Raw genomic sequence first — 144,179 nt, 5'->3', positions numbered from 1 at the left:
GCCGTCTTAGTTCACGCGATGTCTGCGGGTTGGAGCTCATTTGCTTCATTGTCGGCAACGACAGAAGTCGTTTTCCTACTAGGAAATGTGCAGGTGTTAAAATTGTTGGTTCCCGTTGATCTGAGTAAAGAAATGTTAAAGGACGCGAGTTCACGGCGGCTTCTACTTCCTGTAACACCGTCGATAACTCTTCAAAATTAAGATAGCTTCGTGCTAGAACCTTCCTGAGGGAGGTCTTCACTGTCCGTATCATTCTCTCCCAGAAACCTCCCCACCATGCGGCTCTTTCGGCGCTAAATTTCCAGGTGATGTGATGGTGGGCGACATAGTCTTGTACATCCTGATGTCGGAGCAGTTCCCAGACAGCTGATATATCTCTTGCAATTGTCTTAAACGCCAAAGCGTTGTCTGAATAAAGTATGTTTGGCAGTCCTCTTCTGGAAACGAACCGACGTAAAGCCATCAAGAAGGATTGAGCAGATGTGCTCGTTGTGAGCTCGAGGTGAACTGCTCGTGTGACTGCGCATGTGAAGATGGTGATATACGACTTCTCGTTCTTTTGTTCCTTTGTGTAAAGTGGACCAGCAAAATCAATACCCATGGCGTTGAATGGGTGCGTCGCCTCAATGCGTTCTTTTGGCAGTGGTGCCATAGGAACTGATGCGGCCCTCAAGTGTGTCCTTGCACACTTGGTGCAGTTTCGCAGAGACTTCTTTACGGCTTGTCTTCCGCGTACAATCCAATACTGTTCGCGCAATTCAGTTAAAGTATCTGCTACTCCTCCGTGAAGCACCCGCTGATGTGCGCTGCATATAAGTAACTCGGTGAAGCGATGTGCGTTGGGGAGTATGATGGGGTGTTTAAGGTCTTCTGATGCATTTAGTTGTTGGAGACGACCGCCTACGCGTAAAACTCCGATGTTATCTGTGAAAGGTGCCAAATCTTTTAGTTTCGATGACTTGCTCAGCGGCCTTCCATTTCGTATGCTCTGAAGTTCTCCCGAGAATTCATTTTTTTGTGTGACCTTTATCCAGTATTGTTCCGCTCTTTTGAGTTCTGCCGTTAAAAGGTAGTTAGACAATTCCTTCAGTGCGCCAGTGTTTTCTTTGAAACGGTAAATCCAAGCAGTGACGCGTAGGACCCTTGAGAGCTCGCTGTAGCGTTGCAAGTCAAGTACAGGATTGTCTACGGCAGTTGTTACTTGCAGTACATTGGTTTTGATGTCATTGTCTTCCATGTCGTCTAGGTCGTCTCGTTCGGGATGCGCCTGTGGCCATTCTGGTGACGGTTTCTTGAGCCAAGAAGGGCCAGTCCACCACAAGTTGTTTGACTCTAGGTTTGACGCGGAGAGTCCTCTTGTTAGGCAATCTGCCGGGTTTTCTTTACCCGGGCAGAATCTCCAGCGAGCTGTAGGCGTGTTGTTTTGGATTTCCCTCACTCTATTAGCAACAAATGTCTCCCACCGGTGACTTTGACCTTGTATCCACTTCCACGTTATGGTAGAGTCTGTCCACAAGTATACTTCGTGGTCTTGAAGCGACAACGTATTTTCTACATAGCGCAGTAATCTAGAACCGATGAGAGCTCCCATCAGCTCTAAGCGAGGGAGTGTCAGCTTTTTAAGAGGTGCTACTCGTGCCTTTGCAAGTAGTAGATGTATTTCTACTGTGTTCTCAGAGTCAGATGTTCTTAGGTAGACAACTGCGCCGTAAGCCTTCGGACTGGCGTCAGTGAAGACGCGTAGTTCGTAAAACAGCGTGGTGTCTCGGAGTTCCTCGAACAAGAACCGAGATATGGATATGACTTGTAGCTGTGGAATCTCGTTGCACCACGTGTTCCACTCTTGTTGTATGTTCTCAGGAAGACTATTGTCCCAGCCTATCTCTAATTCCCACAGTTTTTGGAACATAATCTTGACTCGTATGGTGAAAGGTGATAGCAATCCCATGATGTCGTAGATTCTATTGGCAGCTTGAAGGACATATCGCTTTGTACCTAATTTCGTTTTCAAGAAGTTCAACGTCGAGGTCAATGACAACTTCAAAGTGTCCTCCTCTGTATTCCAATGCATTCCAAGCACCTTGGTGTCTGTCGCCATATTAGTTGGTTGGGGGACTCCTTTTTGGAACAATCTTTGCAGTGTCTTGCTGTTGGATGCCCATTTTTGAAGATTCATGCCAGCTTGTTGCATGATGTCTTGTGTTTCCTTAAACAGCTTGACTGCTGCTGCTTCACTCTGGGCGCCAGTCAAGAGATCGTCGACATAGAACGATTTCGCTAGAACCTGAGCTGTCTCCGGGTGGTTTTGAACTGTTTGGAAATGATGCTGTAGGGTAGCTGTCAGCAAGAACGGACTGGATGTCGTCCCAAACGGAACGCGGGTCATCCTCCACTCCTGTATTGGTGGTAACTGACCGGTTGTTGTGGGCCTCTCTCCAAACCACAAGAAGCGTAGCGAATCTCGGTATCTTTCTTTTACTGATATTTGCAGAACTGCCTTCTGAACATCTGCTGTCATCGCTATTTTATTGACTCGGAACCTCAGGAGAACCTGTAATAGGTCGTCAGATGCCTTTGGTCCCGTTTCAAGAAATCCGTTGAGACTCTCACTTCCTTGTTGGTGAGATGAGGCGTCAAATACGATTCTAATCTTCGTTGTGAGCGCCTCCTCGCGTATTACCGCATGGTGCGGCATGTAGTACTGCCGTCCTGTACTTTTCTTCGCATCTGGAACCACCTTTGAATGCTCATCCTTCAAATATTGACGGATCACACTGTCGTAAGTGTTCAGCAGGTTTTCCTCTCTCCGGAGTTTTCGTATCAACCCGTTTAACCTTGCTGTCGCCAGCTCCTTGTTGTCCTGGAGCTCGGTTCTTTTGTTGGTCTTCCAGGGTAGTGAGACTTCATACCTGCCTTCAGTCCAACAAATCGACTCTTCAAATGTCTGTAACACCGTTTCCTGGGACCTACCTTCCTTGTCTGTGATTCCAAGATGTTCCAGGTCCCAAAACGCTGGCAATTTGTTCGTTTCGTCTTCGGTGGTGACTCCTACATTAAGAATACAGGCCATGACATGGTTTTGTGTTGTCAATGAATAACTTTTGTCCGTTGGTCCTTGCACTGTCCAACGAAGTCGAGTGCTTAGCGCTGTCAGCTGCTGACTCTCACTGCGGATGTTGTCACCCTTCATGATTTTCCATACTTGGTCAGCACCGATTAATAGGCTGATTCTGAGTGCCCCTTTCGTTTCATCGAAAAGGCAAAGGTCAGCCAAATCCTTTCCTTGACTTTGAAGCTCTCCTATGAAAGGGTGGTCCAAAGGCAGCTCCATCATTTGGCTGCAAATCTTCGGGACTTCTACCGCTTCGAAGATGTACTCTCCTTGGTGGTACTGGCTCTTTAGTCTAACCTCCACAAGCTTTTGTTTTTGTTCTTTTGCAGCTTCGGATCCAAAGGTGTTGATGCAAATATTTACGTCGCCGAGAATACGTAGTTGGTACCTTTTGGACACATCTTCTAGGATGAAAGTTTGCTGGCTTCCTCCGTCTATCATTCCTCGTATGTATGTGTACCCACTTTTGCCAGCGATCCAGCCCCGAAACGTTTGAAGTAGGATATGGGGCTCCTTTTGTGTTGTTGATGGAGCGTAAGTATGGAGTACCTTCGTTTTGCTATTTTGTTCCGTCTCCTTAGTTCGTTGCCAGCGTGGGTCGCACATCGATGTAACATGTCTGCCTTTGCAAGTATTGCAGACGATTCTCCTTCTGCAATCTCGCGCTCTGTGCCCCTTCATGGTACATTTAAAACATCTCATGTCGTCGGAGAGTTTCTTCTTTTTCGCATCTATCGTTGCATCCGTGTTGCAATCTTCCGACGAGTGTTTTCTGGAAGAGCAGAAAAGGCAGTCTGCTGACTCTTTCGCCCGACTGTGTAGAACAGCTGCGGAGCTTCTTGTACCTTCTCTTCTGGAATCGTACTTCCTAGTGTCAGGTCGACTGTCTTGACTTGTCCTCCCTGTTGTCAGTCCACTTCGTTCTCGACATTCCACTTCAATCTGAAGACATTTTAAGGTCATCTCCAGATCTCCTTCTGACGTCAGTGGCTCAGTAGCTCCGCTGAAGGATTTTCGTCGATGATATTCGATGACGACGTCGGTTGGTAGTACCTTTATTAGTATCTCGTTCAGCATTGCAGAGTAGGACATAGCGTGAACTCCGAGATCTTTTAAGCCACGAATGTGTAGCTGAACGGCGTCGAGAAGTCTTCTTAAGGCACCAACGTCGTTTGATGATGGGACCTTCTGGAGCGTTCGGAGTTTTGAAAGATGGTCTTGCTCGATGAGTTTCTTGTCTCCAAATCGCGCTCGGAGTATAGCCAACGCGTCTGTGTAGCTGGAGTTAGACCTATGAATGTTAGCGATGGCTCTAAATGCGGGTCCGGTGAGAAGGGACCGGAGGTAGTGAAACTTGTCAGCCTGACACAGTTGAGGATGCTGGTCAATCGTGTTTTGGAACATATCCCAGAACGCTTGCCACTGAGAAGTGCTGCCGTCAAATTTCAACATCTCCAATTTCGGAAGTCTTGCTCTGGCGTTCTCGGTGGTGGTCGGAAGAATCGCCGGTGTTCTGTTTACTTCTACCACACGGGCTTCTTGATTCTTCAGAATCTCAATTCGATGACTCAGTATTGCCAATGCCTGCGTTGAGTTGTCCCGGTAGGTCATTACCGCTTCATACTCTTGCTCAAGGTGTTCGTCGCTTACGATGGATTCGAAATCTCGATCTAAGATTTTCAGCTCTTCGATATTTGTCGTTAATCTCTGAAGAAGTGTTGTGAGCGAACTAAGATCGTGATCGTCATTTGCAAGAGTTGCCCTGACCTCGTGGATGAGCCGAGTGGTCTGGGCCCGACGAGAGATTCGCTTGGTCCGTACTCGCTCCATGTGACTGTCTTCAGAAGCTCCTTGAGGTCTCGGTTGGCTTTCTGTAGCGTTGAAGTAGCCTTCCCGGGTTTTTCTGCACCATCAAGTTCCTGTAAAAACTTCCTCCAACAGCCTCTGGTTTCACAAGCGATTTAATCTGAGCAGTTCGTCATAGCGGTTGCACGATCAGTCCAGAGAAAAAAAAAATTGTGCGTGCCCGGGCCTCTGATGGCACGAGATCCTCCTTTTCCTCGCAGGTCTTTTCTCCCAGTCGCGAGATGCTGTTATGTTTAACACGGACTATACAGGGAGTTTCTTTATACGATCGTTCATTATGACGAAATTTGCCAATGAAAGAGTATGTTGATGATGATTCATGTATGATACAAGCTTCCTTGTGAGCTAATGAAGTCTGTCAAGGTATGCTGTGCATAATATTTTCTTGTCGACTAAGGGCCTGGTACGGACTACGCACCGGGTGCAGACTGTATTCCTTAGAATGCGGCACTTGGAATCGCCCCTCTGTCTCCAAGAGACAAAATCAAGACAAGCAGTGCAGGTCCCGAAGAAGGAAGCTGCCTCGCGGATAGTTCAGTGCGATTTGCGTTCCAGGTCAGCAGAAAACAAAACTGTAGTCCAGCAAGGGCAGCCTCAATTTGAGGTTTTCGGGATTCCCCGATTTTGATCAAACCGGCTTTGAGTTGAATTTTTTGTGTTTATTGGAATTTACCGAAAACACGGAACTTCACCCTTACGCCCTCATTTTATACGGGGTGTTCCTTTTAAAGCTCAATAGATATGTTGAGAAAAACGCCTCGAAAACCACCTTAATGCGATTTGTCCGGGTGAGTTGTACGGCCAGAGGGACATAGTACAGGGGTTTGATCGCAATGGCCAGTCGGCTAGTTAACTAAAATATGTTACTGTAGAAGTACGGTAAGTGGGGCCGGTTGCGAAATTTTGGAAGCGCATTGCATTAATAGCTTGGGAAACCGCTGCATTTCCTCAAACAGAAACCTCATTTTTAGATCGGACTATGGGGCAACGACAGCTTAGATGAACTTTTGTCGTGTGCGACGCGCTCTGGTACTGCGTGACTTTCAGCACGTTCTCTTCTTCCCTTTGTGTACAAATTCAGTTGGGAGTCAGCGCTTGTGTGTCGTGCATATTTCTTTTTTCTGCCCTTGTCTTCTTTCGCGCTGTTCTGTTGACTAAGATATAATATGGTAATTGAGTTTTTAATTGTTGAACATAAACATATGGTTCGTTCATAGAAATTTGCTAAGCGCCATCGAAAACCACTAAATCAGCCAATATTAGAAATACTCGGAGCGCGAGGGTCGCATGGTGTAGCACTGAAGTTTCTACTCATGCAGCGGGTTGAAGGCTACCGGTTTGATAACGCACCCGCGCAGTTTTTTAGTCTCTTACCATCCGCGTTAGTGGTTTTCGGTGGCGCTCAGCAAGTTTATAAATGGAACGACTGATTAAGAAAAGTGTATTATCCCATTTCAGGTAATTATTCTATTTATCGTGAGGATTAGGCTCCCATATTATGTCCCCCTGGCCGTATAACTTCCCATGCACGAGCCGCATAACCGTATCTTCAACGTTTATTTTTTTTTTAGAAGTTTGTTAAGTATAAAGAGAAACACCTTCTAATATATTGTCGCAGACAGCTTAAAAAACGCAGGACGATTCATGAGCATTGTATTTCGGCTTCGCAGCCAATGCGATTGTGGCATTAACCGAAAAAAAAAACGCTTAAGAGCCGATCACGAAGCAAGAAGCGTCAACTTAACATACTACGATTTGTGTTTTTTAGGCTCTCTATGACTATAGCTAAAAAACGTTCACTGTAAAAGAAACACGCTTATATATATATATATATGTTTATATATCTATAGACTCTGAAAACTGTTTGACGTTGCCCCAATTATGTGCTCACTCAGATTAGCGTAAGTCTTGTAGCGGCAAATCGCACATGAATACCCAGCGGTGCTTCCTTGCCGGCCGCTGATAAGAGAAAAGATCGATCGGTGCGGTTTGTGGCCTGGGTCTCTGCAGAATGGCCCGGCTTCAAGAGCTTGAATCGGTAGGAACCCTGCCGCTCCAAGAACGAGCTCTTTCTTTCAACTGCGCCTTTCCACGAGCCTCTTCTAAAGCAATTCGAAGGAAATGCGATAATTCGGTAAAGACGTTCCGCATAATTATGAATACATTATAGGACCAAATCATCCGGGTAAAACCGAGGCGGAAAAAAAATATTTTGATCTCTGGAGTCCTTGGAGACTAACGAATGAATGTTCCCTGTTAATCTGAAAATCTCGGCACCGTAGCAAATAAAGTGTACCATTATGAATTTTAAGTTATGATAAAACGTTCTCTTCATTAATCATAGTCTCTTTAAGATATATCGAGCTTCCGACCAAGCAATTTGATTCCTTTCAATTTTGCTTTCGTCAAAAATGGAAGATTACGAACAATCTTATTTTTGTGGATCTTCGTAGTTATCCAGAGGTTTATTTGTTTTCAGTAGATGGTAATTATAAAAACAATAAGATGTTTAATTTTTTAATTAGACAAAAATGTGTATTATCCCGGAACTGGTTGATTCCGCGAAATCAACCAGTTCTTGAGCGTAAAATGTAGTACAAAGGAGATGATCACTCGCAGCATAAAAGTGCCAGTATAGAGGGCGAAATCACGCCGGCGCAAGCTACCCAAATGCGGTTTCATTATATTCTTAAAAACAAAAAAAAAAAACACTGGACTTGTATTTTCTTTTTTAAAGTTTCCGAAGTTCAGGTGAAAAACACCGGGTGACGTGCCTTCTTAATATCGTTGAAAATTGTTCCAATCAGAAAGTGAAATATTTAGCAGTGAGAATGAACAAATAAATGAATATTCATATTACGGGAAGCACCGCTGCATTATTTCGCGGCGCTCTCATCATTCGAGCGAAATAAAAGTAATTACTTCGGTTCACTTTTATTTTTTGTCACGGGGTGCACGACAACGAAGGACTGAAGGATCGCCAACGGTGGCCCACACTCTAAAAAAGGGAATAGTACTTCCTACCTTAAGTTACGAACTGACATGTCCACTATGTTACCACCCCTCTTTTCTCTTGCCCTCTGTGAGTAAAACGGTCTATGGCAGGGGTGACCAAACCGCGGCTCGCGAGTCGCATGCGGCTCTTTGCTGGTCCAAGTGCGGCTCGCAGATCCCTCGTAAGGGCACCCCCCCCCCCCCCCCCCCCCCGCGCCTTTCCGCGTTTCCCCAGGAGGAGGAGGAGGAATAAACTTTTAATAAATAGAGCTTCAGGCGCTGATGGTTGGGCGCCCGCCCGGTGGGGGGCCTCCTCTAGTCCGGGAAGCCCTGGTCCGCGCTGACTTTCCGGGCTCTCTCCACCAGGCTACGCTGGGCTGAGAGGTCGGAACTGGTCAGCTGGCCCACCCACTGCTCGTAGGTTGCGTGAGGGTTGGGGGCGAGGGATGGGGTTTGCTGACACTCCCAGACCATGTGGTACAGGGTGCCAGGCTGGGAGCAAAATTTGCAGGTAGCAGAATATAGGGTGGGGTACATGGCGTGCAGTAGAGTGCCGTGGGAATACGAGTTAGTTTGTAGCCGACGAAAAGCGGTCGCTTCGGCTCTGGATAGGCGGGGGTGCGGTGGCGGGAACTGTCGTCGTTCGTGGCGGTAATGAGCGAGGATGTCCGCGTATTTCTTAAGAGGAGTAGGTTTGAAAGTGCATGGGGTTTGCGTGTCGTCGCCTTCTTGAGAAACTGCCCGGTGTATATGAGCGCGGGCAGCGGCGTGTGCCGCTTCGTTTCCCTCGAAGGGCTCGTGTCCGGGGGTCCAGACGATATGGAGTTCTGGGAGTTGACGTACGTTTTGTAGAACTTTGAGGGCCGTTGGTGATATGCGGCCAAGTAGGAAGTTGCGGCAAGCGGCTTGAGAGTCGGTCAGTACAGTGATATATTCGTTGCCAGTGGTGGCCGCCAAAGCAATGGCGAGCTCTTCTGCTGTCTCGATAGACGTAGTGAGAATTGTAGCTGCCGTCAGTTCTTTGCAATGGGCGTCGGTGACGCTCACGGCGTGGGCTGGTTGTTGGGGGTACGGGGAAGCATCCGTGTAGCGAGTAAAAGAAGAATCCGGGGAGTGTTCGTATTGGGTTTTGAGGGCTCGTATCCGGGCTTCTCGCCGTGCCTTGTTGTAGATGGGATGCATGTTTCTTGGAATAGGTGCGACTTTGATGGAATGTCGGATGGTGAGAGGGATGCGTTTCTTCTGTTCGCATTCTGCAGGAGGCGTGTAACCGAGCCGGTAGAGCGTAGCTCTTCCTACCGATGTGAGTTTCAGTCGGGTGAATTGTGAGACTCGATGGGCTTCTTGTATTTCCTCCCATGTATTATGGACGCCGAGTTGTAGGAGTTTTCGTGTGGCCGTCTTTGGGGGTAGTCCCAGGGCGGCCTAAGAGGCTGACCCGGCCTCTTAGGCCGGGTCAGCCTGGCCATCGCTGGTGTATGGTACAGTCACAGCGTGAGCTGCGACGCGTCACGGCGAAGTCGAGCATCGGCGTCGCGTTCACGCACCGTCAATCAGTGGGGCACCAGAACAAAAGCGTTCGGAACTAAATAGACATCTGTTTTCTTTCGCACGTTTTTGTTTTCCGTTTGGTTCCAAAAGCTTTTGTTTCTTTTTTTTCTTTTTTGTTGCGGAGCGCGTGAAAACGTGTCTCCCGACACGAGCTCTTAGCATTGACGGCAATTTTTTATAGGCTACTTCTTTTTTTTTCAGAGAGTGCGGGCAGTGTGAATTGGCATGGACTCTTCTATAAGGAGTATTCACTGGTCGCCATATTTGTAGGTGATGCCTAGAGCGCATGCTCAAAACGAGCCCCCATTAATAGGCTGCTAAGACCGGGAATCTTGAGGGTGCGAGATGCACGTTACAAAAGAACTGTGAAAGCTCGCCATCAGCACGCGCTCAGCAGTTGTGCACACAGCTATGGCCGCCAGTGAATACTCCCTGTACACTCCGTGCGGGAACTATAGGGGGCGCTTTGAGAAACGCGCGCAGCGCCGCTAGCGGAGGAGCTGGCGTTCGACCGTGAGGCGCGTTCAGCAGCCTTCGGCGCCTTTTCGCATGCCAAGCTGTGGCGGCGGAAGCGCGCACGGACGATACTTTTGCTTTTTGAGACGATACGTTGAGGGTCACGTTGCATGAGTGCTGGGGCAGACCTAAGAAGGACATCTAGCTGTTCTCTACTTCTTATATATCGAGTTTGAGTCGTTATTAGGAGTGATTTCTCTAGTTGCGGCCAAAAAAGGGGTTGGAGCGATTTTCCGAAAAGCAAGGCGGCCGCCACGATAATTGCTCTGAGTGGGAAATTTATTTCGCTCGTCGCTGTAAACGTAGGACTGCTGGAACGATGATATTGGAGGCGAGTGAGATGTTCACTAAGTTTGTGCACAAAGTGTGCCAAGTTTCGTTTAGACAGCAGGTGTAAAAGTTATGTTTCTAACGAATAAAGAAATAAAGCTAGCTGTACGGTATATCCAATATTGGACCCAAAACGTTGTGTTATAGCGGGCTTTGCAAAGTGCAGATTTGGGCACACAGGTGCTCGGACTTGACAGTAACATGACACAGCACTTATTATACAAAAAAAAAGGTGCCATAGGGAAACCAGGTGAAAATTTGGTTTGGACGGCGTAACTCAATGGGGAACCGGTTTTGACCATGAAAAGGCTGTCAAGAAAATACCACTGGTCCGGGGAGGTGGAGACTTTAGAGGTAGGAAGGGACTAGCGGACTGTACTTCCAATTGAAACAACTTTACGAAAGGTAGTTCCAAAGCCGAGAAAACAAAGTTGCCGCCCAACACACGGTTCGGCGCCAAGGGCTTTTGCGGTCAGCTTTTGTGTAATAACCTGTTGTGCGAGGTGCTGATTTTCGCCGCACAGGTATTTTGACATGATCGTCACTTGGCACAACACTTATTATAACAAAAATAGTTGGCATAGCGAAACCAGATGGAAATTTAGTTTGGGCGGCGTAACTAAATGGGAACTGGCTTTGACCTTCAAAGGCTGTCAGATATTACCAGTCATCGTGGGAGGTGCACACTTTACAGGTAGGAAGAGACCAGTGGACGGTACTTCCAGTTCGAACCACTTTGCGATAGGTGGCTCTAAAGCCGAGAAAAAGAAAATTGTTGTCTACAGAACTTGGGGTGTCAGCGTTTCCACACCCAGAAGGAGGCTGATCAAGAAAGAAAGCACACCGCATAAACTTCCATACTCAAACGCCGATTCTCCAGTGATTCCGAGTTTCATTGTTGTTTTCTTTAGATTTATATTTGTCACTTTTTTACCGTTCTAATCTTTCTTCATGAAGTACAAATTGCGTGCCATACTTGTCCGGAATTATCATCGACACGTACGATGGGGACGAAACTTCTTTGGAGGGCATTCCTCCAACGAAATTGGCACTGCATACCCGCGAGTGTGGAATGGCATTTCAGTTCGTCCCATCGGCGCTGACACATGTAGGCGTTACTGGTACAAAAACAAACGCAGAACGCAAAGCGGCAGTGTAGAATATGTCAGCTGTGCCGACACAGTGGCAGACATGATCGGGACACCAAATTTCTCGCGTCGTACGGCACGGCTCCATCGTTGTCGCTGCCCCACAAAACATCGGCGAGGTGAAAATCTGTGAAACTTTGTCTCCACGAGATACGACGCATAACTATTGAAGCACTTAATGACGCAGCACAGGCAGCACTTCATGCTGTGAACCCAGGGCAACCGCACCACTCCGACTTCAATACGTACCAACGTACACGGTGTGGTTTCGGTTTCGTTTTCTCTGGAGTTCTCACTGCCCACCTTCGGTACCGGCCGCGCGGCGGCGCGCCAGTCGCGTCGCACGGAGTGTATACTGACAAAGCATGGCAGATCGCCATGAGATGCGGCCGCCGAAAGCTAAAATATAGAGCGGCAGACAAGACTCATGTAACGGGCGTTACATGCTTTCGCGTTCCTCGGGCTATCGCTTCTTATATCGTCGGGTTTAAAAAACATGTTTCGGGTCCTCGCCGCTGCAAACGCTGTGCGCTGATTCCTGACTCCCGGAGAAATGCTCTGTGGTACCAGATCCTCGCGTTCCAAATCTGCGACCGGGCACTCATGGCTCCGTCATGGAAAGGGACCAGGCTTTATGGGTATAGAGAAGGCTATGACATTGGGTACTACAAAACTCCCAGTATAGCGCGTTTTATTAACGCTGTGTCGTAGGGAGAAGACGACGAAGTGCAAGTAAGTGGACGCCAGTTGTTTTGCTTGTGTTCATTTAATTCGATTTCATGGGTCCCTGTTCGTTCCGGGTACCGCTGCACTCACAACGAGAGGTTTAATGAACGAAGCAAGATGAGCTCCAGTGAGGGCAGATTCGACAGCACTTTGAGACCGGGATTTTCAGCGGCAAGCGTAAAGCTCCCAGGACTGGATGGCTAGGTTGGAAATTTACATGGTCATTTTATAAGGCTTTGCCGTTCGATCAGTGGAGGCAATAGACCATTTACTAAAGCACTGTTCTTTGAGTACCCCAGTGATCGGTAATTTCGACCAATTCGATGCTTACTCACTTTCGACTGTAATCCGGAACCATACTGGTCATACGTAGTGCAGATTGCACAGAACTGTCATATTATTTTGGAAAAGTTCGCATCAATATCAGCGTTTTTGTTTTCTCTTTCACTGGGCATGCGATTTACCATTCCAACTGGCTGAATAGCTGAAATCTATTCCAATATTACCATTCTCGTGATTGTTGTTTTAACAGGAATTGCTTAAAAAGCCGAGAATTCACAACAACCAAAACCAGGATTTAGCTCGTAGTCAGCGGGGTTGTTTATAGCATTTCTAGCGTATTAGTATAATATAAGCGTCCTTGAAGCCGTACGAGAATGATAATAAAGTAAGAGTTTTCTGCATATCAGCGAGGTTGAAGAGTGGATTGCATGCACAGTATAATAAATGCTGGCATTGACGAGAAAGTTTAAAAGTCATATGACGGGTCCCTGCAATCTGGATCAGGCTCATTTAGAGTGGCACCAGATTACAGTCAAAAGTGTGTAAGCATCGAATTAGACAAAATTGCCGATCACTAGGAAACCGTAGGAACACCGTTCCCAAGATTCCTCAAGTGCGAGAAGGGGCGCTTGGGGAATTTAGCAAGTGACCTATTGCCTCCGCCAATCAGACGACAAGACGTCACTCCCGTGACATTTTAAAATGCACATGTAAATGTCCAACCTAGGTGCACATGATTATCCTTTCTTGACTACCGATAGATATGCTCGTTACTGGTTCCCATTTTCTGCATGTTTATATTACCAAATGCCCGTAGAAGGCTACTGACTTCAAGGAAGCTTTATTTTCATTCACCGAGCGCAACGACCTCCTTGGTTTGGTCCCATACCAAATGAACCAAGTCTCGATGGCCCCCTTCACCGATGCAGCAGCCAAATGCAAGATCAAGGCATGCGAGCAGTGTCAGGTGAAGCCAAAGGGTACATCATCACCGGTCCATGCTAATACGAAATCAGGATGAAGCTTTTATGGCTGCCATTAACTGTGCCAGTCAGTGAGATCAAGAAGGTCCTTGAGCTGTTTGGCACTGTCAAGGACATACACATAGAAAGATGGAGGTTTTCGATTCTTGATGAGACGGAGAAAGTGACAAATGTGGCAACGGTAGTTCTGAAGGAGCATCTTAGTGTCGACAAGGTACCACATATGCTGACCATTTACGGGGTGAACACGCTAGTGGTTATTCTTGGGCGACCTCCTCCCTGCTTACGGTGCAAAGCCATTGGTTCCATGCGCGGACACTGCATCACCACACGATGCACCAAGTGCTGGCGTTATGGGCACACGAGCGAAGAATGCGTTGTCCCGTACGCGTCTAAACTGCTAGGAAGCGCTCCGGCTAAGGCTGACGAAAATTAGCATATCACGGACGTGGAAGATATGTACAAGGATTAAAGCAGCACTCGAGACTCCTCTGGCGTTGTAACAATAGAGTTCAAGTTCATTCGGATGCTTCTGAACATCAAGATGCTGAGCTGGTTTTGGAAGAGTACGAAGACGCGAGCTGAAAGCAGGACCTTCCTGCAAGCCCAGGAGTTGTTGTTCAGGCGAACAAAATCAAGGACTCAAAAAAGCAGCCTAAACAAACAAGACTACGGAGGGGGAGGCGAAGGATTGAAGGACCTCCTAAAAAGCCAAGCTGGCCACAATTGAACACTAGACGTTTGAGGAGCCCGGAAGCTGGAGAGATGACTTCCTGGTAACAGAAGAGCTACATACAAGCTTGTTCTTTTAAGAACAACTAGGACAGCCTAAATTCAGGGATCGGCGGAAAATAATTGTAACCCGATCGGATACCAACGCCAAACACGACTAAAGTGATCGATAGAACCACCCAGATTGACCCATTCAGTATTTCCACTAGCAATGCCCGCGAGTTCTATTCATCAAGTTTTTAAGTATAAATTAGTTTATTTTCTAAAGACGCATAACTGCGACATAGTTACCATACAAGAAACAAAGTGTTAACCGTGCATAGAGCTACTCAAAAGACGTAATTCACTGTCCAACTATTAACTACTCAACTGAATGTACTATTATGTATAAAAAGATCTTCATTATCGAATGTGCAGTTTCCTCGAAGGCACTAATGCTTGTTAACGTTTTGCCGCTAACCTGCTCATTCATACCTACCTTGGAACATAATTGTTTTTTATGCATGCAATGAGGTAGCGAACTCGTTCAGTCAAGTAGTTATCCACGCTGACACTAAGTTCAATGTAATTGTTCTAGGAGAGTTTAACTGTGTGTTGCATGTCAAACGGAACACCGCCCAAAAAAATTGAGAACTTCAGCACAGACGTCCTGCGAGCTATTTTTCAGGATAGTAACTTGCTTGACTCATCGAAAGCAAAATACGCTCAAATACACAAACGTTTAAGGGTTGTCCCATGCACGGTTAGACCGTATCTATATTTCGGCGTCAAAAATGCCGTGAGCGATTGTAAATTGATACCTGCTTTCTTTTTTTCTGACCCTTGTATGGTTAGGGTAAACGTAGGTTATAAAAAAATGTCCTGTACAACATGCCAAAATCGTGGTCAGTTTGGAAGATGAATGACAGGCTCCTCGACAGCGATGACTTTAAACAAAATGTGGATAAATTGCTAAAGAACTTGGTCAGGCGAAAGATGGACGGTGTCAGAAAAAGGAATTATTCAAGCTTAAACTAAGTCAGATAGCTATCAAAATGTTCTCATTATAAAATTTAAGCAAAATAAATAAATGCACGGCGTTTAAACAAAAGCATTTTGTATCTTTACCATCTCGGGTGATTGCTATCAAAATATCCTCAATTATAAAATTTAAGAAAAGAACAGATGAACAGCGCTTACACGAAGACTTTTTGTATCTTTACCATTTCGAGTGCCATCAACCTGGGCAATACAAAACTGATATGAAAAACCTAAAAAAAACATCTTGAAGATCATGACGAGACGTTACAAAGGGGCTGCTGTTAGAATACCAAATATTAGAAATAATGGAAGTGGAATAATCTATGGAACGATAGCTATACGCTGAAACAAATTGCGCAGGAAGAAGTTAGTGTCGCTGCTAAAACAAAGTGGGACAGCATTAACTGATGAACAGGATATTTAAGCCGCCTTGGTATCCCATTACGAAGACATCTTTTCGCAAAAACCAACATCTTCACATCCAAGAACGAACGAAATAAAAACATGAGTACCAACCGCTCGAAGCGAGAAGACAAGAAGGCTAAGCGATGACCTTAATGCTGAAGAATCTAAACAAATTTTGTTGTAACGGAGATCCGAAAATCTCCAGGGCCGGATAGACTAGAGACAATACCTACAAAAAGTGCAAGAACAAAACTTGTAGCAATTCTCCTTAACGTCTTCAACTTGTGTTAAGAATTGTGTTTCTTACCGACGTCGTTCCGAAAAGCCCACACAGTGCTGATCCCGAAATCAAAAGACCTCAGTAAACTACAGCATGTCGAAAGATATCGACCGATGAGCTTCCTGAATTGTGACTATAAAATCTTGGCCTGAGTATTTGCGACCGAATTCAAAGTGTTATATCAATGGTTGTGGGCGACCATTTAGCTAGCTTTATAAAAGTAAGAAAGATTCAAACAAACCTGCACATTGTGCGCTCAATATTAGAATATGTCAACGAACTAATGGAACAGCTGCTATATTACAAATCGATCTTGCAATGGCCTTCGACCGAGTGGAGGATTACTTCTTTTTCTCTCGTTTTATGCATGTAGAAATTGATGAAAAAATTTAGAAAGGCTTTCGACCTCGTTGCAGCAACATGTCGACAAAATTAATAATTAATGAATTCCCCACAATGCCCATTCAAGTACAGCCCTCCGTATGTCAGGGGTGTCCGCTCTCACGGCTCCTTTACAATTTATACTTGGAACCACTTTGTAGAGACGCCATAAACAACATCACTGTGCAAAGTTTTTGTTTCTATGGCTGTGAAGTCAAAATCCTCTCTTATGTTGAAGACCTGGCACTTGTGTTTTCGAATGAGCCAAGCATGGAAAAAGCGATGACGTTTATTTCAGATTTCTCTGCTACTTCTGCTGCCGCCGTCAACAAGGAAAAAGGCTGTGGCTCGTGGTGGGTGATGGACTGCACCGACCAGATTTATTGACATTGCATAGTCAAAGAATATGAAAAAGAATAGTTGACAAAATATATAAAAATAGATGTTCTTACAAATGACACACTTAAAATAAAAACGCAGTGAGGTTTTTTTACAACAAAGTAGCAGACAGACTTGGTTTTTTTAGTGTTCTATTACATCAAGCCTTTTTAGAGTCCTGCTCGAAAAAGGCTTTAGTCGAGCAGCTCGTCAACATGTTTCCTAATTCTTTATATCGTTTATGCCCCGGTGAACCCGCACAGAATTGTCAAATGGAATTAATCAAGGGGGTTAAGCGCATGCCAACACCAGCTAAATGCAAAACATTATTTTTTTTCTTTCCTTCCATTTAAGAACTGTGCCAGTGAAAGAATGGCTTGAATCCCGAGGCATTGAAGAAATGTAATCAATGTACTACCAAATTTGTGGGACTACTGAAACGTTTAGGCATGTTTTTGTATTGTACATTGATGCAGTCTTTTTGTGGGATGTCTTCAAAAGAACCCTGAATAAAGAGTTGGAAGTACAGGAAATAAATTTGAGATATTTGCATTTTTCCGAACACCTGGACAGCGTTTTTGATACGCGTGCATTCTTAGGACTTCACAGTCTGGAAAACAAGGAAGGTCGATACCGAAGGAAAAGTTACCAAGCTCTCATGGGTGAATTTAAAGAAAACATTGCAATCGCAGTCTAGGCAACACGTGCTTAGTATGTCTGAAGATGAAGAGTTAAATGGAGTGGTGGGAAGTTTAAGTCGGTGACTCCGCATTATATAGGTCAAGCTCTTTTTTTCGAAGTCCGAAGCGTTTTTTTTTACTGTGCTGTACATATAAAAAGTGGTATTCGCATAGTCGCCTTGGACTTGCATTAGTCACGCTGGGTTTCTGAGAACGTATTGCGTTATGTACTAACCCTGTAAAAGACGCCTTTCGATTGTGTGGCGTGTATTAATGTGTATAAATGTTAATAAATGTTTTCGAAAAAATCAAACGCTTTGGCCTGGCCTAGTGGGAACGTGCCCGCTTCACACGCCGCGAACCCTGAATTCCGGCGGGCGGCGGGCTTTTTTCTCTTTCAAGGATTTGCCAGCATCGTAGACGAACGCCCTACACCGCTAACTACAATATCAACAACGACAGGAACTACAACTACTACTACTACGACATGAACAGCGGAGGTCATTTCCAGTGGTAAGAAGAGACCATTATAGCTAACGGAATGCAGAAACAGCATACATGAATAAACTGAAGCAATTAATAATAAAAATAACAATCTTCTCTTTTCCTTTTTTCATTACAAACAAAAAAAAGGGAAAGGGGGCAAAAACCTGCTACTGCAGGTTGACGAGGATCTGGTTCCCATACACACCTTGGCGAAAAAATAGTGTAAAAATATTTCATACAAACAAATTTAGTACGAGTTTTGAGAAAACAGAGAAACACAAAAACGCAACAAATAACTAGTTTCAATAACATCCCAAATGAAGCAAAGAAACAACAGCAATTTACAGCATTCACGTTGAAAGCATATGCTACATTTTATTCGGTTCTTTATCTGATGATTATTTTGGCAATATTTTTTATTCTACGGCAACCATTCAGCGTAAAGTATCCATATTAAAGTGAGATGCTTGTTCAATGCGGTTCGCGCGGAATGGGCAAATCATTTATGGCGGATTATGTCGTAGATAACGCAAAATATGCGATGTTTAAGGTTAACTGATGTAATGAAATGATTATTGTTATAAAGCGAAGACATGCGATACGCTGACAAATGTTTAAATGCGAACGCTTGGTTATATGGTTTTTACATTTTTACATCGATAGATCTAAATAATTATGTGTGACTAAGAAACGGTGCGCATAAAATTGCACCTTTTATGTAAGAAGAGCGATTTTGATTCGTTCGTTTTTATTGTCGTGCTTCATAAAGTTTGGGTAATTAATATAAAAGAAATTAACGACTAATAAAATGCGACTGGGGAATGCGGTTTTTAAATTTTTTGTTAGCCCAACGTTTCCCGATAATTATGCTTAAAAATAGAATATATGAGGATCTGACAGAAACAAAACAGCGCAAAAACAAGGACGAAGTAGAGGAAACCACAGAACAGAGCGCTGACTTTCAACGGAAGATTTATTCGTGTAGGCATCTGTCATAAATAGCAAACATACCACCCAAAAAAAATCAAGGAAAACACAAAAGGTATATAACATGTGTGCATTCCTACCCTCGAGGGATGCGAAGTGGTTTTTAAAAATAGGGACAGAGTGACGCGGGATATAGTAGAAGCACGTGATATTGCGCGACTGGGTCGTGATTGTGTTAGTGCCCCGTCACTCGTCCTTTCAAATAAGAAGTAGCAGTTCTTAGAACGATAAGGGCAAAGGAGTGACAGTGTTGTATCGAAAACGTGACACGTTATATATCTTTTGTGTTTTCCTTGATTTTTTTGGGTGGCATGCTTGCTATTAATGACAGACGCCTATACGAATAAATCTTCCGTTGAAGGTCAGCGCTGCGCACTGTGGTTTCTTCTACTTCGTCCTTGTCTTTGCGCTGTTTTGTTTTCATCATGTCTACTTACCAACTAACCCAAACTTCTACGTTAATCAACTATATGAGGATCGCATGTTATATCGTGTAAGAAATACACCCCCAGTTTTTCTTTCAAAGCTGTAATCATACGTCGGCTTGAGATTATATATAAAAAAACGCATGCTCAGAACAAACGTCGGCAGTCGCTGCGCGAAGATGTGTTTACAGCTCTGCGCAGGAGATAGATGGGGAATCTGATGCAAGCTCCTTGAAGCAGAGCGGCAGGGCCTTAGCGCAGCCGGGCGGCGTGCTACGCCCCGAGAGCCCGGAAGGAAAAAAAGCGAGTACGTGTGTGTTGCATAATTGTGCTGTTTGTACACAAAGTTGATCAAATGACAGTTCAGGTTGCGGAATTTTAAGCCCAGCACCTGCACGTTGGTCCCTTTCGCAAGTGACCAAAGCAAAGCACCATACGCACTAACAATAAAAATACCACCGGCCAAAAGCCTGTTTCTAAAATAATCTAGAAAAACAAGAAAACAAAAGCACGAGTATTCTGTTTTATTTCCTGATTACTATGGAGGAACGCAAATGGAACAATCGACACGTGTACCAAGCTCCTTTTCTCGACTGTAGTCGATGAGAAAATCAGGTATGCATGACGACCTTCTACGGCCAGTGCCAGCGAACTTCTAAGAGCGTTGCTTACTACCCTTCCAGCGGTGAGGCCCCCGACGATGGAAAGGTCACCGTTATCCACGCTCAAATGGGTTTTGGAACGCGACGCTGCACTTTAAGAGGTTCCTGCGCTTCTACTTCTGTGAACACCTGGTAGCGGACCAATCACTCCTGTGCCCAGGCCACGTCCAGCTGATGACGAAGCGCCAACGACCATCTGACGCGGAAAGTGCAATCTGAGCTTGAACAGTGAGCGAGCGTATGATGTGACGCCCATTGCCCCATGGGCATTCTGGTTTCCTTGTAAATCCGCCATCTGCGCCTCGTCGTTTGGCAAACGAGGTTTGCAGATCCAAGTGATTTGCACCCTAAAAGCTCAGACGCGCAGCCACGAGTAGATGTATAGGGTGGCACAAGCGGACCTAATGCTGTAAAAAGAGTCGGAAAATTCAGCGTTTCCAAAAAGACAGATCACACTTTCCACGAATGTGCACTGAGCAGGTACGTTTTACTGCATGAAACTTCAAGGCGCAGTTCTCTTTGTGTAAATAATGGGAGCGACGACCTTGCCGGAGTCCATGTCGAGTGTGGTCGCAGACGACGGAGTTAGCGCCACGAGTTTATGCTCCGAATAAGTGATGTAGGGGAGGGATAAAAGGGGACGCCAGAACGCCGAGTTTTGATTGGAATGATTAGTGGGTAGATCTAAGGTTAGCCGTATTTGTCTCCACTGCACTCGTAGAACGTGCTAGAACACGGAACGCGGGCGTCCGGTTTTAGGCTCTCACATTCGAACGCATTCGACGAGTGCAGTGGATATAAAGGCGGTCTTTGTTTTCGCTCTACTCGTCGAACCCGTTAGAACGCGGAAAGCAGGCGTTCGGCGTTTGGCTCTCACTGTAACCTCCTATATACCGAGAAAGCCTGGCAGATCGCCACGAGAAGCGGCCGCCTAAATGGAAAAGGTTTAGCGGCAGACAACGGTGGAGAGGAGAGCCACGTGGCTAGCGCCCGCTGCGGCGAGGCGCCGAAATGCAGTGTCTCGCCGCTGCCGCGAGACACTGCGGCGACACGCCAGGACCCCAAAACTGTGTTTCGGGTCCTGGCCGCTGCAAAAGGTGAGCGCTGATATCCAGGTTCCCCGAGAAATGGCTCTTTGATGCTTTGTGCTACCAGATCCTCACGCTCCAAATCTGCGACCGGGCACTCTATGGCTCCGTCGTCGAACTTGCAGGATTTGTTAGTGTAGAAAAGGCTACGCTCTCACATTCGAACGCGTTCGACGAGTGCAGTGGAGACAAAGGTGGCCTTTGCCGCCTTTGTCTCCACTGACGTGCTTTAAACCTTTGGGTGCCGCCAATGTTTCCCAGATAAAGGGCGGTGAGCTTTCAAAGAAAACGAGGTACAAAATAGTGCTCCATATTTTCAAATTTTCTTAGCGAAAAGCAGGCTTTTGTATTTCTACTATTTTATAATTAACCCAATTAGTAAAATTGCAATCTACAATAATTTATCCGGCCGAAAATTCATTTCATGGCCCCTTTAATAGGCTGCTAAGACCGGCAGTCTTGATGGTGTGGAATGCATGTTGCAAAAGAACAGTGGAAGCTCGCCATTAGCACGCGCTCAGCAGTCGCGCACACAGCTATGGCTAGGGTGCCTACATGTCTGTCTGTCTCAGGGTGAAGACATCCATTGTTGCCCTGAGTGTGCCGGCGCGTGACGCTCTCGCGCACTCGGTGCGTGACTTGGGCGGTAAAATGGCGCCTATGCATTAGCCAAAGCTACGCGCTCGAGCTGAGTGACACCAGATTGCCCGCACTTCAAAATGCATAAAAAAAGATTGGGCGGAAAAATGGCTGAGATGTCACCACTCAAGCAAAAGCGTGCGTGTGTATGAAGGCACTCTAGCTATGGCCGCCAGTGAATGCCGCCTATAATTCGAAGTAAATAACCGAAATGTAGCGTCCGTCGAACGCGCGTGCGAAGTGTCATTTGTTTTAGGTTTTTTGCTTTCGAGCAGTTAGAGCTGATGGCACCAGCACGCGCAGCGCGTATAGCTACATTCCCGACATTATTTTTGATGCCTAGGTAATTCGGCAAAAGGTATAGTAAAAGGGGTATTGACACGAGGAAGAAATCCCGGGGATTTCTCCACGGCACGCGCATCCCGCGACAAAAACGTCAGGCTTTGCGGTGTGCAAAAGCCTCGGGTTTTCGTCTCGTGATGCGCGCGCGCCGTGGAGAAATCCCCGAGATTTCTCCCTCTCCCCGGCACGCGGATCCCACGACGAGAAAACGTCAGGCTTTGCGAAGTGCAAATGTCTCGCGTTTTCATCTCGTGATGCGCGCGTGCCGGAGAGAAATCCCCGGGATTTCTCCCTCGTGTGAATACCCCTTTAATCTCGGTGTTCTGACGACAGCCCGCGCTCTTGTCTCCCACTCTCCCTCAGTTTTTCGGCGCAAAGCTTGTTTAACTCAGTCTTCTGCAAACGCGTAGGACGTTAAACTTTGCCAAATTGTTGCAATCACTTTTTTTTTTTTTTTTACTGGAAGATAATTACGTTTTTGAAGTTCATACAGAAGAGCTGACCTGCTCAGTGCAGATTCGGTTAAAGTTTAAGCTTTCTTTGTGCAGGCGCCGATGTTTCCGGCTTCTCTTGCCACCCTACATAAAAACAAGGTGTGCTTGCCACCCCAAATAAACAAAGCGCGCCGCGAGCTCCACGTTGTTACTCTGACCGCTTGAGGCAACGGGAGACGGGATTCCCGACGAATCATTGAGCACGAGTTTCCCGTCGTACCGAATCACGACTGCGGCCACTTGGGAATGGCGAGCGTAAACATGTGCGCGCCGTCGCTGCCGCTTCATCGCACCGCGCGTTGCTCGATAGTCCGGCGGTGGCTGCCCCGACGCTGCTCGGCCGTTCCATTCCCTCCCATGGAATTGCTTTCCCGATGCTGCGGGGTTTTCGGAAAGAACTCGGCCGTTTCTCCAGAATACGGGCTCTCGCGCAACGATAAAGGGTGGGCCGCGACGGCGTATGAACTGCGGGGACGGAATCGCCGGCCGAGGGGGAGGAGGAGGAGGAGGGCTTGAGATTAACTCGGCCAGGGGCTGAAATGTTCGAACCCGTGTTTCGAGTGCTCATGGTTGAGAGGCAGAGAGAAAGAGAGAGCAATGACAATTTTGGAGAGCGCCTGGTAGAAAGAGACACGGTGCATTTTTGAGAGAAATGCAATAGTAACTGTTCGTAGGTCGATCTGATAAGTGTTATAGTAATATCAGATTACGATGCGATGTACGCGCTAGTGGAATCTGACACATTATATTAAGGCCGTCGATGGTATGGATGTGGCTACTTGGTTTGTGTATTCGGTGACCACCAAAGGGCGTCGATTGGGGAGTTTAAAACGCAAGCACTCGCACTCAGGCATAAAAATGTTCCACAGGTCGGACGTACACTTTCAAAGGACACTCAGTGTGTACCGCACCGATTTGTGTTGAAGACGCCGGTCATCGGTCCTGCTTGAACCAGTTTAGCCCAGTGAAAACGGTGATTGGTATCGTGACCGAATCGCTTCATGGTGTCAACGGCGAACGACGCAGGCGCCGCCTTTTTTGCCTCTGAAACCGCGAGACTATTCGAGTGCGACACCGGTGCCCCCCTCATCCGCTGCACTGACTAAAAGAAAAGCAGTGACTGTCGACTCAAGTGCGCCGTCGACACACTTCTGAGAGCGCTCCTGCGATCCTTGTCACTGACATATACGCGCCAAATTGCCCCGTTTATATTGGAAGCGCTCTAGAGATATCGGGGGAAGCTACGCAAATAAACGTGGCGCAATAAATAGTTCCGCAAGAAGTCCAACATCGGCGTGAATCAAGTGGCGAACATCAATCCCTCCTAACGACCTTTCCCTTCGCGGCGAAAGAGGGACCGAACGTAGCGACGATTAGCGGGACACTGTTTCCCTGTCCGAGGAACCGCCGAATCAACCAACCGCGCAAGCACGGTTCATCAGCGAGACTGCGCAGAACAGTTTCCAGTCCGCCGCCGCTCGGCTCTCGTTCATTCTCGGTACGTGCCAGAACTCTCGACTCCCGCTGCGTGTGTGCTCTTGACACTCAAGCTCGGGAGCGGCGCACACTCTAAAAATAATCAGTAGCAACCCTTATCTCCAAAGTCCTATTAATTAACGCATGGAATGCGGTGTTTAAGAAGCGATCGTTTACATTTCTTTAGAAAACATCAAAAAGTCGTTTCGGGGAGGGAAGACCATATTGAGAATTTAATGAAATCACCGTAGTTCTTCAGGCTCATTCTCGTGGGAAACGACCAATAAAACACATACTGCGTTAAAAGTCCAAGTCTTCGCACAACGCTGGAGCGTGGTCGACAAATTGCTCCTGCCGCTCCGTTGGCGACGCTGAGGTCGGGACACCAGTGTTCCGGAATGGGCACCCCCATTCCATTCCAATTCCATTCCGGGGAGTTTAGAGTTTTCGATAGTTCAATTCCTTTCAATTCCAAGGAATGGAGACACTGAGTCCATTCCCACTCCTGGAACGGCTGAATCGTTCCATTCCATTCCTTTAATTCCTAAACGTAAAAATTGGCACTTGACAGCTACATTTTGTTGCCGGCATAAGCAGCATAAAGCTGACATTATCAAATGCAGAGGCAATTGCAACAAAATGCTAAATTCCTAAAAAAAGCACTGATTTTTACTAGCGGACCGCTGGTGGCACAAAGTGTTTATTTACAATGTACAGCAAACATCGAGAAAGCCCCTTGACACGTCGATGCTTGTTTAAAGCGATACTACAACGAAATTTCGGCGCTCATTTCTTGGTCCTATATGTGTTCAAAGGAGCAGCTCAAAGGAGCAGCATCACATCGAACTTACCAATATCTTGTTAAAAAAGTCACGAAAAGGAATTTTAAAACGAGTTAAACGATTAGCAAAGATCACCTGGTGAATGTCGCTAACGCCTCGCTTGTAATGCCCGTCTAGGAACCTTGACAGCTAGTGACGGAGGTTGTCTCGCCTCCGGCCCCGACGAGAGAAGGGGGAAAGGAGGAACTCACTTCTTCCCGAGAATGCCTTTGTGTGTCGCAGAAGTCGCTATTGTCCCCCTACAAGACTACAGAAGGTTAACCCGTCACTCGAAATTCGTACAAAAGCAGCCGCTTCGGTGGCTGGAACGACTAGGCCATCCTCTCGACGTCAGCCTCGCCGTAGCTTTGCTCGTCCTGAGACGACCTACGTCACGATTGCGTTGGGTGTCACGTGGTCTCCGCTGGGCCTTCTCCGAGCGCTTGCCAGAGTGGGCCGTTTATAACGAAAAATACAGCCACCAGGCTCAAAATACAAACGCACAATTGTCATTTAAGGATATTGTGGATCATATTCAACCTATTTTTGAACACGACGGGAATATTTCAAATTTCGTTGAAGTATCCCTTTAAGACATCGGTCTTGCGACCACGTGGCTCGCAACAAACAGCAAAACTTAAATCCACTCATTTTCTTTTCTTTTTTTAACTTTTTTTGCATTTGACTTTTAGGACATATGCGGCCAGCGTGTTTGTTTGATAAGACCATAAAGATATCCAGTTCGTGCGTGGCGCAGGAATAAGCTATATTACTGTATTCTTCAAATACAGCAACACGGCTAGTACACTGCTGGAAGCGACTCCATGCACAGCGGCAAGAGCACATCCTCTGACGAAAGGCAACCTCTGCGGCGCAGCACGAGGGACCGTGTAGACCACGTCACTTTACCTGTTTTAAAACGCATAAGTTCACGCTTGCTTTACGAATCTCGATATTTCTTATCATATTCAATTCAATTTTTGGCTGGTTCGCCTGCCCTTTTCCACCCTTCGCATACTCATTCTTGTGTTTCCTCTCCAGATGGCGAATAAAGTTCGATGATATACGCCGACTGCACCGTGTATAGTTTCGTGGCACAACTTTCAGCATGCAGCTTGCTTACTTTCTTCGCTACTAATGTAGAAAAATGTCTTCTACAATGCCATGACTCGATCTCTATTTATCTTGTCTTCTCGTCCGAATTGTGATGTTTCTCTTCGCGCTGATTGAGTGGCGGGTTCAGGTAGCAGACGGTACCAACCGATTCATTCTTCTACCTTGATGTCAGTTCGCGTTGTGGCGACGGTTCGGGAAGTCAGCGTTGACAAAGCTCTTCACATCAAGATATACAATTAACGGGGTAATACCGCACCGTTCGAATTGACATTCCCCGTGTTTCCTCAACAACGCCGTCCAACTGAGTTCTCACCACCTCAAATAGGATCCAGGACAAGGAGCACGAATGCAGACCTGACAGCCGAGACGCGCAAAAGCCAAAACCTCAGAGGCAGCTGACACCCTGCTCTCCTTTTCAGTTGCCCTCACAGCAACGGTCGCGCCTCGTCTGGCGCGGGACGATCTTTCTGCAGGTCTAGTCAGTTCGGTCACACCAAGAGCGGCGACGATAGTCTACTTCACCTTACGATGGACCTCAACTGACAGCACGAGAGCCATCGAAACCAATCCAGTGCTTTCTGAGTGTCGCGTGACCCTGCAGTCCCGCTCACGGCGCTGGATTGCCCAGGGTGACTCGTAGCGTCCACAGCGGTCCATCGCAAGGTGAAACGAAGTATGCAGAGACTAAAGTCAAAGGAAGTGGGCGGGAATCCGCTAGCTTGCTTGTAGCCCCAACCCACTAAAACATATAACACAGAAAACAAGCATCGGAACAAAGACCAAGTAATAGGTGGACTTACACTGCAAATGCAGTATAAAAAAAACAAGCCTCGGAGCAAAGCGCACGAGGAGAAGAGGGAAGTGAATCGCGCTTTGTTTTAATGCCGAAGCAAACCCACATTTCGCACTTCAAAGAAGTGCGCACAAATGAACGTGGAAAGCAGCAGGGTTGGCTGCCTGCTAAAGAACGCGCCTCGAACTATGAGAAAACAATACCTGATCATCTTTCGACGGCACTAGAGTCAACGAGTTATCAGAGCTCTGCGAGTTATGACTCGAGTCGCTTCCACTCCCAGATCTCAGTCTGTGCGTGCGCGTGCATTGTACAAACCGTCGCAATAACAACAAAAAAAGCATGACAAGAAGGACGGTGAGGGGTTGTGCCTGGCGGTTTCTTTCTTTGCCGCTCCCTTTTCTTTTGCTTGGTTTCTTGTTTCGCTCTCGTGTAACGCCATCGAAGCCCGACGCCTGCGCGTCCGTGAAAGGCGCCACGTTACCCCCCTTTCCCCCTTTGCTTTTGACGCTTGTTTTTTGTATTGCATTATTTTTGGCGTATAAAGGCCGGTTCTCACATGGAGCGAAGCGCTGATGTAGCGCTTCTCATGTGTCTTAAGCTACTTATAGCCTGCCATGAGAAACAGTTTTGATGGTGCGATACAAAGCTGGTGAAGGCTCCCGTCAGCACGCGCTTAGCGCGAGGTTAGCGCTTGCTTGTAGCGCTCCGCTGCACGTGTGAACAGGCCGTAAGTCTGTTAGGGCTCCACGCGGGCTAGGAGATTTCCGCTCATTATATTTCTGAGCAACTGACTCGCTGACTGGCTCTGTTTAGCTTACCGTAAACACAAAAAAAAAGAAAAAAAAGAAAAAGAAGAACCGTGCACCCCATTCCATTCTCATTCCATTCCGGGCAAAAGGCACCTAATTCCATTCCCATTCCATTCCCCTAAACGTTGCCGCCATTCCATTCCCATTCCATTGCGGGGTCGTGAAAATGTAGAATGATTCCGGGAATCATTCCAACTCCGGAGTGGCAACTCCACAACACTGCGGGACACCTCGGACTGCGCGCGCACGAGCGGAACCTGGGTAATCGGCGCCGCGGCAGAGCGGACGGCAACCACTCGGCGGGTTCGCGAGGGGGTGCCCTGCTGCGCCGCGCTTCCGCGGAAGCCAGGTCCGGGCCCAGTCGCTCTTCGAACCGCGGCGGGGAAAGGTCGGTCTCCGCCGCCGCCCCGCACAGGAGGATACGCTTTCGCCGCGCGTCGGGATGACGCCTCCGTGTGCCGCCAGATCGATTGATCAGAGACAGCGTCGTCGAGGGTAAGTCCTGCAACCGAGCAATTCATTAAGTGGCTGGCACTCAACCTAGAGGGCGAACAGACACAAAACATTGCCGCGCGCTTACTTTTCTGCGTAGCTCTGAACTCTAAATCTGCGCTCAGACTGTTAGGATGTCGTACAAAAGTCAGTCTGTCGTTACTGTCTGAGACATTCCTTGTGTGACGTTCCCATTGGTCGTTGAAAAACTGTCTGTAGGCTCTGCCGCGAGCAGCGTGTCTTCTGCATTATGTACGAGCACTGGGATAGCGACTCAAAACTTCCAGCGAGTCTACTTTCCCGCAAGGAACTTGGGAGAGCGAGTCGCTGTAATGCGTGGACGGAACTGGGAGAGTGACGAGGCTGAAATTATGTTTAGACCTAACAAAAGAACGGCCTGCAAAGTGACGTTTCGCTCGCTTACGTCTTGCTTTGTGTCGCAGTTCAATCGGTCTTTCTGGGAGTCAGCACGTCATTCGCCGAGCTCCCTCTGCAGATTGCAGGCTCTCCCAAATGCCTTGCGGGGAAGTACACGCGCCAGATGTCTTAGATGATTGTTATGTCCGCTGTATGCGAGGTGCTTATGGCGCTATCTCTTATAAGTTTCTACGTGTAAGCTCTCTCGCGATGCAATCGGAACTTCGACTATTGATCTCTCTTTAGTCAGTTCGGGCAATGTGAATGAGTATCGGCTTTAGCAAGTCCAGTTTCAGTGCTTAAAAGGGGTGGACGCCTTCCCGCCACTGAGAGTGCGTACGGGACTGATTTTGATACCGTTTCCTCTTCTGATTGGCTAAACCGATTAAGCGAATAATTAGTGCTCCGAGTGCATCGCGAAGCAGTGTTCACATAGAACATTTGGTGAGCGGTTCAGGTACGGTACGTTTGCAACATTATGTTGTGGTGACGGTCACGTGCAAGAGCCTCGCTCATTTTATATTATTTTTGTTTTATAGCTTAGAAGTGCCGTGTAAAAGCGAGTGGGTTCGCGATAAAAGAAATAGAACTTTGTAAAAATAGAAAATCTCATATGAAAACGAAAGAGCGAGCACAATGTTGCATTGCAAGCACAGCTGCTTGAATGTCCCCTATTTGTGTGTTTTAATCGACAGTCGACGATCTACCCGAGTTCAGTTCCTTTCTTCTCCTTTCAAGCGTGCAGCTGCTTTTTTTTTTTTTTTCCTATTCTGTTCATTGACCTCGGGTTGCTTTGTAGTGATCATTTATCTTGCTGTCCAAAAACGTTGCGTGCGTCTGATTCTCCGCACAGTATTCTGACAAAAGTTTATATACATTCTCCTTGCTTTTTGCGCCGTCAGTGCGATGGCCGGCTTTCTAGAAGCAGAGGTTTAGCAAAGACTGTGTGAAAGAGAGCTCTGCCAAAGCGACCGCAGAACCGGAGTGGCACGCGACGTAGCAAAAGTTACGAAAAGCGTCACTGCGCAGACTTTATTTTCCGGTTCAAAAGTTAACTTTTGGCCTTGGGATTTGCTGAGCTCCTACCGTAGATTACAGCCATTTGCTTTACGAGTTCTTTGATTGAAGTGAACGTACAAAATATTATTTACCTGTTTGCCTGTTTAGTGGTTAATTTGTTTTACTCGTTACATCCAATGTCTGGGACCCATCTGGCAGTGGACAGTTCTTGTGCTTTCTCGTCTAGTTCCAGGTGAAAGCTTTTTTTTTTTTTTGGGGGGGGGGGGGGGGGGGGTTTGTTGACCAGGCTCTGCTCGCGTAGGTTTCAATTATATCCCAGGCAATAATACTTAAGGGCTGTTTATACTCCGACGTTGAGCGCAGTGAACGTAGCGTAGCGCAGAACGCGCGCATTTTATTGGCTGGCATCCAGGAACTCAATATCTGCGACCAATCAGTATCTGTGCGCGCTGCGCTACGCCGCGCCCGTCGACGTTACGTTGCAGTATAAACGTACCTTTACATCGGAAGCTCAAGAAGCATTTCATCCAGAGCGATGAATTAGCGGAGGAGTTACGTCAACGGCTTTAAAGCAACAACGCAATACACACCAGCGGGAATAATTTACCCAGATATAATGGCGCAGGGGCAGGTGCGGCGGCCCAATAAATTCTGTCGCAAATGTACTCATTAAGACACAAGTGCATGCACACCATGAAACAAGGTGATCAAATCGTTATACCGGTATAACACACACTGAAGTTTCTTTATATATTTTTCATTTATCGACACCCTATCTTATGCAACATCCGGTTTATGATAAACTCCGCTAATGAGCGATACATACAAGTTTCACCACGGAAACATTTCTTCGTTTGGAAATATTTAGCAGTTTAAATTTGTCACTTGTACCTTACTACGTTTTCTAGAAGCAACCGTGCTAGACAAAACTTTGTCGGCTATATATATATTAGCGTTAAATACTTGTTGCGGAGCCGTGATTACAAAGTTGTACCTAGCCCGGTTGCTTCTAGAAAACTTAGTAGGCCACGCGTGAGTATAATTGTTGTTGAAGTGGCGTTCAGTGTTATGTGCTTCCTGTAGAGCATCGTTCTATCACTTTATCTCTCTACACATTTTACAGCTCTTTATTTCTTCATTCGTCTCCCCTTTTCCCGGCACCAATTAGCAAACCAGTACAATACCACATGGTTGATCCCCCTTTTTTTTCCCCCAGTGAACTTCTCTCTAGAATAACGGCTGCTTACAAACAGCATGTTGCCGAACGAGTCGGCGACCGCTGCTTCCTGATTGGCTCTTGACCGCTCTTCCACACCGATCCTGCAATGTCCTACATGTCGCGGTGTCAAGGAAATGGTAGAGCTGGCCTTGCCTTATAGACCGTTTCAATAACCGCTTTCTGAGAACTACCATATTTGCATACTGGGCAGCGGTGTGTAGAAGGAAGAAATCGCGTTCGGCCACCCTCGGTCTGGTCAAAGGCGGGGTTTAACGCATTTACTGTGTGTATTTTGCAACGTGGCGCTAAAAATAAATAAAATGAAAGAATTATGCAGATAATTTGTTTAGATCGCCATTTATTTTATTTGAGGTATCGTATGGTCAGTGGAAGAAAAATACAAAAATATAGGACTCTGCCAGCGGCATTTGCGAACGCGGAGCACTCGGTGTTCCGAAGCAACCGATTTCGGGGAGATGGTTCGTGCGATCGCCTCTGGCCTTAGCTTAATAACTCAGAGAGCCAAAACCAGAGGGCGATTTTTAAATTTCGCATCGTGCTTACGATTGAAAGTACAACGCACTTTATAAACCCTGCCGTATTGTGTGTGTGTGTTTTTTTCGCTTTTTACGCCTTTTTTGTTTTGTTTTGCTGCGTGTTATGTTCTTGTGCTGTGCTCGCTCGACCTTACCCGCTGGTTTAAGGCTTAACGAGGCCCTGACCATGCCCGTCTATCTCCCCACTTCTCCACAAAATACAATATCCTAAATCAAATCACCCACCCCAGAGCCTTCAACGGCTACTAAAAAAACGAAACGGAGTAAAAGTGACCTTAAGCGCGCGAAATTCGGATAGCTGAGACGGCGCCTTGCTCAGTTAGAACGCGCATAACCTCCCATATCACCGTGGTCAATCGTCCTGCTTAGCAATGTACCGGCGATCCATAGTTCACATCGCGAAGCCCTATTATTACCCAGTTGCGGCAAGTAGTTCGCGAGTGAGTGACGTATTGATAAATACGCCAGTCCTGCCGTTACGCGCTACCTACAGTGCCAGTCACCGCATCATTCGACCTTCCAGAAGTGTAGCAAAAATCTTGGCTATGCTGTCCCATCATGCTGTAAAACGAATGCAGGTCCTGGAGTTAACTACAGCGGTACACATCGGAGGCTACGTTACCCGTGTCGTAAACGAACACTTAGCATGGCTCTCCTGCTCATGCAATATGGCGAAACCGAAGACCAATAGCCATTTGCATGGTCTAACGAACCACCGGGATCGAGGAGGACTCCCGTACCCCTCAGATGAACTAATTAATCTGCTCAACATTCTCAAAATATTTGCGGCAGATGTGTTATCGTGCAACGTGAGGAACTGGCGACCCGTCGAGAGACTTGCCAAGTTAGCAAAGCCAGCAGTCTGCGACTCTCCCCTGCTAGTCTGCCTAAAAAAAAGCGAGGCTCATCGCCGTGAACTTGCTCGTCTCATTTGCACACAGTTCTACAGGTGAGCTCTAATAAGCTATACTTTCAGTAAAACAGAAAAAAATGCATAGTACACGATGCTTTGTGCGAAAGCTTCTTTCTCGTAAGTTTCACATGTTGAGCTAGAGACCTTCCACGGTGTGGTATATAATAAGCCTAGCGACACAGCAAATGTATGCTGCGCCTTCTCATATGCATTCGCAGCTAGGATACTTGTGTCGAAGATCCCCTGCGTGGTATATAACAACCACACGGAAGACACTGGCCGGGGTTCGTGGAGGCAACGGGCATTATATGGCCCGTTGGCTCCAAAGAGGGGACGGGCAATATCTTGCCCGTTGCCTCCACAAATGCCATTTAACGCAGTGGCGCGATTGCATTTCAACTATATAGGTTTGATTTATTATAGGCCCGTTTCAATTTGTGTTTTGCCAGCGTGCCGTCAACTCCTTTCTCGTTATTTTCAATATAAACACTTTCCATTAACAAGCCTCCTGATTCGAAAGTTGAAATGACACGTCTTGTGTCAGGTTATTTTTCACTCGCGTTTTAATTTGTCTATAACCAATTCGCTGCCGGTCGCTTTCTTCTATAATTCATCTATACAGCGCCATAATCTCGAATTCTTCGTAAACCAGCAACAGTCCGCAAGATTAACGCGAGCGGCTGTCAAGGGCTACTCGCTTCGCCGGGACGATAAGCCATTCCCCGGCGTGCATGCTCACTGCGAAGCAAAATGTCGTCTTAACCGCAGACATTGGCGCTTATTAGCGCCACCAGCCGAGAGCCACGCGCACTTTTTGCCATCTGCCCTCATACTGCGCGCACTCTGCGTTGACAGGCATCGTGAAACTTCCATAGAAGTCTCTGCGCTGACTCGTTCGTGTCTTCCAGACACAACTGCGATCAAGCCTTAGCTCGCTCGACCTTGGCACTCGGCTTCCGGTCCAGCTACGCAACTAGTGTTTCATCCAGCTACACAACCGTTTGTGTTTCATCCTGTCAGCGCTTCATACGCTGTTTAACTCACACAGCCTACGTGACTGATGTCTTGTAGTTCGCCCTTTCTAGTTAGGAGGGATGGTATAAAAGTCGTTATTCTTTTGTCGTAAAAGAGAGTAAGTTTTCTGAAAGGGCACATGGTAGTGACTCCGTCGGTTTTAACCTCGGAACGCCGGGTTCGTCTGCCATACAACCCATAAAAAGCACTAACATAATACTCCGGCCTTTAATTCTCTTTTCAGTGCCAACCGTGGCTACCATTTACGGGTATAGATGTACGCCATTGAGAAGGCCGTGTGAATGCAATCGACACATAGCGTTTATTGCTTTGATCCTATGATTGCAAACGCCTGTACACACAGCTAGAATATACTCAAAATGTATCACGCACTGGGTCTTTCTGATTTCTGATTCACTCTACGTCGGTCACGTAACCCAGCTTCAAGCTCGGAATTTACTATTAAGTGAAAGCCTGTACACCCTGTTACGACTACAAAGTTTTCTCGAGAGAGCGTGTCTTCAGATAGCAGTCCACGTTCACGCACGCACTCGCATGATCGAGCAATCCAATCAAGCACAGCAACTAGCGGCAATATTGACATCGACTCAAGAACACAACAGAAGGACTGACAAGAACACTACACGACGCACGCCAAATAAGGCAGGCCTCCGTATACTATTGCGAGTGCGGTTCACTTTTAGGATGAGACATGTACACGTTACTGAAATAATGTAACTGAATACCGTTACTCCTAGCGCACTTGAAAAGTAACTAGCATGTTACTCGTTATTGCGAATTCAAAAGGAGCGCGTTACATCAGCTTGAGAGTGACTAAATATTTTCTCGCTACTTTGAGTCTGTCGCCTTTATGAATTATTAGCCGCCTGCAATATTCGTCGTAGCTAATAATCCCTCGCTTCTTACAGCGTCCAATCAGGGATAGCAGTGACCATACTGATATACCTTGCTCGCATCTTTTCATGGTCGTCCTAGCGTTTTCTTGTCGCGAAAATTAAAGGCGCGGGACAGGGTGAAAAGCAGGTTGGGAACTTGGGTTGTACAGGTTCCCCTCCAGACATAACTAAACATCGTTAGTCGTTAGTTTATCAAAAAGTCACAAAAATGCATTAATCCTTTCTTCCCTTAGAAAGGAACGAGGGCGTTACCGTGTTACTGAACCGTACCAGATAAAAAAAAAACGCGTTACTTGTGACGCGCCACGTACAAGTATACGCGGACAAGCGTTTGGTTCCTGCCGCAGTTGCTGGTTTGGTCATATGGAGTCGTTTGCTATAATTGGGGTTGTGTGGATATTTATACAGCGTGTAGTTGTTCAGCCATTTCAAAGTTACGACGAGTCACTCGCTGTGGATGAGCAAATTTAGCCAGTGCAGTCCAACCGCTAGCCTGGGGTATTTAACGTGCACCACGCAGTACTGATACACGACCGCACGCCGGTACGATCCTCATCCAGATCGAAACGGGCAAGGGTGGGGATTGAACCCAGGATCCCCGGGTTCTGCAGAGCGAGCTTTCGCTCCACGTGCTCCGAGCAGGTGTGCGCTAGTCTACTCGGCCACCGATCCCCCGAGTCATTTGTTGTTTACACTGCGTCCAGTTTAAAACTAGTATTTGTACGTTTGAAACTGAACCACCAAACCATATCGCTCGTGCATCTGACCGTCCTCCTAACTTTTCCTTAAGGCCAACCTACGTATGACATACTCTCGACATATTTACGCGCGTCTTAGAGGGTGGAATCGCTGCATTCGACGGGTGCTTTTTCGCAGAAGGAAAAGGGGGAAAGTCGTTAAACCACATCAGCCGCCTTTCGTCACCGCCTCCTAACCGTTTGGTACAGTGTAGCAAGACTCGCGCTTCTAAATATGAGTTTATATCGAATTATAAAACGAGATAAGATGTCGATCGGCTGCTATGTTATCGCGTTCTGCAAAGGGTCAGAAATAACTGAATGGTAATCAGCAACGAAAGCCTAATTTGATAACGTTTGTAAAAAAAAATGTACATTGCAATTGTTAAGTGGCCAACAAGATCCAGCAGGAGGACGATCGCAAATTGTGCTCAAAGCCCTTCTTTCTTTTTCTTTTTTTACATCGTTTGCCATAGAGAAAGTTACTTTTTCTGTCTCAGTCGTTCATCGTTCGGAGGAAGAGATGTGGCGGTTTTATGCAGCTCACCGAAGAACCGCTAAAGGAAACAAGCGAACGGCACTATTCGGCAGCCGAGTCGAGCAAGCCAGCCGTCCGCAAAGCTCGGTAAGCCGAACCAGGTTGCGGCTGTCAATTCGCAAGCTGATTGGCCGGCACCGCGCCGTACGTTTCTGGATACGCCACGTCGAAATACGACGAAGCATCTGGATCTGTTTTGGCCGGATCACAAAAAACATGCGTATTTACGCCAACCTTGAGGCGTCGAAGACGCGCTCTATTTAACGGCCGCCTTACAATATAGATTACGCCCGGTAAAACTCCCAAAGAGTGCCTGAAGAAAACGCCCGATGGGGTTCGGCCTTTAGACTTTATCGAGTTGTTGCGTGATACTGAGACCGCTATTATTATTCAGGCTTCAAATCCGCAGTTATTTATTTTTTGGCAATTTGAACAAGCCAATTATTAGTTGGTCTCAAGGTACTCCTGTTTGTGTTCCTTAGTTACCTAAAAGCGAGGAGTTCTTAAACTCTTATGACGACTCTGACCTCGCGCAACTGGCCCCCACTGAGAATCACTGTTGTGGCAGCCGCTAGCGCCACGTACCGGGCGGTCGCCTCGTGGGCCAGCGTGCAGCGGGCACGGGACAGTTGGAATGCTGGCAGGCCGATCTCGGCTGCGGGCCACGTTTGCTCCGTGATTTTGTGTGCATACTTCTGTACCTATAAACCTGTAACAACTGGCGACGAGGAGAAACGTGAGTGAACAGTTCTTGTTCTGTACCGGGCCGGCGCCATGTCGAAGTTAGAAGCATTTACTGGAGAGGCTGGGGACGCGTGGCAAGAGTACCGTTGAAGTTTTGCAGCAATACATCATCGCTCACAGCGTTCCGGCGGACAAACACCGTGCAGTATTCCTGAGTTCGTGCGGAAGACCGACCTATTCCCTGCTCCGGAGGTTAGCGGCACCCAGACGCCCAAGTGAAGTTCCACTCAGCGAAAGTTTACAGCTGCTCACGGATTATTATGTACCAAGACTGTCCGTGATTGTCCAACGCTACCACTTCTATTGTCGAACGCAAAACGAAGGTGAAGCAATTAAGGATTTTGTCGTCGAGCTACGTAAGCTGGCGGATCCATGTGAGTTCGATGGGGAGCTGGACAACAATCTAAGAGACAGGCTCGTCCACAACATTCGGAACGACCTCACGAGAAAACGCCTTTTGGAGGAGCTCGAATTGACACAGGACCGAGCCGTACAGATTGTTTCGAGCATGGAGGCAGCGGCCAAGGGAGCGGAACTGATGACTGGCCAGGCGGCAGGGACTGCTCTGCATCGAGTATCGAGTGCCAGGGAGGCGGCCGACGACTGTCATCGTTGCGGTGGTCGGCACCATGAGTCTGCGTGCGGATTCCGATGGCTAGAGTGCTTTTCTTGCAAGAAGAAAGGACATGCGGCTAGGAAGTGCCCGTCCAAGCATAAAACAAAGAATTCGGAGGACACAACGGTCTTTGGCAGAATGAATGGCGGCGACCGGGCGGGAAACAACGCCCGACGAACCGTGATGGCGGTGGAGACAGCGTCCGACGACTAAGCTGGAGGGACAGACGTCGACAGCTTGTGGTTACTGGAACACGGGTCGGCGGAGGATGCTGCTGCAGTTGCGCAAACCGAAGTCGTGAACGTTCTGGAGCCACGAGTACCGCCAATATGTGCTATGGTAACGGTTGAGGGTCAGACGGTGCGTATGGAAGTTGACACGGGGGCCGTCTGCTCGGTCATGGATGAGGTGGAGTTCAAACGGTGCTTCCCGACACTGACTCTTCAACCGTCCGACGTCAAGTTGCGAGGGTAGGACAACAGGCGGCGGTTGACGGGAAGGCCATGGTGGCTGCCGAGCTCGCAGGAAGGCACGCTGAGTTGCCTTTGTCCGTGGTCAGAGGAGGGTCCCGGGCTCTTCTTGGGGAGGAATTGGGCGAGAGCTTTTGGCATGCCGCTCGACAGTCTGCTAGACGTCCACCGCGTCTTCAGTGTGGAGGATTGGGTCGGCAAATTCCCAGAACTGTTTGCGGAGGGACATGGTACCCTTCGTGATGTCAAGGCAAGAATAAGAGTGCCGGAAAACACCAGACCAAGGTTTTTTAGGCCAAGAGCGGTGCCGTTCGCATTTCAGGATTTGGTGGCCCGAGAGCTCCAGCGGATGCAGCGTGAAGACATCCAGAGTTCGGTGCGCACATCAGAGAGGGCAGCACCGCTGGTTCCAGTTCTGAAGAAGGATGGAAAGATCCGGCTGTGTGGGGACTTCAAGGTTACCGTGAACCAGGCGGCAGACATTGAGACGTACCCAGTGCCGCGGGTGGAAGAAATCTGGACCAAGTTGGCGGGAGGCGTAAGGTTCTCGAAATTAGATCTCCGGGACGCCTACCAACAAGTAGAATTGGATGAAGCATCAAAGAAGTCTGTAACAATTAACACCCAGCAAGGACTTTTCCAATGTAACCGGCTTCCGTTTGGTGTAGCTTCGGCGCCTGCAGTGTTTCAACGGGAGATGGAAAACCTGTTGGAAGGTTGTCACAAGGTGGTCGTCTATTTTCATGACATTCCAGTGACGGGCGTGACGGAGGAAGAACATCGCCGGAACCTAGAAGAGGTATTGCGGCGTCTGAGCACTGCAGGATCGAAGCTGAAGCGGCAAAAGTGCACCTTCGGGGCGTTGAGCGTCGAGTACCTAGGCTACGTCATCGACAAGGATGGCCTACATCCAGCACCCCAGAAGGTCGAGGCCATTGTCCAAGCACCCCAACTAACGAATGTACGTGAACTACAAAGTTACTTGGGTCTTCCTAACTTCTACCGAAGTTTTTTGCCGAACTTGTCATCTGTGCTGCATCCGCTGCACCAGTTACTCAAGAAAGGAACATCTTGGAAGTGGGGTCGTGAGCAAGCGGAAGCATTTGGAACCAGTAAGAAGTTGCTGACATCTGCTGATGTGCTGATTTATTACGATCCCAAGTTGCCGTTGATACTATGTTGCGACGCGTCGCCGTACGGCGTTGGAGCAGTGATGGCACATCAAATGCCAAATGGTGCAGAGCGACCTGTGGCGTTTGCTTCAAAGAGGTTAACAGTAGCAGAGAAGAACTATAGCCAGTTGGGCAAGGAGGCTCTGGCAGTGATGTTCAGGGTGATGAAATTCCACGAATACGTCTGGGGAAGGTTATTTGAAGTGTTTACAGACCACAAGCCATTTTAGGTCTGATTGGGCCCAATTGCCGCATTCCGCTCCAGAGCTCACCGCGGATACTGCGGTGGGCGTTGACACTGAGTTGCTACAATTACAAGCTGTCCTACAGGCCAGGTGCCAGTTTGGGTAATGCAGATGCCCTGAGTCGACTGCCACTACCAGTCAAAATGCTGGAGGAGTCAAGAGTCCTAGATATACTCATGCTCGAGGGGACATACCCAAAGATTCTGTCTGCCGCAGTAGTGGAGGCGGCGACTGGCCGAGACCCAGTGCTGGCGTCGTTACGTACGGCGTTGTGGACTGGCCGCCTTCCACCATCCGGAGCTGAGTGGCGGCCATTTGTAAACCGCATGGAGGAATTCTCGGGGATGGACGGCTGCGTGCTACAGGGGAACCGTGTGGTGGTTCCAGCTTCGCTGCGATTGGCAGTGTTGGATCTGTTACACGAGAGTCACCCGGGGGTGGAGAAGATGAAGCTGGTGGGCCGAAGTCACGTTTGGTGGCCGGGCATCAATGATGACATCACGGCCAGAGTGGGCAGATGTGCGGTCTGCAAAGTGCATCGGAAGGCTCCACGGGCAGTGCAACAGACACCGTGGCCCTTCCCGGAGCGTCCGTGGTCATGTCTCCATGTGGATTTCGGAGGACCTTTTCAAGGTGTCTACTTCTTTGTGTTGGTGGACGTGTTTTCCAAGTGGGTGGAAGTAGTCCGCGTGCCGTCACCGTCGGCAGAGGCTACCGTGAAATGCCTGAGGTTCATCTTCGCAAGTCATGGGTTGCCGGATGTGATAGCGAGTGATAATGGTCCCGCATTCACAAGCGCACAGTACAGTTGTTTTTGTACCGTAACGGGGTCAGGCCAATAGTTATCCCTCTATACCATCCAGCCTCGAATGGCGCCGCAGAGAGGGTGGTACATACTGTCAAAGAGAAACTCAAGAAGTCTGCGCGTGGAGATTTCGAGTGTCAGATCGCAAGACTGCTGTTCACGTACCGGACAACACCACATGGTTTTACCGGACGCACCCCAGCAGAGCTGCACATGGCTCGGCGCTTGAAGACAGCATTGGACTTATTGCGGCCGGATCTTCGGGGCAAAGTGCAGTTCCGACCGTTGCAGCAAAAACTATACAGTGACCGGTCAGCACGAGCAGAGCCGGTACCCTGGCCGGGAGATGCTGTTTGGGCCAGGAATTTCAGGCCGGGACCTCGTTGGGTACCTGCGATTGCTGGGGCGATCACCTGCGCATCGTCGGCCGAGGTTCTGCTGACAGATGGTTCAGTTTGGAACCGTCATGGAGACCACCTGCGGCATCGGGTAACGGAGGCTGAAATGGATGACGAATCGGGAGGACATCTGCCGCATTCCATCGGGCAGCAACTAGAGGAGGCAGATGGGGCAGCTCCAGATCTGTAGGTGGAGCTGGCGAGCGACTTCCGGTCCGGCATCACAGAAAAACCAGGGCTGTCCGTCAGCCCAGCAAGCCACTGTCGCCCACAGGTTCCCGTAGCTCAACAGTCTCCAGCACTCCGAAAATCTACGAGAGTCCGAAAGGCGCCGCAGCGTTATTCGCCATAACCACGGACTTGTGGGGGAGGGGTGTTGTGGCAGCAGCTAGCGCAACGTACCGGGCGGCCATTTCGTGGTACAGCGTGCAGCGGGCACGAGACAGTTGGAATGCTGGCAGGGCGATCTCGGCTGCGGGCCACGTTTGCTCCGTCATTTTGTGTGCATACTTCTGCACATATGAACCTGTAACAATCACATCTTCAGCTGCCTATGTCATCGGTCTTGTTTTAACCACGTCTTGTGACCCCGTGGAATCGATTTCTTCCCTGTCATGTGTTAGGAACCATTTAATTGAAAATATTTTTTTATGAAGTTCCAAAGTATTTTCTCTTCAAATCTGCTAAATGCATTCGTGATTACGCCAGAGCCGACTTTGATAGTATTAACCATGAACTGTTCGATGTCATGAACTCGTACCTACAGCATTTTTAGACTGAACTTTTGAAGCCAAATTGGGTTAAAGATTAAGGTACATCATTGACCATCAAGTGCATTACTTGTGTTGTTAAATCGAACTTTAAATCACCTTGGTTTAATGCTACTCTCAAGAGATTAAGAAATAAAACGAAACGTTTGTTCAGAGCAAATAAAGAATTGATGTTATCTTGCAGCTGATGAAGGCTAAAAGGCTATCAATAACGCTAAAAGAATGTTAAACTCAAAAATGCCATCCACGTTTACTAAAAATCCGAAATCAGTTTTCAAGCATTGTCAATCTTAATGGAGACCATACTATGGAGCTAACAATAACTGCTCAAGGAGGTCTATCTTCCTGTTGCGACTGTGGTACTCATTTAAATAAATGCATTGTTCCTTCAGTGATACGTTATACATTATTTACCTGTACCTCCTGGTTAAGATTTATTGCGGATGTTTTCAAAAGTATTTCACCCTGCTGATACAACCGCAAGCTGTCTTTGGCATTGAAACTTGACGAAATGAACGTGAATTATCTTAGAAATACTGTTTCTGTTTTTCTGTTTCAGAAATCACTCAATTATGATGTCCTACAAGACGAGCGGAAACTGGAGAAGGTAGTCGTACCTTACAAAGCCGGTGATCGTTTTTCTCCTGCAAGTCACATGACTTCGAAATTCAAAATTATTTCGACCCTTCAAAATCACTGAGCACGTAATTTCATCACTGCTCTCTCGCTTTTTCGAGTCAAATTCCTTCTTTAGCACTTGTTAGCATAGATTCCAGAGGTCATTCTTGTGTGATACCCGGCTTTTAGTTGCCATAACTTCTCTTCAATGCTTGATCAGGACTCTCAGACTGACTTAATAACCCTGGACTTCAAAGCATTCTACAAGGTTTCTCATAAACCTCTACTATACAGGCTTAGTGCCCTCAATGCAGAGCCTAAACCATTATTTTAATCAGAGTGCTTCTTAAAGGCTGGTCCCCACACACTTGTTTTTGGTTGAAACCGGGCGCGTTGTGCAGTTTTGTGGTCTCTTACGACTTCAGGACAGGCACCATCGATCGGTTTGAAACTTTGCGATTTCCGTATATATCCTTCTTTGTTTTTCGCGCGCCACTTATTCACCATGGGCTCGAAACACTTTTAACAACATTATAAACAACCACTTCACATGTCATGACCATTTCAGCTGAGTGCGAAACCTTCAGGGTGCGAAATGCAGTTCCTGAATTAAAACTTGTGTTTGGGCGAGTTGGTTCATACTGATTTAAAAGGTTAAAAAACGCAATACAACAAGGACAATAAAGACACGAAGACAAACCGGGCGCTGTTTTAACGATAGGGCACGCGAGCATAATCATTCTGTGCAGAACAACGCGGGGGGACACCTGGCAGACCACTGCAGGCGATGTGCTGACTGTAAGCCTCTTTTGGCTGAAACAAAGTTTTTAAGGAAATCAAAAAATAAGACCGAGAGAAAGATTATAGAGGCGTTTTATATCAAAAAGAAAGATGGCAAATGCGTTAGCACGCCTTCTCTCTTTTTGCTTCAGAAAGAAGTAATGTTTCTAGATAGCTGCTTGTGAGAGTGGTGATAGGTTGCAGTGTGGGTTTGGCATACGATCTTGTGTATAAAAGTGACAGTGTTGTTTCTAATAAAATCAGTTGTGAGTTAGCGCCCGTCCTGTAGTCTTCGTGTCTTTATTGTCCTTGTTGTGTTGCGCTTTTTAACCTTTTAAATGCAGTTCCTGGAAAACCCTATAGATGACGCCTCCTTGCTAGCGCGTTAAGACAGTTGCGTTTGACTGCGTTGCGGCTACGAGAAACCAGGACATTCCTGCTGCTTATATCGCGTGCCAAGATGATTACTTTAATTAGATTCCATGCTTCAAACGAAGCATAGTCGTGCCGGTAACTCGCTTTGGTTTTCGACGCAACGCAGTCAAGCGCGCACAAAAATGAGCGGTTAAAGTAGCCAAAACCCAATCTGCTGCTCGATATTTGTTTTCTTTCCGTCCGAAAACAGCCGATCGAGAATTGGCCAGTTTCAGTCGCGCTCACTCGCGTTTCCATGGTCACGTGGCGTTCAAACTTCGCTTACCAAATTCATTCGAAGTCGTGGGTTATCTAAGACACAAATTCCAATATTAGAAATAAAATATATTATGAACCCCAATTTTTGTGGCTTCCAGAAAGCTGCAAATACGTGGATCGAAAAAAAAAGAATGTTCCATAGATTACAGGAAGTACATGTACACGTCATTTTCAATATGGCGACGTACCGCGGGCTGAACGATGCAATGGCGGAGCACAACGGAAGAGCGTCGCGACGGACGTAGGGCCGCTTCTTCGGAACTATCGTTCGTGGTATTGGCTAATCGATCTTCAATCGCACAATATTGAGCGGAAGGGATATAAGAGCCAAACAATTCCACGACAAACGGTTCACGCAAATTCATCGTCGTCACCGTCTGCTTCAAAAGCAGAAGAACAAAAGATGTAAAAAAAAGCAACGCGGTCGGGTGGAGTCACGTGAATTTGACGAACCGCGATCTGCTCGTCGGGGTCCGTCGTGCCTCCGCAAGATTTAACAAACAAAACTCGAGGAGCGGGCCTCGGTGCGCGACGTGTCACCTGCGAGCGTCGGAGTACGGCGCTCGCACCGTCTGGTAGGCTTAACGAGAGCAGCGTGAAGGCAAGACCGGCAAGAAGTGCGAGACCCTGATGGGCGGACGATGGACCGCGTCAGGAGGACAAGCCAACGAAAGTGTGTGGCGTTGCCGAGACCAAGATGGGGCTTTGCAGCGTGAACGGCTGCAGGAACCATCCGCTGCGAGTTTCATTCACCGGCACTCCCCTGTTTTGAATACGTCCTGAACTTCGCAGCAACAACTTATAGGCGCTTTTCTAAGGTTTCCGAGAGCCACCGGGCTGCTCAAACGATGAATTTCGACCATTTGTTACAACAGTGAGCGCAATTCATCGAAGTGGAGTTTCGTTCGTTCCAAATCTCATGACTTCGACAGTCGTGGTGCCCCTGCCAAGTCAAATTGAGTTGATTCACCGTTGGTCATGATATATATTCATAAAGCACCCTAGTCAAACTCAACTGCATGGTTCAAACTTGGTTTCGATGCATACTAAGTACACCCCCCAGCGTTTCATGAACTTGTGTGATAGTGAGCGCTCCACAAAATATTTCACACGGCGTTCAAAAGTAATCGCTGTCAAAATTCGTAAGTATTTACATTTCTCTGGATGCAAAATACATGTTTCAAGCTGAATGAAGCTACGCACATCGTTAGAGCGCTGCTATTGACTTGCACGAAAATAACGGAGTGTAAAAAGCACACAAACACAATTTCTTGAATGTTTTGTTACATGACCAAATAAAAGGCAGCAGGCGCAGCCAGCTGCCGCGATCGTGAGCAGAATCACTGTAGGCCCTGGTGCCACTCAGTTCGTAGACGCAACCATCTACGATTCACTGGTCACATCTAGTTCATATCTGAAAAAGGGACTGGCGAGAAGGATGAGAGAGACGCGAGCGACGCGGGAGGATGGCTTGGGAAAGCTACGTGGCTGACGTCACTCCCTCCCCGTGACCGGCACAGCATGGGCGCCGTGGTGTTTGCAAAGTTCTGTGTTACGTAAAGTTAGGTGGTTTTAGCTCGGCACTTCTTTCCTGAACGTACCGCAGTCGAACCGGGTTGCCATGCAGCTGAAGGACTACATAAGGAAAACGCTCATTGCACCGCTCTCAATGTGCGTGAACGCTGCGATCTGCCCACCCCTAAGCCTTACTCTTCGCGCAGTTCGTCACTGACGGACGGACGAAGCTCAAAGGATCGCCGAGGTTGTCGCCATGCGCGAAACATCAGTAGGTCATAAATGCCATCCCACAATAGCATTGATCAAAGGTGCCGTTTCCACTGGACGATCGACGGAGGCAGCGTGATCGAATTTGGCTACGCACTTGTACTCGCCCCCGTACCCCGCAGAAAACCGCGGTTGACCAGGCAGCTGTTGCTTGGCTTAGTTTCAAATAACATCTTTGAAAACGTTTTAATTTTCAATTTATTTTTTAGGATAATAGTGGCGCAGAAAGCACCCAAATCAAGCAGAGCATGCGACATATCCACCCGTCAGTGTTCACTAAATGCACGGTGTTACGGAACGCACAAATCAAATCGGTCCAAGCTGGTAGTTTTTAGCGTACGCTATACTGTTGTGTATTTCATATGCAAGAGCCAGAAACGCCATACTAAAGGCGTCAATTAATAAACAAATGTAAATACCACGGACATGTCTGAGTTCACACACTTTAATAGTTTGAATAACTAGAGTAAGGTATCTAAAACTCAGTTTCCATTCATTCTGAATAATTACCAGGGTAAACAAACTTTAAAAAAAATGTCTTACATCAAAGCGCGTAAGAGTATAATGGCATTCGCCCGAATTACTCCAGCAAACAATACCTGTACGGGAAGGGAGATTAAAGTAGTCGATGGGCAACGAAACGAAAGCTGTTGATCTTGAAGGGAATAATAGAAATGTTCGAATAATTAATAGCAGATGTTTGTAGGAAGGGCTGTATTGCCCAAACCCATGTTGAGTAAATAAACTTTAAATGTGAGCAGTATGTTGCAATACACTGGGATAAAGGAGATTCGAATGCACACCAGCCGGCGCCAAGGACGAATGGCATCGCTCCAGCCCCGTTTTGAGCGCAGAGTTGCTGGGACACTTTCTCCGGAGAACTCCGAAATATGTAAAATAAAGTTAGGTGTTCTGTGGGGAACCAGAAGCAGGGGAATGTTTTATAATTTCAGGTTCTTACTGCAACAGTGCAATCAAGTTTGCGCACCTCTTAAAATAATGCGGAAACGGTTACCTGAGAACAAAATTTTAGTGTTTACGCAGTGCCTTCTTTCCTAAATTTACGTGTACAAGCAGTTGTACGCAAATAAAAATTAGAAATAAAAAATAAAAAAATAGCCCGAAATATAGTTACTGTGCTTATCTGTCGACCTAATAACAGAAAGGGTTGGCCAACTACGTGCCAGCTGGCATTGTTGTAGGATTTTGATGTAGCCGGATATCACAGGCTCTCAGTAAAACGTGCTTTAATTTATTAGTGGGATCAAAATAACCAAACAAGTATTAAAAAAAAAAGAAAAAACCTGCAACCCGCGCAGAACTTTATTACTCTTCGTTTCTTTGTTTATATACCAATAGAAATTTCCATTTAATGTGCTATTTTTCAGCAAAATTGTCCGGATTCAAGCGCGGATGCAAGGCGGCATCGGGGTGATTGGGGAAGCTAGAGGCAAAAGTGATAGCTTCCATATACATTGATTTTATGGCTGCTGTCAAAATAACTTCTACATAATACGCAGCACTACAAAATGTCCGAAAATAGACTCAGGGTGACAATGAAGTGTCACCTGCCACACTGACAAGTGATAAGTGATACGACCTGGCTTGAAACATATACGTTAGACATAGAATAATATCTAGGATCTGTAAAATGCAGAATTCTATTTGAACAACCGCTCCGAAAACATTTCATACGAGTCACCCATTGTACCCTTGTATTGTTTGCCAAAAAACAAGCAAAAAACATATACATATATTTGAAAATATTGTTTCTGTCCACTATACATATGGTTGCACGGTTTTATCGTTCAGCTATATACTAGCGTGCGAGGTAGCGAATGAATATTGTAAACATTTAAACCACGAGCTGTTTCCCACGTGTAATAAACGGCCGCAGTTTCTACGCCACATTCCTTGGGAACAGCTGCCAGTTCCCAAAATATTCACGCGCGCGCAAGTCCCCCCCCCCCCCCTCCTTTCCCCCTCCCCCCGCATTGGCCTCGAATAATCACTACGATGCTAAGATGCGAGATCGTTCGGCTGTACCACCGCAACCAGCGGTCGCTGAAGAAGCTTGGAACCATGATTCTCTTTATTCTCTTTTTGAATTAGTTACACGCCTGATCGTGCACGCACAGCAGTTCTTAGAGCTACATGAGAATAGAATGCATAAAACAATCAATAGTAATATTGTCAAATGCAAGCTCTTCGGTCTCTAGCAATCTTCGAACCTTGCTCCTTACCGAATTAATGCATTCATTCACTCATTTTTGAAACCTTTAAAGAGCTTTAATGGGAATAAAAGGTGTTAAGTACCGCACCCATCCTTATCACTGTTATAGATTTTTCCGTTGCCCTATTAACTAACGTTTTAATAGTTGATCTTGTCTCGTTTGTGTTTAGTATTACCCTCATTGTTTCTTGCTGTTCAGTTGTTTCTGGCTGTCTTATTGCTTCTTTTTTGATATTGTATTGTGTTGTTTCATTGTTTTAGTTAATTTATTGCTCACTATTCCCTCATCGCTGAAGTTTTTCATATTTTCTTGATTTAATAGGGCTTTTGCTCGTTGTTTTATATTTGTGTTGTTTTATATTGATAATGCGAATAATGCAAAGATGCAAGCGAGCTGGACAGGAATAGCAATAAAAATCCTAGGATTTTTATTTGTGCTTTCTGCTCGGTGGACTCTGCTGTGCGAAGCTGATATGTATTACGATGTTAAATTTCATTTTCTATGTAGTGCTGAACGTGTGGACATTTCCAATGTTGTAATATGTATAGTGCTGACCCTGTTGATTTTTCAGTTGATTTTTCTCCCAGTGTATTGTCAGTTATGATTTTTTGTTGCCCACCCCTACAAAATCTCCAATCGGAGATGTAGTATCAATAAATAAATAAATAAACAAATAAGCAAAGGGGATTCTCTTGCAGACGAAAACAGGGGTTTGCTGGATCTGCCCGTTCAAAAATAGCAAAAAGAAGTATTGCCTCTATCGGTCTACAGGCGGCTACCAAGAAGTCCTGCAGGCACAGAGCCCAGGAAAGTTCCGAGAAGCAAGTAGCGCGGCTGGAGAGGGCGGGTTTCCCTCAGGGCACTCTCGTTCAGGTGGCAGAAGGCCTGGCAAAGGGAATTTAATGGACACAGAAGCAACCCCGCGACAGAAATACGGCGAGGCCGGTTTTAATTCCGTACATGCACACCGGCACGCTTAATCTGAAGAAAGTGGCCGCTCGGTACGATGTACATACACGTGGTGTTCACAGCAGCCAATAAGCTGTCGCGCTTGTTCTGTAGGATCAACGCTCCGAGTGATTCAATAGATCCCTGCTAATTCAGGAACCATACCAAAGACATATAGAGCACCGTGGGGGTAGTGTACAAAATACCCTCGTCATGCGGATGTTCTTATATCGGCCAGACAGGCAAGTACATCGATGATCGTGCGCGCGAGCATGCTGCGGCCACGCTAGCAACCCGGTCCACGCCATGCCTCTCACTGCAGTCGTTGCCCATGCGCCGCGTCACATAGCGACAGCAGAGTTTTAGCTAGGTATCTAGACACGCTTTCAAAATCGAAGCAAAAAGTGATAAGTGTATAAGTAACACGTAACTGTCTTTATTGGCAAACGAGGATGATTTTTTTTTTATATGGTTTACACCGGAACCTGCTGGGACTGTCTGTTTTACCACGAAGCAGCTTTTTTTTTTTTTTAAATAATCCTTAACAGCGAGTGCGGCCTGTTGCATCCACTTTATTGACCCCGTGCTTTTTAGTGCTTACCTGCTATATCAGGAATCAACTGGCCCAAATAGTAACTTTAATTGAATGTTGTAATCGTTTTTCATTCCACTGGTGTGCAATCCCTCACATCGTTGACTCCTAAATAAATCGGCGATTATACGGTCTAACGGAACCCAGTGGTGTGGGGGGCTATGTTCGAGAAATGTTTCGTTTCTCCTAAAAAGAAATGGAAGTGACGGAAGTGACAATATCACGTCTGATTGGCTAGGGGCTGCAATGACGAAAGAGGGAGCTTTCGTCATTTGAGCCTCTAACCAATCAGATGCGATATCGTCACTTCCGCCACTTCCGTTTCTTTTAGGAGAAACGAGATATTTGTCGAATGTAGCCCCCGTGGTTAACCGTTCAATATTTGGCGCTCTCCTGCCAAGAAAGCATCTAAAAATCAGGTGCACGGATTATCCGAGTTCGAAAAATTGGCAGTTGTTAGTGAGTTTTAGAACAGCCTATGCAAAAGCTTCGCATATTCAAAGAAACAGCGCCGTCGACATGCGCCAATCCAAAACGCAGTTCGGGCTTGGCGCACGAGCCGTTGCTACTACCCTAATTTTTTGTATATGCCATTCCAAAAATCGCTGTTATGGGAAGCAGTTTTCGCGTTAGCGATCTAGCGATTTCATCACTTTCTGAGCTTTTTTATTTGACTTCAGGATACTGTTTCGTCCTCGATCTCTTCGGGCATCTGAAATTTCTTCAAATGAATCCCACTCGTTTATATATTATGTATCGGCGAATTCAACTAGCCGTTAGTAGGACTATCTGGACATTTGTGCATAATTAAGCGAGCAGCATTGGCCGAATGTGGATTCGGATACGCGCAAAACACATTTGGCTAACCCTATCTCGCAGCAATCCCAAGGGACGGCTGATCTCTCTGTATGTACGGCTGGGACGTAGGGTTATATGACGTGACGTCCGCTGTTTCTCACGACAGAAACGATGTCTTCGTCCTTACGTTTGCTGCATAAAATGAGAACCCCTGTGATGCGGTGATTTCCTTCTATACAAGAAGACATCGCGGAATTCATGCTCGCGGCAACTCCTGGCCGATTTCGACTCTTCAGAGATCAATGTCGCTGACCGCGTGACGTTGGTTGCTCCCATTAAGCAAGCAAAAACAGAAAAAGAAAAGCGAAGTCGCATTTGTCGTTGCCTGTTCTCATTGACTCGAAGAAAAGTCAGTTCTTGAGTTATTTCCTATTTTTGCAATACTCCGTTTCAGACTTACCGCTCATTCACACTGGAAGCGAATCCGCGTTCACAAAGCAGTTGCGAACGCGGTAGTATAAAGATCCAGTACAATTGCACGCGCACTCGATGATATCAAGTGCGCGTGCAATTGTGCTGAATCTTTATACAACTGCGTTCGCAACCGCTTTGCGAACGCGGATCCGCTTCCAGTGTGAATGAGTGGTTAGTCCGACCCACGGTGGAAGAAATACATTTAGATGATGACTCTCTGTCTCGCGCGGCGACCACATTATGTTCGGCGCACCGAGCGCGTTTCACGCGCACGGGGATAGATGGTGCTCAAGTATAAAGGGGCTTGTGAAGGCTTGTGAAGGAAATTATGCATTTTTTACTCGGTTCCTGTGTACCGTGTAGTGAAATGATGGATTTATGTTGGAGCACTGGCACTGATTGCCTTTGCTGCTGTTTGAAGCTTCGGAATCCACACCTTGCTTGGAGCTGTGTCAGTTAAAACGGACGGAGTCTTACGCTTCGGTGTTTTTCGCTTTCTTGGATCGGCGGGTCTGTTTCCTGACGTTGTCGGATTTCCGAGTTGGATTGGGATAGGTGAAATAGGCCCTTCCTTAGTCGGAGGTGCCTCTATTTTGTTATTTTTTGGAACCTTAGTTAGTGCAGCGTATGTAGGCCTCTCTGGCACCTGGTTCTCAGTTATGGTAGCCAAAGTGTCCTGCGCAGTTGAAGAAGGCCCTTCGCTTTTTCTAGGCAGCTCCGGCCATCCGGATTCATGAAGTGCAGTTCTGGCAGTGCGGAAATCGACTCCGTGTTGTCTGGAGTAATTTTTTGCCTTTTTTTCCTGCCGCCATTTTGAACAGGATGGTGATGTAGACGAGTGTGCGTCGCCGCAGTTAATGCACTTTTCTTAAGCAGAGCAGGAGTCTCTGTCCTCATGCGTGCCGATGCAGCGTTTGCACACCGGGCTGCGCTCGCAGGTTGCCTCTCGATGGCCATAGCGGCAACACTTGCGGCATTGAAGTGGATTCTCTTGGAATTGCGAAACTGCATGCCGGACATGACCGAGGTAAACGTAGCTTGGCAACGTCGATCCACAGAAGGAGATCTTGATAGCTGAACTTTTGCCTAGTCGTCGAAGACGAGCAACTCTGTTTTCAGGGGACCTTAGGTCGCTGGCAATTTCTTCGTCAGTCAGCGTGGTGTCTACGTCCCTGATTACACCTGTGGCGCAATGTCTGGGGAGAGGCTCATACGCTCTGACTTTGATTCCACACAAGAAAAGTCACACCGCTGCGAGTCTGTTTCCTTCTTGTGTGCACGTGAGTTTGACTGTTCATCCGCGCTGTTCCATCCAAGAGGGTAGCAAAGGTATCAGTTCTCTACAAAGCCGGAGATAAAAATATTTTGGGAAATTAATGACCCGTTCTTATTTTACGTGTATTTTCTAAAGAAATGGGAAAAGTTGTGCATCAATGGTTAAATAGCCTTTGTGTAAAATCTTCCATATTTACTCCCTGTCAGTATGGTTTTAGGAACGGTCGTTTGACTGAAATTGCATGGACAAAACAAAGGGAGTTAAAGCACGTAACACAAATACCTTTCATACGGTGAATATAAAATTGATATATTAGAAAGTGTAAAAGTTTTTGGTATAGTCTTTAATCAGTATAAGATGTGGGATGAAACTTTGCAGCATATATGTAAAAAAAACAAAAAACTCTCCAGGATTGATACAATTTATACATCATGACATAAACCCCATTTGGGGATTGCTGCTAATCTATAATTCTCTTTTTAATTCGCAATATAACTACTACTGCTTTTTAGTTTGGGAAAGCCCGACATAAAAAAGTGTTAAACAAATTTAAAATTAACAAAAGCTCCATTTAGTATTATATGCCACAGTCCTTACGACAGTCACTCGGAGCCACTCTTTAATAAATTTAATTCAGTGCAAATTCTAAGTCATTACGACTTTAAACTTCCCCTTTCCTACAAAAAAAAACTGTTTTGAAAACAACGAAAATATTTATTCAACAATGTCCAACCTTGAGCGAAGAAGAGTAGTTCATGAAAACCTCTGTGTAGAAAGAAAAAATAGTGCCGCACTCCAGAACGAACTTTGGAATTCAAATGCTAAGGTATTGGAAAGGAAATCGAGCAGTCACGCCTCTAGCCGTATGCTTAAGCTATGGGGACATCAAACCGAATTTTCTTCTTTGTCTTTGATCCCAGAAATCTAATATGACGATTCAAAGGCCGCTCCTCGTGCGACAAAAGCACTGGTCAAAGCGAAGCGCTCGTGCAGAGACCGTGCTACACGAGGTTCAATTTTTGTAGCTTGAGCTACACTGGCCGAGGTTGAGCAGTTTCGCGTGGCTCGAATAATGAGCTAAGCTCCGTGCTGCGCATGCGCGGAGCAGTGACGTCACACGGCGCACAGCTGGCGCGCCGGAGCCGCCGCAGCCGCGCGCTCCGCCGCTGCCACGCCCGCCTGGCCGGTCTGCGCATTCCAGAGGAGTGACGTCATAGCCGCGGCAGACGCACTGGCGCCGCCGTGTGCCCAGCTGTGCGAATCCGTTGCGCAGTAGCCAAGTCTGACGCTGCACCGGAGCCGCTTGATAGCGCGTGTCACTTTGTGCACATAAGCTCACGCTATGTATATCCTGGCATAGCCGAGCAAAGCCACCGAAACTTTTTTTTTGTTAGGCTGTGTCTGTAGGCACCGAGCTGTTGGGACAACAAGTTCGATAAAGCGCCCCTTATTGTTCGATCTCCTGCCCAATACACTTCCCTATCTTCTAAATCGTTTAGACACACTGAACATATATATAATTTGTTCCAACTTGGAAAAATATATGCACACTATTGATTAAAGTATCCGTCAGTGTTTAACTACTGGAATGCGAACTGAATGCATAATCACTATTATTATATGTTTGTTTTCTTATATTTTACGTCTCTGTTTGTGCGTAAATTATTTATCTGTCAGTGTTGAAAATACTTGAATGCAAACTGAATCTATGTTCATTATTCTATTTTAAGTTGTTTAATTATATTTTTATGGTTGTGATTCTGTTAATCGGCGTTTCTTCATTTTCATGATCTGCTATTTGTTGGCGAGTGATTTAAACTTCATTCACGCTTCGCGATATTTTCTGGTTGCCGCCCAACAATGAGCCAAGCAGGCTGCTTTGAATTTGCTTTTTTGCGAGTGGTTTTTGGTTTCGCGAATGGTTTACCACTGCTCTGTGATATGCAGGGCTGACGAAGGAATTGTAGCTCGAAGAACAGCAAATGTAAGATGTAAAGTGCGCGAAGTGACAGGGTATCGGTTTTCTGCATTTAACATCACAATGCTGACGACGAGAATACTGAGTGACTCCTTTCGAAACACAAGTTTAAGATCACTGAAAACAACTCTGGAAAAATCATGTTACTTTATGGTGCACCTTAATTTATAGATGAGTATTGATGATATACAGGGTGTCACAAAAGAAAATTTACACGGTCTTTTTTACCGCAAAACTAAACTAGGCATCGCCGAACGCTCATTCTCCGCCGAAAGGTAGAGCTAGAGGTCACAACCAGATGCCAAAGTTTCAGCCCGATCCGATAACTCAATCAAAAGTTATAAGTGGTTTTCTGAAAATTTCAATGGGAAAATGGCGGCCGACGGAGTTTTCAAACATATGGGGCTCTATGGCACCAGAAACCGAAAACAGGCAAAAATGGGCTCCATTTTCCCATTGAACTTTTCAGAAAATCACTTATAACTTTTGATTAAGTTATCGGATCGGGTTGAAACTTTGGCATCTGGTTGTGACCTCTAGCTCTACCTTTCGGCGGAGAATGAGCGTTCGGCGATGCCTAGTTTAGTTTTGCGGTAAAAAAGACCGTGTAAATTTTCTTTTGTGACACCCTGTACTTGGAACAGAAACAGCTTGAATTACTTTGTGTTAGATGACAAGTTTCCTTTGCTTTTCTTTCGAGTTGTGATTTTATTGTAATAGAAAATTACATTTGTAGTTTTCATTCCTTTTTTTTACGCCATGGCATTGCTGCAATATGACGTTCCATAACTGATGACCGAATTTGAAGGTAGAAATCAAGCTTAACGCTCCGATCTAGCGCTCCGTTTTGCTCATATTCAACCTGAAGTAAATCTTTCTTCCTTGGTAATTTTTGTGTTATTTAAATGCAGAGCAGATGCAAATAGAACGTATCAAATGATAGAAAAGCGGTAAATTAAAAAAAGAAAATTGGCGGGGATTATTTTTGAATAATTTTTTATGCACATCAACATCGAAAACTGGTATGACTGAAGTTACGATATAAAATATGATTTAAATCACGATTTAAATAATAATAATTTCTATTATTCACCACGTGCAGCGCTCCCCACCGTTTCCGAAAACATAGAAGCCTGGATGGGTGGGGTGCAGAGCGTTACACCTCAATAAGATTATAATGCAATTAAATGCAAAGGTGCATTCGAGCTGGACAAGAATGACGGAAAAAATCCCCGGACAAGGAGAACAAGAGGGACAAAGGACAAACACAAATCTCCAATCACAGCTAAATGACTTGCGCACGACCGAAAAAATCCACCTGCTCCGGGTATCAAACCAGGGACCTCTCCATTTGAACATTTCCAGTGGAGAGCCCTTTGTCTCTCTTGTTCCCCTTCTCGTGGGGTTATTTTCGTCATTCTTGTCCAGCTTGCTTGCACCTTTGCATTTAACTGCATTATAATCATAACCTTAATTTGCAAACCTTTAACCCTTGTTGGTGTTAGACTGGTGGCAGCTGATAAAACCTGTCCTCATTGTCCTCTTGTCATGTTTTTTTTTTTTTTTTTTTTTTTTTTTTTTTTGTAGAGACATAGTTGGAGATGGGGTATATAAAGCGTGTTCGAAACATTGAGACGTTGCCTCCTCTTTTACTACCTTCTGTTGTGTTCTGTTCCTGCCCCAGTCTCAGGTTTACAATCATGTCCAACTTACACCAGCTCGCCTGCACTCTGACTATTTTTTTTATAAAACCTGTCTGCTCTACTGACGTCTAAACCCTGGTTTGCCCAGTTGGTAGAGCGCTCCAATGGAAATAGAGAGGTCCCGGGTTCGACATCCGCACCAGGCGGATTTTTTTTCGGTTGCGCGCCAGTCTCCTTGCTGTGTTCGGAGATTTGTGTTTGTCCTTTGTCCCACTTGTCCCCTTCTTCAGGGACTAATTTCGTCGTCGTCGAAACCTCAATATGCGGACCGTTTCTTTATGAAGGAGTCGATACTCTTAGCAACGCGGCTGGGCCTTAATTCCCGGAAACGAAATATTTAAACTTATATTTTTGTTTAGAGGTAGTCTATGTTGCGTCGGCAGCCCAGAAACATTAGCCTAGACTAGTATTTCCGGGCTGCCAGGAGAGAAGTCAAGAAGGCGAATTTTAAAACAAATAAAAGATTTCAAAATTGCGTGTGATGGTGGCCTGTGAAGTTCCGTTGGAATGTCACCACGTCGTGAGTTCCTAAAGGCTGGTTCACACATCTGCCTTGTTTGCGTTCGGATGCAACCGAAAAGAGCATAACGGCAAAGTTACCGGGACAAGCGTTCGCCGGACACAGCATGGCAAGCGATGCTAGGGGTAGCTTCGCGAAGCATTCCATGAGTAGCGGTTGTTGGGCTGTTTCGGTCGTTACGGTCGGTTCGGTTGCACGCGAATGGAACCGTTGCATATGTGTGAAACAGTGTTAAGATGCACCGCCAGTTCGGGGCCGTATGGCTCTCTTGTGGAGTTACTTAGTCCTCAATGTGACTCGGCGGAGAGCGCTAACGCGGTTACTACACTCCTAGAAAAAAGGGTATGGATAGTCCTCCCTTAGGGGAGGAACGGTCTTGTGACCTATGTTCCTTTATAAAGAGAGAAACTTTCGTCCCTGAAGCAGGGGAGCAACTAGTTTCTCCGTTGCTTGCATCTCATTATGGCGGCCCTGAATCGAGCAAATCGAGCTCAATAAGGCTTAACGAGGACGCTACTTCTCTTGTACGGGACGAGAGGAGCAGCGAGTAAAAGCGTAACACGAGCTTTCCGCGAGCTGTGTTTATTTCCGAAGCCAGATTCCCCCCACAGGTACAGAAAGTTGCGTTTCGAAAGCAGTTACTCAGTCTTCTCGTCGACAGCACTGCGTTGTTAAACGGAGACAACCGATACCCAGTTACTTAGCGCACTTTGCGTCTTACCTTTGGTGTTCCTCGAGTCACAATTCCTTCGTCAACCGCACATCACGGGGAAGGGCAAACTCAATCCGCGAAACTAAAAGCCGCTCTCGAAAGAACAAACTCGAAGCCGCTGTTTATCGCTTAGCGTGAAAGAGGGTTAAATCGCGAGCCACCAGATGCACCAGATGGCGGGGTCAAGCAGAGTAATTGCAAGTAGCTACGCTAGGTGGCGCTAAGTACCGCCCAATTCATGTTTTACAAAAATAATTCGACTTCCTCAGGCCACTGTTGCCTTGGGGATCCTCTACTATACACACATTACGCTTAGTAGAAGCATCGCGTGAACATACATTGAGCACATACACGGCACACACAAATATCAACACAACGGAATACCACACTAACCTAACCTAACCTAACCTAACCTAACCTAACCTAACCTAACCTAACCTAACCTAACCTAACCTAACCTAACCTAACCTAACCTAACCTAACCTAACCTAACCTAACCTAACCTAACCTAACCTAACCTAACCTAACCTAACCTAACCTAACCTAACCTAACCTAACCTAACCTAACCTAACCTAACCTAACCTAACCTAACCTAACCTAACCTAACCTAACCTAACCTAACCTAACCTAACCTAACCTAACCCAACCCAACACTTCACTTGTTGTGCTCTGCTTCTCCGTCTTTTATACTGGTCATTTTGAACGGACGGAATATTTCGGTGACTGAACAAACAATAAAAAATATTTTCAGCATGTTGATTTTTTCCCAGCATTGTCATACACCTAAGCGTATTTTGAATGGCTCAGGGGATGAATCTCTTATTAAAAAGCAAACGCTCGATCATGCCGTAACTATTTGAAAGCCAATAAATCAAGCCGCTCCAATGCGGTTCGAAGCCATGAGTTTGTTTCCCCGCATGGCACGTCGTAGCCTGTATTTCTATTGTAGTGTTTGTTTTTCTATTTGTGATGTTCGCGCAAAGCTGCAATTGCCGTCTTGAATTAATCTCTGTAGAGCGGATATTCACTCAGCTGGAAGTGATGCTTCACGGGCTGAGAAATCGCTTTTCGATCAACTTGAATGCAGTCAAAACCCCGACTTGCGGCAGGTGTTAAGTGTACGGGGCTACGCCGTGGCGAGCCCGAAAACTTCTAGCGCTCATCCCAGCGCGCCACTGGGAGGGCAGTTTCTCCAGGAACCGTAGTATATTTAAACAGCAAAATAAAGGGTAGCTTTCTTTTTCGATTTTACCTACTATTGTTTTTTAATGCTAAAATTCCACTGTAAATATACGTACTTTCCGTCACGATTTCGTACTGTTGTCCTTGCCCCAGAGCGCAATCGCTCTCGGGGACGAGACAATTCCGACAGTTACATTGGCCACGGTACGATAGGAGCTTATACTGTTCAGACCAGCGTTCCAACATGACTTTCCGCACGTTGATCGATTGCACGTAATCCCTCAAGTGGTATTAAACTTCTTAATGTAAAGCGGAATGTGAACCTGCGACACCCCGCCCCCTCTGAGCACGGCCCGACCAGCGGCATCAATGCCCGACAGTTTTCAATCTCATTTAATTGTTACACCACTGATACGCGAACACACGGTCACATCGGCGATAATTCCAGTCTTCTGCTCACAACCCACCACACTGCCATCACGATGTTTCAGCTATGTTGCTGACACGCACAAATACAGAACTACGTTGAACGTCGGCTGCACTCGGCATCGGAAAACAGAATCGAACTCAGCACGGAAGGCACCCAGCAGCAAAACCTGCCTGTCCTGGACGCAGTTCCTGCGGTTTCCATAACGTGGAAAAACGTCGACACAGTTCCACGTGGTTTCGCAACTGTAGTTCCGTGCCGCGCGACTCCCGCAATCCGGCGACGGCCATCCCCCAGTGTACGTGGCGCTGCCGGCACTACTCCGGAACTTCGCTGTTTCTAGCGGCTTTGTTTGCTCATTTGATAAAATGAGTGGTAAAAACGTCAATGCAACCGAAATGTTCTGCACATTTAGACTACAAGACAGAATTACAGGCGGCCTTCGCTGCCGCTGAAGCTCAATCAACTCAACAGCTATTTATTAAACAACGTGCGCGATGTGCTCGAAAAACGAAACCGAAAGAAGATGAGTCGGGAGGGCGAAAGCTTTCTCCCGTCTGAATGGATAAGGAGAAAAACGTTTCGTTCCACCACTTTTCTCGCGTCCGCTTGGGGGCGCGTCAGTAGAAGAGAGGAAGACGCGCCGTTGCTACTTGTTTCCTCCATTTTTTCTTAGAGTGTACGTTATATATGTTAAAACTTCCATAGTGATTCTGCAACGCGCATTTCATACCATCAAGATCGCCGTTCTTTGCAGACGTTAGGTTGGAGCTTGATCTGAGGATGCGAAGACCTCTACCAAGCCACCCATAGGCCCTCAGCGCCTGGCTATGATTAACGTTGGCGGAATAGGATATGCACCTGGCCACGACGTTTATATTTCTGATATAGACTGAGACGATGAACGACGCTTATATTTCTCGAATTTTTTGTGGCTCCTGCCATTGTCTAGAAAGAAAGACTAAAGCAAATTTATTCAGTCTTTAACGTTAGTGACTGATTCTAAGTAGTATTTAAAGAAAGTAGAAAAATCGTTTCAAAACCCCTTGAAGAGGTCAGTGCAACACTTTTTGTACTTTGCGCAATTACCACTTAGAATGAATCCCTGGCATTTATGATCAATGGAACACGGGTTTGTTTTTCTCCGCACAGAATAAACGTCGCATAGATAATTAAAGAAAAACGAGCAGCGTATGCCCCCTCAACTCGCTGCCAGAATAAGCGGCCACGTGATCTGGAGCCGATTATGTGCCGCCACTATTGATCATAGCCATGGGCTGAGGTTGGCATAGCGCAGGACACGCTCTGAGTTACAGACATTTTTAGGATTCGGCTATTGTCGTCCTTGCAGCGATTGGACACAGGACACTGCCCGAATGCTTGTTGAGCAATTGATTATCACGAGCTCAAATCGAGTGCTCACGCAATGCTTGGGTCCAATTTATGGGCCGCATTTAAATACCGCCACTGGGGGATACAGCGACCCCCATGCTACGTCATCAAGTATTGCGGATGAGAAATTGAAAAAACCGCTCACTTTTCTCCATGACATTACACCGAAACAAAGTGGTTTCTTAGACAATGGTGTTGCGTGCGAGTATACTTGAGTTTCAATAGTGCCTATATACCCGTGTAAAGTAAAAAAAATTTCAACACAAAATCGGTTGCGCCCACCCTTCAAGTGTAAACGGAGTATAGCACGGTTTGAAACGCAGAGGAACCCAAAACCTTCCACGCAAAGGTCTTGCATACTGTTGCCAAGAGACGGGAAAAATGTAATTCATGTGTTTGCTGAGTCGTGGCGCGGGTTCGTCATTTCGCTCTTTCAAATAGAAGCGCAAGATTATGATCTTCAACCAGAGTGGGATGTTTGTCGACGCTGGGATAGCCAGGGCACAGTTTATCTTCCAGCAAATGTTAAGAAATACTCCGGAATAAAAGTGAAAGAAAACGCGACATTTGAGAATTCCAGCAAACATGTATCTCTCCAGGTTTTCGCCGGGAGGGAAATTTTGAATAATGCACAAAGGATCTGCGTCGAGCGCATTTTATTGTGCTTGTTTGAGTTTGCCAGGCTTTAAGGACCGATGGCGGGGAAAAGATTCAACATTTTTTCGGGCTGTTTATTGTCCCGTTTTTCACTCTTACTATGGAACTGAAAGTTGTATGCCCTCGAGGAAGCGCCGGCGAGGAACATCGATGTAACGAACCATTTAATGTGTTCACATCTATAAAACAAATGAAGGTAAACGTGTTGCGTTTTGGTAAGCCGGGGAACACCCGAAACGTTGCTGATGCTACAAAATATAGAGTCATTCATATTTTTAGTTGAAAAGATTCTCTGCCACACATTTCAGTGTTCATAATAAGTGGCGCACGATCTTTTTACGAGTCAGCAGCCGCCGGTGTGCGCGAGGACACGCAACGAAATTCACATCACACTCCTCCATTCACGCGATGACAGTCAAATGTGTGGGCGCCGGGGAAACGGAGAATAAAGACAGGCTCTTCATCTCCACTGTGGGGTCTGGTGTAAAAGGTACACGATTAATTGGTCTACCAAGCACGTAACATTCACTTGTCGAGATGAAAGCCTGTCTTTATTCTCCGTTTTCCTGGAGCCCACACATTTCAGCCATCTCAGGCGTGAGTAAAGGACTGTGACGTCAATTTCGTTACGTGTGCTCGCGCACACCGCCGGCTCGTGACTTATGGAAAGATCGTGCGCCACTTATTATGGATACTAAAATGTTTGGTTCTGTATGCCTTTGAGCTAGATCAAGGCAAAACGATAAACACTCCGCCGGAATCATTTCTTCTTCCACCATTTGTCTCTTTCACCTTCGTCTCCCCTTCTTTCAGTCACTCGTTATTCTTCTGAGGAGGTTAAGTCGTCGGGAAGCCAGTGTGCTTTAAAATCGCGAGTGATGTATTTCTTGGAAATACGCAATTTGGGCAGTACAGCATACGACTTCTCATATGCTCATGCTCATATGTACTGCCTCGAACAATGATCTGCAGTGTTTTTTGGCTTCCTGGTCTCACATAAAAGATTTTTTTCCGTTCGTCGGCCAGATCATTTCTATAGGTATTCTCATGCCAAATAAAAGTATTACGATTAATCACTGTCAATAGGTTCGTTAACGTGTACCATTAATCGGTGATCGTACGAACCTAAACTGCGCGATACTGTTAGCACGAACACGACATCAGCGTTTTCTTTTTCCTTGCTACTTAGCAGGTGTATTGATTATCATCAAATTGCAAAAGCTTACCTTAGGTACCCGAATGAGCACTTTTCACCAAAGTACCAGCTTTGACGAGAGCCTTTTAATTTTGAGACAAAAACGGAAAACAAAACGGCGACAGATTGTCCGTGCCAACAGTGTCTCACTCTGTACACATCGGTATAATCCATGTCCGTGTTAAAACAGTCATCTCTTGGAGCACCCGAGAACACAATAGAACGCCATGCACGTGGAACACACTATTGAATTCTTCAACGTCTTATTCCTACTTTTCTGCACTGAACTTCTGGAGTCAAAAGTACGATTTACGAAGGCAGCTTGGCGATGAACGAGGCCGGAAACATATTTAGAACTTGTGTAATGCCTTCAACGCTGGATCTATTGACGTTTTTAAACAATCTTTTACCGCGTTCAAGTTTTTTCTAAAGAAGCTCTAGAATTTATGGTTCCCCTTTATGTTATATGTACATTGTGCATCATTAGAAAGCAAAAGCGGTTCATCAGCACAAAAACAAAAACAAAACAAAAAATATTGAATGAATGAATGAATGTTTGAAACTACCAAGAAAGTCAGTAATCCGACAGTCGGCATGACATTTAACATGCTCACGCAATGCTCAGTATCACCCCTTGATGTAACGCCTGAGCCTTTTTTTCTCTTATCAGCCTCATCTCTCGCCGAGCTCTTTCCGGTGACCGCAGTCAATAAAGAGTTTTAGGGAACCGTTTTCGCATATCCGATACGGCACGGTACGATGGGCCTTCCAGTAACTGCTCATATGGGAGTATTCTGTGGTAGCGCATGCGCAGTTCGTACCGGAGGGACCACCGTACCGTGTCGGATGTGCAAAAACGGTTCCCCAAAACTCTCTATTGGCTCTCCGAGTGCTGGGCGGGAATGCAGACAAACAATATATATATATATATATAAAGAGTGACGAATGTTGACAAATGCTTCCGTTGATATATGGGCAAAAGTGATGTGCGCAGACACAGCAGCCGTAGGATGAAAAGAGTAAAATTCTAATTTAATGGCGAAAAAAAGTCACGCAAGAAAAAAGGGTGAAGTGCCGAAAAAAAGTTGTATTAGTTTACGGGAATAATGAAGACTAGGCACAAGAACGCTAATTACGTGGGAAAGAAACTTCTAAACAGGACGGAGTAAAAGTCAAAGTTAACACACAAGAACTTACAAAAATAAATTGTTAAATGAAAAATAAAATAAAGAATTGAAAATAAAAAATTGAATAAAAATAAGAAAAGGGCCTGACGTCCGTCGACGTTTCGGCAGTGGCACTGCCTTCTTCAGGACGGGAGCCCATATGGCGTGGTAGGTTAGTTTTATAAAATATCTAGGGAGAGGGTTAGTTAACGCGAAAGTTCGAAGGGGTTTGTAGGGTAAGGGAAGCACGGGGGGGACGAGTCCAATTTTGTCGCGATGAGGGAGGCGGTTCTGGGTTTTTTTCACAGGTGCACTGGTGGTATGGAGGAGCTCGTAGGGAAGGGGAACACAGAGGGCAAAGTCCAATCTTGACGCGATGAGGCATGACAATTGTAGGTTCTGTTCGCCGGTGCATTGGTAGCAGAAGGAGCTTGCCGGGAGAGGAAGCGCCAGGGGGTATGAGTCCACTTATGTCGCGGTGAGGGATTAAGGTTGTGGATTTTGTTCGGAAGCTGCCTTCCCGGGTAATTACGGTGCAGTGAGTGAGTCGTAGCGTCCTTGAGTGACCGGGTCGTCTGGGGCCCTCTTTCTCCTTGTCCCCGAGGGCTGGTACGTCCAGACCCAAGAAGAAAGAAAGAGGAGAGAAAAAAAAAGAATTAAGTAGGGCGGGGATGTCGCGGCAGGTGGTCGTTTAAGCTGTGTATTGTTGACAGAGTGCCCAAATCTTTGTTAATTTTGCACTGGAATTTATGAATTAGGAATGACTCGCGAATTTCTCTATTTGTTTGACTCTTGAAGCCACTCTGTATGATGACTAATTTTGCCTCCGTTATTACATGTCCATTCTGGCTAAAGTGTTTGGATACTGGAAGGTCGGGTTTGCACCTAAAGTCGGAATTATGGCCGTTGTATCTTTGACGAAACGTGGATTTAGTTTGTCCAATGTACTGCTCTTTACATTTGTGACATTCAAGGAGGTATTGTCTGAGCCACAGTCGACATCGCTGCTAATCGTTTGACGGAAGTGCGAATTTGTGCTAGATACAATGTTAGTGGAAAGCATTTGACGGCATATCTTGCAAAGAGATTTTCCGCATGGTTTACATCCCGTTGGTTTTGAATGACTTTGTTTATTTAGTTTTGCATGCACGAGATTGTCACGAATGTTTCGAGGTCGTCTAAAAACCGCTCTGGGCGCGTCGGGGAATATTTCTTTGAGTTTAGTCGATTGCTCTATCAAGTACTGATGTTTCTTTAAGATCGAGCGGATGGCTGGGAGGTTATTACTGTAGGTAAGTGTGAGGTTCACAGGATTTTTGGGGGCATTTCGCGTGGTGTCCGGAGAAAGTATTAAATTACGATCTTTTGCACGTGCCTTGTCTATCGCGTTATCAACTAAGGCCGTTGGGTATTCACGTCCCCGGAACGCCTCCCTGAGTTGTTCTAAATTTCTGTCTAGATCGTCATCGTTTGAGCAGATTCGGCGGCATCGGAGGGCCTGGCTATACGGGATGGCTGTTTTGGAATGTCGGGGGTGCGAGCTTTTGAACGAGAGATATTGCTGTGAATCGGTTGGTTTTCGGAAGAGTGTGGTGCTTAATACACCATCTACGAGTTTCACAGAGACATCCAAGAAATTGATGCTTGTGAGGGAATAAGAGCTTGTGAATTTTATAGTAGGATGAAACTGGTTAAAATTTTTAATGAAACAAAGTAGATCGCTAAGGCCGTGCTGCCAAATTATAAATATGTCGTCAATGTATCGTTTGTACAAGAGAGGAGTTAGCGCGCATTGTCTCAAGAAACTGTCCTCCAAAACTCCCATGAATACGTTCGCGTAGTTTGGCGCCATTTTTGTGCCCATTGCTGTGCCATTAGTTTGGAGATAATGGTTGTCGTCAAATTCGAAATGATTAAAGTTTAGTATTATATCCAAAAGTTTTGAGAGAGTCTCGGAGCTGACAAGCTTGTCTTTTTTGCGGTTGTATGCGGAAGCGGTGGCCTGAATGCCGTCGGCATGTGGTATGTTGGTGTAGAGTGAGGATACATCCAAGGTTACCAATAGCGCGTTTGGGGGAAAGTCGACATTAGAAATGAGATTTAGAAAGTGTGTCGTGTCTTTGATGTATGAGTTAAAAGTTTCGGGGAGATCTTTAATGAGGTAATCTACAAAATTTGATAAGTTTTCAGTCACAGTGCTATTCGACGAGACAATAGGTCGGCCTGGGTTTCCTGGTTTGTGAATTTTGGGTAAAAGATAAAAGCGTCCTGGTTTGCAGTCGGTGGGAGTGAGGAAGCTTAAGAGGTGGTCGTCTATTTTGTTCTCTTTGTGCATGCGCCTTAGGACCCGGGCGATGGTAGCTGCATAGTTAGCAGTCGGATCAGAAGTTAGGGTGGTATAAAAGTTTTGGTCACTGAGTTGACGCAGGGCTTCTGTTTTATACATGGCGGTATCCATTACGACTGTGGCCCCTCCCTTGTCCGCCGGCTTGATCACAATGTCGTTCCTTTGTTGAAGGTTCTCCAGACTTTTTTTCTCGTCGGGTTTTAGGTTACTTTTTTTACCATTCGAGTCTTTGCGTCTACAATGCATTAAAACATCTTTTTGAATTCCCCTTACGTATAGGTCTAGATTCGGATCTTTGCTGGCGAATGGTGTAAAGTCGCTGGATTGCCTGAAGGGATGGTTAGGGGGAGAGGAGACATTTCCATGAAAGTGCTCCCGAAGGCGGAGATTTCGAGCGAAATTATGTAGGTCGAGGTGCATTTGATATTCATTTACATGTTTATCGTCTGGACAGAAGGAAAGTCCCTTTCTTAATAGATTTATATCCGAGTGAGAGAGCTCAACTGATGATAAATTTACCACGGTGTTATCAATGATGCCGGATGCATTAAGCATACCGGCAGGTTCGCTCTGGCTTAGGGTAGGGGGCTCTGTGTCGGGTGACCGTCGTCGGATATCGGTTATCCCTTCCTCTCCGCGGGCTTGACAAGTCTCTTGCAGGGTGTCTGGATCGGGTGATTCTAGATCGATATGGTCGCGGGAAAACTTTTTGGATACTCTTACATGTAATGAATGGGACTTTTTGGTGATGAAGCTAGCTAATTCATGCTTGTGCTTTTCCGAAAGTGGCATGGTTTTGGACAGTTCCTCCTCCTCTTGGCGTAAGGAGGTTATATTAGATTTACATTGGGCAATTAGGATTTTGACTAAATCATTGGAAGTCCTCGAGAGCGACGCGCTCCATTGCGATGCATGTGCGGGATCAAGTGGAAAGTTTGGAAGAGCGGATATTCTAAGGCCCCTAGGGTAACTCTCGTTCTGGGAGTATCGTGATAATGACATGAGATGGTTTTCATAACTAATGCGTTTTCCAATTATTCTGCGGAGGCGAAAGAAATGCTGATTAGGAGCGTTTAGGTTAGGTTTAGCGGGCGGAGAGTATGAAAAGGGTTCACCGGATGGCAGTCAGTTCGTACTCTCCGCCCGCTAAACCTAACCTAAACGCTCCTAATCAGCATTTCTTTCGCCTCCGCAGAATAATTGGAAAACGCATTAGTTATGAAAACCATCTCATGTCATTATCACGATACTCCCAGAACGAGAGTTACCCTAGGGGCCTTAGAATATCCGCTCTTCCAAACTTTCCACTTGATCCCGCACATGCATCGCAATGGAGCGCGTCGCTCTCGAGGACTTCCAATGATTTAGTCAAAATCCTAATTGCCCAATGTAAATCTAATATAACCTCCTTACGCCAAGAGGAGGAGGAACTGTCCAAAACCATGCCACTTTCGGAAAAGCACAAGCATGAATTAGCTAGCTTCATCACCAAAAAGTCCCATTCATTACATGTAAGAGTATCCAAAAAGTTTTCCCGCGACCATATCGATCTAGAATCACCCGATCCAGACACCCTGCAAGAGACTTGTCAAGCCCGCGGAGAGGAAGGGATAACCGATATCCGACGACGGTCACCCGACACAGAGCCCCCTACCCTAAGCCAGAGCGAACCTGCCGGTATGCTTAATGCATCCGGCATCATTGATAACACCGTGGTAAATTTATCATCAGTTGAGCTCTCCCACTCGGGTAGAAATCTATTAAGAAAGGGACTTTCCTTCTGTCCAGACGATAACCATGTAAATGAATATCAAATGCACCTCGACCTACATAATTTCGCTCGAAATCTCCGCCTTCGGGAGCACTTTCATGGAAATGTCTCCTCTCCCCCTAACGATCCCTTCAGGCAATCCAGCGACTTTACACCATTCGCCAGCAAAGATCCGAATCTTGACCTATACGTAAGGGGAATTCAAAAAGATGTTTTAATGCATTGTAGACGCAAAGACTCGAATGGTAAAAAAAGTAACCTAAAACCCGACGAGAAAAAAAGTCTGGAGAACCTTCAACAAAGGAACGACATTGTGATCAAGCCGGCGGACAAGGGAGGGGCCACAGTCGTAATGGATACCGCCATGTATAAAACAGAAGCCCTGCGTCAACTCAGTGACCAAAACTTTTATACTGCCCTAACTTCTGATCCGACTGCTAACTATGCAGCTACCATCGCCCGGGTCCTAAGGCGCATGCACAAAGAGAACAAAATAGACGACCACCTCTTAAGCTTCCTCACTCCCACCGACTGCAAATCAGGACGCTTTTATCTTTTACCCAAAATTCACAAACCAGGAAACCCAGGCCGACCTATTGTCTCGTCGAATAGCACTGTGACTGAAAACTTATCAAATTTTGTAGATTACCTCATTAAAGATCTCCCCGAAACTTTTAACTCATACATCAAAGACACGACACACTTTCTAAATCTCATTTCTAATGTCGACTTTCCCCCAAACGCGCTATTGGTAACCTTGGATGTATCCTCACTCTACACCAACATACCACATGCCGACGGCATTCAGGCCACCGCTTCCGCATACAACCGCAAAAAAGACAAGCTTGTCAGCTCCGAGACTCTCTCAAAACTTTTGGATTTAATACTAAACTTTAATCATTTCGAATTTGACGACAACCATTATCTCCAAACTAATGGCACAGCAATGGGCACAAAAATGGCGCCAAACTACGCGAACGTATTCATGGGAGTTTTGGAGGACAGTTTCTTGAGACAATGCGCGCTAACTCCTCTCTTGTACAAACGATACATTGACGACATATTTATAATTTGGCAGCACGGCCTTAGCGATCTACTTTGTTTCATTAAAAATTTTAACCAGTTTCATCCTACTATAAAATTCACAAGCTCTTATTCCCTCACAAGCATCAATTTCTTGGATGTCTCTGTGAAACTCGTAGATGGTGTATTAAGCACCACACTCTTCCGAAAACCAACCGATTCACAGCAATATCTCTCGTTCAAAAGCTCGCACCCCCGACATTCCAAAACAGCCATCCCGTATAGCCAGGCCCTCCGATGCCGCCGAATCTGCTCAAACGATGACGATCTAGACAGAAATTTAGAACAACTCAGGGAGGCGTTCCGGGGACGTGAATACCCAACGGCCTTAGTTGATAACGCGATAGACAAGGCACGTGCAAAAGATCGTAATTTAATACTTTCTCCGGACACCACGCGAAATGCCCCCAAAAATCCTGTGAACCTCACACTTACCTACAGTAATAACCTCCCAGCCATCCGCTCGATCTTAAAGAAACATCAGTACTTGATAGAGCAATCGACTAAACTCAAAGAAATATTCCCCGACGCGCCCAGAGCGGTTTTTAGACGACCTCGAAACATTCGTGACAATCTCGTGCATGCAAAACTAAATAAACAAAGTCATTCAAAACCAACGGGATGTAAACCATGCGGAAAATCTCTTTGCAAGATATGCCGTCAAATGCTTTCCACTAACATTGTATCTAGCACAAATTCGCACTTCCGTCAAACGATTAGCAGCGATGTCGACTGTGGCTCAGACAATGTAATATACCTCATTGAATGTCACAAATGTAAAGAGCAGTACATTGGACAAACTAAATCCACGTTTCGTCAAAGATACAACGGCCATAAGTCCGACGTTAGGTGCAAACCCGACCTTCCAGTATCCAAACACTTTAGCCAGAATGGACATGTAATAACGGAGGCAAAATTAGTCATCATACAGAGTGGCTTCAAGAGTCAAACAAATAGAGAAATTCGCGAGTCATTCCTAATTCATAAATTCCAGTGCAAAATTAACAAAGATTTGGGCACTCTGTCAACAATACACAGCTTAAACGACCACCTGCCGCGACATCCCCGCCCTACTTAATTCTTTTTTTTTCTCTCCTCTTTCTTCCTTCTTGGGTCTGGACGTACCAGCCCTCGGGGACAAGGAGAAAGAGGGCCCCAGACGACCCGGTCACTCAAGGACGCTACGACTCACTCACTGCACCGTAATTACCCGGGAAGGCAGCTTCCGAACAAAATCCACAACCTTAATCCCTCACCGCGACATAAGTGGACTCATACCCCCTGGCGCTTCCTCTCCCGGCAAGCTCCTTCTGCTACCAATGCACCGGCGAACAGAACCTACAATTGTCATGCCTCATCGCGTCAAGATTGGACTTTGCCCTCTGTGTTCCCCTTCCCTACGAGCTCCTCCATACCACCAGTGCACCTGTGAAAAAAACCCAGAACCGCCTCCCTCATCGCGACAAAATTGGACTCGTCCTCCCCGTGCTTCCCTTACCCTACAAACCCCTTCGAACTTTCGCGTTAACTAACCCTCTCCCTAGATATTTTATAAAACTAACCTACCACGCCATATGGGCTCCCGTCCTGAAGAAGGCAGTGCCACTGCCGAAACGTCGACGGACGTCAGGCCCTTTTCTTATTTTTATTCATTTTTTTATTTTCAATTCTTTATTTTATTTTTCATTTAACAATTTATTTTTGTAAGTTCTTGTGTGTTAACTTTGACTTTTACTCCGTCCTGTTTAGAAGTTTCTTTCCCACGTAATTAGCGTTCTTGTGCCTAGTCTTCATTATTCCCGTAAACTAATACAACTTTTTTTCGGCACTTCACCCTTTTTTCTTGCGTGACTTTTTTTCGCCATTAAATTAGAATTTTACTCTTTTCATCCTACGGCTGCTGTGTCTGCGCACATCACTTTTGCCTATATATATATATATATATATATATATATTTATTTTTTTTTCATATAGTTGGTTGTCTTTTTTCAGTTCAGTCAATGTGAAAGACGGGGGGTAACCTGCATTAATGTTAACATTAAGAATAAATTACGACATCGGTGTTTTGTTTTCTTCTGTGTTCCTAAAGTTACTGACAGTTTAAGGTACGCTGGGCGTGCTGAGTTCTGATATTCTTTGTATTATCGTTCCGCATGGAACACTATTGTGGCATTCGCCGATAAGAACGCCGACGTACTGATCACGAAACGGGTGAAGATAACGAGTCATATCTTGATTTTCTTTAAGCTGCTCCAGTCAGAAACAGCTTGAGAACCGCATAGAGGTACTTAAAGGGGCGATGCAACAATTTTTGTACTTTTCGCAAATACCGCTTAAAACGGATCCGTGAGGTTAATGACCTATAAAACACGCGTTCGTTTTTCACCCCACGCAATAGAGGTCCCAGAAAAAAATTAAAGAAAAAAAAATGACTGCATGTCTACCTGGTGAATGATGTTGATTGGGGCGAAGCTCTGGTGGTGCTCGTCTGCGTAGACACTGAGCCGCAGCATGCCGAGCCTTTCGTTCATTTTCATCCATGTCATAAAGAGAATGTGTGGTATGGAACGTGGTTATATACGCATTTGAGCATTTTACCGCGGCGCCCCCTCGTTTATAAACGTTGAGCCGATGCATGCAAAGTTGAACGCGATTATATACGCATTTGACCGCAGCGCCGTCCCCTGTATAGACGTTGAGCGGCTACATGCAACGTTTTATCCATGACATCCCCAGCTCTTGAGTTACTAAAACATCTCAAAGCCCCCTACTCGCCCCGCAGTCGTAGCCGAGTGGTTAAGGCGATGGACTAGAAATCCATTGGGGTCTCCCCGGACAGGTTCAAATCCTCACTCTAAAAAAAACTGGAGGCAAAAGTAGCAACCGCGCGTCTTCCTCCATTCTACTCGCGCGCTCCCAAGCGGACATCAGAAAAGGGGAGGAACAAAACGTTTTCTTCCTCCAGGCAGACGGGAGCAAGCTTTCGCCCTCCCGACTCATCTCCTTTCGGTTTCGTTTTTCGAGCAGGTCGCGCACGTTGTTTAATAAATAGCTGTTAAGTTGATTGAGCTTCAGCGGCAGCGAAGGCCGCCTGTAATTCCGTCTTCTAGTCTAAACGTGCAGAACATTTCGGTTGCATTGACGTTTTTATCACTAATTTTATGAAATGAGCAAACGAAGCCGCTAGAAACAGCGAAGTTCCGGAGCAGTGCCAGCAGCACCACGTACACTAGGTAAGGTGGCCATCTCCGGATTGCGGGACTCACGCGGCACGGAACTACAGCAGCGACACCACGCGGAACGGTGTCGACGTTTTCGACGTTATGGAAATCGCAGGAACTGCGTCCAAGACATGCAGAGACAGGCAGGTTTTGCTGCCGGCTGCCTGGGTGCCTTCCGTGCTGAGTTCGGTTCTGTTTTCCGATGCCGGGTGCAACCGGCGTTCAACGCCCTACCGAAAACTCCGGTATAACTTTTCACTATCCGGAGTATGGAAGCGGAAATATGTTACTGGAAACCCGAAATCCAGATTGCAGACAAAAGAATAATTTCTGAAAACCTAAATTCCAGATAGAGTCCAGATAGGATCCAGATAGATTTCCGGTTCCATAATCCGGATAAAGAAAATTTATACCGGATTTTTCGGTAGGGCGTGGTTCTGTATTTGTGCGTGTCAGCAACATAGCAGCAACACCGTGATGGCAGTGTTGTGAGTTGTGAACAGAAGACTGGAATTATCGCCGATGTGACCATGTGTTCGCGTATCAGTGGTGTAACAACAAGATGAGATCGTAAACCGTCGGGCATTGATGCCGCTGGTCGGGCTGTGATCGGAGGGGGCGGGGTGACGAAGGTTGACATTCCGCTTTACATTAAAAAGTTTAATACCACTTGAGGGATTAGGTGCAATCGATCGACGTGCGGATAGTCATGTTGGAACGCTGGTCTGAACAGTAAGCTCATATCGTACAGTGGCCAATGTGACTGTCGGTTGTCTCGTCCCCGAGAGTTATTTCGCTCTGGGGAAAGGGCAACAGTACGAAATCGTGACGGAATGTACGTATATTTACTGTGTGGAATTTTAGCATTAAAAAACAATAGGTAAAATCGAAAAAAAGCTACTCTTAATTTTGCTGTTTAAATATACTACGGTTCCTGGAGAAACTGCCCTCCAAGTGGTGGGCTGGGATGAGCGCTAGAAGTTTTCGAGCTCGCCACGGCGTAGCTCCGTAGCGGCTTTGACTGCATTGAAGTTGATCGCAAAGCGATATCTCAGCACGTGAAGCATCACTTCCAGCTGAGTGAATATCCGCTCTACAGAGATTAATTCAAGACGGCAATTGCAGCTTTGCGCGAACAGCACAAATAGAAAAACAAACACTACAATAGAAATACAGGCTACGACGTGCCGTGCGGGGAAACAAACTCATGGCTTCGAACCGCATTGGAGTGGCTCGATATATTGCTTTCAAATAATTACGGCGTGATCCAGCGTTTGCTTTTTAATAAGAGATTCATCCCCTGAGCCATTCCAAATACTCTCAGAGGTATGACATTGCTGGAAAAAAATCAACATGCTGGTAATATGTTTTATTGCTTATTCAGTCACCGAAACATTCTGTACGTTCAAAACGACCAGTATAAAAGACAGAAACGCAGAGCACGGGGCACGGATGTAGTGTTCGGGCTAGTGTTGTGTATGTGTTGATGTTTGTATGTGGCCATGTATGTGTATGTGCTCAAGGTATGTTCACGTGGTGCTTGTACCATGCGTAATCTGTGTATAGTAGAGGACCCTCATGCGCAATAGTGGCCTGAGAAAATAAAATTATTTTTCGTAGAACATGAACTGGGCGGCACCCAGCGCCACCTAGCCTAGCAAATTGCAACAACAAATAAATGGCACAAGATAACAACCACCGGCCACCCCCAGAGGTTTCAACGTTTTCGAAGAAGGAAACTAGAAAATTGATAAAAAGGAACGGGAATTTACTATAAACCTAAAGCTTTAAAAAGCGCAGGCGTCACGATGAGCTATCAGTTTTCTAGTTATCTTTGGTGCAAGAAATTCGACCTCTGTCTTTGTCAGTGATAATGAAAGTAAAGATACGTTTTTGTTTTTTTTTTGTTTCTTTTGGGTGGGGGGGGGGGGGTAAATCTCCGTGGCAAATGATTTTCTTTTCCAAATCTGTTGATGTGAATAGGGTGCCTTCATGTGCGCTTTGCTTAGGGTGGAGACATCTGGTCATTTTGTCTTACGCTTTTATTTTTATTTTTTTTTTTCAGAAGCGCGTGAAAGAGCGTATCCCTGCACGCGTCTGTGGCGCTGACCGTGCTATGGCGACATTTTGTTTTCGCCGATTTGTTTGTATTTTACCTGTGAGCACGTGCTGTCGGCATCGGGTACTACAAAGGGTGGCATCACCCCAAACAGAAGGACATTGAGGCACCCTAGATGTGCCCATACAGTAATCTAGTATCACGGAAATAAGAAGTACAGTCACTGCACGTTCGGCCGTGAACGATGATTGTGTGAAAAGGCTCATCTGAAGCCTTTCATGCTTCCAAGTTGTGTTCTCTGAGTCGATGGCTGAAGCATCTCCCAGTTTTTCCGATGTACTGACTGCCGCAATTTAGTGGAATTGAACAGACCTTTCCCTCTTCGCACTCCACGAACTTCGTGGCATATTTTACATTGCACCCTCTGGGACTGCTTGTGGTTTTCCCCGCGGTTAATTTGTTTACCCGACCGAAACTAGCAGACGGAAAGTCCGTTGGAAAGAAACGTCATTCTCGACAGCCCTTGGGAGTAGTTCTGCCGAAAGTAGCGAGGTGGTGACTGGTATAGCTAGAAAGGGCGAATAATCGGTACACAAGCTACTGACACCGATCTAAGAGATGAAGAAGCGGATGAGCGGTACGTCAATTTTCACGCGAGACGTTACTTTGTCCCTCCCAAGCTTGGTGGCTCGATCCGGCGCGGGTGGCGCAGGCTTTCCCCCTTGTATAGACCTTTTTTCGCATAACCTCATTACAGCGCAACTGACTCATCCTCGACCCATAAATCTTTCGGAGAGGACCACATCCTAAAAATAGCGAGGCGCACGGCTCGACCGTTTTCGTGCAGGCGCTTCAAACCCGCTGACAAAGGAGAGACAAATTGTGGTTTCCGGGAAATTCCGGGCACATGCGTTAAGCGCTACATATCGCAAAGCGCAACATATCTCAGTTTGTTGCAGACTTCTGCGTTTTTCACTGACTTAAAGATTAAAAAAAGAAGAAAAGTATCACCGCTGCCGCCCACTTTCCTTTGGCGGTTGGAGAGGGATGACGCAAGGCTGCATCCCTCAAATAGAAAGTAAATCCCGAAGGCTTGCTTTAGAATAAACGCGAATTATTTATTTTGACAGCATTTACTGTATTTGTATTTTTTTTTTTCATTTTTCGAGACTGGGTGTTTTGGTTTCTGTACTTTATATGATTTTCTTCTAGAGGTGGTTTCTTCAAAAATGTTATCATTTATTTACTTACGAAAAAATACACACGTTAAGAACGAGGAAAGGAGGAAGTCAAAATCACTTTTGAAAGGAATAATAATACGGGATTGTTTTAAGAGTATATACTCAAGTGACGCTTTTCACTAAAAATGGTGCAAAAAATAAACAAAAAAACTTGGATATCTGTAGTTGTCGCGAAAAATAATTGCCGTGAGTGTTTTTTTTTTTTTTTTAATAATTCGCGCAACTTGATGTGTAGTGGGGTGATTTAAAGTACTTGCCTTTCTCAAGTCCGCTCAAGTTATTAAGGTGAAGCGTTCACGAGACGCTCATTTGGAGTTTATAAAGTCTGTAGTTAAGAAGATCCAGAATACTTTGGGTCGCAGTTTAAAAAGAAATAAAGGGGAGGATATCAGCGTTGCCAACTGTGCCCCATGAAACGATGCTCGTGCGTCTATATTCATGCAGAAAACGATAATTGGCGTCAGTGATCCGTAGCACTGAAGTCGCAGCTATGGTAGCCCATGAACTCGCTCCTTGCACTCTTCACTGCTTCTAAAGTTTCACAAGCAGGTGTTCCCCAAACATTTATGGAGGAAGCTCGGAGAATGCGAATGCCGGAAATACGTTTTGACTCATATGCCAAATCCACATACGCTGCGATACTGAGGCATAAACTCCTGGGAGTTCGTAGCATCTCGTGCCCTCTGTTACGTAGAATAATTAAGATTTCGCTAAATACATTTTTCCGACGTTGTCATTTGCCGCGTTTCCTATGTAGATCAAATTGTTTGACTCTCTGAGATATCTGCGGGTAGAGATTGCTTGAAAACCTTTCATATACCGTATTACAGCACCGTTCAGAGCGGCCGGTGTTATTTGCTAAACTATAATCAAATTTGTTTTAGCTACCGAAGTTTCAAGTACTGCTTCATTGCGTGAACATAACAACCTTTACCTATAGCAAGATAGATGTTGTTAGCAACGCTTTTTTTGCGGGAAGAGCGAGGTAACATTTGCACTCTTTCAATGAATCCTCGCTGTGTCCTTCACTCCAGTCCTTGCTCCGTATTTACCACTTTATGTGAAAAATGACTAGCTAATTGCACATTTTAAGGAGCTGCCTATTTTGTTCGAGATTTTAAGAAAAGTGGATTGTCGAAAAAGAGCGAACGCGAATAATTTAGTAAGAAAACTGAACCTTAATAACAGGGTTTTAGTAAGGATGGAACCAGCGAACAGTCTCTTGGTATATCCTCTGAGCACCAATTAGGTTAATAGTTTTCGTGAGCCTGCAACCAGGAAAACCGCCAGTTCCAAAACGAACACTGGTATGTCACGAAAACCTAACGGTGGCTCAAGCATGATATCTTTTCGGAAAGCGAACCTTTCTATAAGATAGAATTGATAATAGCCGGAGTGGGGTTGCAATTACCCTGAATATTTTCGGACGAGACTATGCATAGGCGAACGTAACACGCCGAAGGCGCCAGAACTTCGTCGCAGCTTTCCCATCTAATTAGGCAAGACGGTCAAAAAATGGTGCATAAAACACGTCGGTTGTTGCCTTGGACTTTCCAATAAGCTTTCATATTCGATGCAGTTGGCCATCACACTGACTGCGGTCTTTATCTGGAAGAAACTCCGAAGCTGGCTGTCCTCTTGGTACTATAGCTGAACAGTTGCAATGTTTCTGACTCTCCGGGAATGCCAAGTAGAGCCATCAAGTGAAAATGGGGTTCGAGCGAACGGTCTTCGGACCAAGTGCCGCCCGGCAAACATTTAAGCCGCTGAGACTGCACTCGTGCTAAAACATGGTTTCTTTGCAACCCGCACCATGATTTGGTGAAATAGATGCAGGGTGCGAGCGCACCTCTAAAAACGAATTTTAATCCCAAGCCAGCCCCATCAACTCTGCATTCGATTGCACCTGTATTTCATAATCCTCTTCTTTATTGCTCGACATTTGCAGAGTTCCTCCATAAATCGGAGCCGTTAACTTGCCACGTGACGTCGAGGGACGAACCCTCTCAGAGGCCTCGGCGTGCATATCGTACTGCGATGCGCGCGAGGTACAAATCTATCTCTAACCGTCTCAACTATTAAGAACGGCTATCCGCATTACACTCCAGTGGCTGGCCTCGGTGGAAAAATGAGAGAAGGTTCTTTCGTAACTGCCACCTGAATGACCACAGAAGTGCCATGGCGCGCCCGCCGTTACCACTGCCTAAAATGTTTAAAAATAAACATTGATGACTGGTGTTTGGGACGCATCGTGGGTCAGTTTGCACTCAGGATGATCTAAGAGTGTCGAAGAGAGTAGGGATATTTTGAACGTGTGTACTTATGATACAAATTCCCCAGTTTGTTACGCAAATTCCCCGCAAATGCTGAGACGGCGCAACCCCGGTTCGCTTTTACAGGTTTCCAGCACTGGCACTTCTGGGTCTGCTCACGCAGACGCATACGTTGACGGAATCCACAGAAGAGCTGACCCCCAGTGTATGCGAGCCCGCAGACCAGCCAATGTCCTGTCGCTGCGACGGATTGCGGGACCCCGGCATGGAGGGCGGCACGGAAGTGACGTGTTTCGTGGTCAGGACGTTGTCGGCCGACCATGCCGTCTTCAAGTCGCTTGAAAGGCTACCGACAGTCGTGGCGGTCACCTTCACCGCGTTCGGAGAGAAGTACAAGTTGGACTTCGTGCCCAGTGTGTTCCTGCGTCGGAAACCACTCCTCCAGCGCCTCAAATTCTCACAGGCCGAGCTGGGCTCTCTGAAGAGTCACTCTTTCTACAACCTCTCCAAGCTCGCCGCCCTTTCTCTCGATTCCAACGGGATCACGGAGCTCCAGAAGGATTCTATCGCCCACTTACCACGGCTGAAGAAACTCGAACTGGGAGACAACAAACTCGAGCGTTTAACGACGCGTTCCTTCCCCCACCTTCCCCTGCTGACCCATCTGTTCCTTGAGCGGAACCACATCGAGGTCATCGAGGACCTCGCCTTCGCGGGGCTCTCGAAGCTGAAAGAGCTCGACCTGAGCGACAACGCGATTGCCAACCTGACCGAGCGCACATTCGAGGGCCTCTCCCAGGTGAAGCGTCTGGACATGTTCAGGAACAAGCTGCGGCGGTTGGACGCCCGGGTCTTCGGCGCCATGGCCCTCCTGACCGAACTCGACCTCAAGTACAACGAGATCTCCGAAGTGGATCCGGTAGCCTTTGACGGACTCGCGCACCTGACGGTTCTGTACCTGTCTCACAACCGGCTGCGCGTCTTGCCTGCCAATATGTTCGTCGGGACGCCCAATCTGGTGACCGTGGACCTTTCGCAGAACAGGCTGCTCACGCTTACCTGGAGGACGGTCGAGGACTTGAGGAAGATCGGCGCAGAGTCCTTCGACATGAGCCTCACTGGTGAGCCCTTTTTAAGGAACCGCGAATATATGTTTTCTTTCGGTAGAACTGAAGAAATAAGGTAACTACGTTCATTTTCTGGGTGTACATATTATGTCTTGAAATATGGCGCTGATGCATACCTGTAATTTCAACTGAGTAAAATATGCTAATCCATAAATACAAAACGTAACGTGCGTGACTTTTTAACAGTAGCGGTAACGCGTTGCTTTTATATTGAGGTAACGTAGGTCGGTAATTGGTTCCTTTTATTTGCAAGTAACGAGTAACGTATCCTAGTGAGAAAAAACCTCGAGACAACGAACGAAAAAAGGGGGACAAACACAACACCGCCTCTAAATTCCTACGACAAGACCTTCACTCGTGAGCCCCTTTTAAAGAAACGTGAAATTTTTTTCTCTTGGCTAACTAGAGCTCAGAAGAGGCGGTTCACAAAACATAAGGCAGGAATCAGGGTTTGATTATTTGCACTACTTTATTTCTTAAAAAAATTGCATTTGCGAAATTCACATTCGTTTTCCACTCCAACTACAAATTTGTTTTGTCTCGACCCGGCAGTCTCGCAGTGTATTCAAAATGAACAAGAGCATTATCTCCACTCTAGACCCATCAACTTAGACGGGCTTGCCGGAAGTTTAACACGACGAAGTCGTAAAAACTTAAAAATAGAAGAAAACAAAAATTAGAAAACGTTGCAGCCGACAGCCGCGTCGGACCATGACGCGCGACAGGAAGGAGCCTGTGGCGCCTACAAGTAGGTAATACTGTACGGGAGAGAAGGCTCATCCGATTACCGTCCATCGGCTCCCGATTCACAGACCCTCTAAGTGTGTTTCGTTACTCGAAGAAATGAAATAATTTCAATTTCACAGACGCTGTAAACATTTTAAATTCTAGCTCTACGAGATTACAATCCACGAACGTTATCGATGCTGGTAGGTGTGATAAGTCGCACACTGGACGCCATACTAAAAACAAAACTCTATTAGAGTCACAGTTGCATATATATACTATAGTATTTGCTACCAGCTCGCTGCAGGCCTCGTGACATGACAGTGCATTCCGAGGCCCAGTTATCGCAGTAGAAATAACCCTAAATGGAACGCTTAGGAGTCTCAGAGGGAGCACATAAGCTAAGGAAAGAGAAGTCTTACGTTTCTTATCAAAACGTCGGCTGCCACTCAGAGGCTTCTTAATACACTGTATACCACAATTTAGACTCCACGCTGCTTTTAGTGATGATCCTCACGTCATGTGACCTACGCACCCATTAAGTTTCCGCCCAAAATATAAGGGCAAAGATCGATATCACGTCATCTGACGTCATGAAACCTATGTACCAATTCAGTTTCCTCGCTAAAACTAGCGGAAAAATTAACATCACGTGTCCCAGCGTCACATGACATGTATAGACCAATTCCGTCTAGAACAAATGGCGCGAAAGTGGATGTCACATGACCAGTGCTGGCGGTAACGCGTCACAGGTAACGGCGTTACCGCTAACGCTTTCTTTTTCCGGTAACGTTGTAACATACTACAGAGTTTTAGGGAACGGTTGTTGCACATCCGATGTGGTACGCCATGCCCTCCGCTACGAACTGCGCATGCGCTACTGCAGAAGTCTCCCACAAGCGCACTTCGTACCGGACGGCCCATCGCACTGTATGGGATGTGCAAGAACGGTTCCCTAAAACTCCCTAATCGGTACTTTTTTAAACTGTGACGGGTAACGTACTTACGTTATTGATTTCGAATAACGTGTTATGTAGTTACGTTACACGTTACATATTCATCCCAAGACTTTTTTTTGAATAAGTACACTGTAAAAGAATAAGGTAATTAAATTCAGTTTCTGGGCTTACATAATACGACTCTAAATATGGAGCTTATATATATTTGTAACGTCAAAAGAGTAAGACACGTTAATTCATAAATACAAAAAAGTAACGCTAAAGTAACGCACGTTACTTTTTATCGGCAACGGTAACGCTTTCCTTTTATTTGCAAGTAGTGAGTAACGTATTTCGTTACTTTTCTTCGGTATTCCCCACAACACTGGGCATGACCTACGCACCGTCAGTTCCTTCGCTCAATTTAGCGAGGAAATTGATAAACATGTAGTTTTTTTGTCACTCCTCGAAACGTCTGTCAAATGTATTTTAAACTAATTTACGCTAGCGCTGCTTAAATACTGTATTTCACTCATTTTCTTACTTCGGAAATAAAGGTCACTGCAACTTTCGTTTTTTAATATCTTAGTTTTTCGTTTGAAGTTGCACCCATATAAAAATATGATTCGATTTCTAAGGCTAAATGCAGGAACTTGCCACGGAAAGCCGGGTCTCGCGTCGCATCATGCCGTGGAAACATCCAGCGGGCCATTGTATTCGTGAGCCTGTCTATTTTCGAGTTGAGCAAACGACTTTCCGGGGTTCGCTCAATGAGCCCGAACGATCTAGAGAGAGGCATGGTGGCGTTCTTTAAGGGTCTGATCGGTGCGACCTTGCGGGCCCCTCCCCGAAATCTCTCGGGTCTTTCAAGCAAACTCGGAAAGCGTCGTCGGCGCCCTCCCACCGGCCTTCCTCGGGGAGAGCTCCCTTGACGGAATAGTCCAAAAAGCGGTGCCCCACCTTCCTGCTTGCGGAGCGGAATTTCTTCCGTATTCTGTTTAGCCGAGAGAGTATAGCAGCTTGTTATTGCTACGCGCTACTGCCCCCAAAAACAAAAGGTGATATCACTCCGAGTGTCATTGTCCAGCCCGGAGATTTGTCATTTTAATTTCTAAGGGCATGTACCGCGGTAGTTGTTTAGAAACACGTAAACTTAAGAGAAAAAAAAACTCACTACTTTTCCGTAATCGTGACTAAACTCCGCCTTATTATGAGGTGGTAATTCACGTCTCGTAAATATGGACACCGTTAGTAGGGATAGCCAGCTATGCGGGAAAAGGCTGAAAGTGAGGAGATGATGCGTGCGCGGCGGTGGCGTCGGAACGCTGATCTCTGGTTGGAATGATTAGTGGGTGGATGTAAAGTTATACTTTCTTTCAGCTTCCGTCCGAGTGCAGCCGAAACTACGTGTGGCCGGAGCCAATCACACGCCGGCAATAGGTCACGCGATCTCGCCTGCACTTTTGTATCACACCGCTGCGCCGCTGGTCGTCCGTGCCGCCCGCGCTCGCCGAGTATTTCGTCTGCTACAAGTGTTTCAATGGTATCGCCTGCAACGGTTTAAAAAGTGCCCTTTCACATCCTGAAGTTTAGTAACAGGAGATGTCAATGCGTAGGCTGGCCGCTGACGTCTGTGTCCGAATTTTCCACCTGTCTGGCATTTCGGCATAGTTTCGAGATGTAAGTACACATTGCATGGTGCCCGATTACCCGGCCGATGATATTTCCTTGTATTGTCTGGATATACCAGGGCTCCAGGCGCAGTACTCTCCACCACCTTCTCGGCGTTCAATGTGATAGGCAGGTGAAGGAGTGCCCTGATTTCGCCGCGTATCAGTGAATTGTAGTGGCCCGGACGCTTTTCTTGTTTACAACGCATTCGCGGTACGATACGACCGGAGTCTCCTGCCGATTTTGAAAGTAGCCATTCTTCACGACCTCTCGCGCCTGACGCGCGAGAGGTCGTGAAGCGAAAGGACGTTTTGAAGCGACTCAGTGAGGAAAGCAACGAAGCACATCATTTGTCCATTACGGGAACGAATTCACAAAGAAAAACCGAGCGCTGCAACCGTGTTGCCAGCGGATGTACGTGTTTTCACCAAAACACGTCCATTTACATATATTAATAAAAACAAACTTCAGATATCTCATTCCTTTAGTTAAAAATCATTCTCAGCAGTACACATCTGGAATATTGTGATATGTTTAAGCACAAAACAGTTACTTAAAAAAAAAATACTTTTGCGGACTACTTTGTGGTGCGTAGGAGTGCTCTTCTCGAAGTTGCGAACCATCCCTCAGCCGTTGGCTGCGCTCAGACGGAAGCTGAAACGAAGTATAGCTGCCCTTGTCTCTACTCACACTCCGAACGGGTTCGAACGTCGAACGCCGGCATCTGGCGTCCGGCGTTTGGCGTTGGCTTTCGAACACATTCAAAGATTGAGTAGAGACAAAGGCAGCTGGCTTCGTGTCTACCCCCTAATCATTTAACCAGAGCTCGCACCCTGGCGTCTCCGCGTGTTCTAATAATTTCCACTCCCGCATTTTCTCTACGTAGATTGTCATATTTCTCGGGAACGAACTGGGTAAATGCATGTAATTTTTGTCTCATTATTAACGACGTCTCACATTATGAATGATATTTCTTTTTTTTTTTTTTTTGGGGGGGGGGGGGGGGCGGAGGAGGTAAACATCGCGACACTGTTAGCGCGAACACGACATCGGCGCATTTTCGCGTTTTACTTTGAAATAGTATTAGCGAGCACGAAATTTTATCACTTAAATTAAAGAACTAAATGAACTCTTTCGGTAGCAATAATAACTTGGATGACATCCCTTGGTTTCAAAGAGAAAAACTGCAAAAACCGGCGATCGCTTGTTCGCGCTAACAGTGTCGCCCTCTGTACCTACCGGGTGATTCATGGAGACGGCAGGCTCTTTAAATCGACCGGCAAATTCGGTTTCCTAACCTATCGCGCTGCGACTTTGTGCAGCGTTACCCACAGATGGTGTATTTTTTTTTTTTGTAAAATTTGCAAAGAGCGAACTTACCCGAGGAAAAAGTAAAGAAAGAAAAAGGCTTAGCTCCTATGGAAACGCAGCGACGCCACCGGTCTTCAAACAACACGCGCCGTGTCGCACGGGAGACAAGAGATGGCGCAACGAACGCCGCCATCGAACGAGCATACAGCGCCGAGAGCCAGCGTCTTTAGCAGACAATCTTTCCGACTCAAAAGCAGAGCGCGTTCCGCATGCGGCGACAGTCGCAGAAACAAAAACAGGCGCGGTAACAACGAGGAACTGCAGTTCCTTGTCTGCTAAATACGCCGGCTCTCGGCGTCGTCTGCTCTTCCGTTGGCGGCAGTTGGCGTGGCGACCGCTTGCGCCATCTCTTGTCTCCCGTGCGAAACGGCGCCGTGTTGTTTGCAGACCGGTGGCGTCGCTGCGTTTCCATAGGAGCTAAGCCTTTTTCTTTCTTTACTTTTTCTTCAGGTAAGTTCGCTTGTTGCAAATTTTACAAAAAAAAAAAAAAAAATGCACCATCTGTGGGCAACGCTGCACAAAGTCGAAGCGCGATAGGTTAAGAAACCGAATTTTCCGGTCGATTTGAAGAGCCTGCCGTCTCCTTGAATCACCCAGTATATTAATGAGGCACGACTGGAAGAGCGAACGCTAAGCCACTGTGTGCCAATCACAGGAACAGAGCGAAGCATGTTACAACTCCCCACGGGAGCCTGGCTCGCCAATCCTACATCGTCATATGCCTCGTTCCGGCGCTCTGATTGGCTCCATAGGGCACTAGCTTTGAACATTTGTCGTATACTGAAGAAGAGTATAAAACGTATTGGTACTAGGAAGAGTGTTTAATCTTTGCCAGTTCTCTGACGGAGACGACTAAGAGGCCACCCTTCGCATCTCCCTGCAGACAGGCATTTCGCTCGATGATATCGCAGAAATCAGCATGTAACGGTGCAGAAGAGCACGTTTACCATCGCTAATTCAGAATTCTTTTGTGCGTGATGAGCGCGAGTCATACTATAACCAGGTGTAATGCCGTGCTTTTATCATTCGCTTATCAGGAATATTGAAACTGCGCGTCACCCCAATATTGCAACTGAAACCACATACATTTTTTTTTTCAACTGCAGGTAACAAGGCTGAATTCTTTTAATGCAAAACGTCTACCGAACGTAACTCTCGTTTCTCCTTAAACGGTGAAGCACGTGTTACGGTCCAACGGTGTTGGCCGGCTGCCAAACACCTACGCCGCGCTCTTCGCCGGTCGCACGATGCAACTGCGATGAAAATTACACAGGAGGACACTTAAGACTGCTTACGTGTAGGAATGCGAAAGCATTGTAGTCCCGCGTGGTCGCATTACAGTCTACCACAGGAAGCACACAACGAGCACAGATAAAGTCCGAAGCGCACCCTTTGCAGACGGCGCTCGGCAGTGATATCACGCACCCCCATTGCGCAGGCGCGGCGCATCGCCAGTTTCACGGCTTCTGTGACGAAGCATCTGCGTTGCCGTGGTCTTTTTGTTTTATTTCTGAGGCGCGTCCGCATTGACCTTGGGGCATCGGCGCCCCCGCCGGCTTCACGGCTTCCGTTTCTAAGCATTGGCGTTGCTGTGCTTTTCTTTGCGTTTTATTTCTAATGCGCGTCCGCTTTATCTTGAACGGCACGTGCTTGATGACGTGTTTTCATCTCCATCTTCCGGGCACAACACCGACGACGCCTTTTCGCGTAATGGGACATATAGGGCTTTCACCTTAAAAAAGAAAAGCAGGAACAAAGTGAACTCGGAGATGCTTCGAGAAGACTTCGCCAGCCGCGAAAGCTTTGAAAACAAGTGAACGGTTCAAAACGAGGACGTGGCGACCCCTGACACAGCATCGCGTGTCTGGAAGGCTGAAACTGGTGTATATGTTATCTGCGTTCCTTGTAAAACGCAATTCTGCATGTATTATGACGGAATGAGCAAGAGATTGAAATACAACGGCAGTATTTATTTCACGCATGGGAAGGATCACAAACTCTCTAGAAATATCATGTCTGTCACGTCACAAAATCCGGAATAATGAAGTGGAGACGTTCGTCTACCATTTGGGAGACATCACCAATAGCGAGGGACGTGTGCCTCAGCGACCGAGACAATAACTGGAGTGACTATAACCGACGTACTTACCCCTGTAAGTGGCCTCAATCGAAGATACCCGTAGGCGAGAAACAAAAAGAAAGAGGGGCGCCGATTATGATCAGTACTGATTGTTTACGTCACGACCGGAGTGGTCCGTCTTGTGTTTGGACGGGTCCGCCTCGTTCTTCCTCGCCGTCATGGGTTTCGTCTCGCAGAAGGTCTCGAGACGCACGTACTCAGGAGCTCGTGCCCATATGCCGCCTCGCCATGACCTCGGAACACCAATCACGGTTATTTCTTTTCGGGGCCCGTCTGTTGTGTATATGTTTTCTTTTCTTTATGTGTCTGTGTCTGTGTGTGGTGGTTTGTGTGTTTGTGTGTAAGGGGAAGGGGGGGAGGGTTATTTTTATCTAATTTGATCTGGTTGCGATTGTTTATAGTTTGTTGTGTATTGTCGGTATATCTGGGTATTGCTCACTTCTGCTGTAGCCCCAATGAGGTATATACCTAGATAAAAAAAAAGGAATATAGCAATCCTTTTTTTATAGATGGTTGAGCGTGTTGGGGGAGGGGGGGGTGGGGTTCTAATTTACGAAAAGGAAAGAGGGACATTGAAGACAAACAGACAAGACAGGCTTTCGACTTTCAACAAAACGTTTACTGGCTCGGCATCGCCTCCTGAAGCTCGACGGGGGTGTCGGGGAGGTTGAGAGGGAGGGCGGTGGGTGAGGGAAGCGTGAGCCATGTGGCCCTGCTCGCAGCTACGCGTGTACGGCGTAAGGTGAAGTCTGCTGTGTGTCAATCGACACGTCGCCGTCAAACGCAGGCCCGAGAGGCGACGGTGCCCTCTTGGGGAAAGGAGGGAGGAGGGGGGAAGGGTGCGGAGAAGAGAAGTTGCGCCGGCGGTGCCCTCTTGGCGAAGGAAGGGAAGGGGGGGGGGGGGGGGGAGAATGCTCGGAGAAGAGAAGGAGCAGAAGATACGGGAATTTTGACTTTTTTTATGTCTTTGAAGGAACCCTCTCGCCCCGCAGGAAGCGAATCTCTCGATCGGAAAGAGAAAGGGATGGACTGGACAGATTTGAGACTGAAGATTTGATATGTAGGGACTCCAGGATTTTCCTGCCGAATCGAGATTTGTGCCCGCCGAGAGTTTTGGTTTTCAAGGACTCGGGAGTGCACGAGGGGCAGTTTTTGGCGTGAGCCACGACTGGATGAAAGGAGCCGGGAGAAGGAGACGAGATCTCCTTGGCGTGCTCCTGGAGGATTACGTGTTGACAGATCCATCGAGCCAGTACATCCACCGAGCCATTACATTCATCGATGGATGTAATGGCACGGTGGATATACTAGCTCGTTTGATGTGTTAACATGTGTGTGGATGTAGCTGCTCGATGGATGTAATTGCTCATCCTATCTGTTACGACGCCTAGCGTGCCAATGCATCCATCGTGCTAGCGCATCCATAGAAGCCAAGATGGCCGCCACTGGGTTTTTTGCGTTGTCGCATTCTTATGCGGAGCGCAAGTTTGTATGCTTCTGTTGCAGGGGTTGTGGTGACGTCAGAAATACGCCGAGCTCTATTTGGTTCCCATTGAAGGATAGTGGGTAGACCTCGAGGCAGCTTGCTTTGAGGTCCAACCACTGTCCTCTCCATTAAAGCCAATCAGAGCTCGGCGTCCTTCTGACGTCAACGCAACCCCTGCAACAGAAGCAGACGACTTGCTCTCCGCGTGGGCTCGCGGGAGCCACAAGAAACAAATCATAAGCTCCAGAACGTTAGTATATCACAATTAAATTCTGTAACACATTCAGATTCCTTTTTTTTTTTCAAAGTAAATAAAAGGTGTGATTGTTTGTACCGTCCTAATTTTACAAAAAAAAATATATTTAGTTAATTGTGAGGGTGAAAAAGGCAGTAACTAAAGTTTAATCATTATGGAAACAACGAGACGACGATGCGTGTTCGACTTCGGAGACGCCGAGGACCGCAGAAAATGCATGACGCACAATGGGTCCTTTTACTCACTTTTGTACATTCAATTTAGCGTATAGCTCTTCAACATAATGGGAACTATTATACAGCATAGTTAAATGAAGAAATAAAACTGCGTGATTGATGGATGTGATAGCATGTTTTTGGAAGAAACTGCTCGATGGATGTGATGACACGATGGATGTAAGGGCACAATGGATGTAATGACACGCTTTTGGACGAATTTGCTCGATGGATCTGATGGCGCGGTCGATATAATGGCGCGTTGGATGTAACGGCCTGATGGATGTAATGGCACATTGGATGAGCTGGCCGAAAATGGATGTAATGGCACGATGGATGTGCTGGCGCTATGGTTGTACGGGCACGATGGATCTAACGGCACGAAATTGGACGTAATTGCTCGATGGATGTAATGGCACGATGGATGTGTTGGCTCCAAGCCCTCCTGGAGACGGTCATTCACGCGGCGCCCCGTCTGACCGATGCACTCGGCTCCGCACACAAGAAGAGGGATACTATACACCTTCTCCCTTGTGCAGGGCCGGAAGCACTGCGCGTGTTTTTTGTGCATGTGGGTGGGGGTTCTGGGTTGGCGACTCGCTTGTACGTGCCTCCCAATTTAAATTTACATGTGAAGACAACCCTGGTACCGAATCGATGTGCAAGTGCGCGCAGTCGGTGTGCCGTGTTGTGGAGTAAGGAATGCACGCAAAGCGTACAGACCGAGTCCCGGCGGGGGGCCTCCTTTGGGCGGCTCCTAGACTGCAGGGTGAGCTTCTTGCTGATGTTATCTAGGGGGTCCACCGGGTAACCCGCCTTCCGGAGCCTGGTTGCCTGCAGCGACAGGCTTTCTCTGATCTTGTGATCGCAGGACTTTTTGCAAGAGGAGGAAAGGAGAGACTGAACAATTCCAGACTTAACGGTTTTTGAATGATGGAAAGAAAAGAGGAGGGAAGGTTTCTGGGAGTGCTGTTGCAAATACCAGCATAGACCGCGAGGCGAGGGGGTTAGTCGAAGATCGAGAAATCGTAGGCCCTCCTGAGTAGGGTCTTCCCTTTTGAAGGTGAGGCCGTTGGCGTTAGTATTGAACGCCTGAAGGATAGGGCATCTGAGTTGGATACAGGATGAAGAACGAGGTAGTCGTCAACGTACCGGAAGATCTTACATTTGTTACTCGAGCGAGTAAGATGCTCCTGCACCGCGCTATCCACAAAGAAGAGATAAATCTCACTGAGGATCGGCGCGAGGCAGGAACTGACGCACACGCCCGATCTCTGAATGAAGACTCTTCCCTCGTGCTCAACCAGAGTGGAGCTCAGGTAGAGCCGGAGGAGATCGAGGAAGCCTCCGACCGGGATTCCGGACGCGTTTTGGAACCTCGTCATTCCATGCGGGTCGATTGCCTCGGACACAGAGCTCAGAAGAATTTTGAGGTCGAGATTGTAATACATGTCCTCGACATCCAGCGAGCACATGTTGTGGTCCTGATTGGAGTGCAAAGGTCGGATCAAATCAATCACTTCAAGGGAGCCCTTAACGCGGAAGGGGTGGGGAACATCAATAGAGGAAAGTTGCTTTCGTAGGAAGAGGGCGAGAGGCTTTAGCTAATGCTCGAACCTATTTCTTAATATAATAATAATAATATTAATAATAATCAATAATCAAGAGTAATTTTTATTAGGTGTTCAGGAACGACCATGCGGTTTTTGTACTGGCACGCCGAAACTTACACACTACAAAAAATGAAAAAAAAAAAAAAAAACATAAAAATCTCGACACAATGAGTAAAAGATATGATACATATAACGAATGCTGATACGACAATACGATATACATAACAAGAAAATACCGGAACAGAGTGTCCGAACGCAGAGTAGAAGGCTGCCACAAAAACGAATATACCTTATTAAAATAATTTAAATAACATCACAATCACGGCACGTTCAGCGAGACTCATACAAGACTCTGAGAGACTGACGAATTCAGGCACACAAAAAACATCAAGATCACTTGCAATGCCATTATATGCCCGACACATGCGAAACATGGGGTCCAGGATATTTAACGTCGGAGGAGAATAAAAAGAGGTTGTCAAACGGGTCGCTGTCCGAGGAACTCGTAAAGCTATCTGTGGGCGCAGTTCTGAACAGTCGGCCATGCCATGAAGGAGTTTGAAAAGGAAAACCAGATCTGCCTTTTCTCGACGGTGATATAAGCTGTTCATGTGTAGAACTTCCAATGCACTGTTATTCTTTGATAAAGGTGTTTCATCGCGCAGATAACAATAATAATAGTAATAGTGATAATAATGATAATAACTTTATTCACAATATATTCCGGGTGCTTTTCAAAAATTTGCAAATGTTGCTGAAAATCGTGTGGTTGAGAAAAAAGAAATTTTTTCGGGTGCAAACTGCGTCTCGGCGGATCCAAAGGATTCCAAAACAAAACATACTAATACTCTAAATAATCACCTAAAATGAAATAATTAGCCTCTTAATGAGTGAAAATAATCACATGGTTTCAGTTAGAAACTTGCGGAGCATTATCGAAGATTCCTATATCAGTGTAATTTTCAGCCGACTGACTGCTGCTGCACATGGGAAGTGCGGTGATGCACTGTATACGCAGCAGGCGCAAGGCCGGCGACGAAGAAACGCGGATGACGTTCCTATCCCTTGAGGTTTCGCATCACCGCCCGTGTGCTTGCTGCACGAAGGGTACATTTAGCGCCCCTTTGCACGTCCCCAGTCCTTCTAGTTGGTTCAAAATTATTCGATGAGGGGGGTTTTTGATGACGCTCGAAACATTTCTTATTGGAACCATCCGGTTTATTTTCCCAATTAAAAAATAAATTATAGTGCCAATTGCAATGTCCTTTGCAATCGTCCGCCATTGTTAGCAGTTTGTTTCCGAAACGTTCATGTTTTTTTCGAACACCCTACTTTAGAGGCGTTTGTAAGTCCTCGCAAAAACACCCGGTATATACATATACTTGTAGATACGGCGGGAGCTATGGAACAAAGTTGCACAAGCAGCTTAACTGGTCCCCAGCCTCCCACCCTTCCCCCCGCAGATGCACAGCGGTGCAAAAAATAATGTTTATATAAATATTTCTTGACAAACGCAACAACAACGAAAGAAAATATCAACAAACAATAAAGTGAGGAAAAAGAAAGCTTTGAATGGCCGTCACATTTCATATGGATAAATAGTAACACACAAACGCTGTAGAAGTTTAATCACTGTATTGTAATTTCGACCTCAAGGAAGGTAAGGGATAAAGAGCAACAAATATTTATTAAAAAAAAAAAAAAAAACATTCACAAAGTTCACGTCAGCTAGAAGATATCTTCTAAAGCAAACGTAACATGAATATTTTTTTTTTCTGCACGCATCAGATTTGTTAGACCATGCAACTGTGAGGCTCACATTCTAGTTCTTTTGACCACTTATTATCCATGCAAGGGAACGGTTCCAACCTTTTATTGATGCAAGTAAAAAAACTCTTCTTACAATATTTCATCTGTCTAAAAATGAATGTTGTCGTATGCCCACCCTGGACCATGACGAGTCACGAAAGGAACTTCTAAATCTCGATTCATAAGTTTATTTCATCATTATTTTTAGGGGCGAAGCTCCTTAGGGTCTAGCCTTGTCCGTCCAGCGTCCGTGCTCACATCGATCTTGCTGGTGATCGTCCTCGTGCTCGTGAGCTCACGTGCTCACGTGCTCGTGTACTGCGAAAAATAAAAAAATAAATCATGAAAAAATTACCGCATCTCCACGTGGGGAATGATGTTGATTGGGGCGAAGCTCGGGTGGTGCTGATGATACTGATTTTGGTCATAGGTAGTGCTGATGGTGCCGTTTTCATTCATGTCAGTAGGAGAATATGTGGTTTTCTTCTTGTTATTTTTTAAGAAGACAGATGGGATGGCAACTGAGAGCCCCCTACTCTTTTTTTTTTCTTCTTTTTCTTGATACTGATTTTGGTCATAGGTAGTGATGATGGTGCCGTTTCCATTCATGCCAGTAGAAGAATGTGTGGTTTTCTTCTTTTTCTTTTTTTAGGAAGACAGATGGGATGGCATCTCAGAGCGCCCTATTTTTTTTTTTTTTTTTTTTATTTTTCACTTTTTTTTTTCTTTTTTTTGCTCTCGCTGCTGAACTCACGAGCAGGGGCATGCCGGACGGCGGACGGACATACGGACATGGCTAGCCCCTAAGGAGCTTCGCCCCTAAAAAATGTTTGCGCAGTTGACATCATTCGAACCTGTGCGGGGAGACCCCAATGGATCTCTAGTCCATCACCTCCACGACTGCGGGACGAGTAGCGGGCTCTGAGATGTGGTAGTAACTCAAGAGCTGGAGATGTCATGGATGAAACGTTGCATGTAGCCGCTGTACGTCTATACAGGAGAGGGCTCTGCGGTAAAATGCCTATATAATCGCGTTAAACTTTGCATGCATTGGCTCAACGTTTATAAACGAGAGGGCGCTGCGGTCAATGCTCAAGTGCGTATATAACCACGTTCCATACCACACATTCTCTTCCTGACATGGATGAAAACGAACGAAAGGCTCGAGATGATGCGGCTCAGCGCCTACGCAGACAAGCACCAGCAGAGCTTCGCCCCAATCAACATCATTCACCACGTGGAGATGCGGTCAATTTTTTTTGTGAGCGTGGAAGAGAAGGCTTATTTAGCCCTTTAAACCGAACTTGACAGGTGTGAGTTTTAAGGCCTGTTCTCACATGCAGCGAAGCGCTGATGTAGCGCTGCTCAGGTGCCGTCAGCTACTTATCGTCTGCGATGAACCACAGTTTTGACGGTGCGATAGAAAGCTGGTGAACGCTCCCGTCAGCACGAGCTTAGCACGAGGTCAGCGCTAGGCTTGTGGCGCTTCGCTGCATATCTTAACAGGCATTTATTAGCGGTGAGAAGTTTTAGCGGCGCCCTCATATGGTTACCTTTCGTGACGTCATTACTTTGCGAACAACAAGTTCGATGGTGTTTGTAAGGAGCATGGTGGAAGCTTAAAATCATTTCGCTCTTAAAGCAGCACTACCAACCCCGTCGAAATTGAAGTTCTTCCATTCCTCTTATTTCTGTCGACGAGAAATCCTTTGCTGAAGTCATAGTCAGAATTCGGCCAATCGTGGTGGGCCTACCACAGCGACGCTTTCGATCGCGCACGTCGCTAATACGAAGTATTCACTGGCGGCCATAGTTGTGTCCGCGATTGCTGAGCGCGTGCTGATGGCGAGCTTCCACGGTTCTTTTGCAACGTGCATTCCACGCCATCAGGATTGCCGGTCTAAGCAGCCTATTAATGTGGGCTCGTTCTGAGCGTGCGCTCTATACAGCACCCACAAATATGGCGCCCAGTGAATACTCCTTATTGTTCGAGTCGCCAAGTCAGTCAGATCAACTTTATTTGCGCCCAGAGATGGAGTAGAAGCCGGTCAGGAACCCACTAAGAAGCCCCCTTCCATCTCCCCCTTAGACGACGGCCAGGATCCCTTGGACCGCGGCGGCGTCTTCGGCCAGACGGACGACTTGTTCTTGCACTTCAGGGTCGGTGCTGAGCAGAGTGGTCTGCCAGCTCCCAAAGTCAACTATCTGCCCCAGCATTTTGTTTGCATTTGCTTCACGATCTATCCTAGCGCATTCTCATATTATGTGATTCAAGTTAGCCGTTTGGCCGCATAGTTTGCATGCTTCCCTCTATCTGTCCGGATACCATCGGCTTATCGTCGCCAAGGAGCACAATTTCGTGTGTCGCAATGCGCCACCAGAGTAGCGCAATGGGCGTATCACAAGAGCTCGGGCCCTTTGCTTCAGAGCTTCGATAAATAAGCAAACATTTCAGCACCACTTCGACTAAACAGTCGGCAGCCGTTTCTTTTTTTTCAATTTTAGCACGCGGAACACGCTGATGTCCACGACACCACCGAGTGCACCAACTGTGGTCGTAAATCGGGTAGCGGAGTTCAATAAAAAAAAAAAAGAGTAAGCAAAGGCAGAAACACTTCATATCTGCAAAGTAGTTGATCTCACCGTTGACTCGACTAAAGCGGACTTCAATATCGCCTTTTTTTGACGAAAACTCGACCTACACAACCTAAGCACCTCGGGAAACCGAACATTTCAATCAAAGTTACCTGTTCTCGAGTACAAATGCAACCAAACATTGCAACACGTCACTTTGTGGGGGTGATTTTATATTGTTTAAGGTAATCTCTACCTTAGCTGGCAATATAAGACTTAATTTCTATTTTTAATGATTCGACAATTGACCAAACCTGCGAAAAACCCACCTCAAGTCGCGCTAAAACCGTTGATTTGAACATGAAAAAAAAAGTTACGGCAGTTGATATCATTGATCATTCAAATATTGCCGCACATACAAATATCTTGGTGTAACTATATCAAGCTATCTTCGCTGCTCGTAGTACATTCAAAGCTGCTATTCATTACCATTTCCTAAATTACGTATGCGTCATCACAAACACAAGAAAAGCATCACGGGGAGTATCGCGTTAAATTTCAAGCGTAATAATCCCTTGTGCGATCGAAGTTGGAATCTGTTAACATAGTTAGGAACCCGAGCACGAAATACAAAAAAGCCCAAGCTTAATAAGGTAAAAAAAAAGCTATTTATGAAAATCGTAAGACGCTAAATTTTAGATCTCCATAATTGGCAGCAAACAAAATAAATAATTCGATCAGCGTAGAAAGATTGCAAGATTAAAATTTTTGTTCATATTTTTATTATAAGCTGCCCATTGGTTTTGTTTATATTTCATTATCTTCTAGAAAAACTGTAAATCGATCAGTATTCTGTAGTGACATTATTCGCTCGAACTAACATTTTCAAATAATCTTGTTTCCCGCGCACATGCGTCCCAAAAAAACAGATTAATCGGAAAAAACATTGTCAGATTATAATAATAGAAACACTTTCAATCAGTCAATTCCGCCCCACATCTAAACGAATGAATGATTTCAAAAAAGCCATCGAAACTTTAAAAATGCCATTTTTTTTTTTTTTTTTTATATACGCATTTTTCGATTCAGACGTTACAATATAAACGGTTGACTGAATATTGCTTATGCTGGAAACGTAATTATACAATTATTTCTTTCGTGTAGCTTTTAGTGGGGCTTTTTATTTGAGTAGAAAATAGTTGTAGAAATGTGGTTTTTGCTTTACATTTTCCCGTTACTTACCGTTGCCTGGTTTTGAACTTAGCACTTCTGGGGAATACTCCAAAACCCCGCCCTACGTTCAAAATGCACACAAGTACGCAAAAACAAAACACACCTAAAGTATATTTAGAACATTTTTACTGCCCTTCATGTTGTAGTGATATTCAGTGCGCTTCGACTCAAGTTTCGGGTACTTAGGGGATTGTAAGCTTTATTATTTCCCATTAATTTTTTAATATGTAAAAAAATAAATAAAATACGCGGGCAAAAAAAAAAAAAACAAAAAAAAAACGGCATTGTAACTACAGTCGCGGACGATACAAAAAAGTCCAGGCGAGTGCGTGGCTCCGAAGATTTATCGAACAAAAGATGGCTGATTTATCATCGAGGTTATTGTGAACAAGAACAGCATTTACAACAGATTCATCGATTTCTGTATAGTTCCTCCACACTTGGTTGGCAAAGCATAACCTTGTCAACACCGATAGTAGGTACGCTCGGTAAAATAAAACAAAAGCTGCTTATTGTCATTTCTCTCTTACTAACGTATGATCAGCATCCCGAAAAGTGATCGCCCACTCTGCCGCATCAGTGGTTTTGGCCACGATTAATTTCATATTTTGTTACGAAAGGCCATTACCTTCGGCGAAATGAGCGTTGATTGAGCGACAACTGGTCAAGCGTGGAGTGACAACGAAACGGTCGCTGGAGCCACTTAATGGTTCAGTTATCTTCTGATAGATAGTGCGGCAGGCCTTGTAAGCCACATTATCGCCTCGTATTTTAATATCATTCGCAACTGTAGACCACTCGCACGTTGCTGAAGCAAATATGCGAGTAGAAAAATGTGCTCTTGTATTTTTTTTTCGTATAAGTATATATATATATATATTACATTTCGCAAATCAACTAAGAAACACACAACCTCGCCTCTTTCTCTTCAACAAGTGACTCGTTGTTGTCTGTAAGTCATTCACACGATGAAGGGAAGCCAACTACGCGGAACACGTGCAAATATCAAGAGGCAAGTGAGGAACACAGGAGGGCAATACGGAGTTTTATGAGCTTTTCCGCTATCTTCAATAGCAATACTCCGTACAGCCCGAAGGACTTTGCGCGTGCAGCGTAGCATCATAGGGCACCGTTGTCGGATTTATCGAAATGATTTACTAATGATTTACCACACCGGGCGGCATTACCCCGAGTTTTCCTGGACGCTAAAGGCACATTTTTGATTTGCTACACAGCAAGCTTTAAAAATAGAAACAAAAAACGATACACGTTATATATGGGGGAGAGACTGATTTTGGGCATATTTGATAGAGTGGAGTATTACGTTTACCGGGTCATAGCCTAACTAGATAAACCTTGAGCCAAACTGCATTGCCTTCGAACAAATAAAAATCGAGGGAAGCTGTCATTTACAGGAGTTTTTGGTTTCGCGAAAGTTGTTTCCAATTACGATAATCAATCACACCTGTCACTCAAAAAATTCGATGGGGCAGACGTTGGCAAACGCTGTAAACAAGACACATAAAACACCTAATTACAAATAAAGCCAGCAACTGTCTCTCCTTTTCCTTTTTTTTTTCTTCTGAAGGGAAGGGGGGGGGGGGGGGGGTTGTAGGTGGTTTATGAAAGCGCACTCGGTGCGTTTGTATAAGCCGAGAGTGTCGAGCGCCGCTGGTTTAAAATACCCGAAGCTGTATCTAGCTCTATTTTGCAGCGGAAGCAGCTCTATACGCTTCGAGAACAATGGGCGTGTTTTCGTTCCGCCGAGTCGAGATTTTTGTTTAGGCTGAATGCACACAGACAAAAGCGCGTGCAAGCGCGACTTTAAACAGCCGTGGTTCCTGCATGTACGCCCCCTATTGTGCATTCCTAAGTTTGTACGGGATGGGGTAAGCAGCTATGAGTTGTTCGCGTTGCTTTGGCCAGCTGGTCGCCGAACCTCGCTCCTTTCAAAGAAGCCACTTGAATTCAAGGTCCGTGTGAATGGAAGCAAACGTCGCGCGACGTAGAGAGCGACATGGGAAAACTGTTTTATTCATGCTTCTATTAATTTTCCGGCGAATGCAAGCACCAAGGTTTTGGGAGCCTCGACGGTTACAGAGCTATGCTAACTAACGGAAAGTTGGGCGGCGTGTTTCTTTCCCCAACGGAGGGTCAACGCAGATCACGCGTTAAATTACTGCGAAATTTCAAAGTTACAAACGCGTTCAGCATTGTTTACGTGTCTAGGATTTTATCTTCTACGAAATATAACGCTTCACCCAAAACGATTGAACTCAAGAGACGAATTCCATTATGTTATATTTCTTCTTTGTTTAGTGGTCCCTCGAAGTGCAGAGTGCGTAGATTTCCGGCGTCCACTCTCCCAAGTTTCTGCGTGAGTACTATGCTCTTGGGACGCCAGTATATGTTTATCGAGTAACGAGCCCCGTCTGAACTGTCGTCTGCGAACTACACGCGAAGGGCAGTCCAAGTTCCATCCACCCGTCAGATTACATTGGTATATTTTGCCGATGTATCGGTTTTTTCGCGTTTTATGCTGCGTACTACCGATGCTCATAAATAAATGTCAAAAATGCATGCGAAGATGGGTGCTGACTGTGTTGGCTTTGCGCGCAAAACTGCTCTTTGAAAATAAGCAGTTTTCGTAGACCGCGTTTCCACCTCCGCTAAGCCCTCCGCAACGAAGAAGTTGCTACTGCACTTGCGCGGCGATAGCCTTGACTGTAGAGTTCCAAGTATCGTAGCGTGTTGCGGAGGGCGTTGCGGGACGGCGAAAACGATCTACGAAAACTCCCTAATGGCGACAGCGGGAAGCGAGGGAAAGCCGGGAGGGTGTACGCATGCGCAGAGGCTCACTGGAGAAAGGTCAATTATTGGGTTTTTTTGGGGGTCAACTTCACCAGTAATAATTGTCAAAAACAAAATGGTGTCCATACTTGTTATTGAAGCAGAAGCAGCACTGCCATTGGACCGGTACAGAACGGTCATCGTGTTGACTGAGTGACTAATACCCGTGCCACACGGGCAACTCGAATGTCATTTACAACGAATGACATTTGAACAATCGGCCAATCAGCGCGCGACACTCCGATGTTGGGGCGTTCCACGCGCGACAGATCGCGAGCCGATTCGTTGATCACACGAATGTCATTCGTTGGAAATGACATTCTAGTTGCCCGTGTGGCACGGGTATAAATGAACACTTGGAAGGCCTTCCAAGTGCACAGCGGGGCAGTATTCCGGTAGATAATTCTGAGAGTGTGTGTCGCGCTTTGTAAAAAACTTATTTTGACAGACATAAGACCGGACTTAAAAATAAAAAAAAAACAAAAAAAAACGTCTTACTTTAAAAAAAAAAAAAAAAACAAAAAAAAAACCGTATTGCTTTTGTTGTCAGTGTGTAAACCTCTCTCCAGCCACAAAAAAAACAGTACTAACGAGATAAAGATCGAACTCTAGCCGAGATAATAACAAGTGAAAAAAAAAGTAGTCGAATCATGGAAAACCCCGTACTGTTTGCTTTTTCGACAACACCCGCAGGGAGTTCGGTCACGGTAGCAGCATTCTCGGACGCCCTTGTCCTAAGTTTGAAGCGAATCCGCAAGGGTGCTATTTTCTCGGACGGCGTGCTCCACGCAGAAACGTGGTCGGAATGTGTTGATAATGTGGCCGAGATGGAAAAAAAAAAGAACCTCTGTCGCGATGCCACTTTGAACAACCACTATACAATCTCGAAAGTGACCCTTGTCGCGTCCATTTGTTGTCGTGCCTGGATGGTGAAAAATCATCCTTAGTATTTCTTACATGAAATAAAAAAAAAAAAAGAAGCCTCGGGTCAGTCCTGTGAAGGAGGCTGGATCGCGCTTAGTTTTAAAGGCGCACCTTTTTAAGCTGTACTAAAGTTTAGTGTATACCGCTCAGAAGGAAATCTTGGTGTTCATCAGTCACGAAATACAGGGTGTCCCAAAAACGTACAAGGTTTTTTTTTTCCTCCGAAAAAGTAAACTACGCATGACCGAACGCTATTCTACGCCCAAATGTAACGCTGGCGGTGCCCACGACGTGCCAGAGTTTGAAACTAACCGTGACCTTACACAAAAGTTATAAATGATTTTTTTTTTCGAATTTTCTCTGAGAAAATGGCAGCCGACGGAGCTCTCGAATACATGGAGCTGAATGACGGCAGTTACCGAAAAGAGCCGAAAACGGGCCCTGTTTTTCCATTAAAAGTTTCAGGAAATTACCCATTACTTTTCAATGACATAACAGTTAGTCCTGAAACTTAGGAATCTGGTTAGAACCGCTACCACTACATTCCGGGGGAGAATGAGCTTTCAGCAATGCGTAGTTTCTTTGTTCGGTAAATAGGAACCCATAACTGTTTTATGCCCTTTGCGAATTTTCTTTTTTTCTCCACGAAATGGCAATCGCAGAGAGAAGGGAAAAACGAGCAGTGTTAGCCCTTTTAACTTGCAAACAGGAGGGACTACGTGATCTGGCGCATACTCCGCCAAGGTTGATCATAGCCAAGGGCTGGGGCTGGAAGAGCACGGGGAACGGGCCGAAACCCCTAGATTGTTAGAGTTCGGCTATTTATTCCCGTCTCCGCAGCGATTGGACACCAGTCTCTAAACGAATGTTTGCCGAGGCGTTGATTGCTAGGGGAAGACGTCGAGTGTTCACGCAATGCACCTGTCCCATCAAGTCGGATTCTATGATAGCCCCTGCGGGTGCAGTTGCAGACATTATAGCCGACTTTGCGATACCCTTGACTACCGCAATATAGCGAAAGATAGCCCACGTATCCTAGATTTGCTTTTTACTTTCTTTCAAAAACACAAAAAGATAGGTTATTTCTACTAATTGCAGTACCCTGCAAAAATGGTGACCTCGGCCGAAATGGGGTTAGTTAGCTGCGGCGGGAGATAAACAAATATTAATGACTGGGGAGGGCACTTGTGCATGCTCCATCGTCCCTCAATGCGAAAACATTTTTGTCAGGTCACACGATACAGAAATAGCATCTTAAACCTTTTTTTATTTTTTTTATCGCTCTCCGAAAGTTAGCGCACTCCTCATTTTCGCAGGATTTGCGCCAGCTTTTAGTTGGGCTCGGGATGTTACAGTAGGTTGGCGAATTGTGGGAAGGAGAGAAGAAATATATCGTGGAGTGGCGTTATGTGCGTGTATACTTGTACAAGCACTGTAGTGCCCGTAAGCTGGATGAAATTAAAAAAAAAAAAAAAATTCTAATCATATGTTATTACACTGCTCTTGCGATAAAGTTCATATGTGGTGTACCAGTTTAGTTAACAAAATCAGCTTCTGGAGCCATTCGCAAAGTAGAATATCACAGCGACAACTATTAGAGAAAGGCCTTAAGAGCGCAACCTCAGATATATGACGTGAAAAAGCGCAGCACTCAGTTATGGATCGCTCCCACCGGTGACAACTAAGTCACTCAAGAGAGGTGAAATCGATAGACCTAACATCTTTGCTGCTAATAGAGTTCTCATCAAATAAAGCTAGAATCTTGCCGGTTTCTAGTTGTAAGCACCATTTTTTACGGGCCTTATTGGAGAAAGCACTCAAATACGTGTTGCCATTTCTGCATTCCTCTGTGACCTATTGAGCCGGATTGACGACTTCAACCTACTGCGCTCTACAGCGACGTAAGTTCCCCGATTTATGCAAGACACGGTTCTCATCAACGGGGGTCCGCAGGTGACCCATAAGATATATAGTTCGGGTTTCGTCGGCGACGCAAAGTTTGGGAAGTGCTGGTCTAGATCCGAAAGGGGTGGGAGTTGCTTACTGCTGTCAGTGGGTGCTCCAACCAAGCTCCTCCACCCTATCGTTGCGGGCAAGGGGCGACGCAGCTCGGAGCACGTGGCGCGACAGAACGCGCTGCTGAAACCAGGGACCCTGGGTTCAATTGCCCCCCCCCCCCCCCCCCCCCCCCTTGCCAGTTCCGATATGGATGAGCATTGTCGTGCGGTGTTCAGAACTGCTTGATGCACGTTAAAACCCCAAGCTAGCTGTGGTGCTGCACTGGCTAAAGTTCTTATCTACAGTGTAAACCAGTGTCGCCGTACCTCAAAAAGAGGCAAACCTGATGATGTCTAAACATGTATGGTAAATGTTGACTGGTTTGTTGCTGGCAACCTCAGCCTTCTTTGGAGTGCACCTTTAGCATAATTAGAAGGCTGAGCCCCTCGAGGGCTTGCGTGGCAGGTCGGGCATCCATCACTCTTTCAGGTGTTTCTTGTAAATGTTATAATTGTCGCAGCGCACTGCGAGACTCGGTGAGCACACTCACCGGTTGCGGTGTAAATTTTAATGGCGCGCCGTGCTCAAACGACAGAGGGATCTGCACTCTAGGAACAAAATTGTTTATTGACAATACGAAAAGGCTAACCTGCTGGTTCTCTTTATAAACTGGGGAAACACGAGCGAAACGAAAAAAAAAAATATTTAGACATTTGAACAAGTAATTGCTCAAGCAGCCTACAAAAGCGAAATTTATTACGTTCAAGGGGAAAATAAGGGTCACAGGAATATGATCTGAACATTATTATTTATAACCATTTCGCCTTAAATACGCAAATAATTACCTCTCTGTTCATTCAAAATAAACAAGGACGGAAAAGATGCAGGTCGGTGCATTGCTTTCTACTTCATGATTCTTGCTAGATTTACTAAGGACCGAGAGCTAATTAGTTCTAATACCGATTATATCTAAAGATGAACAGCCTACTGGGCATCTTCAACCGATAAACGTGTTTCGCAAAGTGGTGGTGGTTCTCTCTCATTGGTTGTTAGTCACGTACGGGAAGACTTCTTGATGCTGGCAACAGGGTCTGGTGGGCTGTGAGATGCTCTTGTCTGTGCCGTCCTCGCGGTACACGAAACTGGAGACAGGAATCGATTCCGTAAAGTCGCAATGCACTTGTTGTCGTTTTAAGAGTTAAAACAAAGAGAAGAGCGAATGGTGCTTCCGAGCCGATGCAGAAAAAGTGTTTCATTGCACAAATTCTTACCTGTCTAGAAAGCCGAATTTCCGCGAAGATTTACTTTTTTTTTGTTTTCTTCTTCCTTTTCCTTCTTTTCAATTTTCATTTCTGTGGAAGCCAACGCCCTTGGGATCACCGTCGACATCGTGATTCTTCTTTTTTTCTGGCTGTGACAACCAATAACCGTTGGGTCACCGACAACTTTGTAGATCACATCTGAATATTTGTACGTAGATATATTCACTCTGGTTACTTAGAAACGCAAATTGTCATTCCGTTAGTATGGCCCTTAGAATTATAACCTTCTTTAATTTAATATTACAGCACTAGACACCTTCCTTCTCTCTCACTACATCATTATTAAAACCTCAGTTGTAAGTCAGCGCTCTTTCCTTCCTGTTGTATCTTCCTTACGTAACTTAATTGCGCTGTTTCAGTCAAGATTTACTTTATTTGTTAAAATTTTATTTTACCTCCCCCCCCCTTTTTTCCATCTTTTATTTTTGAAGTTACTGTCAAAGATTATAGATCTCTTTTTTTTCAGTTTTAAGCCATTTTTCCCCACGTTGATACACAAAAAGTTTATTTATTGCCGGAAAACGGGTGCGGTACTTAATTGGATTAGAAAAGAATAATGACGCAAAATGGAAAGGAGTTCACAAACCACAAGCGGAAGCTTTTAACAGGAGGAAAAAAATGCAGTGCCTGCATAAAATTAATTGATGTCTACATTCCAGAAGTATCAATGCGTTTCACCAAATCCACCCGCATAGCCAGATAATAATAAAGCGCCCTAATTCTAATATTTTAGTTTATTGCTTATTTTTAAATACGTTTTTTCGCGTGATAATAGTTGCTTTATTTCGTTAACCAGTACATATGACTTGGACACAATGTCTAGAAGGGAGGATCTAAGAAAATTAGTTTGTACTACGTATAATAAGTTGAGTAATGGGGAACGTTATAACAAATTCCTAAGAACTGGCTCTCATTGGCTGCTTCAAGACGGAAAAACGTTCTGTTAAACAACGAATATTTTCAGTACTAAGGCAACTCAATTCTGTAATACTGTAATATATAAACCTATACGGGTTCCACCTCCTGGCCGGGGCTTCTGTACATCAAATTATGACCCGAAAGCATTCGTGAATTACTATTGCTATGTATTCTTTTGATTCGCGAACAATCTGAAATATAGAAAGAAAAAACAAGCTCGTTCGAAGTCAGTGTTTTCTAGCAGACTTAACTTCCATACAAAAAGTCTTCATATATTTCAAAAAGAGTGCATGTATACCGTGTTCTAAACTACACCTCACAATTTTTTCTCGCTGCGGACGTGTTTTTTGTTTTGTTTTCGCTATATGCTTATGATTGGTGCTTCGTAACTTGAATGTCGCCTTTTTGCCTGCCTTTTTATTTTTTTCATATTCACTTGAGTGCTCTCGTTTGTTTGTATGTTCCACGTCTGATGTCCGATTGCTGGTCTTCAGTCTTCCGTTCAGTGATGTGTGAATGCGCTGGTTTTACTTGCATATTTTGTAAACCACTAATGCTTTGATACATTTATGTATTTTCAATTTACGGCGCGCTTACGAAAACACTAATGCCAAAAGGCAATCTGTCAGTAAGTAATAAAAACAGGTAAGCAATATAGCCATTCATAGAAAGCTTCAAAGCGTCAAAAGTAGAGTCAAAAACAAAGTTCACTACACGTCAAAAAAAAAAAAAAAAAAAGAAAGCAGCGACATGAACATAATAAAGACGCAAGGCAAACGAGCTAGAAAACAAGGTTAAATTTTGAGAACAATGAGCGTAAATTCCTTTAGAATCCAAGCCAAATTAGCTTTCCCATTCCTGAAATTTCGAAAATGCACGTTATGCAATTCTTTTTTAAAGTATTTGAGGAGTCACACAACGTAAAAGTTGACGTATATCACTTCTAATATTTTTATTTTCTTGAGGCAAATTACGTTTAGAACATGTTGACTGGTATATAGTATTTGACATCAGTTCACGCAAGGCTAATAGGGAAATACAAATAAAACAAGTAAGTATTAGAGCAGGGGTCTCAAACAGGCAGCCCGCGGCTTGCTGAGACGCGGCCCGAATTCATCCGGCGGCTGCGTCCCTCGTTCCCTTGTCTCCAGCACTACACGTCTCATCGTTTCAAGTCGTCCAGTCATTTTCATTCAAACCGTAGCTCTGCTCTAACGACGTGTTAGAATCTTTTGCACTATTCTGTTATATATCTTTAATTGAGTATTGTTTGGTCATAACTTTTGCTTCTCGGCTCTTCGTGATGTTCATCACATGTACGGCAATCCCCCTCTAGGCTCCAAACACGATCCTTTTGCTCATGACGCACCTGGAATTCATGAACTCTCGCTTAGCAGGAACAACTGCCAAAAATAAAGCACCAAGCTCAGTCTTGTAACCGAGAGAAACTTCAATTACAATACAAATATTGTCTGATTCTGAAGTTAATTGAAGGATAGGGAAATGACAGTGTGCTTCCATCGATTAATCATTATGTGTATATGGACCCACGTTTGGATGATCAATGGAAAATATATCAACGGTAAACATGATCATTTACAATAAGCAGCGAGCAGGAGCCGTCCCCTTTACTAAAAACAAGAACAAAAACATGTAAAGTGTCGTTGAGAGACTTAGCTCCTTTGCAACGTAAAACACCATCGCTGTTTTTATTTTTTATTTGCCATATAATTTTTTTTAAAGGTTGGCTATTAATTTTTTGGGCGTGGACTATCTGGTGCCTACACTTTAATGAGTTTCAGACGCCAAAAGTCAAATTTGAGAGTTTTACGTTCCAAACCGACGATGGGCATCTGGCACGCCCCAGTGGAGGACTGAGGATTAATTTCGAGCACCTGGGGATTTTCTGACGTGCAACCGAAAGCTCGGTTTTACGCGCCTTCTCCGCAATAAGCCTCCGTCAGATTGCGGGCACCTCGGCCCGGATTCGAACCCGCGACATGGGGATCCGTAGGCCAGCGCTCTCGCCTCGGAGCCACCGAGGCGGCTGAGTTTGAGACCCCTGCATTAGAGTCTGTCGGGGTCAGAGAAAAAGTGGTCTTTTTGTTAAACCGAAGGCAGTTTGCGAGTTGCCTTTGGCGTCAACTCGTCAAGCTTTAGAAATTCCAACTCAACTTGCACAGCAAGTTGAGTAGGAACCACTAAAGAGCAACGAAGAATTTTTTGTTTTGCTCGGTCTGGCTAGCTAAACTTCAGAATAAAAAAAATTCTTACATATAACGCATATAAGGAATTACTTAGTTTTTCGTTTACGCAGGTAGTTTTTTGTTTTTCAAAATATATTTTATCAAAGTTGAACTTACTTTTTTTTTTTTATCAGGTTGCGTTTTTCACTTTGCCCGGACAAGAAAACGACCACCTTACTGGGAAGGATGATGCGTCTATACTTCGTCTCACCCTACGATGGACTAAAGGCAAAAACTACGGACTGCCAGATCCAATCACGATCCACTTAGAAATTGCGTATTGCGCTTTGATGTACGTATCAGTGCCCGCGTCTCGGATCACTGATTGGGATTGGTGGACAGTGGTTCGAATCGAAATAGCACTGAGTGACTCAACAATTTTACATTGCAAAAAAAAAAGTCTGTTTGCAGTGTCGAAGCTATAGAAATGATGCAGCGTTTTTTGGTTCGGATCATTATTCGTCCACCCCTATCCAATGCTAGGCATGTCATAGTGTAGCGTGGAACGTGATTGGACCTGACGACCCGTGGCGTTGGCCTTTAGTCCATCGTAGGATGAGACACAGTATAGTAGCGCTTGCCGGGGGCTGAGATCAGAGCTTTTCGTAAGCCCCAGAAGTAGCTATGGAGGAAAATAAAAACGGCTAAAAGCAACAGCTGCTTTGCAACAGAACGCACGCCAGTGTGGCTTCACATGGCACTGTGAGGTCACGCGACACCATGACGTCATATGTGACGTCCAGTGACGCGGTCTGATGTCACGTCAGGCGGTCGCTCACGTGACTTAGCATCACGCTACACCGTGACGTCATATTGGACCTATAAATGCTGTGCATTCAGAGCGCCTTGGGGGATATGGAATTATATTTTTTTTTAAATAGTAGTTGCTGGCGAAAGTTTGCCTTATTAAACATTGATTTTAATGAAGTAATTTCTCGGGGTATTAGTGCATAATTAGACAAAATAAAAAAGCGGAAAATAAACAAGGTTGAGTGGCTGCCTGTCCTGACTGCTCTCTTGTCTTTGTCTTTTTTGCGCAATTTCGTGTTCGTATTAATTTTTTAAAAGTTCCTAGAGCCCTCTGCGAATTTTTTATGTGACAATGCACCATTTTTACTCATTTCCAAATAATACTGCTTTCCGTTTCTTCTGCCTATTGAGGCTTCCTTCGTTGTTGGTTTTGCATGTAGCGGGTGTTTCACTTACATTGGAGCAATATTGTAGTACTTCAATTACTATACGGTGAACAACACGTTCATCAGAACACTATTACTTTCGTAGCTTTTAAGCTCGCGTTCATTTTGTATTTTTTAATTATCGTTTGTCCCGTTTCCAGGTCACCCTTCAACATCACATTGAGTTTCTCTTTGTTTCTTTTTTGGTGGAGTTTGGAGGAAGAGAAGGATCTGAGCATCTGAAAAGATTACGACCCTTAGTCGGAAGACAACGTTTCGACGGTGACCTTTTCTCCTTCGAACTGTCGATTATTCTTCCCTAATGAGAAGTGATGTTTCGCGCGTAGTGGACGGAGACGTGGCTGCTTCCGCCATTATTATTTCTTGTTTTGGCCTCTTATTTTAAGGAACATCATCGGGGGGGGGGGGGGGGGGGGGGGCTAAAAGTAAGTTCACAGCCAGGTCTCCTCCTTTTTTTCGAGAAAGAGAAAAGCGGGAACAAGATGAATGGGGGATTCTTGCGCCATTCCTCACACTCGCGAGCGAGGAGAGAACGAGCATGCAAAAGTGGACTGGAAGAAAAACAAAACAAGTAACGCAAACGAACCGTTGGGTTCCGACACGGACTCCTCACCGTCGCGATATTCTTTACGGTGGGAGGAAAGCAGAGAAGTTGTCCCAGTTTGACGGTGAAAGCTGCATCCATCATCGCCGCTTCCCACGCCTGGCGGATACTTGGAATTTGGAATTCGGAGACAGAGGCGCCTGTCTGTCCCGCCTGAGGGATGATGGTCCTCAGTAGGCCCGCGTCAATACTACGTCACGAAGACGCAACGATCGAGACAGGATGTAGGAAATATCTTCTGACTTTTTTTTTGCTGCTGCTGACATGTTTTATTTGTTAAGAATATCCAATCATATTGTCGGGGGGATTGCCGAATACCTCCACGAAGATGCGAATGCCGAATGGAAAGGGTCCGAATTTTTTCTTCACGGAACACATCGTTCAGGAGGAATAGTTAAACCTCACATAAACAACAGAAAGTACAAAGGAAGGTGTCAAAGGCGGGCGTCCCACAAAAACACAAACACACAAAATTTTCTTTTTTTTCAGGTTCTTGTTTGTTTGTCTTTTCTATTCCCATTTCTATTTTGTCCAATTATGCGCACTCTCAATTGGCGCTTAACTGGCTCCTTGCCATTGAAGATTAGTGCCTGGCAAAAAAAGATGGGAGTTAATTGCCTGACATGCAGATTGGCACTATGATATTGTTCAGCTTGTTTATTGGAAAGCTTAACCCTGGAAAACGCGCAGTAACCACAATCTAGCACCCTAGACCCAAGTTGAAGACATGATGGTGCAGTCGTTTCTTAGAAAGTTGGGCTCGGTTGCGACACGCATCTCTTCTAGGCACACTTGATAAAGTTTTTCTTCCTTTCTCTTTTCTTTGTATTTCCGTAATTTTTGCGTCTTCTTGAACGGCGTGGGAGCCAGCGTGACATTCTATACGGAGCGCAAGTTCGTCTGCTTCCTTTGCGGGGATTGTGGTGACGTCAGAACGCCGAGTTCCGATTGGTTCTGATTGAAGGATAGTGGGTATACCTCAAAGTAGCTTGCTTTGAGGTCTACCCACTATCCTTCAATCAGAGCCAATCAGAGCTCGGCATCTTTCTGACGTCACCACAAGTCCTGTCTAAGAAACAGACGACTTGCTCTCCGCATAACCCTCTCCCTCTTTCTCTCCTCTCGTTTCTTTCTTCTCAGGCGTCTCAAGGCTTCGCCCTAATTTGCTTACACCAGCTCCTGGATATCATCCTCTCCTCCCCATCGCAAAGCCGATACAAACTAAGCCAGCGATAAAACCTGAAATGCCGATTCGAATGATTCCCGCTCCACCAGAAGTAATAGCTATCGGTCTCTGCAAATCAACCTATTTCGATTTTGCACAGCGGCGCCATTTTCATTTAATTAAAATGAGAACGTATAATTTTATTTTGTGTCCGTGGATGTCAATGCTTTATTTTCGGCTATTTCAGTGTTACTGTCGCCTTTGGAACCTACCAGTGCTGTTTGAGCCACAGGGGATTTCCCCCAAAAAAGCTCTCCGTTTTTTTGTTTTTGTTTTTTTAATAAATTACGCTCATTTTTTGCACAAATGTAGCTTTAACGGTTCGAACCCATAGCCAAAGCTTCAGAAATAAACGTGATCTTAATAAAAATGATCCGATTTTCTGAAAATTTCAGTAGAAAAATGGCGGCCGACTGACCTCTCGAACACATGGAGCTAAATAGCGCCAGTTTTCGAAAACGAACAAAAAAAAACAAGCACCGTTTTGCGTTGAAAGTTTCGGCAGAGCGTAATTTTTGATTGAGATAAAGGTTAGTTTTTACACTTGCATCTAGTTTAGACAGGCTATTGCTACATTTGGGCGGAAAATGAGCCTTAAGCAATGCCTAATCAAAGGAAAATATGGAAGTTTTGTAAATTTGTTTCTGGGAACACCTCGTTGATAACGCATCTTGTTTAGCAAGAATAAAAAATAAAGATCGGATTTTGATTCCACGTATTTTTTTGTCCCATGGGTTTCAAAGGGTCAGTGATTCGTACGCTACCAAGTATACTATAACCGGTGTTAAAAGTAAAAATTTAGGCTTCTCTTTTATATACATACGTGCCTATTTGTCCTCTACTTATTTTTTTTACCCACTCCTGACTCATGTGAGTTGAATTGAGGTTTTACGGTACAAAGTGTTTACGGCCCTATACTATACAAAAGTTTCTAGAAGCTATATTTTAAAACTACTTGAGAAGTAATTTAGTAGAAGCTATATTTTAAAACTACTTGAGAATTAATTTAGTTAGCTTAACTATTGCACGGTTGACAATTCTTTTCATGCCATTTTTAGTACGGACTAAAACAATCCATAGACATCAGGATGTAAACAACGATGAAAGTAAAAACACACAAACACTATTGATTTAGGTTGCATGAGGGCAGGTAGCTATGTAAGTTCCAAATAGGACGAATACTTACGACCACGCGATTGCTACGATATAAAATATTAACGCAGTAATATGATCAACCAAGGAGGAAAGGTTCAAAACTTATCCCTCACGCATAGTGCTAGCGACCTCCGCCATATTTCTAAACATTGGAGTAGCACCATTTCTTTAGGTGTTCGTAAAGGACCCATTTAGAGCGACCAATATAAACTCTAAAAAAAACATCAGTATGTTTGGTATTCTGGTTTTATCCTGTTTTATATCTTTCGTGCTTCCGAAGCCAACGGCGCGCTGACTGGAATCCGTAGTTTAAGCAGCAGTTATGACCAGAATAGAATGTCAAACAGCCGAGCCAGGAAAAAAAAAAATCTCAAATTGCCCTGCATTTGTGTTGCGACGTGAAACATTCTTGGTGTAGCGCTAGTAACTCCCAGGCATTTCTTCTCCAGCTGTGCCTCCGGGTCTCTCCACATTTCTTCACCCCATTCACTCCACCCCACTGACTCCACCCACCCCCTCACCCCACTGGTTCCTTTCCACCCTATGGGGTCATTGACTCATTGACCCTTGACTTTCCCCGTCGGGTCGGCCTGTGTCCCGGAGTATGGGAGTAATTACTTGTTGCGTGCAAACTGATTTAATGCGAAGGTTACGTGACATCAATTTTCCCGCTAAATCGAGCGAGGAAGCTGAATTGGAGTATAGATCACGTGAGCATGTCACGTGGCGTCAATGTTTTTGTTAAATTTAAAGGGGAAACTGAATTTGTGTTAAGACTGATGACTGGGTGAGATGGTGGTTCATGTTATTTAAGGTTAGAGCGCACCAGAAGGAAGCACACTCACGAATACAGGCAATTTAAAAAAAATCACAATCGCTCAGCGTTTTATTGATTATCTTCTTCTTCTACGTACAAAGAGCAAACATTGTACGTAGACGATAATCAATACAAACCAAGAGTTGAGTCTGCGCTGAGCGATTGTGTTTTTTTTTTTCTTTTTAATGTGCCTGTGTACGTCAGTTTTATTTTCTTCTGGTGCGCTCTGATGTTAAATAAGATCAAGTTGTGGACAGGATACGTTACATGAAGTACCGTGACGTCATTTTTTGCCCTTACTTTAGAGTAGAAATTCGTGGTTATGCTTTTTGAGGCTTCACTTCACCTGAAAACCCAACCTACAAACGTTTCATGTTAAAAGAAAGCAAACCCAAACGACAGAAGGCACACACGGGTCATGCGGTCTCTGGAAAGATTGATCCAAAGACTCGGACACTTTTCATCGTCCCGGATGACGTGGCACGGGTGACACTCGGTGTCTGTTTCTCACGTCATGTCGCTGTCCGAACCGCCCGAAAGGGCCTTCGTCGCAGACAATTAAACAAAGACTCAACAAACACTCGGCTCAGACAACCGCGTAATCGATCGGAGCAAACAGAACGGGGGTATTCAATGCACGGCCTTCTAGGATTGCCTGGAACATGATGTGAGGGTCTGATTTTAGAATCGGGCAATAAAAAAAAAGTGAGCGCTTCCGCGGCCGGTGATGAGACGGGACCTAAAAGTTCTTGGTTAGGCGAGACTTGTCGACAAAAGCGCGATTTTTGTCTCTTCACGAATGCGAGATCGGGCTATTTTGACGAGGCCTTCTAATGTATAAACGGGTGTTGAGAGATAAGGCGGGCACCGACGTGCTTGCCGTGAGGGTTTTTATTATTATAATTACTGCAGGCCCTTTCTTGGAGGCCATTACAGGAGAGGTTTAAAAATATATAAGCAATTTCACAAAACCTGTAATGGAATAAACTTACTCTCAAAAATTTACAGAGAAAAGACCCTTAACAAAACTTTCAAAAAATGATTTAACGGGCAGCTGTTTGTGCACTGAGGTGATGCCAATTCACATTTGGTCACAAATTGTGTAAGGTTGGTTAGTAACAACGCTAACAAAGCAATAAACAGCCTCCAGTCTTCAACCTCCAAACACGTCTGTATTCGTTTCAATGATTATGTCCAAAAATCTGAATTCAAAGCCCATTAAACTTTTTTTTTTCGTTCACTTATGTTGAAATAGTGAGTGACGCGTTTGACTTAAATATCTTCGCCGATAAATGGCACTTTGAAGGGTTTCGATGTGTACTTGGCTAAATTTGGTGCAGTGCACATTTCACTGTATTTCATTTTGTTAATAATTCATTCAGTACTCCCCACTGAACTAACTTTTTCTCTTTTTATACTGTAGTCCTATGCTCGTTAAATTATATTCGGTATTAAGAGAGTTAACCCAGTGTCCTATTATACATGTTTACTCGTTATTTCTAGGCGCCAAGAAAGTGAGGGTGAGGTGCTCATACGAACGATTAGTGGGTAGACTTATGTACAGCTGCCCTTGTGCCCACTACACTGGCCGAATGTGTTCGAATGCGAATGCCAAACACCGGACGCCGGCGTTCCGCGCTCTAACGCGTTCGGAGAGTGCAGTGGAGACAAAAGCAGCTAGCTTTAGGTCTACCCACTAATCATTCCAATGAGAGTTCGGCATTCTGACGTCACTGCGCGCTCTTGTCTCCTTCTATCCGTCACTTTCTCGGCGCTTTCGTTTTGAAGTACCTGGTTTCGTAACTAGATATATTCTTCTTAATCTCATAAAATACACCCGAAAGCTTGAGAAGACGCGCTGTTCTTTACTTCCTTCTATGAAAAATTGCGTACCTAGTATTAAATAACTTTCTGCACGGGCATAGGCAGTATATTTATTGTCATCGTCCTCGTGTGTCGAGATGAATTGATGGAATCAATTGCGTATGTCTGCTGTCCCCTTGAATCTGGTATATTAACATGTGCTCAGAAACCGCGGCAGCGAACACATCCAACACACTGCATTTTCTTCCCTTTTTCATCGTGCGCATAAGTGCACACGAATATCCATCCGGTTGTGTCCAAGTTGAGGGCAACTTGTTCGAAATAAAAGGTATTATTTATGTAAAATGAAGATTAATCTTAATGTTTTCTTCAATTGAAACTTTTGTGTCGCTTCGGTAAAACTGTAGAAGGATCGACACTGTTTTTTGTTAGAATATTTTCTCGAGTGAAATAATTAATTTCGTTAGACAAGCAGTCATCGTGCGCCGACAAGGGAGCACAATGCATGCTTGTGAGACTTTGGCGGCGCACGTCGGGTACAGCTGTGGGTGACGAGCAAACGGTAACGATGCATGACGGCGTTAAAGGCCGACGGCCAGACTCGAGATTCTGCAAGTCAGGGGATCCTCCTCAGAATGGGGGATGAGGAAGGAGGCAGTGGTCGACAGGGTAGAAGGGGAAGATAAAGAAGCGGCGGAAGAGTGGAAAGCGCGACCTGGTCGTCGTTCTCTAACGTTAAACAAACAGCAGACTTGATCGAGGTGTAAGTGACGAGAGGAGAATCCACCACCAACGAAGCCACCACCGGCTATACTCCGTTTCACCTTGAGTCCGAGCGCAGCGGATGCTAGGAGCCATCGAAGCCAATCCAAGGCCGGTTGAATGTCACGTGATCTTGCAGAGTGGGCACAGCGGCAGCGGAAAGCGGCTGCGTTTACAGAGCGGGATTGGCTGGGATAGCTCGTAGCGTGCGGTGCGTCCGGACGTCAGGTGAAAAGGGAGTACAGCACCGAACAAAACCCCGCCCCACGGTCCGCCAGAGACGCTCACTACTCCGAATATGATACGAACAAACAACGAGGGGGGCAAACTGTCCCTCTGTCTTGAAAACAATGTCACCTATCCATGTGGGATGGGTTCACTTTGAAGAAATGGTCGGGGGCATTCTCTTCTGATTCACCAATGTGCGCGTCTGGGCTTTGCTTGTGTGAGAAGTCTAAAGAACCGCAGGACCAAATTTTTTTGCTCCCCTCAACTTTACAAGACAAAGAATAAAAGTAAGAACATAGCGACGTTCAGTTGCTACTGCAAGAACAGGCCACATTTGTCGCCTATTCTTGCACTTCCTTTCTAAGCGACGCTTTACAATGTATTGTCGTTGCGCTGTGATCTGCCCCATACTCCAATGATCGCCCCCCTTTTCCGTCTCCCCCAATCTGGGCTCTTGAACAATCAGGCAGTCGACATCATAGCAACGAGAGCAAGGCGCGAGATAAAAGGGAGTCAAATTAGACACACAAAAATCCCCAAAAAACTGTATCCGATACTTTCCCGGCGACTTTGTGCAAGCGGTGTATTCTTTATCGAGTATCGTTATCGGAGCGCAAAAATGATCTGTTAAGACTCCTCATTTACGTGTGGACGGGACCGAGCACGACGGCGCACTCTTAAAAAGAGCGACGAACAGTGCGCGCTTGGAGTATTTGTGCATCATCACATACGTACACATTATTTCATCAGTAGAATTCATTTGCTCCTTTTGGTGCTAGAAACGTTACAGGACGAGCTAGCGCCAGTGCCCTGCCCGCTCCGGGGTAGTTTGTTGGATACGCAATTAGGTTCACGACGTCTCTATCGGCCTTCCTGTCGGTCATGCACAGATTCGAAAGCTTTGAGTACTTACGTGACTGCCTTAGGGGGTACAAAAGCTCTCATTTCGGTCAATCGGGGGTGGGTTCTGATGTTGTACGGGCAAAGACTGACAAGGCGGTGCAGCCACGAGCTTTGGAACCCCGAATAACAAACAAGCTAGCTTACCCGAACCAAACCACCGGAGCAAAGCAGTAAATTATTTCCGCGAGGGATTCAAGCGACGAACGTGAACATCAGGCTTATTATTTGATTTGCTGCAACACTATAGACTACAGCGACAGGATGCCTCACCAGTGACAAATTCCATGTTCTTTTGAAAGCCGCCGACGTCACGTCAGCATCGCGTTGCGATGCGATTGGTTACCGCTTCGCAGTGCGCGAAAGCGGTTGGGAGAAATTGGTCCCGAAGCGGTTGGCAAGAACGCTCCCCACCGCTCAATATCAGCCGCTTGCGGTTGAGAACCCGCGGATCCGCTTCACGATGCGGACCCGCTTCCAGTGTGAACGCGTCATAAGCGCGGCACAAGAACAGTGGCTCAGTTGAGCCGCGCGCATAGCGGACGTGTCATCGGAAGAAGTTAGTCGGTCTTTTGGCGCATATCCTCTCCATTGAGTCCAGCCTTTAGGGCGATTGACTTAGGACCGCTGGATTTGCGTCTATTGATGTGTCTCTCTTTTCCGGCGTTTGTCGAGCCCCCACTCTTGCAAGTAGACCAGGTGCTCGAAGTTGCACACTCAGACTGCCGCAATTAGCTACCTCCGCGATTGACCTTCGTGATGACCAATCGCAGCGCGGCGCTGGTCATTCGCGGCCGTCAGAGATCTCGTCAAGTTTCTCGCCGAGTGCGTAATTTAGAGCTCCAGTAGTGCTCGACACTCGTGTTGCCGATTCCGCTAAGTAAATTCAAACACAGAAGATTTTATTAGGTGTTCATTACAGTTTTCTCACAAAACAGCCTGCTGACTTGTCGAATGACTTGATTAATCCCCAGACCATTCTCTCTTCCTTCTCTTCCCAGGCAACAAGTTCAGCTGCGACTGCCGCCTCGCCTGGATCTTGCACCTGGAAAATGCCACCAGGAGCGACAAGTTCCGGCGCGAGCTGCGACACGTCAAGTGCGACTTCGAAGCCCAGGGCAACCTGAGCAGCAGCAAGGTGTCCCGACTCAGTGCCAGTCAGCTGGGCTGCTCCGAGGACTACGCGAAACCCAGCTTCGGCACGGCATCGCGCGGCAAGGTTCCCCCGCGTCGTCTGTCAGTCGAAGACAAGGGACAACGCGGCGACGACAACGAAGGAAACAAGATCGTGGACGAAGGCGCCGTTCCGAATGGTCATGACACGGCCACCGAAAATGAACGCGACCGGGACGCGCAGTCGATGGACAACGACGTGGAGGTGGTGCTCAGCCAGCAGAAGGCGCTGCGCAAACATCCTTCTGGGTCTCGGAAAAGCAACGGGAGCCCAGCTAAATCCACGGCGTTTGCTCTTCAGGCACTCCAGTTTATGGGACTGACTGCGTTCTCCAAGACCCTGTCTACGTGTAGGTGATCCATGATATAGCTATTTAGTGTTTTCTTTTTTTTTTAACAAAAACAATTCGTGTTTGTCGAGTGAGAGATCTGAGTGATAAGGAGATCGGATTAGCTAGAAGGCGGTGACCCTAGTTTTCTACGATTAGCGAGAGAATGACGGATCGACTTTTGTGCCACACGATTTTATTATCCCAGCCTCCAACCAAGCAAGCCGGATCAAGCATCCAATATACGAGGCTGTACAGTGAGGGTATCGCGCTAATTCCCCGTTTCGCGTCAAAGGTTTTGGTAACAGTGCCGTGGGCAGGAATGTTTTACAAGGGCGGCTGAGGTGGCTGGCATGTGCATGACTTGGCGTGCGGAGAGAAGAGGGGGCGTCAAAATGCGCGCGCATAATATAGGGTCGGTTGGATTTCGGGGGGCTGAAACCCTTGCTTGACACCATTGCCTGAGTCATCAAACTGCAAAACTGGTTGTTTCAATTTCGCCTTTCTTTTGTGATAAGTTTCCTTTACGAAGAAAAAGAATTCGTAAATTTCCCGTTAATTGTTGCGCGAAAAAATACACCTGATAAACTTTAGGACTGCGAATCTGTTTTAGCGATAATACAAAGCAGCAGTGCTGACTCGATTTTGACTTGAATTGGAACTGTGTTTTACAAATGTGCGCATGTTTCAGTGCTTTTTAAGTGGCACTTGGCATGATATTCTAGACCCACGTACTGTTGCGAGACTCGTCGAGCGGCCCCAGTCGCCCTCACTAAGTGTACCTTTTGCACCTGCACAACAATTACGAGGGAGCTTCAGCTGATCGTTTTTGCACTTTGATAAGAAATATCCGATACTGCTCCGACGCTGTCACGCATTCGCGAGAAAATGACACACTTCGTACAAGAATCCTTCCCGGTGGTGCCTGTCTGGAAATCTGGAATATCTGGAGTCTACCGATTGTCCTAATGTGGCTGATTGCAGTTTTTATTCGACTGCTTTGAATGTGTGCACGACGGATTACCCTAACCACTCTGTTTCGAGTAGCATTCTATGACACAATTAACTACCGTATATTCTTTTCAAGCGAGATAATGACCGTTCTATGTTGTAATTGGTTTTCATTTGACATTTAATCAATATAGTAAGTGTTAGATATATAACAACCAGGGTGTCAGCAAAGAGGCCAACCCTTTTACCCGCTAAATACGCGTTTTAAATATTTCCAAGGAGTTTAACATATTTTTAGCTGATACCCCCGCAATAGTGCAAAAACAAGACTGCTCAAGCTCCCCATTCTTGAGGAAAGGACTGCGGCCGGCCCTTGCCGATGCAGTGGCCATTCTTGACATTCTGTACATATGAGGCACCGCTCCGGAACAATATTTACAGTGCACCACACATGTAGAGTATTTTGCTGCCTTCGGTCAAAGCATTCTATTTTGAAGACCATTATATTGAACTGTACATATGTATGATACTCTACTCCAACCCCCCCCCCCCCCCCCCCCACCAGTCTGTGAAGCATACTCCAGTTTGGTTTCTGTGCACAACACTTCAAAAACATTGTCTATACTATCTATCTTTCCCAGAGCACTTGTTCACAAAATTACTGCAACCTACAGAGCGAGCCTAACGAATGATGAGTCTAAAATATTAAAGGAATCGACCTAAATGTGTAGTCTGCGATGTGAATGGGAGCATACTATGAATACTGTGACGAGGCATGCGCAGTGTCGCTGAGTAATTTCATTTCGTGATACATTGTCATGACCGGGGGTTCTTTCGATTTCCGTGCATCTCCTGCACCAGCTGCACTCAGTGCATACCATCTTATTCAGTTTATGAGTGCAGCCTATCTGAAAACACAACCAGAAGTATACATTTCCATGCACTTTTTTCCACCGCTGCGGGCTGGTGCAGGCCAATCGAATGAGCCGTGCGTCGGTGTGGCTGGCAAGAGAGTTCAGTTACACAGCTCGTGACCCAAGGTTGCAGAACTAATTCTACAGACTAGTGAATATTGGCAATCATGTCATACCTGACTTACGGAGTTCCATGCCTGTGTCACTCTTTTCAATTTACTTTCGCCCAAAAAGTAGCAGGATGTATGGGTTTCGAAACACAATTTTCCATACCTTAGGTAAATGTATTGTTCTTCGCTGGAAAGAAGTGTGTAGAGTCCTAAACAGACTCCCGAACAGGCCGCGTTTAAAAATAACAAACCTGACTATAAAAATTTCGAACAACGTTCGAATGAGTTCATGGTCGATGGCACTGCACAGTATACAGCAAACGATTGGGCACTTCTTTTTATGTAATCGAGTTCGACTATTTGCCTAAATCAGTACATTGTTAAAGGCCTCTCGACTGGACCAGATGCGCACGTGATTGGCCCTGGGAACGGGTCACGTAATGCAAAGTAGTGCTTTTCATTGTGTCACCCTGCAGTCACCTACAAAGGTGGCGGTGTAGCCACCTGATGAAATGTTCCGATTATACATTTGCTAGATTACGTTTTGTATATAATGTCCTGCAGATTCCCTATTTTTATGATTCCGACAAACTGATAATTCTGCCCTCCCGCCTCTATAATGCCTCCGGCATTGCCACTGAATTTGAAATAAAATATATGAAAACCTAACCCTTCTTATCCCGAGAGCCACTTCTTTCAGACTGGGCCGTTCATGCGGCGAAAGCCTATTTTTTTTATGTTTAACGCACCACAAACCAAGAAAGTTTTCCCATGCATTACGCAGCGTCATGTGCTCCAGATTCTGATTGGATGCCTTCGGTTTCTGTTTCAGAGTGCAGCCACGAAATGTGGCTCACGGATTGGCACAGTGACTGTGTTGTTGTTGTTTGTTCTGCGCTCCGATACATCCAATGCGTAGCCGGATAGTCCAGATTTATTCCTTTTTGACCAAACATGTGGGGATGGAAATCGCCGAACTCTTGCCGAAGCAGAGCGCACGCGATGAACAACGCCAAGCTAGGCATCTGGACCAATATTGGCGGTACAATACCGGCGACAGAGGACGCCATAACTTCTTCTGGCGCTAAGTGTTTCAGAAAAAAACTTCGAAAGTTTCTGAGCCAGGTAACGCGCAGAGCGAAGAGTCCCACAATGGGACCTTAAATTCGAAACATGGCTCCCATATCCGTCCAACTCAAGTCGTTAAAAATTGTTCTTGCAGTTTAGCGTGGCCAACTGACGCCAAAATAACCTGCCTCTGGATAGGGGACATGACGGAAGCTTGATTGGACAGCCCTAGCCAAAACTACTATATTTCTTTGTCACCGGAAAAACAAAGGTATTTTTTTATTGGGAACAGGGCGTTAAGCGACATATTCGTTTCCTAAAAAAGTCGTTAATAAGGGAGTTGTCCATGATAGCAAGACACACATCTACTCATATGGCCAATTCGTTCTCCAGTATTTTGCCCATAATGCGGGAACTCATATTGGCGGGCTCCATATTAACAAAACAGAACTCAACCGAAATTAAAAAGAAAAAGTTCGACGCGCGTTTGATGCATTTGCAAGCAGAGACAATGAAATAAGAAAAAGATAAGCGTTGTCACGTGAGTAGCCGAATCCAGAAGCAGGCGACTCATTAAAGAGGCGTTTTCTGCTGCCTCCTCGTCGTGAGTAACGACCCCTCGAGAGAAGCCCCCTCGTCACATTGGAGCGTGGCCCCGGGCTAATGCGACGTGTCGGCGGCGCAGAATGCCGAGATGGTGCTTAGGTCCAAGCTGCTTTCCGTTTGACGGCCGCTTCTTTGGCGACTGCGGTTAATGAATCACGGGGGTCAGCCGCTCAATCATCGATCTGAGGACGCCTTTTTAACGTAGCACATCTCTCTCCCTCCCTCTGTCCAGAGCTTCCATCTTGCGCGTGGCGAAGCTTGCCGTTCTTGTTGATTAATTCCCGCCGAATCGGGCGAGTGTTGATCGATACCGTTTGATCGTTACTCAAAAATGAAAAGTACAACTCCAGCGAGTATTGATTTCTTGATCCTCTCTCGTTGTTTTTTAACCTTTATACGTTTTTTTTTAAGAGAAAAATGTTCGGCTCGACGCTACGCAAAAGCAGTAAGCTGTACCTGATCAGAGAGAGGATAGTATTTTTTGGTAAATTTTGTATGAGCAAAACAAATATTAAAAAAAGGAAACGAAACTTTCAATAACAATGTAGGAACGATGTATAGAGACCCTTGAGTGTTTGTGTCGTTTTTACCCTTAGTCTCGGGGTTGATGTCATGTTCATGCGTAATTCAACGCGAAAAGAGTTTCGCTATTTGGTTAGATGACTGAACAAAATACGGGCGAGCGTATGAACTTTCGCACATCGTTGAAAGACTGAGCAACACACACACACACATACTAAGGTCTTAAACTCAGCTACGACGTTTATTTTGTCTTCCTAGTTTGTAAGCAAGACTCACAACCGGTCTTTAGGAATTCGAAGCAGTGTTGTACACGTTCTCGAAAAAAGGAACGAAAGGTCGTTCCTCGTTCCTTCTGATATTTGGAACGCGTTCCCGTTACAAGTACCATATCTAAAAAAGAAACTCGGTCCCGCTAGAGTTAAAAAATTGGAACGTATCAATACATATACGTTACATTTGTATTTTGCTGATTACCATATTGAGTTAGATCGAGCCAAGTTTTATATTTTTTTATCTATCCCATCAAATGCCAACATAAGAATTTGAATGCCGTGATGGAAGGGCTCCTGGAGAAGAAAACAAGTGGAAGCAGAGATTTATTTCATGATATATTGACCATTAAAAATCTCAGCTTTTAATTATATTCATGTTTGTGGTAAGCTATGCAGGCGAGCCAAATGTACTGTTGCAGTGCACGAGCATTTTACAACAACCTCGCACGTTTTAATCTAACAAAGTCCCGTGTTCGAACTTAACAACAGTTACTCCTCGATGTTGCTGTCTACAAGACAGCAACATCGAGAAGTAACTGTTGTTACTTCTCGATGATAAATGCAGTGAAGAAGAGGGTAGGACTTTTGGGAAGTCAGTCTTGGTAACTACAAGTCCTTCCTCGTGAAGGTTGGATTCGTTGTCCAGTTTGAAGGTTAGGGACAAGGGGAGAAGGAATAACGGTCGATTTCTTTTTTTTTAGTAACCAATGTTTGGGATGGAAGAGTGCGTTCGATGTCTCGTAACCTGTTCTTTTGTTGTAACTGTAGGTCCCCAATGGTTACCAAGTGAGGGCAACACAAAATAAACCCAAATAGAAGTAACCAAAACGTTAACGAGATTGCGCTCTTTGCAAAGACATTGTTTTTATACTTTTAAAATTTTCCATTTAGAGATAAAATAAAAATTACGCCAGTGGGAGAAAAAAGGAACGCCGTTCTTTTTTCCGTTCCATTAAAAATGTAACGAGTTCCCGTTCCAGTTGCACCGATGCCAAATGGAATGGCAGCGTTCCTTCGTTCCTCCTAAAAGGAACTCGTTTAAGGAACACCGTTCCTTGGAACGCCGTTCCTTGCAACACTGGTTCGAAGTCTGTTTCTAGCAGGAAGGCTCTCGAGATGTTCACCTGCATCAATTCACAAAAGTAACCGCTATTAAGTGCACCCAAAAACAGGAGACCGAACCAGCTCCAATTATTACCCGCCTAACGATCATCCCTCCCCGAACGAACTTTTTTTCGTTTTCATGAGACGATTACTTTGGTCTATTTGAATATTTAGATAACGTAAACTGGGCACACATATACAATATGACTGATGTAAACTGTGCGGTAGCAGCGTTTACTAAACACATCGTGTCTGCACTTGAGGGCTTCGTTCCTAAGAAACGTCCTCAAACAACTCGTTATCTTCACTGGTATTCTTTCGAGCTGAGATCAGCTTTAAGATCCAAATTGCATTATCATAGGAAATATAAGGCTTCTAACTCAGTGTTCTGGTACGCCAAATTTTCCGAGTGACGTGCGCAGGCAAAGTCGTGCTTGCAGCGCGATAAAAGAGTGCACCATGTGTCAGTACAGCGCAGTTTATATCGTGACCCATTGCAGTTCTGGAGGTACAGTGCCCCTCAAACTTAACGCCGCCACTCGGTTACACTCCGGTTACGCAAATATTGATCTATTGCATGCTACCCAAAGATAAATTGGTCGCTGTAGCTGCTCGAATACCTTCCCCTGGTTGGGTTCCCATCGGGAACGCGAATGTTCACCAAGTAGTTCGACCACTAGGTTCAGGAACAGCTCAACCAGTGAATCAACCGGACGATCTAGTGCCGGCGTTAAGTTTAAGGGGCACTGTACATCAAGAACCGTACAGCCACAACTTCATCACTAACAAACATCGCTGACTCGTCTGGAATTCCGATCAGTGAACCCGAAGATGTGGCGAACGCTTTTGTGAACCATTTTGCCTCTTTGTATTTTTGCCGCCGGAATGGTTGTGGTAGCGATTGCCTATCAATTCCATTCTTTGAAAATGCTGACATTAATCTTGCTATACAAAAACTAAAACCCAAGTTATCGGTCGCATTTGACGGTATCCCGAGTTTTATTGTCAAAGAATGCTCTTCTATTTTCACACCCATTCTAACACATATTTTCAGCCTTTCATTATCGACTTGCCCCTTTCCTTCAATTTGGAAAAACGCGATAACCGTGCCGATACATAAATAAGGAGGAACAGATGATCCAGAAAACGATAGACCCATTTTATTATTATAGCAAATGTTTACGAAATAGTACTTTCGGAACATATTTCGAGCTTTTTGAAACATAAGGTCCTCCCCTCACATCGTGGTTTTGTGCGCGGAAGATCAGTGGAATCAAACTTGGTGTCTTTTCTTAATTTCGTTTCGCCTATTGTGTGTCAGCGGGGTCAGGTTGACGCTGTATATTTTTATATGTCTAAGGCATTTGACTTGGTTGACCACTCTATACTTTTACAACAGCCAAAATCGTACGGTATAAGTACTACACTATGCACATTGCTCCACAATTAATTGTCCGATAGACACAACTTTGCACGCATCCTTGGTCATCTCTCCCGGCCTTTTGTCACCCTCTCTGATGTTCCCCAGGGGCCCATTCTTGGGCCGATTTTATTTAATGTTTTCATAAACGACCTTAGCACATTCATGTGTTCTACATTCAGAAATCCTGGAATACGCCGATAACATCAAGTTATTTAGGCAAATAGTATCTATAGAGAACTGTGTGAAACCAATGGACGATGTCAAATCAGTGAGTAATTGGTGTTGTCTCAACACGCTGACACTTAATCCCGCTAAGACTGTTGTTATGTCATTTGCTAAGAAGCTAAGGCTTTTTCACTTTTGTTTACCAACTCGGGAATGCCCCATTGCAAAGGGTGGATTGTACTCGTGATCTTTTAGTTTATATAGACTCTTCTCTGTCATTTAATACGCATGTCAATAACATTGTTAACGCCTCCTTCCGTACGTTAGGTGTCATATCCTGAATTACACGTGGGTTTTCCCTGTCGCCCTGTGTTATGCAGTTATGCTTTTCATTAATTAGGTCCAAGCTAGAGTTTTCCTCATTTGTGTGGAATTCTATTGGGTGTACGCACCAAGAGTCGATTGAGAAGGTCCAGAAATGTTCTATTCGATTTTTTTACGACCGCTATGTTGGTCGCATTGTTTACTTTGAATATAGAAGACTTTTAGAACGATACAATTGTTCTACTTTGAATGCCAGACGACGCGACAGAGATCTTGTATTTTTGTTCAAATGCCTTCACGGAGTCATTGATTGCTCTGATCTAACTTCAGCGATAAATATTCATGTTCCGAGAAGATTTTTTCGAACTTCTCTTTCATTGTATGTTAATCAAATCTTCCATACCTGCCCCATGACACGCATTCAGACCTTGTATAATACTGTCGATGATTCCTGCATTGACATTTTTGACCCATCTTTTGCAGCGTTCAAGTTTCCTCTTACAAATCTATAAATTTTAACCCATTTTTCGTAGCGTTCAAGTTTTCTCTTGTCAATTTCTAGAATTCTTCTTTTGCTGTATGTTAATTGCGCGTCATTACAAAGGCGAAAGTTATCCATGAGCACAAAAAAATGAATGAATGAATGAATGAATGAATGAATGAATGAATGAATGAATGAAAGACATCCGCTCTCCCAGACACCGACATTTGTAGCGCCTTCACCCCTTAGAACCCATCGAAGCGTCTTGGCTAAATTTTACTTACCTTTCTGCACCCAGCAGACTTTGACGATAATCAAGAAACTAAAACTGATTCTAGCAATCATAAACTTAAGCACTTTAGAAAGCTCTAAAATAGGATTAATTGCCCGAACCCCCGTGTCGCAGAAGAGAAAGCAACGAGACCTTGTGAAGCCACTTAAGCCAAAATCCCACTCCTCATCCATCATGTCATGCATCATGTAAACGACGCGGTGTTGGTGGTGGGCATGCGGAAAGAATTATCTGGGGACACGCGCCAATCATGTTCGACGCATGTTTGTGGCACACAGGCTTCGAACATTTCTGCAGGCAGTTTTTGTATGACCAATGTGGCCGTCATACGAGGAATGCCTCGGACATTGTCGGTACACTGTCTTTGCTATGACATAGGAGCAGTGCGAGTCCGGTTTTAGCAAGCGATTGAGAGGAAAGCAATGCTGCGATGGTAGCAATGAAAAACAAATTAAGAAGTCACTCGGTTTCCTAGTTAATAACTGTGAACGGATTTACGACCAATTTAACGTTGACACTTTCTTTCGCTAATACGGTTGTCTTTGGGCGAGCCAGGGTACAATCCTTGCATTTGGTTAACTGACTTATTTTCATAATTTTGAGATTTTGAAGCTACTTGGCTTTTATATGCAGCAACGCGGGATTTGGTACGCAACTAACATTAAGGAGCCACCTTATAAAGGGGGTGGTTCCCGTTTCGACCCATTCCCAAAACAACCTTCCCGTTTGTACCTTCCCGTTTCGACCCGTCTCAAAACGACCTTCCCGTTTCACCCTTTCCCGTTTCGACCCGTCTCAAAACGACCTTCCCGTTTCATCCTTTCCCATTTCGCCCTTTCCCGAAACAACCTTCCCGCTTCGGCCATCGTTCGGTTAGTTCGTATTGTTCGTTAACAGTTGACTAGGTTCAAGTGTCCAGTGACTGTTCTCCTTGCTCCACAGTCCACACCACTTCTCCCTCTCCCGAAACAACCTCGGAGACATGGCACCGTAAGATAAACGCTGTGTCAGGGAGGGCTCACTCGAACATTTACAACTTCATCGACCTGCAAACGGGATGATCCTTGAGAAGGATATCGCTGCAGCAGCTTGCAAATGGTGGTGCCGTGCGGGCCAGGTAAACGCCGCGAACAATCACAATTGGAGTGCCGCCTTTCTGATGGCGCGATTTTCCTTCTCAACTTCCTCAACCAAGGCGACTGCATTTTGTGGTTTATGATTTTTGGCTGTGTACGCGACGGTTCTGTGTTTGAACTTGTAAAAAATTGAAGTCGCAATCATATGCCCGTCAGCCTGTCTGATTTATCACTTTTAAAAAGTATCCCGTTTTAGAATAACGTACGTAAGCGCTTTGGGTAACCTAAAAGTAGCGTCGCGATATAAAAACTTAGGCAACGCTAATTTTTGCTTACTCAAAGTGCCTTGCCTGCGTTACTGTAAGACTTCATTAGGTGCTTTCGTAGACCGCGTTTCCCCTTTCGCTAAGCCCTCCGCAAGGAAGAAGCCGCTACTGCACCTGCGCGCCGATGGCCTTGACTGTAGAGTTCTGGGTATCGTAGCGGGTTGTGAAGGGGCGTCGCGTGACTTCGAAAACGGTCTACGAAAGCTCCCTGTTATTAGGGAATTGTAGTAGACCGTTTCCGCAGCCCGCTAAGCACCCGAATAGCGCTCCGTAATCCGCCACAAGACCTTGAACTTCGCAGACAAGGCTAGCGGCGCGCATGCGCAGCTGCGACGTTTTCTTCGGGGATACCGTAGCGGAGGAGAAAAACGATCTACTACAAATCCCTATTGTACAGAGCGCGAAACCGTTAGCGCGAACAAGTGATTGTTGGTTTTAGCTGTTTGTCTACAAAAAAATCAGAAGACTGCCATCAATATTACTAATGTGTTTGAAAGTGCTCATCTGGGCCACTAACCTAAGCGGTAAAATGTGATACCTTTACCATTTTGAAGTAAAATTCGAAAAATCGCCAAGATCGTGTTCGTGGTACCGTTGTCGCGCAGTGTACATAGTCCATCTCGTAATTACACATTTTGGGGACCATCTTGAAAGAAATATTTTAAGTGGTTCAAGTAGAAATATATTTCCTTGGAGCTTGTCTGAAAGTATTGCATATTTTAATAATACGTTTACAAGCAAAAATATTTCTCAAAATAACTGAATTGCTCGCCTGCACCTTTGTATTAATTGCATTAACATGATTTTGGGACATATTTTTAAGCAGAAAACTGCGCAAACCAGAATTAGAAGGATGGACACTTTTTGCGAAGAGGTTGAGATGCGCGGGGTTTTATACCAACTAACGGGTTCAAATGGGACGAATTCAAACGTAAAATATGTTTTGGCTACGGCGGGTTCAAATATGAAGGGCGTTTCGGGAACGGGTTGAAACGGGACAGGTTCAAACGGGAACGTTGTTTCGGGAATGGGTCGAAACGGGACTGGTTCAAACGGGAAGGTCGTTTCGGGAATGGGTCGAAACGGGACGGGTTCAAACGGGAATGGGTTGTTTCGGGCTACACCCTATAAAGGGGCCATGAAAGCATTTCTCAACTTCTTCCTCCTTAGCTTTCCTCCTGAACTCAAAAGCAAGATTTGAAATCCCGCGGTCGTCACGTCCTAGGAATGATAAGTTCACTCACGGCACTCTCTTTCCACGAACGGGGATTCATATATTCGTCGACGAGTTTATTGCTTACGAGCTGACGTGCTTTGGATACCGCGAATGCATCACGGTGACAAGGCGAAAAGCTTTCAAAGGAAAGTAGGCACGAAATAGTCCGTTATATTTTGGAAGTTTCGTACCAAAAAGGTAGCTTTTGACTTTTTACTTTCTTTCTCTTGGCGCACTAAACGATATGCGATTAGTCAGATTCCAATCTAAAATTATTTATCTTAGCGCAAAATTTATTTCTCGGCTCCTGTAAGGTTAAAGACGCCTGGTTCAGGAGAAAATCAGATATTTTCACTGTGCATGCGTTGTCCTTGTGATCCCTCCCTTTCCTCCCCCAACCTCCAACCCCCCCCCCCCCCCCCCCCGCCCACACACACACACACGCACCCAACTCCCCCAAGCTGAAGAGGAGCGTAAGGAATGTGACTAATTGAGAACAGCCTCCCCAGAGCCTGTCTTGAGCACAGTTTTTCTCATGTCGTGGTGGGTAACCCTTATACTCAGACATATCGACCCCCTAAAAAAAGAGATGCAATATTTTTTGTTTTATTTTCGTAAACCCCAAAACCGACGATTCGCATTCCTTTCTGGCGTACGCAAATCCGTGTTAAAAAAATCAACAAAAAATAAAAACCAACCCAAATTCGATCACTCAACATCCGAACAGAATGCACAAAATATCTCGTGTTTGCTGACTCTTTCTAACGCGCAGCTGCCAGATCCGTCTACGTACAGAGATCCCTGGTACAAGCGGAACGTGTTGTGATTTCCGTCGTACCTCGTAATTCCGGAGGATTCCCACACTTCCGACATTGCCCAAACCCAAAATGGGCTGGCTGGCTTCGGATCCTGACAGGTGGAAGACCGCGCCTGGCTTCTTGGATACCAAAGGTCTCGGGCTCCGAGAGGGCCGTGGCAGCTGGGCAGTCTCGCGAGATGTGGTCTAATTACCGAGAAGTTGGGAGATCCGTCGTAGCTAAATTGCTGCTCTGAGGAACGATATATTACCTTGGTTGCCTCTCCTTGCATGGAGCCGTTGATATATAGAGAGATATTGGTCGCTGAAACAAGACAAAGAAACCAACATAACATTTTACGTTTGTGTTCCGACAGCGTACGGTCGGTCTGCCTTTAAGGTGCGGCGACACTGGTTTACCCTGTAGATGAGAAATTTAGCCAGTGCAGTACGACTGCTAGCCGGGTGTCTTCAACGTGCACCACGCAGTAGTGATATACGACTGCATGCTGGTACGATGCTCATCTAGATTGAAACGGGCAGAACTAGAAATAGAAAACGGCACTCCTGGGTTCAGCAGCGCGGCCACTCGCTCTACGTATACTCTGAGCTGTGGTGCGTAATACATTCGCCCCCCCCCCCCCCCCCCAAAAAAAAAAAAAAAAAAAAAAAAAACATATGAAAGGGGCCACGGTAGCGGCATGGCCGTCTCAAGCGATAGCGATGAAATATCTCGCTTTCATTCTTTCTGTCGCGTGTGTGCAGAGCCGACCTATATTCGGCTCTGCGTGCAAAACATTGACGTGCGTCCATCCTCCAGATATTTTAACAGCAGTGAGTTTCAGTATTGCGTGTATGAGCGAACGCAAGCGCTGTGCGTTGGTGTTAACGTTGCGCATTCGCGAAGTCGCCATCCGCCAACACAAGGGCGCAGTTTGGGCTCCGCGCATGCGCAGTGTGGAACACGTAACGCTAACGGAAGCGCACAACGCTTGCGTTCGTTCGTATACGCACTACTGAAACTCAATAATATCGCGCGAACGCCAACTGACCGGTAGATCAGCGCCTTATCGCGTTATTCACATCTTTTCAAAGTTCTACTTTTGCTGCAAATTGTAGAAACTTTTCACGTTCGACACGCGTTGATGTGTCACCGGTGATGGAATTTCGAACATGACGTTCAGCGCAATCGGGAAACATACGGGCATCCGTGCACCAATAGGGAGTTTTCGTAGACCGCGCTGCCTCCTCCGCTAAGCATTCCGCAACGAAGAAGTTGCTAATGCGCCTGCGCGCCGATAGCCTTGACTGTGGAGTTCCCGCTATCGTAGCGGGTTGCGGAGGGCCTTGCGGGGCGGCGAAAACGATCTACGAAAACTCCCTAATGACGATGAGGTGGTTGCGGAGTTGCTTGCTTCAGAAGGCGTTTATTCGTGAACAAAAATCACATTATTTTGACATGTGTGAGTTTGGTGTTGATTTTATTTCTAAAAGAGTGCGTACATTTTTACACATTCTGGTAATTAGGGTGCATTTCACTCCAATATTACCCAAATACACCCCCTTTTGTAAACAGTGTAATACAATGATAGACGACACCGTCGTTCGTGAAGAACTTGATCGAGAACGTTACATGGAGAGAAAGGTCATTAACTTATGCGAGAAATAAAAGTGAACCAGGAACGCTGCCCTGGGGTGATAGAACGGGAAGGCAGCCTGATTTTACCTTATCAAGATGAACAGCCCGTTTACGTTCATGGACGATTGCACGCAGGTCACCTGACCTCCGCCATGCTTCTGCTCATGTGGGCAAGTACGAGTAATTCCAAGCTTGGCAAAGCTACGTTCACGCACACGCTGCACGGCTTGAGGCATAGGGCACCAGTCGGCACCATGGTTGCAATTGCCTATAGGGGGTATTGACTGGACACCACATTTGTGGGCGCTGTTTAGAGCGCATGCTCAGGACGAGCTCACTTTGATAGGTTGATACGACCGGCAATCTTAATGGTCTGGAACGCGCGTTGAAAAAGAACTGTGGAAGCTCAACATTACCACGCGTTCAGCATTGGCGCATACTTCTGTGGCCACCAGTGAACACTCACTACATGGTGTATACCACGACCGGCTTTATAGGGGCGACCTGGTCACTTCCTCTAGTTCGCTGAACAGCCACCGCGTTTTCTGGCGCTGTAGCTTAACACACTAGACGACGCTTTCGCGTATGTATCTGTGTGTGTCCGCTCTACGACCGGCGACGTTTTGAGGATAATCGGCTGCATTTTAAGGACATTTCTCATCGTTAATGTGATTGTACGTTCGGTAAAGAGCTACAAGCTGATCTAGATCGCATTCCTCTTCGGTCAAAAGATAACAAACTTCTCCTAAACTTAAACCAAATGCGCTACCATGCACATCACTGCCTGGCGCCAAATTTCGGACCATCCAACATTTTCCTGAACCAAATTGAGATCCCAAGAACAACGCACATCCACCTTGTAGGTGTTATCATCGACCATCGTTTTGGTTTCCATCGTTAGGTCCAAAACGTCGTGTCCGGGGAAAGGTGACTTCCTGGCTTCGTCATTCGGTCCACCAGAAGAGCCAGTCCATATTTGCCCAGATTGCTGTTCACAGCACCGGTGTTACCCATCCTGGAGTTTTGCTGCTCGGTGTGGGATTCGGCAACCATGCAACTTGTGGTCTCCCTCGAGTCGGTGCAACGTCGCGCTTCCTACCTCATTATGAGGCGCCAACTTGGCTTCCGAACACCATCCTATCCAGCACTGCACCTCTTCCGTTCTGCCGGCAGGAAACCGCTTCAACTTCGACGTCAAGTAGCGTTCACGCGGCTCCTAGCCACTTTTCTGCTAACTCGCTTCCTTTTGCCTCCTCCCTGTGGCGTACTCGCACCCGTACACTTCGTCACTAGAACTCCCCCGTGCAGTACAACTTTGGATGCTCCCCCCCCCCCCCTCCTCCACGCCAGTCACCGGTTCACCACCAATCGACAGTGTCTCACTTCGAACATTCGCCAAGAGCGTCATGGCCCATCTACGGAGCATCTAACTCGATTTTTTATTACGATCACGGTAGTGGGCTCCAGCAGGCGGACTGGATGCACTGTAATGTACGCTCGTACACCCTACAGAGGCTTATCTCACAATACTAACTATTCTGCTCGAGAAAACTATAATATAGTGACTCATTTCAATCTATTCTATACACACTATGTGCTAGCATTAGCGCCTGCCTATTAAATGCGACAAAAATCATCTGAAACCCACGTTATTTCCACACGCTCCCATTGCCCTCCATAGTAGCTGCCGCGCTTTTGGTGTTAAGCTAGGGCGGCGCCTACACTGTTAGCAAGTGCCGTGTATTTGGTGAATATTTGGGGTGAAAAACACGCTATTTACACAAATTACCATAAATTTACACGATGAGTAACGGATAATACGTTCAGATATCATGCGAGGTTGTAAAAAACGTGTTTTGGTTCGGTCATACACGCATAACCGTGTAGCCGACCTCGATAACACGCATCGCCTCCGGCGACGACCGCGGCATTGCCGGCTATCGAAGCACCGGAATGCTTGGGGACACACTTAGAAAGGACCGTCGAGACAAATGCCGCGGAAAGAAACATGTCTCGGAAACAGATATGCACCAAAAGCAATTACGCCATGTCGCGGGACGTTGGCGAAACCCGCGCTTACCGTGGCTCGCCGCCATTTTGTGGTCGATGGCAATGCGGCTTCCCTCATGTCGCCCATGTTTGCATTTAGTTTAGGGCTCTTGATAATAGTTTCTTACACACCACAAATAAAGTCATGGGTCCAATTATTCGTTCAAAACAGTTAAAATGGATATAAAAAGCGTGTCTTCGATGGGAACACGTGACATTGCAGTTGGTTTCGTTTTTGCTTCAACCTTCAACGGCTTCAACTGCTTCAACTGCAAGCGATCTGGCCGATCTGGCCATGGCGCAAGCGCAACGTCGATGTACGGTGGAAGCAAGAGCCCGTTGGCTTTCGTTCTTTTTGTTTGACCGGAGAAATTTCTGGCAGCCGCTATTGTTTTGGTTTGACGGGACGCGAGAAGCTTCGCATTGAGCTTCGCAGTTTGCGAGCACATAGTGAAGACGTGACCGGAGAAGTGCCCCTGTGATGTTCCCGGAAGACGGAAAGTACCATTCGTCGTGTGTGCTTTGAAAGCGAGGGGAGTCACAGGGTCCACGAGTGCGCAACCACAAGCCAAGGTTCACGACAGCGCTGCGTTCTTCGGCGATCTCGTTCTGTTTGGGGCAACACGGCGATGCGAGAAAGGGACGAAACGTTCGTGGTGTGTGGTGCGGTGCTTGTAGGTAGAAACCCGCACTAACGCGGAGCTCATATTGGTTGTTGTGGGGTTGCGTTTGACGGGTTTAGCCCGTCGTCGTCAGCTGATCCGGTCCAGCTGGTCGGGGAAGACGCAGCGAGCGTTCTTAAAAGTAAATCTTCCTTCGTTCGTTTCAAAATGTGGAAGATTCCCGACGCATACCGTGAGTAAAATGCTGCGGACGTTTTCAACAAAATTACGTCGTTTTAATTGAACAAGGGACTTCGGATAGTTTCCCTAAATCTGCCGTTTCTATGCTTCGTGTCGTTAGACTGCATTTGCACAGCGACGTGTTCGCACAGCCACGCACACCGCTCGAGTAGATGATTCGGTCCCGCAAACGACCGGTTATACAGAATTTCAGTCACCACCGACGTTTTCCTGTAAATCTCGTGTGACTCGTGTGAGTTTGTTGCGCTCATCATGCGGTGTGAATAAACTAGGCCAAGATTTTCTACCTGCCCACAGATGCATGAACTGAGACCAATTTTTTACGTAGAGAACATAGTGGTTTTTCTTTACATTTGGAAGAGGCCCGAATTTGTCTCTTTTCCCTCTGGCACTGCCCCAAGTTTCAAGTTGCAGTTTCAGTAGACATACCTACTAACAGGTACAAACTGCTCTAAAGCAGGTAAAAGACTGGGAAGTCAGGACGGTGCGGACACCGTGTTTTGCGCTTCTCGCAAGGTGACTGATGCTTTTGCGAGGTATGCGGAATACGCGAACGATTTTGTTATGCCCTTCGTTTGCGTCTCCAGAAAAAAGAATAAGATTATTTACAAATTTAGGCGCAATCACAAGCCAAGATTTACGATAACAGTGCGTTCACTTCGGTGGTCCGTGTAGTGGTATTATACGCTGCTTTCTGCAACACCGCGTCATGACGAAGAGCTGGAACGGTCAGGGTCTGTGCTGGGCTAGCGGTTGACAGAAACCCGCATCGCCCGCATCGGCACCGAGTGTACTTGGGCTGTTGATGCTCGAGCCTTTCATACGCGGCTTGTCGCCAGCTGATCCTGCTGCTCGACGGTGAGGAAGCGGCGAGTGTGACCTCTGAAGTAAACGTAAATCCTCGTTCATCCAGTTATCCAGTGTCAAAGTGGGGAAGATGTCCAACGTGTACTGAGGGCGGGAACTACGAGCGTTTTGCCTTGCTTTTATAACCGAAACCAGAGCAGCGAGATAATTGCCTTGCGTACTCCAAAATGACGCAAGCAATATGTTTCAACAGGTCGAGTACGTCACCGCGGATGTAGGCGAGACTGTGCACTGTTTAAATGCTTGCAGTATCTGTGGTGTATTTACAAGAAAAACGGGTTACAGAAATCAGCCCGGTTAGAACACGGCTGCATGCTGTCGCTCGGGTAGGCAGTCAGTCAGTTCACGCGATAGTCTCGCGCGCACGCTGCACGTCAAGGCACGAGCACTGCCACAGATATAACATTTCCCCCGGCGTAATTGAAGAAACCAAAGGAAAACACACACTGCACACAATGCCGAACACGTTATGCGTCGTATCTGTCTGGAGGACGACGATGTCTTGTGGGGTAGCGCTGTTGCACAGCGGGATTGTCGGTTGCCCTCTGTGGGGTGGTTGCAAACTCACTGACCACAGGCTCGTCGACGCAGTTCTCTGGATCCCTCAGGTCGGGCAGGAATCCGTCTGATGTGGCTTTCATCGAGTTTTCACGATGATGAAGCATCTGGTCTTGGTGACGGCGCCAGATATATATGCCCCGAGCAGTCGTGACTCGAACCTGGAACGACACTGGGCCAGATTGCTTCAGAATTGTGCCGGGAATCCACTTCTGGGAGCCTCTATAGTTCCTCACGAGAACATTGTCGTTCACACTAAAAATCCTTGTTCGCGCCTTTCGCTGCGAGGTCTGGACGAACTGTTGATGTCCTACTCTTCCCCCAACGGAAGGCTTAATGGCATCGAGTCTTGTGCGAAGTCTTCTGCCTAAGAACAAACTGGCAGGTGTTTCTTTTGTCGTCGTGTGAGGGGTATTGCGGTACGTCAGAAGAAACGTTTGTACCGTCAACTCCAGGGAGTCTTGCGGTCGTCCTTTTCGGAGAGCAGACTTCAATGTCTGGACAAACCTCTCCGCTAGGCCATTAGTACTCGGGTGATAGGCCGCGCTCAAGATGTGACGGCCTCCTAGATTCTTAATAAAAGACTTGAATTCTGTTGAGACGAACTGAGGAACGTTGTCCGTAACAATGGCCTCAGGTACACCAAAACGACAAAACAAGTCCTGAAGACGTTGGATCGTGTGCTGTGATGTCGTCTTCTCCATCACATAGACCTCGGGCCACTTTGAGTGTGCATCTACGGCGACCAAAAACATCTTCCCCTTGACTGGACCCGCGAAATCCAAATGCACCCTTTGCCAGGGCGATGTCGGCCATGCCCAAGGGTGGAGGGGCGCGGGGACTGGCTCGTTCCGCTGTTGATAGCATTCTTCACATGCTTTCACTTGCTCTTCCAGGTCATTGTCAATTGAAGGCCACCAGATGTAGCTCCTGGCTAATTCCTTGCTTCTGACAATACCTGGATGACCCAGATGTATCTCTTCAAGCAGGAGATTGCGCAGTTTTGGTGGTACGACTACCCGCATGCCATACATCAGACACCCTTGATGCACAGTGAGCTCCAGACGTCTGTCAAAGAAAGGCTTAATTTCCTTGTCAGTGATGGACGATGGCCAGCCCACGTGTGTCAAGTCGAGTACTTTGCTTAACAAAGGGTCGTGGCGTGTGGCACGAGCAATGTCACGGCTGGTGACAGGTAGCGTATCTAGACGCAGAGAATAGAAAGTTTCGTTTCCTTCGGTAGATTCATCTGCCACAATGTCAAGTGGCAATCTTGACAAGCAGTCTGCTTCAGTGTTGTCACTTGATTTCTTGAACTGGAGCGAGTAGCTGTACGTAGACAGCGTCACTGCCCAACGCTGCATCCGTGCAGCAGCCATTGCTGGGATACCTGTTTTCGGGCCGAAAATGGTTTGCAAAGGCTTATGGTATGTAATCAAGGTGAAGAAACGGCCGTAAATATACACGTGGAATTTTTTAACTCCAAAGATCAGGGCCAGTGCTTCTTTCTCAATCTGACTGTAGTTCTTTTCAGCCTCCGATAAGGTACGAGACGCGTAAGCCACAGGTTGAACTTTTCCGTCCGGAGAAACTTGAGAAAGAACGGCGCCTATGCCGTATTGCGATGCGTCACAGGCGAGCTGCAGGGGTCTTTTGGGATCATAATGAACTAAGATCGGTGGGGAAGTCATCGCAGCTTTGATTTTCTGAAAAGCGGACTGGCAAACTTCGTCCCACGTCCATTCTTCTCCTTGCCTCAGCATCTTGTACAAGGGGTGTGCCAGCGTAGAAAGTTGCGGAACGAACTTTCCGTAGTAGTTCACCATCCCAAGGAACGACTGCAGTTGCTGCTTGTTTTTCGGAGCAGGAGCATTCAGTAGTGCAGACACCTTCTCAGGGGATGCGCAAACACCTTCAGCGTTGATGACGTGGCCGAGATAACGTAGTTCGTGCTGAAAAAACGAGCACTTGTCACGCCGCACTCGCACACCACGTTCTTGTAATCTCGACAAGACGGCTTCGAGATTGCTGAGGTGTTCTTGCTTCGACTTTCCGGTGATCAGGATGTCATCGAGATAGCAGCTGACACCCTTCAGGCCCTTCAGCATATTATCCATTATCCTCTGGAAGATGCCTGGTGCTGATGAGATGCCAAAAGCAAGACGGTTCATGGCGTACAGCCCTTTGTGAGTGTTCAGCGTTAACAACTTTTTTGAGTTGTCCGCCATAACCACCTGTTGGTAAGCCCTGCTGAGGTCGATCTTTGAGAATTCTTGTCCGCCAGCTAAGGCCGCCAACAGCTCATCAATACGTGGTATGGGGTACCTGTCCACCTCCAGGCAGGGATTGAGCGTAGCCTTGAAATCTCCGCAGAGGCGTATACTGCCATCCTTTTTTACTACAGGTACAAGGGGTGTCGCATACTCGCTGGTAGCCACGGGCGTGATGACTCCCAACTTTTCCATTTTTGCCAATTCTGTTTCGACTGCTTCTTGCAGTGCGAATGGAATGCTTCTAGCCTTCAGAAACTTCGGCTGTGAACCTTGACGAAGAAAAAGTTCGGCTTGTTCTCCAGAAATGGTGCCAAGCTCATCTTTGAACAGGTCGCTGTGGTTCTCCAACAAGGCGTCCAACTTTTGTTTGAGACTCTCCGACGTGTCGAGCCTGTTGACAGTGACCAGGTTCTTCCAGTCTAGCCGAATTTCTCGCAGCCATTCTCTGCCAAGCAATGCCGGTCCCTTGGTTTCCACGACGTACAGTGGAAGCTCCTTACTTTGGTCGTTGTGCTGCACAAAGACCAAGGCCCGACCCTTCGGCTTCACAAAGTCTCCTGTATACGTGCGAAGTGTCAGCGTTGTAGGTTGTAGCTGCTTTCTTGGGAACAGCTTCCGAAATTCAGCCAAGGAGACAACGGACACAGCTGCGCCTGTGTCAAGTTCCATTGTAAGCTTCACACCGTCAACGTTTATGGGTACGGTGATCGGTTCCAAGCCCGCAGCCTTGACCGCTTGAAGAGATACCGCGTCGTGAACGGACGTCAGCGTTTTCACCTGCCTTTGTCGTTTCGATTTTGTCGGCTTCTTGTTACCCGAACGGCAGGCGCGCTGAATGTGCCCTTTCCGGTTGCACTTGAAACATGTGTCACCGACGTGGGGGCACGCATCACTGCGGTGGTTGGTCGAGCCACAACGGAAACAACTTGACTGCTCTGGTACTTGCTTGTCGACCCGCGCTTTGTGGTCGACCCGAACCTTGTGGACGTCAGTTACCGATGCACCGCTGGTGTGCGTTAACGCTGCACTTTTAGTTGCTATATCCATCGCAAGAGCCCTCTCTACGGCTTTCTGGAAAGTCAGCTTTTTGTCTTCTGTGAAGAGGACGCGCTGTACATCTTCTCGGCGGAGGCCGCACACAAAACGGTCGCGTAGCGCCTCATCAAGAAAGCCTCCAAAATCGCAGCTCTGTGCTAGATCTCGAAGTACCGCTACAAATTCGGCGATGGACTCGCTTTCTTCTTGCGAACGCTTGTAGAACTTCGCCCTTTCCGCTATGACGGATGGCTGCGGCGCAAGATGATCGCCCAGAAGCTTGAGTAACGCGGTAAACGACTTTTCGGACGGTGACTGCGGGGCCGTAAGCGACTTCAACAAAGCGTACGTCTTCGGACCGATGAGACTCAAGAAGGCATGGACCTTCTTACCTTCGGGAACCTCGTTTACCAGGAGGTATGACGCCAGTCTTTCTTCATAGGAGCGCCAGTCGCTCGTCGTATCGTCGAAAGACTCGATGTGCCCGATGCGACTCATGGTCTTCGCTGAGGGGTTGCCGCTTGATGGCCGCTCCAGGATTCCGAGGCTGGACAATCCTTGGCTCCAGTCAAGCCCCCAGCAGTCAGACGATGATCCAACCCGTGGACCCGAACATCCTCGTCGCCAATAAATGTGGTGTATTTACAAGAAAAACGGGTTACAGAAATCAGCCCGGTTAGAACACGGCTGCATGCTGTAGCTCGGGTAGGCAGTCAGTCAGTTCACGCGATAGTCTCGCGCGCACGCTGCACGTCAAGGCACGAGCACTGCCACAGATATAACAGTATCCACGAGTGCTACCAGAAAAACGACGTCAACAGAGAAGGAGCTCGCAATTTTAGCATAATGCAGTGCCACGGGCTCGTGAATTTTCAATGTGGCTATATAGAAATATTTAAAAAAAAAACAATAAAAAAAACGCATCAGCGCCACATTAATGATCACGAATAACACCGGTCACAAACTCCCAAGCCTCACCGCTTCGCTCGACACCAACACGACATACGACAACAATCTGCATCAAAACGCCCCAAAAGTGAAGGCGTCTGCTCCCGTCAAGGAGGTTGCTCCCGTACGCGTACTACAACTAGCGGAAGTGAAGTGTTGGGCGGATGTCCTTCACAATAATATATATAAAAAATGCCTTGCGCAAGAATAATTTCCATTGATTAATGAATACGTACTGATAAAATCCCAATCATTTGTTTTTCTATCTGATTCAAGCGAGTCGGACCGCTCATAACACTGGTCGAGCATGAAAATAACAAATATTTGAACTTTTTCATGGCCGGTTTAAGATTTATTGTTAGTACATCGTTGTTTTTCGCAGAGGACTAATTTTACAGATTTTGCCTCTATACTTTTTAAATGCAAACAGTTCTTACATACGGCTGTCCATTGTGCCGTGTTTTGTGTCTTCTTCTATAAATCGGTAACGGTCAGCGACCAAAGAGCTCACCCGTACATGTCAAGCATATATACGCCGCGGGGTCCGTTGTTAGTAGGAAGTGTCGGGCGTAGTGTCGGTGTTGTGTTTGTGTATGTGTCGCTGCTGTGTCCTACGTGGTGCTCGTGTTGTCTGTGATGTATGTAGAGTAGCAGTCTACTCGTGATAGTTCCCAGCGTATAGACGCTTTACAGCAGCTGTGCATGGGCGCCGCCATAACTGACCTTCAGTTTTTGTTCCCTCTTATTCCGTTCGCTTCACTTCATCATTACCACAGCAGGACAGGTTATTGCCATTTTAGATGCTACAGTGTTCTTGTGCCCAGCATAGGCCCTTGTGAAGACCCGTCAACGCCCGCTTCAGTGGCTCGGCATCTCGGTAAGACAAGAGAAGGGCGGCTATGGCGGCTCAATCTGGCGCGTGTGTAAAGCGTCTATTAACCGACTCCTGCTTTTTTTTTCATTGGTTGCTAGAAATCGCACTAGGTGGCGCAAGTTACCGCCCGATTACAAGAGTTTGCTTGAGCTATTTATCCATGTAAGCTCAATATTCGTTTTTTTTGTTTTTGTTTTTGTCTAGCGGTTTTGTCGTAGCTGCCGACGCCACCGACCGCCGACGATGCACGTAGGTACCTTTGCACGTAGCTACGTCCACCGCTCGGAGACTGTTTACTGTGCATAAAAGACATCGAACGAGAACGAACGCGTCCTGTATGCTTTCAGTTCGGCTGAAAGGCGCGGCTGGCTGGGCTCGTCCCTCGCCTGTTCTCGGCTGCTGGCCGCCATGTTTCATAAGGAACACGTTGAACCGTGCTTCTCGGAAGGCAAACACGATGTAGCGTGTTAACTTTACACAGCACCTCATGTGTAGACGAAAAACACAGATGGCTCCGTGTAAAACGAACACGTTTCGACGTGTCCGCTATGGGACAACGGTTTACACGTCTCGGCGTGTTATTTTTGCTAACAGTGTAGAGGAACACTCGGTCCCTCCAAGCCGTTCCCGTGATATTTCTTGGCCCTCGCGCTCCCATAGGGGAACGCGGAGTGAGCTGGTCGCCCCTAATAAAGTCGGTCGTGGTGTATACACTGGGGGCCATATTTGAGGGAACTGCTTAAAGCGCATGCTCAGAACGAGCTCCCAATAAGTGCGTGATTAGAGAGGCAATCTCGATGGTGTGGAATGAACTTTGCGAAACAACAGTGGAAGCTCGCCATCAGCACACGCTCAGCAATCGCGCATGCAGCTATGGCCGCCAGTGAATATTCCCTATACACATTTTACACAACGGCGCAGCCACCTGGAATGTCTTCACTTTTGATGTGCGTTAAAACACCGTTTTGATTTATCCACGACGCTGGAAAGCTGGAAAATGTAACGAACTATTTGTGAATATCAGAGGTTTTTGTTTTGCCCCACCTAGAGTTTCTCGCATATTTCAAGTTGAAAAATATCTTATAATTTTTTCGTTCCGCTCACCAGATACGGAACCCACGTGACTGAGAACGAAAGGAAACGAAGAAAGTTTATAGACGCTTTCAGCGCGCACCAGATTGAGCCGCCATAGCCGACGTTCTCTTTTCTTACCGAGATGCCGAGGCACTGAAGCGGGCATTGACGAGCCTTCACAAGGGCCTATGTTGGGGAGGACACAGTAACACTTAAAGTGGAAATAACCTGTCCTGCAGTGGTAATGCTGAAGTGAAGCGCACGGAATAATAGGGAACAAAAACTGAAGGTCAGTTATGGTGGTGCCCATGCACAGCTGCCTGAAAGCGTCTATAGTTACTGACCGAATGAAAATGGCAGCACGTCTCTTTCGAACACCCGGCCTCCAGCACGCGCTCTACGCCTCCCTCGGTGCTTCGGCTGCGCGTGCGCCCTCGATATGCAAGAAAGGCCGAAGCGTTGTCAAAGATGCGAGAACTGCCTTCTTCGTCTTGTTCTTCGTCTTGTTCTTCTTCTTTGTCGTCCTTTTCGACGTCTTCTTCTCCTTCTTTTTCATTCTTCGTCTTCGTCTTTCTCTTCTTCGTCTTCGTCCTATCATTCTTCCCCCTCTTTTTCTTCTTGTTCGCCTTCTCCCACTTCTTCTTCTTCGTCTACTTCTTTTTCTTCTTTGTCGTTTCCTTCCTCGTTCTCTTTTTCTTCGCATTCTTCTTCATCGTCTTCGTTGTTGTCTTCGTCATCGTGTCTTCTTCCTCGTCCTTGTCGTCGTCTTCGTCGCCGTCTTCACCGTCGTCTTCATCGTACGTCTTTTTCTTCTTTTATTTTGATTCTTATTACTATAGTTTTTTTATTGAAGGAGAACGGAAACGAAATTTTTGCTCTTATTTCTATGTTTAGATGTTAACTATGTTGTTGAGGCATCCCAAAAACACAGTCTAGATTATTATTTCTCTGCTGTCGGCAGAAAATGCAAGAAAACTAATTTTAAACCGAAAGAACATATTTCAAGATGGCGCCTGGTGGCGGCCTGTAAGGCTCCGTAGGAATGCCGCCACGTCATCGGTCTCTAAGAAGCGCCAGTTTGCCACAGTATGGCTCTCTCGCGGAGTTACTTAGTCTTCAATATGACTTGGCGGTGAACGCTAACGAGTCTACTACGTTGTACGTGTTAACTTCAACAGTGTTTCCTCAACGCGTATTCCACACCATCGAGATCGCCCTTCTTTGCAGACGTTAGGTAGGAGCTTGATCTGAGGATTCAAGGACCTCTACCAGGCCAACCCTACCTTCCTCCCCGCTGAGAGCAACACGCTCAAATATGGCACCCAGTGAATGCCTTATATACGGAGCTTGCAGGTGTCGTCATTGCTGGGTTCTGACGGTTCTTCCAGGTCACTGGTTCCCTCGAGTTGTGGTTTGAAACTCATCGGAGAGTACCGAACGCTCGTGGCGCATGAAATACCGGCATGACCATGAAGGAAGTTACGGGCAAGCTATGTATGACTGTGTACCAAATCTTACCCAAAGGGATCAGAGTTACTCCGGCGGGTCGTGTCACGTGACAACAACACATTGAAAAGCGCTGAACGCGGGTAAGTTTCGGAACGCCAAGGTACAGAACCATTACCCTGCAGTAAGATCGAGTAAATTTTGAAACACGGCCCAAAGGACATAGGGTGTACAGCCCTGAGATATATACTATCAGACGAGATTGTCACGCGTTTACGCCAGCAAGCGGCAGCGCTCGCAATAACATTACTCTTGGCCGTGGAGGAGCCATTGACATCACGAGCGCGATATGCATTGCGCTTCTCGCTGGCTGATTTTAAAGCGGGAAATAGTGAGCTCTCGGCCACGTCATTTTTTTTCGTACCCCTTTAAAGTTAGTGGTTTCATTACTTTGCATACTCTTGTTTACAGCACGCTGCGATATAGAATAACTCTTTTCGGACAGTGTACGAACCGAATATAAATATAAAGTGAAGTATTTGTCGAGGGGCATTTTCCGTAGCGTGGCATATGGTTCAAGTATCCAGTCATCTGATACCCTCTTTGACGTACTTTCTTTCCCAATATCTCAAGCTTTATTTTTGCAAGCTGTGATACTCAGACACTAATTGAATATTTTGAAGACCCCAAAAATGTGTATCGCGTCCTTCGAGATCTGACACCATATTCAAGGCCGCGCGTCAACGCCCATTTTCAGAAATGCATTTAAACTTATTATGCACCACAAATGTTTAACAACCTCCCTTTTCAGCTAGTCGACGTCAGAACTCGAGGAGACTTAAAAAGAAGATAAGGGTAAGAACTATTTGTACGTAGATGTAAAATCACTTGATCGTGCCGGTACGATTTTCTTCTTTTTTATATACGGTGTTTCTTTTTTTTTTTTCTTCGCGTTCTGCACTACGATTTTTCTTGTATATGTCTCCTTGTCACGGATTCTGCGTTTCTACTCATATTTTAGATGTGCCGTGACTCTAAAGTTAAAGGGACCAGTCCTACAAGCCTTTAGCGTTTGTCGGTCCCGATACCCAATATTAATATACTTGAAGCCCTTGAATTAAGTTATTATTATTAGTAGTAGTAGTAGGAGGAGGAGTATTAATATTAATAATATTATTATTACTTAAAAAGAGCTACCCAAGGGATAATACCTAGAAGGGTGAATGTCTAGTTCGAAATATCATACGAGTGACGTGGGCAAGAAACCGTGTCGAACGCCTTTCAGAAATCAATAAAAATTACGTTAGCGGGTATAGACGAGTGAAAGTTGTTTCGCAAAAATCAGTCGCTTATTAAAATAGCTGATGTCACACGAATTTCCATTCGTGTAATCGTGTTACTTGTTACATATTAACTGAATTTGTAAGAAGTAGCTCATACTGATGGAGTATGTTACATAATCCCTAATTTTGTAAGGCACAGTGGTTGGTAATGTGTGTCGACAATCTAAGAAGTAATATTTGTTTCCCTTTTTTAAAAATAAGTAATCTTCTCCGGACTCTCCAGTCGGTGGGGAGTGTTTTCTTTTTAAGTCGAGTGGCTCTTGGTATAAGGGATAAAAAGGACGGCAAGGTATGTATTTCGTTTGCTTGAGAATCGTAAGACCAATCTTGTCATCGCCAGGGGTTGAGCTTCAAGAGAGCTTTTCTATTACATCCAATATACCGCAAGATTAAAGATGATGGGTTCACAGCAAATACCAAGCGCTCTACAAATTTATTGAGTTGTGCCAGTAATTTTTTTAAGGCAAATGCGAAATAGTTAGTAAAGAAGTTAGCTTTCCTAGCTTTGTAAGCATTTTGTTGAGCTCGTTGCACACTCAAGGCTGGGCGTCATGATGTAGTTTTACAAACTTCACAAGAATTGGTTATTACTCATATAAGTATGTCTTGCTAACATATTTTTAAGCTTCGCTTTTTCTTGCTACTTTTGAATAATCTGTGGCAATTATAGTACTTCGTGAAGTAAGACTACAATTTTTTTTTTTAGCCACCACGAAAATGCGCTTGCGTATTATTTAATTTCCTAAGTGTATTTGTGAACCAGGGTTAATCCGCATTCGCCTTTAACTGTTGGTGTTCCCACATGTGCGTGAGTGTGTGCGCACGCCTGTGCGCGTGTTTAGATTTCGCAAGCATTTTCAAGAGCGAGTTCAATTAGAACCGTAACTGGAGTAAGTGAAGATTGACGTGCCGGAGAAAAGAATAGAGCTAACCTAATAAGTTTGCTTCTCCTCTGCGCCAAGTTAAAAATAATTCACGCGAGAGCCCCACCTTCCCTGAGCAAGGAAGTTTCTCACTTGTTCTTTCTACCCTAAAGTTTTAAAGGGCAAAAAAAATCTCAAACGCGCCATTCCAGGCAAGAGCGCGTCAAACCAAATGGGCAGGACAGCTTTGCTGGCGTGCGGACCCCAAGTAATCCGCTCTCTTCGCTCTGCAGGTCCTTACCTTGTGTACAGGCCTTGCGACAGATGTATCGTCACCTGACCATGAACCACCTGCCTCTGTTCCCTGTGCTCTCTAAATCGTTGATGTCGGATGCACGGATTTCTACACAAACAAGACGCTTCCCCGGTACTTGAGCGACGAAGCTTAGATTTGTGCATCAGGCGGCTGCATAGCGACATCGACAATAGCCACGAAGTTGTTTTCGACTAACGACTGATTCGCTCTCCGCGGCATTGGGCAAGGCGGCACTGGTGGCCGGCTAAGTTGGACATTTACATGGGCGTTTTAAAAGAGTCGCGGAAGTGACGTAATTGGCGTCTGGGTGATGTGCCCTCGTTGTCTTCTGAGGTTGTTCCCCTAACCTCAACCAATACACACACACACAAAAAAAGACCAGTGTTGCGAGTCAGGATTTTTTTTTTTTTTTAAGTTGCAAGCGTATGGCAATTCATGAACATGTTTATCGCTTTTGTGGTGCTGCGCCGACCTCCTAACGGTACACTAGAGTTTGTAGATCTTCTCAGTGTTATTCGTTATTCTTTCTTCATTCTTTTTGGCAGGAAACTCCCGCAGCTCCTCTTGAGCATTATTGCGGGGGCACAATGCATTATAAAACAAAACGGAGTTCTCGCGGCACACCACTTTTGCTGATACCGAATCCCAGCTCTATGTGGTACGCGCAAAAATTGAGTGTTTATATATATTTTTCCTGGTTGGATACGGTTCACCTTTGCAAGAGTGAACTGTTAGCGATGGTATTTAATTTGGTGGTTGTAAGCATGATGAAGCAGAAATTTCTGTCTGATTACTATCAATTGAATAAAAAAAGCTTAAGCTGGATAAGTCTGAGGTACTCTTCCAAAGAAACCCAGTTCAACTCTGGCTACATTTCTGTTGTGCTTAAGATGCGATCGTACTTGCCCATGACAAACCGAGCAGCGACCGATTGAATGCATTCAAGTGAGCTGAAATAAACCCGGTAAACCGGATCCCACACAGGGCATCTATATTTTAGGGTCGAAATACGATCCTTGATATGCGACTTCTTGAACCTCGTTACTGACATGTTTGAGGTTACATTTTGAAAAAATCTAAAAGACCTAACCGCCTTCCCAATTACACTGCTTACTTGAGTTGACCACAAGGCGCCTTCAGAAAAGATCACTCCTATGTTTTTTAGGTTGATTTTGTTGTGATTTGTTCACTATAAAGAAAGTGCTCAAATATAATTTCTTTATTTTTTCAGTATAGCTTACGTGAATGCACTTACTAACAATCAAGGAGATCATATTACTCTTGCGCTATGTCTCTGTGCCTCTGACATCGCTCACAAGCTGTGCGGAATCCGCTTCACCAGAAACTGCATTGTATAATACCCAATCGTCCGCGAGCAGGCGTATTCTAGGTTGAACTCCAGTAGAAATATTATGAATAAAAAAAGAAGAAGTGGCCACAAAACAGACCACATTATCACTCCAGATGTAACAAAGACCAAGCCCGAGCGTGTTCTATTTACCACAACATTATGTTTTCTTAAAGCCAAGGCTTCCCTAATCCAGTTAATCACCCCAATGTCAATTTTTACAGCTTCAAGTTTTTGATGTTGTATGAAGCCAAATCAAATGTTGGACGCTTTTTGAAAATCTAAACTTATAGAGTCAATTTGACTTTCCTTGTTAAGTGCTTTGAAGGTATCAAAATAAAATTCAATGAACTGCGTCGTACATGAGGTAGTAAACGATCTGAACGATCATCATCCTGATGATCGTTCAGAAACACAGTTAAACTAAGGCGCTTCATTAAAGCTGAGTACTAGAAGTGTAAAAGTATCTTGCAACAAAATGAGGTAAGTAAAATCGGCCTCTACTTTGATACACAAGGTTTCATTCCACTTTTGAAAACCGGCACCACATTAGCAACCTTTCAATTACCGGGTAGTTGTTCCCCCTAAAGCGATTTAGTGCATATAATGTGGAGGTACTTTGCCACTTCGCCGGAACAGCGTTGCAACACTCGAAGAAAAATGTTACCAGGACCAGAGGCTTTTGATTTATCAAAATTGTCAAGCAGCTTGGCCATACCGCTAACAGAGAGGTCAACCTGCTTCACTGTAATATGCTCATTGCTAAAAATCTTTAGAGAAACAGGATCATGAGAAAGAAATACTGACTTGAAAAAATTATTAAATGCAGTAGCTTTATCAGCAATGTTGGTCACTAATGTTCCTTCGTGCAGCAAATTGGGAAGCCCTATTTTATATTTAGCGCTCCGTTTTTTGGGCTGCCAAAACTTTTTTTTATTTTAAAAGCCCGCCGTTAAACATTAAGTCCCTATCTTTCGACATTCATTCAATTTTAATATATACGACATTACATTTTTTAACCTGCAAAAATTGTTTGCAGATTTATTTCTGCAATGCTGCGCGTATGCTTCTCATCGTTTAAGAATCCTACGAATGACATATCAGTGATCCATGGCTTCTCTCTCTTTTTTCAATGTGCTGCTTAATATACTTGGTACATGAGAGTCAGTGAGCGCAAGAATCTTCAGCTTAAATACTAATCATAACTCAGTAACACTTAAGTCTTCGGCTAAACACACAAAAGGCAAGAGCGTCTTTGCAATTCAATACAAAGATTTCCGTAAAATCTCCCTTCACGAAAAAGAAATCTTTTTAGGCATGCTTTTTGATTGACAAGCAGATACAGCGCAGATAGCAACGACCGCGTGGTGATCATTCATTCCAGGAATAACACTTACGTTAGAGGCAATATAAGAAGTGTTACAAAATAAACCAAGAAGGTTGCATACCTGTAGGAGTCGGGTATGAGACGTGTTAGAGAAAGCCAAGCGTAGTTGTCATAGCTTTCATTTCGCAATATGCACTGCTATTAATGCTCCACGTAAATGTACGATTGATCCATGTCCGTTCTGGTAAATTTAAATCATCTTTAAGAAGAGTGCAGTTTGTAGAAAAGTGAAATGTGTTATGCGCAACTTATGCACAACGTCTGTGTGGGAAGTAGCATGACGACAAAGGGCACCGATGACGAAACTAGAACCGCTAGAACCATC

At 45.9% G+C, this 144,179-nt stretch overlaps 1 protein-coding gene across 1 annotated transcript; it reads left to right on the top strand.

Annotated features, from left to right (window-relative positions):
* The first annotated feature begins 27,959 nt into the window (after window positions 1-27,959).
* Window positions 27,960-113,354, top strand: LOC121835611 (connectin-like). Its single transcript, XM_042290044.1, has 3 exons — window positions 27,960-28,020; window positions 75,822-76,816; window positions 112,825-113,354. The coding sequence occupies exons 1-3, from the start codon at window positions 27,968-27,970 to the stop codon at window positions 113,352-113,354; spliced, it is 1,578 nt and encodes a 525-aa protein (XP_042145978.1). The 5' UTR covers window positions 27,960-27,967.
* The last annotated feature ends 30,825 nt before the right edge of the window (window positions 113,355-144,179 follow it).

The sequence above is a fragment of the Ixodes scapularis genome, unplaced genomic scaffold, assembly GCF_016920785.2.
Source record: "Ixodes scapularis isolate PalLabHiFi unplaced genomic scaffold, ASM1692078v2 PGA_scaffold15__6_contigs__length_5221840, whole genome shotgun sequence".
Taxonomy (NCBI): Eukaryota; Metazoa; Arthropoda; class Arachnida; order Ixodida; family Ixodidae; genus Ixodes; species Ixodes scapularis.
Note: the sequence above shows the minus strand (reverse complement) of the source record. Positions and strands in the feature narration are given on the sequence as shown.

What these genes read in the sequence shown, in the direction of transcription:
- LOC121835611 (XM_042290044.1), top strand. Translation starts at nt 27,968, where the DNA reads ATGACGCCTCCGTGTGCCGCCAGATCGATTGATCAGAGACAGCGTCGT. An exon ending in CAGAGACAGCGTCGTCGAGG is followed by an intron (nt 28,021 to 75,821) that starts GTAAGTCCTGCA and finishes TCGCTTTTACAG; the next exon opens with GTTTCCAGCACTGGCACTTC. An exon ending in CTTCGACATGAGCCTCACTG is followed by an intron (nt 76,817 to 112,824) that starts GTGAGCCCTTTT and finishes TTCTCTTCCCAG; the next exon opens with GCAACAAGTTCAGCTGCGAC.